General features: G+C 44.3%; 1 protein-coding gene, 1 long non-coding RNA gene and 2 pseudogenes across 4 annotated transcripts in view; 2 read left to right on the forward strand and 2 right to left on the reverse strand.

Annotated features, from left to right (window-relative positions):
- Positions 1 to 2,081, reverse strand: part of LOC103247141 (patr class I histocompatibility antigen, A-126 alpha chain-like) — a 3,431-nt gene extending 1,350 nt beyond the window's left edge. For both annotated transcript variants that reach the window (XM_073005788.1, XM_073005787.1), the window contains exons 1-5: positions 1,959 to 2,081; positions 1,511 to 1,828; positions 992 to 1,267; positions 123 to 398; positions 1 to 20 (exon numbers count right to left, since the gene is read on the reverse strand). The exon at positions 1 to 20 is cut by the window's left edge and continues 97 nt beyond it. In XM_073005788.1, coding sequence (XP_072861889.1) covers positions 1 to 20; positions 123 to 398; positions 992 to 1,267; positions 1,511 to 1,828; positions 1,959 to 2,031 — 963 coding nt within the window. In that variant the 5' untranslated portion in view covers positions 2,032 to 2,081. The remainder of the gene's footprint in view (positions 21 to 122; positions 399 to 991; positions 1,268 to 1,510; positions 1,829 to 1,958) is intronic.
- Positions 2,082 to 31,653: 29,572 nt separating this feature from the next.
- LOC140708853 (saoe class I histocompatibility antigen, A alpha chain-like) lies at positions 31,654 to 33,030 on the forward strand (annotated as a pseudogene).
- Positions 33,031 to 54,820: 21,790 nt separating this feature from the next.
- Positions 54,821 to 58,171, forward strand: LOC103221871 (HLA class I histocompatibility antigen, alpha chain G-like; annotated as a pseudogene).
- A 14,806-nt stretch (positions 58,172 to 72,977) lies between these two features.
- Positions 72,978 to 112,052, reverse strand: LOC103221836 (uncharacterized). 2 transcript variants are annotated; one of them, XR_012089090.1, is made up of 5 exons: positions 111,966 to 112,052; positions 110,057 to 110,245; positions 103,490 to 103,755; positions 98,524 to 98,625; positions 72,980 to 80,540 (listed from the first exon to the last, which is right to left on the reverse strand). It is a non-coding gene; the product is annotated as an uncharacterized lncRNA (long non-coding RNA). The 2 variants fall into 2 exon arrangements; XR_005242880.2 differs by lacking the exon at positions 111,966 to 112,052 and having other exon boundaries at positions 72,978 to 80,540; positions 110,057 to 110,679.
- Positions 112,053 to 128,181: the final 16,129 nt, after the last annotated feature.

Genomic DNA, 128,181 nt, shown 5'->3' on the forward strand with positions numbered 1-128,181 from the left:
GGTAGACTGGAAAGATGGCTCTGGGAAAAGAGGGGAAGGTGAGGGGTCCCGACCCTGCTAAAGGTCTCCAGAAAGGCTTCAGCTTTCCCTAAGAGACATGACACCCCCATCTCCCTCTTTACCCCATCTCAAGGTGAGGGGCTCGGGCAGACCCTCATGTTGCACATGACAGGTGTATCTCTGCTCCTCTCCAGAAGGCACCACCACAGCAGCCCACTTCTGGAAGGTTCCATCCCCTGTAGGCCTGGTCTCCACGAGCTCTGTGTCCTGAGTTTGTTCCTCTCCATCCCGCTGCCAGGTCAGTGCGATCTCCGCAGGGTAGAAGCCCAGAGCCCAGCACCTCAGGGTGGCCTCGTAGTCAGAGACGGGGTGGTGGGTCACATGTGTCTTGGGGGGGTCTGATGGGAGTCAGAAAATTCAGTCATTTTGCATCTGTCATGGGACACTCCACCAGCACGCAAGTGACCATCTTGAGAATGGACAGGACACCTGGGGTGGGGAAGGGAGCCCAGAACCCAGACACCATCCTGGACACAAGCACCTGGGAGAATCTCCTATTCCGTGGAAAATTCTATTCCCTGAGGAGGGAACAGTGACTTCTGCTCCTGACCTGAGTGGAGGCTGAGGGACTCAGAGGAGCTGGACTCAGACCCCCACACACATTGAGTGTGAAGCAGAGAACAAGGCCTGAGAGGAAAAGTCACGGGGCCCAAAGTTGCTGCCGGTGTCAAAGGGAACCCCTGATCAGTATTTGAGGGATCGTCTTCCCTTCATTCCCTCAGAGATTTTATCCTTAATTGTGTCAGAGAGCAGGGCGGACCCTCAGAGTCACTCTCTGGTACAGGATCTGGAAACCCAGGAGGATTCCTCTCCCTCAGGACCAGAGGGAAGGCGATATTCTAGTGTTGGTCCCATTTGTCTCCCCTCCTTGTGGGAGGCCAGCCCGGGAGATCTACAGGCGATCAGGGAGGCGCCCCGTGGCCCCTGGTACCCGCGCGCTGCAGCGTCTCCTTCCCGTTCTCCAGGTATCTGCGGAGCCACTCCAGGCACTCGCCCTCCAGGTAGGTTCTGTGCTGCTCCGCCACACCCGCCGCCTCCCACTTCCGCTGGGTGTTCTGAGCCGCCGTGTCCGCGGCCGTCCAGGAGCGCAGGTCCTCGTTCAGGGCGATGTAATCCCTGCCGTCGTAGGCGAACTGTTCATACCCGCGGAGGAGGCGCCCGTCGGGCCCCAGGTCGCAGCCGTACATCTTCTGGACGGTGTGAGACCCTGGCCCCGCCCCCGCGGTCAGCCCCGCCCACCGAGCCCCGCCCCGCCCCGCCCAACCCGCGGGGATTTTGGCCCAAACTAAAAAGGAAATCGGGTAAAGGCGCCTGGGGCTCTCCCGGGTCAAGGGTCACCGGGTCCCGCGGCTTCGGGGTGGATCTGGGACCCAGAGACTCGGGGCCACCCGGGCCGTCCGTGGGGGATGGGGAGGGGTCGTGACCTGCGCCCCGGGCCGGGGTCACTCACCGGCCTCGCTCTGGTTGTAGTAGCGGAGCAGGGTCCGCAGGTTCTCTCGGTAGGTCTGTGTCGCGGTCTTCATGTTCTGTGTCTCCCGGTCCCAATACTCCGGCCCCTCCTGCTCCACCCACGGCGCCCGCGGCTCCATCCTCTGGCTCGCGGCGTCGCTGTCGAACCGCACGAACTGCGTGTCGTCCACGTAGCCCACGGCGTCGCTGTCGAACCGCACGAACTGCGTGTCGTCCACGTAGCCCACGGCGATGAAGCGGGGCTGCCCGCGGCCGGGCCGGGACACGGAGGTGTAGAAATACCTCATGGAGTGAGAGCCTGGGGGCGAGGAGAGGCTGGGACCCGCCCGACCCTCCTCCCCGCGCGGCTCCCCGGGTCCTGAGCCCCCGCCGGGCGGGCCCCTCGCTCCTCCCCGCAGAGGCCTTTTCCCTCCCGACCCCGCACTCACCCGCCCGGGTCTGGGTCAGGGCCAGGACCCCTGAGAGCACCAGGAGGAGGGTTCGGGGCGCCATGACCGCCATCCTCGGCGTCTGCGGAGAATCTGAGTCCTGGTGGTGAGTGGAGACTTTAGAACCGGGACTGCGGCGACGCTGATTGGCGTCTCTAGAAACCTGACACCCAATGGGAGTGAGAACGGGGTCCGCGTCGTGACTATTCCGGAAGAAGGACAAGATGCAGGTTGTGAGAAGAAGAGAAACTGCGGAGATGGGGAATCCCCAACGCTGGGACTCCCCAATCCATACATCGCCTTCGGGGCCTGAGACCCTGAGAGCCAAACCTGGGGCCCTGGGACTTCGCCCTGACCCCGCTCCTCTTGTGCCAAGCTCTCTGTCTCACTGTTTCCCTGAGTCTTGGCCCAGGAGCTGTCTGAGAAACCAGGAAGAAACCCTCCGCATGGGCCCCGTCCCTCTCCCTTCACTTTTCATCCCGGAATCTCCATCCGTGAACTGGACTCCCTGCCTCCCACTCCTTACCTATCCCCTTGGACTCTTCTAGAAGAAAACTCACCCCACGGAGCTTGGTACCAGAGACTGAGCTTACTCTGGGAGTGAAGGTATAGAGACTTTTTTTTTTGGTTGTTGTTTTTTTTCTAAATCTGGAAAAGTTGCGCCTGAGTGCATGAGATAGAATAGAGATCAGTTTGCTGTTTGTTTATTAAATACATTGGGTTGTAGAATCTTGGTAACCCCCAAATGATCAGGAATCTAATCGGTAAAAAATGTGACTTTGGCCCCTTGATTTATAAATGTGTCCAAAAGCGTTACAACAGGACTCACAAAGCTCCTAAATTTCACTTTCGCAAACAATGTATCTGTGACTCCCACTTGTCGTATTTTAAATTTACCATCATTCCATAGCTCTGAGTTTCTGTGTGAGTCCAGAATATTTCCTCAGTATAAACTAGCACACTGTGTTACTATATGTTGCAACCAGGAGACCTATAGTTTGCAGACTATATGTCCGCAAACAGTACAGACTATTCACCTCACAGTTGCAACTGTTCAATGCAGTCACAATGCCCCTCACCAGTGCTCATGCACTGCCTGTTTTTAGGAAGTATCCATTTCTAAGTGTTGTGTATGTTTTATAGGAACACTTAGTATTTTTGAAACCTGATTAACATAAAAGCAATTAGTTTTTAGGCAGACCCACATAAGATATTAAAGGCCAACTGCCAAGGACACCCTACTAGGCTCTGTAGATGGATATATTAAAATCCATAAAACAATGTATTGAAACCTAAGAATTCTGCTGCTTTCGAATTCTTTCCTCTGGTCCTTATCCTCAGCGCCTGCTTCTCCAGCCCTTCCTTCAGTCCCTCTCATCCTTCAGACCCTCCTCTCCCCTTAGTCCCCACCACACTGTCACTCGTGAATTGTGACACTAGCACTGTCCCATGACCTGCTACGTGACTGTTGTCTTCACAGTGGTCCTGCTCCTGTCAGTCAGAGTGTGTCATTTCTCCACCTAAAACACTCTGGTGTCTCCACCTTGGTCTTGTGAAACTTCTGGAGTGTCAGGCAGGTGAGCATATGAAGGCATACCTAGTTCATCATAGGCACTAAATTAATTTTTGTTGACTTAATGAATGAAATATGAGTGTATTAAATTGCATCCCAGATAATTATGAAGTGTAAAACACTGAAAAAGTTCAGAAAGATTTTATGTTATGTAACTAGTGTGCGTATCAATTCATCAATTCATTCATGCACTACCACCCCTGGCGAAACAACGCCCATTTATCTACTTCTAGTTCCTTGCTCAGAAATCTGGGCAAGATGTGGATAGAATCTCTGTTCTGGGCTTCCAAAAGCTGTGTTTTCATTTTGAATCCTCCTTCAGGTTTATAGAGAGGTGGCAGAATGCAGTTTCTTACAGTTGTAAGACTGAAGTCCCTGTTCCTTGCTGGTTGTCAATGTAGAGAACGTGAAGGGCTGCGCTCAATTCCTGTTGTTCACCAGTGTTCTTTCCTACACAGGCCACCCCTCCTTTTTTTTTTTTTTTGGCAGAGTGTGGCTCTGTAGCCCAGGCTGGAGTGCAGTGGTGCAATCTCAGCTCACTGCAAGCTCCACCTCCCTGATTCACGCCATTCTCCTGTCTCACCCTCCCAAGTAGCTGGGACTACAGGCACCCACCACTACGCTCAGCTAATTTTTTTTTTTTTTTTTTTTTTTTTTTTTTTTGTATTTTTAGTAGAGACAGGGTTTCACCGTGTTATTCAGGATGGTCTCGATCTCCTGACCTCTTGATCTGCCTGCCTCAGCCTCCCAAAGTACTGGGATTACAGGCGTGAACCACCGCACCCGGCCCATAGCCTCTTCATTTTCAAAGCCCACGGTGGAGGAAACCCCTCATGCTGAATCCTTTTCACACTGTGAATCTCTATGCTCAGGAAGAACCTGGTCCTTTCAAGGGCTCACCTGATTAGGACAGTCCAAGCAGGAGAAATCCAGCCTAAAGTCAACTAATTGAGGCGCTTAATTATATCTGCTAAATCCCTTCACAGCAGCACCTACATTAGAGTTGGTTGAATCACTGGGGGAAGGTGAATGACCAGGAGCTGGCTGTTGGGGCCATCATAGAATCAGCCCAGCAAGGGCTGGATCTTCCTTTTCTGTTTAATTGAGACACAGTAGGAAATTGAAGTTCAAGTAAAGTGATCATTGTGAACGATATTAAACTACATCCTCTTTGGCCATGGAAATTCTCCTTACCTTTTAAAACTAAATTACATGTTTAATATCTTATAATTACTTTAGGCCATATGTGGTGGCTCACGCCTGCTATCCTAGCACTGTGGAAGGCAGAGGAAGGCAGATTTGTTGACTCCAGAAGTTCAAGATCAGCCTGGGCAAAACCCCCATCTCTACAAAAATATTAGAAAATTAGTCAGGCATGGTGATTGATGCCTGTAGTCCCAGCTACTCAGGAGGCTGAGATCAGAGGGTCCCTTGAGCCCAGGAGGTTGACACTGCAGTGCATGGTGATCATGCCGCCGCACTCCAGCCTGGGTTACAGAGTGAGACCTTGTCTCAAAAATAATAATGATAATAATGATACATTTGGAGCAAATGCAATTTAACATGTAATAATACATCCTCTCTTGTGAAAATGTATTATTTATTTACGATTGAGTAACAAATTATGTAACACTTAGCTCAAAACAACAAATATTCATCATCTCCCACAGTTTCCAATGGTTAGGAATCCAGGAGAAGTTTCCCTGAGTGCTTCTGGCTCAGGGTCTCTCACAAGGTTGCAGTCCAGTTGTCAGCCTAGGCCTGCATCATCTGAGGGCTTCACTGGGGCTGAGGATTCACAAGAAAGATGAATCAGTCACATGGCTGTGGAAAAGGCCTAGTTCCTTGTTATCTAGTACCAGAAGGTCTCAGTTCTCAGTCACATGGACCTTCCTGCAGGGCTGCTTATGGCAAAGCAGCTGGCTTCCCCCAGAGCTCATGATCCCAGAGACAGAGAGAGAGAGAAGGTGGAAGCTGCGGTGAGTTTTATGTTCTACACCCAACATCACAAACTGTTATGTCAGCATTATTCTATAAGTTAGAAGTTGTATTAGTCCATTCTCACACTGCTATAAAGAAATACCTGAGATTGGGTGATTTATAAAGGAAAGAGGTTTAACTGACTCACAGTTCTGCATTGCTGAGGAGCCCCAGGAAACTTAGAGTCATGGCAGAAGTGGAAGCAAACATGTCCTTCTTCACATGGTGGCAGGAGAGAGAAATGCAGAATGAAGCAGGAAAATGCCCCTTATAGAACCATCACATCTCATGAGAATTCCCTCAGTATCATGAGAACAGCATGGGGGAACTGTCCCCATGATCCAGTCACCTCCCATGTGGTCCCTCCCCCAACAGGTAGGGATTACAATTCGAATGACAATTCAAGATGAGATTTGGGTGGGAACACAGAGCCAGTCCATATCAGAAGTGCCTCATTAAGTCCAAGCCACACTCAAGAGGGGGAATTAAGCTGCACCTCTGGAAGGGAACAGTATCAAACGATTTTAATATATATTAAAAGCAAAATTAAAACTATTGTTTCTGGTTTTTGAAAATCAAAGACTTCTATTATCTAATTATTTTTCATTAACTCTTTAAGCTTGTCTTTTAATTTAATTGTATTTTAAGTTCCAGGGTACCTGTGCAGGATGTGCAGGTTTGTTACATAGGTAAACATGTGCCATGGTGGTTTGCTGCACCTATCAACTCATCACCTAGGCATTAACCCTGGCATGCATTAGCTGTTTTTGTTAATGATCCTCCCAACCACTGCCCTCTCCCAACAGGCCCCAGTGTGTGTTGTTCCTCTTGCTGTGTCCATGTGTTCTCATTGCTCAGTTCCCAGTTATAAAAGAGAACATGTGTTGTTTGGTTTTCTGTTCCTGTGTGAGTTTGCTGAGGATAATGGCTTCCAGCTCATCCATATCCTTGAAAAGGACTTGATCTCATTCCTTTTTATGGCTGCATAATATTCCATGGTGTATATGTACCATATTTTCTTTATCCAGTCCATCATTGATGGGCATTTGGGTTGATTCCATGTCTTCGCTGAAGACTATTCACTCTTCACTATTCCACTGTGAATAGTGCAATGAGTGTAAACATGCATATATCTTTATAATAGAATGATTTATATTCCTCTGGGTATATATCCTGTATTGGGGTTGCTGGGTCAAATGGTATTTCTGGTTCTAAATCTTTGAGGAATTGCCACGCACAATGGATTAACCGATTTATTTTCCTCTAACAGTGTAAAAGCATTCCTGTTTCTCCGCAACCTCGCCAGCATCTGTTGTTTCTTGACTTTTTAATAATTGCCATTCTGACTGGCATGAGATGGTATCTCATTTGTGGTTTTGATTTGCATTTCTGTAATGATCCGTGATGTTGACCTTTTTTTCATATTTTTGTTGGGCATATGTGCGTCTGCTTCTGAGAAGTGTCTGTTCAGGTCCTTTGTCCACTTTTTAATGAAGTTGTTTTTTTCGTGTAAATTTGCTTAAGTTCTTTGTAGATTCTGAATATTAGAACTTTGTCAGATGAGTAGATTGCACAAATTTTCTCCCATCCATAGGATGTCTGTTTGCTCTGATGATAGTTTATTTTGCTGTGCAGAAGCTATTTTGTTTAATTAGATCCCATTTGTCAAGTTTTGCTTTTGTGGCAGATGCTTTTGGCGATTTCATCATAAAATCTTTGCCCATCCCTATGTCCGGAGTGGTATTGCCTAGATTTTCTTCCAGGGTTTTTCTAGTTTTGGATTTTACGTTTAAGTCTTTAATCCATCTTGAGTTAACTTTTGTGTAAAATGTAAGGAGGGGGTCCAGTTTCAATTTTCTGCATATGGCTAGCCAGTTCTCCCAGCATCATTTATTAAATAGGGAATCCTTTCCCTGTTGCTTGTTTTTGTCAGGTTTGTTGAAGATCAAATGGTTGTAGATGTGCAGTCTCTTTTCTGAGTTCTCTATTCTGTCCCATTGGTTTATGTGCCTGTTTTTGTAGCCTTGTAGTATAGTTTTAAGTCGGGTAGGCTGCTGCCTCCAGCTTTTTCTTTTAGCTTAGGATTCTTCTGGCTCTACAAGCTCTTTTTGGATCCACATGAATTTTAAAATAGTTTTTTTCTAATTGCATGATAAGCTTCTCTTTTTAAATTCATGATTAAAAGTTTGAGACATCACAGAGCTTTGGGTGCTGAGGGAAACACAGTTGGAGACAGTGTAAGGAGATACAACAGTATCTCAGTTTTTCCTGCCAATACCATTGTTATTAAATAACAATATTCTCTTCAATGAGTTAACACAGTTGAGAACATAGAGTAACTAGATCAAATAGTTCCAAGACTTCAGTTCCTTAAAACTAACACCTTGCAAATAAGTCTTCGTTTTGTCTAAGATGTCTCAAAGTTACTGGAAATATGCCCCAAGCACCAATTTTCTTATTGAAATATCATCTTCACTAAACATTTGCCTGCACTTAAAAAAAACAAAAAACAAAAAACAAAAAAAAACCTCTGCTCTATGGAGCAGTTGTTCTTTTGTTTCTTTACTTCTCTAATAAAGTTGCATTCACTTAGAAAAAAATTGCCTAATCAAATCGCTTTTCACTTACAAAAACGTGAATCTCATACTTTATTCAGCCCATCTAGCTTAACACGATACCAATAACTTTGGTTTGATGCCGTAGCCTGAAATGGTTAGCTCGAATTGAGAAACAAGTTTTTTTTTTTCTCAAAAACTGGCTATTCGGTGGGCATTCTATAATAAACTTAACATCTTTTGTTGTGGTATTCAATGAGATGTGATAGAAGTGATTTGGACACCACTATGATTCCATATAGCACTATATTATGTGCTTCCAAATTTTTTTTTCTTTTTAGCAGTCCTATTCTGTTTTCCATTCATATTTGCTATTCCATCACTGGGTATTCCTTCCTACTGTTTTCTTGTTTCATTTGTTTTGATGAATGATGTGCATTTCCAATTCCGTAAAATTTAATTCAGTTTTATGTGTGGTAAAATGTATATCAGATCCTTTGCAAGATTGAATTACCTTGCACAGCAAATTGAACATTGTATAATTGAAAACCTAGAGAGATGCCAGTGAGCCAAGGATCAAATGGCCTATTTGTAGCCAAGGCCATTTTCATGGCATCCTGGTCCTCTCTGTCACGTGGCTCCTTACAGTTCTCTGTGGTTTTCTTCAAATGTAAGTAGTTCTGGTTAAGGATCCTTGTAGTGAACTTTGAAATTCTTTTCTCTTTCATTTCTATAAAAAACAGGTATATTTTAATTTGGAAAACTCTGTTTAGGAATTACCATCAAGTAACTACCAGGGTGCCCAGCATTGGTGTAAAACACAGAACCTGTAAAGCTCTCCTGGGCTGCTGCCCATTCACTTCCCCAGAAGGAGACTCCCTCCTGAACCTGTGATTTTTATTCTTTTGTATTTCTTTAAAGATTTGTGCAATAAGTGTGTGTGTATATATGTGTGTGTGTGTGTATATATGTGTGTGTGTGTGTGTGTATGCCCAAGACAAGTATCAGTTAGTTTTGCTGGTTTTTAAGCTTCCTGTAAAGCAAATTCCTACTGCATTTATTTTCCCATGATGCACATTACATATAGGAGTTATCTGTGGTATGGGAGACTGTCATTCACTCATTTTTACTGCTGAAGGTTTACATTTTATGGTTATACCACAATTTCACTACTTTCCTATTGATGTATATGTGGCTGATTCCACTATTTGCCATATACATTAATGTGCCTGTCTCCTGTGCACAGGTATGAAAGCCCCCCAGAGCAGATGATTAGGAATGGGTTGGTTGGATGATACGTTGTATGGACTTTAATCATACTAGATAATGATAATATGATTTCCAAAGTGATTGTGGCTATTTAAACTTTTACAATAAATGTGTAACACTTGATGATTTGTTCTGAAAATACTGCGTCGAAGAAATTGAGTTAAAAGTCACTGTCTTGGCAGTAGAACTACAGCAGGCATTTTCATTCAGACTCTGTTAATAACTTCCTGTTGTTTACTTGTTTCTTATATACCGTGGCATTATACTTTTGGCATATAGATTCAGAAAATGCTTACTTATAGCACAATCACACAGGGTTATTTTATATTTAGGAAAATTTCATAAGAAAAAGGAAAAAAATGGAGGAAGGGAGGGAAAGAAGGAGGAATGGAAGGAAAAGTGAAAGAAGAAAAGAAGGAAGGGGAAAGGGAAGGAAAGGGGGTGAGAAGGAGGGAGGGTGAGATGTTGAATGGAAATAGAGAAGAAAAAGAGGAAGGGAGGGACAGAAGGAAGGAGAAAGGGAAGGAGCAAAGGAGAAAAGAAACTAAAATAAAGAAAAGAATAGGTGATGAGAAACTAGAAATCCTATGTATGGCTAATATTATCAAAATGGGAGGAAATAAAATAGATGTAGTTAACCTCTATGGAATGATGGACATATTCGAGGGCTTCATGAGTTATCCGTTGCTGTATAACCAACTACCCCCAAGTTTACTTAAAGCCATGAACATTGACAAACTCAAAAGCATAATACAAATACCAGCAAAATGGTGCCAATGCAGATAGAAGTAGTTGAATAAGCAAAAAGATTTTACAAATTGGAATAAGTAAGAGTACACTGGTGTGCAGATGAAAATGATTTTGCAGTCCAGATACTCCAAAAAGCAAGTTCCATCATGGGATTAAAGTTACAGCATTTTATAGGGGACACACCTGTCAGAAGATATAGTGAGGGAGACAGGTTACCCTGAGAAAGGCAACAAACCAAGATGCGAGTGTGATCCCCCCGTGATGGACAGAAGGAGAGAAGGTTTACTGGACATGTCCTAGATCACAGGCAATCTAAGGAGAGTTAAGCAAGGCCATAGAGGAGTCCTCAAGGTACAGTTGGTCATCAGAGGACTCCCCTGTCTCCCAGGAATGTCCTGCCTTAATGTCACTGGTATGACCCGTCACTGGTTGGGAACAGCCCATGGGAAGCAGAGCCTCAGCACCAATGCTACTGAGGGTGTCAGAGCACAGGAGCAGGGCCTTGGGAGATTACCCAGGAGTGTGACTCAAACCTTCTGCCCTGCCCAGCCTGGGCCCTTTGAAATCAAGTCATCTCGGGCTGAATTGCTGGATGATTCTGCTCACACTTAAAATGAGGCAAGGGGAGCCAGAAGGCCCCAGGTGGATGTCTGGTTTCCACATACACTTCTGCCATCATTGTGTGAAAGTAGCCATGCCTTCTCCTGGGAATGAGGGTCTATTACCTGGGCCTGGAGAGGAGCAGAATCCTCTTCTTACCAGGTGGTCTCTGGGCACACACAGTCCAAACTTCTGTGGTGACAACCGTCATGTGTAGTTCAGTGGGCTGTCTTTTGTCTTCTTTTAAGGATACCCTCTAAGGTTGGCTCTTAACAAGGAAGTGGAAACCTCTGTTCTATGTGCAAGGAAGTGAATTCAGACAAGAACCTGAATGAGCTTGGAAGTGGATTCTTCCCCAGAGTCTCAAGGAAAGAACGCAGACCTGCCCATACGTTGATATTAGCCCTGTGAGACTGTGTGGACTTGCAACCGACACGACTGTGACATGATAATTAGGTGCTGTTTAAAGCCACTTGGTTTGTGGTAATTTTTATGGCTATAGCAGCAATAGACACCCATACAGCAGAGAAGATGCCCTCTCTCCCTGGCCTCTCAGATCCTGGAACTCCTCTCTTCCCTGACGTTCTCCTCTCTCTGCCTGAATCTCGTGCCCTTGTCATCCCCTAGGCCTCATCATGCCCAAGAACCCCAACCCTTCCATGCTCTCAATCTCGCACTTCCCCCCGTCTGGCCATCTTTCCACTCATCCCATGCAAGGTGGCCACAGGCTCTGAGGACACAGATACTATCATTTTTTTCATATGCTGTGATGTAATATCAGTGACTACTCATTGCCTATGTGCCTGCATTCCAGGCTTGAAGTCCGTTCTGCAGTACATCAATTCGAACAATCCTTCCACCCCACTGAGATTCCCAATCTAGTGATCCTGCCATCTACTCCCTGTTACTCACCCTTGGTGTCCTCTCCTCCCTCCTTACCTGTTTTGAATTCTATGGTAAATAATTTCTATCCCTCCCTTGCCTCTCCCTTGAGTTGTCACACTCACCTGGCAAAACTACACAGTTGGTGGATTCTACCTCTGCCTACACTGCACCTGCTCCCTGAGCTGCAGGAGAGCAACACACAGCATACTGACTGCTCTCTGTACCTTCACGACCCAGACCTCATGGGGAGCCCCCACCACGGCCAGCAATCACCCTCTCCCTGCATGGCTTACCCTCAGCCTCCTCCGGGCCTGGGTGACTTGTACACACCTTCTCTGTGTGCTCACATATCCAATTCTCCTTCCCCATTCTTACATCGGCTGATGACCTTGGTTCCTACCTCACTGAGAAAACTGAACACATTAGAAGACAGCTTCCCAGATTCCACCACTGTCTGCTCATGCATTTGCGGCTGCATCACATGCCAGGCATTTTACCACGTGGGGGACTGTTGTGGGTTAACCATCCTGCTCCCAGAAAGAGCCAGTCCCTCTTCTGGTGCCCCAAAAGTCATCCCTTCTCATCCACTTAAAGGTGTCAGTTCATCCATTAATACCTTTTTTTTTCTCTTTATCATCAACCTTTTTCCTCTCTCCCCACTGGATCACTGTGGCAGTCATGAGAATGCACATCCCAGCCCCTCAGCTAGAGGAAGCAGAATTGGCGATGGCCCCAACTTTTGAATCCTGAAACCTATTGCCACATTTGCTCTGAGACCACACCTGCCCCCTGTCTTTTCCAGTCAATGATTGAGGAAAGCAGGCCAGAAACTAAGGCAGAAACATTTCTTCTCTGAAGGCTGCCCGAAGCTCCAGAGCTCCCTGCCACCCTCACTGAACTTCCCTTAGCCTGCACGGGGTCTAGGATGCTTCCAACTGATCTTCCTGAACTCTCTACGTCACTGGGGCTCAGAGTTGCTTTGTGGTCTGATGGCTTTCCCAATATTTTCTCTCTCATGAATTTCTCTCACAAGTATTTGCCCTAATAAAACCTTACACGTTTACCACTGTATTGGGGTCTGCTCCTCAGGGGACCCTAACTAACACAAGTGGCATGAAGGGTGATCCATGAAAACAGGCAAAAATGAAAATCTGAAATAAGCTTTCCCACTGCCTGGCAAGCCAAGAGGATGCCACCCGGGTTGGTGGGGGACACAGAAACTCCATGGCACAAGGTGCAGCTGAGCTGCTGTGGGTCTCACCAGTGCTGAGCTGAGAAGATGCCTTCGTTACAGGGTGCTATGGCAGGTGTGGTGATAGAATGCCCTGTACAATAAGGATGGGGTTGGGGGAAACCTACAAAGACAGGGGAGTTGGCTGGTTACTGCTCGGCTGCATTGTTGCCCTATGAAAGGATCATGAGAATCTGTGGAATGTTAACAGCTGTCACTGGCTACATGTGACAGCCTCTGCAGTATCTCATGGAGAGGTCTTTATCTCCTGTAACAAAAGGGCAGATAGCATGGAATGGTAGCTGAAGACATCATTATGAGGGCTACAGTGCTCCAGAGATGTTTGACACTCAGCCAAGGCAGGCCTGTTACAGGAGAGTCAGGGCCCGGTGGGGAAACCTGAGATTCTGCAAACTGGAATAGGATTATGCGATGGGTGCTGTCTAGGATCTTTGGGGCATGCAGAGGAAGCTCACCCTTTTCTAGTAATGGTTCCCACTTCTTATGCTGGAAGATGCTACAGAAGCCTCATCCCTATGATGCCATGGGAATCCCACTTAGGAGCTTTGCAGGAACTAGCTAGCTCGTCCCTATAGGGGGCTGGGGACCACTTCTGGGATTGGAATTTGAGGGCCTTTGATTAAGGAACCAGAATTTCAGTCTGGATGAATAAAAATCATTTGGCTTGGAGGCACTTTCTCAGGGCACGGGTTTATCAAACACCCCAGGACTTTGACAAATGGAGGTTATTCCACTGCTGGGGTGAATCCATATAAACTGGAAAAAAAGATGCCCAACTCTCAACAAGGTAGACATGTCTTAGTTGCTCTGGAACATGTAGATGATGGAATAACGAGGCTGAGGAAAGTGGGCATGGGGAAGGCCCACCAGGACTATGCTCTACAAGAGGGCCCAGAGGACACACTTTCCACCAGAGCCTCAGGAACATGATGGTGAGAGGGACCTGCATCATTAAGAAGTGTCGGGGTGTTGTCCTCTGCAGGCTGGGGATATGGTAATAAAGATGGTCTCAGAGTTGCATTTATTAATATCCTTGGGAGGAGTGTGACCCTGAAGAGACAGAGACCAAGTGGTGACAGTGACCTGCAGAAGCCAGAGGGCATGGTTACTATGGCAACTTCAGAGGAGCAGCCAAGAGGACTCGAGCTGCAGGTAGTGGGGGGAAGGTTAATAGAGGGTGATGCCCCAAGGTTAGGACAGGCAGCCAACAAGGGCGCTGCTTGATGTTTATGATAAGAAAGAAAGAACTGAGGAGCAGGAGGGTGAAGGTGTTTGACCCAATACAAAGTCACGATCCCATCCTCAATGCCTAGACCTCAACCAAGATTCAGATTCAGATCTCAGTGACAGAGGAGGAGTCCATATCCCTAGGAGAAAGACCCTGCAACCCCACAGAAGTATATGCTGGGACAATTCCCTCAGTCATTCGGCAGAGGAACCTATAGTAATTTACACAGGAGACTGTACACTGGGGAAAGGAAACAGGCAGACCTGGGGGGATTATTAACACTAGGTGTGAGCTACATGGATGCCCAGATGCCCACAGCACCATCATGTCTCTCATCACAGCTTACGGAGGCCAGGGAGTAAACCTGGACACATTATGGCCTACAATGGGACCACTGGATCCATAGACTCAGCCCTCGTTATCTTCCAATTCCCTGAGTGCATAATTGACACTGATGCACTGTTAGGTGGAGTCACCCCCACACTGGGTCCCTAGTCTATAGAGTAAGGGCTGTCATTGTGCTGAAAGCCCAAGGGAAACCTCTGACACTGCCCCCATCTGGCCAAATCAAAAATCATAGCGTGACCCAGGTGCGTCTTGTGGAAAACATTGCAAGTATTTTGGGGTTTGCACCACCAATAGAGAGCTGAAGGATGAGGGGTGGTGTTGAGGCTGTCTATTGTGTCTATGTAATTCAGCAACCTGTCCCCGAGGAAGCCTGAGGAGGTCTAAAGAATGAATGAAATTACTCCAGGTATGGCCAAGTAGGAGTTATAATTGCAACTTTTATGTTGTCTGAATATCACTGATAGAGCAGATTATAAAGCCTCGGGCACACAGCATGTAGCTGTGGATCTGGTGAGTGCGTTCCTTTCCACTTCAATTAGAAAGTGGATATGGAGTGATTCACATTCATGTGGGATCCACAAAACATCTATTTATAGTTTGTCTCAGGGCTATTTGTAACTCCCCTGCCCTCTATAGCATAGTCTTAAGACTGTACTAGCCACACTGGATATAGGATATTAAATCAGCTCGTTTTATTGACAACTTCCTGTTGACTGGGGTGGATGAGCAGCAGGTAAGAGGTGCACTGCAGTCCTTGGAAAACACATGCAATCCAGAATGTGAAGACAAACTTTACAGAGCTTCAAGAGTGGCCACTCAGCCGAGAGCAGTGGCTCATGCCTGTAATCCCAGCACTTTGGGTGGCCAAGGTGGGTGGATCACCTGAAGTCGGGAGTTGGAGACCTGCCTGACCAACATGGAGAAACCCTGTTTCTGCTAAAAATACAAAATTATCCGGGTATGGTGGCACATGCCTATAATCCCAGCTACTTGGGAGGCTGAGGCAGGAGAACCACTTGAATCCGAGAGGCAGAGGTTGCAGTGAGCCAAGGTGGTGGTAATGCAGTCCAGAGTGTGCAACAAGAGTGAAATTACATCTCAAAAAAAAAAAAAAAAAAGTGGCCACTGAAGTGATGTTTTATGGGTGAACAAGTGCCAAGTGTTTACCAGCTTACAGATGTGTCCCCTCCAAGGTAAAAGACAAACTGTTTCGTCTTGCATCCTCACCAGAAGGCAGAAAGCACACTGCCTGATGAGGTTCTTTGAGTTCTGACGACACCACATTCCACATCTAGGTAAGCTGCTTTGGCCCACACTCTAGGTGACATAGAAGGAGGCCAGCTTCAAGTGTGGCCTACACAGGGAAGGACCCTACAGCAGATCCAGGCCACAGTGCAAGCAGCCAGCATCCCTTAGATCCCATGGTGCTGGTGGTGCCAGTGGTAGGGAAAGATGCAGGATGGAGCTGAACCAAGCACCAGTGGGAGAGTCACAGTGGAGGGTCTCAATTCTGGAGTAAGATCAAGTCATCCACAGCAGAGACATATGGCCCCTGTCAGAAGCAACTTTTAGTGTTTCTTGTCCTGATTAGATAGAATGCTTGACCACAGGACATCAAGCAATGATGTGATTCCAAGTGTCTTTCTGACCCACAAAGTCATAAATTGCGCAGGCCCAACAGCATTCATCAGGAAATGAAAATGGTCCACTCGGGTTGAGTTTGAATCCCATGTTGACCCTGAATCCCATGTTGACCCCCACAGAAAACACCCAAGTCTGAAGTGGCACTGAACAAGCAAACAGACAAATGGAAGTTAGCTGCCTTCACCATGGGTGAGCCCAGGCCTGGTAGGATGGGTGCATGAATGGAGCAACCACAGTGGCAGACGTGAGGCCATGTATGGGGACAGCAGCACTGACTCCCCCCTACCAAGGCAGATCCAGCTGCTGCCACCTCTGAATGTCCAACTCATCGGCATTTGAGGCCCATGATACGCCCTAGTGGGGCACTGCTTCTTTAGTTGACTAACTAGCCACTAAGTAACAAGTTGACTACATTTAGCAACTTCCATCCTGGAAGGGCCAGAGGTTCATCTTCACAGGGTTAGGCTCCTATTCCATGGGTGGGTTTTCCTGTCCTGCTCTCAGACACAGCCAGCACCACTTTCCGGGTGCTGTTGACGTTCCTGATCCACAGGCCAGGCAGTGCTCTTAGCCCATTATCTGCCTGAAAGACCCACTTGGCAGGGAAATTTTCAATGTTTTCGTGGCTGTGGGTTCCACTAATCCTATCACCATCTATCTGCATCACCCAGGGGCTGCCAGCCACAAGGAATGCTGGACAGGTCTTCTATAGGCACAGCTCAGTGCCAGCCTGGAGGAAGCACTCTGAGGGGTGGGTGCCATCTTTCAATATAGGCTGCATTGTTTGAATCAGAGATGTTTCTATAGTGCTGTATTCTCAATAGGAAGAACATGTGGGTCCAGAAATCAAAAGGTGGAAGCAGGTTTGGCTCCATGTCCAATCCCTTTGATTAACCCACTAGGGTATTTTGCATATTTTATCTCCCAACACTGGGCTGTGCAGGGTACAAGGTCCTGGTTTCCAAAGGAGGGTACCCTTAAAAGGAGACAAAAGACAGCCCACAGAAATACACATTACGGTTGTCACCAGAGAAGTGTGGACAGTATGTGCCCAGAGACCACCTAGTGAGAAGAAGAGTCTCCACCTCTCCAGGCCCAGATAATAGATCCTCATCCCCAGGACGAGGCATGACTACTTTCAAACAATGAGGGCAGAAGTGTGGAAACCAGAGATCCACCTGGGGGCCTTCTGGTTTCCCTTACCTCATTGTAAGTGTGAGCAGAATCATCCAGCAATTCAGCCTGAGAGGATTTGATTTCCAAGGGCCCAGACTCAGCAGGGCAGAAGGTGTGAGTCACACTCCTGGGTAATCTCCCAAGGCCCTGCTCCTGTGCTCTAATATCCTCAGTAGCATCAGTGCTGAGGCCCTGCTTCCCATGGGCTGTTCCCAACCAGTGATGGGTCATACCAGTGACACTAGGGCAGGACATTCCTGGGAGGTGGGAGACTCTTCTGATGGCCAACTGTAGCTCCAGGACTCCTCCATGGCCTTACTCAACTCTCCTTAGATTACCTGTGGTCTAGGACACGTCCAGTAAATCTTCTCTCCTTCTGTCCATCATGGGAGGGTCACACTTACATCTTGGTCTGTTGCCTTTCCCAGGGTAATCTGCCTCCCTTGCAATGTCATCTGACAAGTGTGTCCCCTAATAAAATGCTGTAACTTTAATCCCATGGTGGCACTTGCTTTTTGGAGGATTTGTACTACAAAATCATTTTCATCTGCACACCAGTGTCCTCTAATTTATCCCAATTTGTAAAATCCTTTTGTTTATTCAACTTCTTCTACCTGCATTGGCTCCATTTTGCTGGTATTTGCATTATGCTTTTGAGTTAGTCAATGTTTTTTGCTTTAAGTCACCAAATTTGGGGGTAGTTTGTTACACAGCAACAGATAACTAATAAAGCCCTCTTACATTTCCATTATTCTATAGAGGTTAACTACATCTGTTTTATGTCCTCCTATTTTCATAATATAAGGGTTTCTAGTTTCCCTACACCTATTCTTTATTTTAGTATATTTTCTCCTTTGTTCCTTCCCTTTCTCCTTCCTTCTGTCCCTCCCTCCCACCCTTTCTTCTCTATTTCCATTTAACTTCTCTCCCTCCCTCCTTCTCACCCCCGTTTCCTTCCCCTTCCCCTTCCTTCTTTTCTTCTTTCACTCCTTCCTCCACTCCTCCTTCTTTCCCTCTCTTCCTCCATTTTTTCCTTTTTATTATGAAATTTTCCTAATATATAAATAACTCTATGTGATCGGGATTTAAGTAAGCATTTTCTGAATCTATATGTCAAAAGTATAATGCCATGGTATATGAGAAACAAGTAAACCGCAGGAAGTTATTAACAGAGTCTGAATAAAAATGCCTGCTGTAATTCTGCAGTCAAGACAGTGACTTTTAACTCAATTCCTTCAACTCAGTGTTTTCAGAACACATCATCAACATCAAGTATTACATATTTATTGTAAAAGTTTAAGCAGCCACAATCACTTTGGAAATCATATTATCATTATCTAGTAGGGTTTAAGTCCTATACAATGTATCATCCAACCAACCCATTCTTAATCGTACACTCCGGGGGGCTTTCTTGCCTATGTGCACAGGAGACGTGCATACTAATGTTTACTGCAAAAATTGGAATCAGCCACATATACATCAAAAGGAAAGTAGTGAAATTGTGGTATAACCATAAAATGCAAACCTTCAGCAGTAAAAATGAATGAATGACAGCCTCCCACACCACAGATAACTCCTATACATAATGTACATCATGGGAAAATAAATGCAGTAGGAATTTGCTGTATAGGAAGCTTAAAAACCAGCAAAACTATTATTTGCTTTGGGAATATATATATACTTATTGCACAAATCTTTAAAGAATTACAAAAGAATACTAATCACAAGACTCAGGATGAAGTCTTCTTCTGGGGGATGTGAATGGGCAGCAGCCCAGGGTGGCTTTACAGGTTTGTATTTCACACCAGTGCTGGGCAGCCTGCTAGTTACTTGATTATATTTCCTAAAATAGAGTTTTTCAAATAAAAATATACCTGTTTTTTATAGAAATGTAAGAGAAGTTTCATTCCAAGATGGCCAAATAGGAATAGTTCTGGTCTGCAGCTCCCAGTGTGATCGACACAGAAGATGAGTGATTTCTGCATTTCCAACTGAGGTACCTGGTTCATCTCATTGGGACTGGTCGGAAAGTGGGTGCAGCCCACAGAGGGCAAGCCAAAGCAGGGTAGAGCATCACCTCACCCAGCAAATGCAAGGGATCAGGGGACTTCCCTTTCCTAGCTAAGAGAAGCCATGACAGACTGTACCTGGAAAATTGGGACATTGCCAACTAAACACCATGCTTTTCCAAAGGTCTTAGCACACAGCGCACCAGGAGATTATATCCCATGCCTGGCTCAGCAGGTCCCACACCCACAGAGCCTTGCTCACTGCTAGTCTGAGATCGAACTGTGAAGCAGCAAGCCTGGCTGGGGGAGGGGAGTCTGACATTGCTGAGGCTTGAGGAGGTAAATGAAGCAGCTGGGAAGCTTGAACTGGGTGGAACTCACTGCAGCTCGAAGAGGCCCACCTGCCTCTGTAGACACCATCTCTAGGGGCAGGGCATAGCTGAACAAAAGGCAGCAAAAACTTCTGCAGACTTAAACATCCCTGTCTGACAGCTCTAAAGAGAGCAGTGGTTCTCCCAGCATGGTGTTTGAGCTCTGAGAATGGACAGACTGGACCCTCAAGTGGGTCCCTGATCCCCGTGCAGCCTCACTTGGAGATACCTCCCAGTAGGGGCCAACTGACACCTCATACAGCCGGGTGTGCTGCTGAGACGAAGCTTCCAGAGGAAGGATCAGGCAGCAATATTTGCTGTTCTGCAATATTTGCTGTGCTGCAATATTTGCTGCTCTGCAGCCTCTGCTGGTGATACCCAGACAAGCAGGGTCTGGAGTGGACCTCTAGCAAACTCCAACAGACCTGCAGCTGAGGGACCTGATTGTTAGAAGGAAAACTAACAAACAGAAAGGAATAGCATCAACATCAACAAAAAGGACATCCACACCAAAACCCCATCTGTAGGTCATCATCATCAGAGACTAAAGTTGGATAAAACCACAAAGATGGGGAGAAACCAGAGCAGAAAAGCTGAAAATTCTAAAAACCAGAGCACCCCTTCTCCAAAGGATTGCAACTCCTTGCCAGCAACGGAACAAAGCAGGACAAAGAATGAGTTTGATGAGTTGACAGAAGCAGGATTCAGAAAGTCGGTAATAACAGACTTCTCTGAGCTAAAGGGGGATGTTCAGACCCATCAGAAGGAAGCTAAAAACCTTGAAAAAAGATTAGACAAATGTCTAACGAGAATAAACAGTGTAGAGAAGACCTTAAATGACCTGATGGAACTGAAAACCATGACACGAGAACTACATGACACATGCACAAGCTTCAGTAGCCGATTCGATCAAGTGGAAGAAAGGGTATCAGTGATTGAAGATCAAATTAATGAAATGAAGTGAGAAGAGAAGTTTAGAGAAAAAAGAGTAAAGAGAAATGAACAAAGCCTCCAAGAAATATGGGACTATGTGAAAAGACCAAATCTACGTTTGACTGGTATACCTGAAAGTGATGCATAGAATGGAACCAAGCTGCAAAACACTCTTAAGGATATTTTCCAGGAGAACTTCCCCAACCCAGCAAGGCAGGCCAACATTCAAATTCAGGAAGGACAGAGAACACCACAAAGATACACTTTGAGAAAAGCAACCCCAAGACATGTAATTGTCAGATTCACCAAGGTTAAAATGAAGGAAAAAATGCTAAGGGCAGCCAGAGAGAAAGGCCGGGTTACCCACAAAGGGAAGCCCATCAGACTAACAGCAGATCCTTCCGCAGAAACTCTACAAGCCAGAAGAGAGTGGGAACCAATATTCAACATTCTTAAAGAAAAGAATTTTCAATCCAGAATTTCATATCCAGCCAAATTAAGTTTCATAAGTGAAGGAGAAATAAAATCCTTTACAGACAAGCAAATGCTGAGAGATTTTGTCACCACCAGGCCTGCTTTACAAGAGCTCCTGAGGGAAGCACTAAACATGAAAAGGAACAACCCATACCAGCCATTGCAAAAACATACCAAATTGTAATGACCATCGATGCTAGGAAGAAACTGAATCAACTAATGGGCAAAATAACCAGCTAACATCATAATGACAGGATCAAATTCCCACATAACAGTATTAACCTTAAATGTCAATGGGCTAAATGCACTAATTAAAAGACACAGACTGGCAAATTGGATAAAGAGTCAAGACCCATCAGTGTGCTGTATTCAGGAGACTCATCTCATGTGCAGAGACACACATAGGCTCAGAATATAGGGATGGTGGAAGATCTACCAAGCAAATGGAAAATAAAAAGCCAAGGTTGCAATCCTAGTCTCTGATAAAACAGACTTTAAACCAACAAAGATCAAAACAGACAAAGAAGGCCATTACATAACAGTAAAGGGATCAATTCAACAAGAAGAGCTAACTATCCTAAATATATATGCACCCAATACAGGAACACTCAGATTCATAAAGCAAGTCCTGAGAGACCTAAAAAGAGGTTTAGACTCCCACACACTAATAATGGGAGACCCTAACACCCCACTGTCAATATTAAACAGATCAATGAGATGGAAGGTTAACAAGGATATCCAGGACTTGAACTCAACTCTGCACCAAGCAGACCTAATAGACATCTACAGAACTCTCCACCCCAAATTAACAGAATATACATTCTTCTCAGCACCACATCACACTTATTCCAAAATTGAACATGCAGGTGGAAGTGAAGCATTCCTCAGCAAATGTAAAAGAACAGAAATCATAACAGACTGTCTCTCAGACCACACTGCAATCAAATTAGAACTCAGGATTAAGAAACTCACTCAAAACTGCACAACTACATGGAAACTGAACAAACTGCTCCTGAATGACCACTGGATAAACAACAAAGGCAGGAATAAAGATGTTCTTTGAAACCAATGAGAACAAAAACACAACATGTGAGAATTTCTGGGACACATTTAAAGCAGTGTGTAGAGGGAAATTTATAGCACTAAATGCCCAAAAGAGAAAGCAGGAAGGGTCTAAAATCAACACCCTAACATCACAATTAAAAAACCTAGAGAAGCAAGAGCAAACACATTTAAAAGCTAGCAGAAGGCAAGAAATAACTAAGATCAGAGCAGAACTGAAGGAGATAGAGACATAAAAAACCCTTCAAAAAATCAATGAATTCAGGAGCTGGTTTTTTGAAAATATCAATAAAATTGATAGACCACTAGCAAGACTAATAAAGAAGAAAAGAAAGAGGAATCAAATAGATGCAATAAAAAATGATAAAGGGGATATCACCACTGATCCCACAGAAATACGAACTACCACCAGAGAATACTCTAAACACCTCTCACAAATAAACTAGAAAATCTAGAAGAAATGGATAAATTCCTGGACACATACACCCTCCCAAGACTAAACCAGGAAGAAATTGAATCCCTGAATAGACAAATAACAGGCTCTGAAATTGAGGCAATAATTAATAGCCTACCAATCAAAAAAAGTCCAGGACCAGATGAATTCACAGCCAAATTCTACCAGAGGTACAAACAGGAGCTGGTACCATTATTTCTGAAACTATTCCAATCAATAGAAAAAGAGGGAATCCTCCCTAACTCATTTTATGAAGCCAGCATCATCCTGATACCAAAGCCTGGCAAAGGCACAATAGAAAAAGAGAATTTTAGACCAATATCCCTGATGAACATCGATGCAAAAATCCTTGATAAAATACTGGCAAATCAAATCCAGCAGCACATCAAAAAGCTTCTCCACCATGATCAAGTTAGCTTCATCCCTGGGATGCAAGGCTGGTTCAACATACACAAATCAATAAACATAATCCATCACATAAACAGAACCAAAGACAAAACCACATGATTATCTCAATAGATGCAGAAAAGGCCTTTGACAAAATTCAACAGCCTTTAATGCTAAAAAAACTCTCAGTAAACTAGGTATTGATGGAATGTATCTCAAAATAGTAAGAGCTGTTTATGACAAACCCACAGCCAATGTAATACTGAATAGGCAAAAACTGGAAGCATTCACTTTGAAAATTGGCACAAGACAGAGATGCCCTCTCTCAGCACTCCTATTCAACATAGTGTTGGAAGTTCTGGCCAGGGCAATCAGGGAAGAGAAAGAAATAAAGGGTATTTAATTAGGAAAAGAGGAAGTAAAATTGTCGCTGTTCATAGATGACATGATTGTATGTTTAGAAAACCTCATCGTCTCAGCCTAAAATCGCCTTAAGCTGATAAGCAACTTCAGCAAAGTCTCAGGATAGAAAATCAATGGCAAAAATCCCAAGCATTCTTATAGACCAATAACAGACAAACAGAGAGTCAAATCATGAGTGAACTCCCATTCAAAATTGCTACAAAGAGAATAAAATACCTAGGAATACAACTTAGAAGGGATGTGAAGGACCTCTTCAAGGAGAACTACAGACCACTGCTCAATGAAATAAAAGAGCACACAAGCAAATGGAAGAACATCTAATGTTCATGGATAGGAAGAATCCATATCATGAAAATGGCCATACTGCCCAAAGTAATTTATAGATTCAATACCATCCCCATCAAGCTACCAATGACTTTCTTCACAGAATTGGAAAAAAGTACTTTAAAATTCATATGGAAGCAAAAAAGAGCCCACATTGCCAAGAGAATCCTAAGCAAAAAGAACAAAGCTGGAGGCATCACGCTACCTGACTTCAAACTATACTACAAGGCTATAGTAACCAAAACAGCATGGTACTGGTACCAAAACAGAGATATAGACCAATGGAACAGAACAGAGGTCTCAGAAATACCACCACACATCTACAACCATCTGATCTTTGACAAACCTGACAAAAACAAGCAATTGGGAAAGGATTCCATATTTAATAAATGGTGCTGGGAAAACTGGCTAGCCATATATAGAAAGCTGAAACTGGATCCCTTCCTTACACCTTATATGAAAATTAATTCAAGATGTATTAAAGACTTAAATGTTAGACCTAAAACCATAAAACCCTAAAAGAAAACCTAGGCAGTACCATTCAGGACATAGGCATGGGCAAGGCCTTCATGACTAAAACACCAAAAGCAATGGCAACAAAAGCCAAATTAGACAAATGGGATCTAATTAAACTAAAGAGCTTCTGCACAGCAAAAGAAACTACCATCACAGTAAACAGGCAACCTACAGAATGGGAGAAAATTTTTGCAATCTACCCATCTGTCAAAGGGGCTAATATCCAGAATCTACAAAGAACTTGAACAAATTTACAAGAAACAGTCAAACAACCCCATAAAAACTGGGCAAAGTATATGAACAGACACTTCTCAAAGAAGACATTTATGCAGCCAACAGACACACGAAAAAACACTCATCATCACTGGTCATCAGAGAAATGCAAATCAAAACCACAATGAGCTACCATCTCACACCTGTTAGAATGGTGATCATTAAAAAATCAGGAAACAACAGATGCTGGAGAGGATGTGGAGAAATAGGAAAGGTTTTACACTGTTGGTAGTGTAAACTAGTTCAACCATTGTGGAAGACAGTGTGGTGATTCTTCAAGGATCTAGAACTAGAAATACCACTTGACCCAGCTATCCCATTCCTGGATATATACCCAGAGGATTATAAATCATGCTGCTATAAAGACACGTGCACATGTATGTTTATTGCAGCATTATTCACAATAGCAAAGACTTGGAACCAACCCAAGTGTCCATCAATGATAGACTGGATTAAGAAAATGTGGCATATATACACCGTGGAATACTATGCAGCCATAAAAAAGATGAGTTCATGTCCTTTGTAGCAACGTGGATGAAGCCTGAAACCATCATTCTGAGCAAACTATTGCAATGACAGAAAACCAAACACTGCGTGTTCTCACTCATAGGTGGGAAGTAAACAATGAGAACACTTGGACACAAGATGGGGAACAGCACACACTGGGGCCTGTTGTGGGATGGAGGGATGGGAGAGGGATAGCATTAGGAGAAATACCTAATGTAAATGACGAGTTAGTGGGTGGAGCAAACCAACACAGCACATGCGTACATATGTAACAAACCTGCACGTAGTGCCCATGTACCCTAGAACTTAAAGTATGATTTAAAAAAAAATGTGAGAGAAAAGAATACCAAAATTCATTGCAAGGATCCTTAAAAAGAACTACTTACATTTGAAGAAAACCACAGAGAATTGTAAGGAGCCATGTGACAGAGAGGACCAGGATGCCATGAAAATGACCTTGGCTAAAAATAGGTCATTTAACCCTTGGCTCACTGGCATCTCTCCAGATTTTCAATTATACAATGTTCAATCTGCTGTGCAAGGTAATTCCATCTTGCAAAGGATTTGATGTTACATTCTACCACACATAAAACTGAATTAAATTTTACGGAATTGGAAATGCACATCATTGATCAAAATAAATCAAACATGAAAAGAGTAGGAAGGAATAACCAGTGATGGAATAGCAAATGTGAATGGAAAACAGAATAGGACTGCTAAAAAGACAAAAAGCTTCAGAAGCACATAATAGCTGTGTTATTTAAAAATCACAGTGGTCTCCAAATGACTTCTATCACATCTCATTCAATACCAGAGCAAAAGATGTTAAGTTTATTATGGAATGCCCACCAAGTAGCTAGTTTTTGAAAAAACCTTGTTTCTCAATTTGAGCTAACCATTTCAGGCTAGTGCTTCAAACCGAAGTTACTGGCATCATGCTAAGATAGATGTGTTGACTGAAGTATGAGATTCACACTTTTGTAAATGAAAAGCAATGTGATTAGGCAAAGTTTTTCTAAGTGAAAGCAAGTTTACTGAGAATTAAAGAAACAAAAGAATGGCTACTCCATATAGCAGAGTTTTTTTGTTTTTTAAGTGTAGGCAAATATTTAGTGAAGATGATATTTCAATAAGAAAACTGGCGCTTGGGACATGCTTCCACTAAATTTGAGACATCTTAGAACAAAGTTTTATTTTTGAGGCATTATTTTTATGGGACTGAAGTCTTGGAACTATTTGATCTAGTTACTGTATGTTCTCAACTGTGTTAACTCATTGAAAACAACATTGTTATTAAAGGTATTCACAAGAAAAATTCAGAGATACTGTTGCATCTCCTTTCTCTGTTTCAAACTGTTTTCTCCTAAGCACCCAAGGCTCTGTGATGTCTCAAACATTTAATCATTAATTTTAAAAGAGAAGCTTATTATGGAATTAGAAAAAAACTATTTTAAAATTCATATGGATCCAATAAGAGCTCATATAGCCAAAAGAATATTAAGCAAAAAGAACAAAGCTGGAGGCATCATGCTACGCCACTTAAAACTATACTATAAGGCTACAGTAAACAAAACAGCATGATACTGGTACAAAAACAGGCACATAGACCAATGGAACAGAATAGAGAACTCACAAAAAAAGACTGCACATCTACAACCATTTGATCTTCAACAAACCTGACAAAACAAGCAATGGGGAAAGGATTCCCTATCTAGTAAATGGTGATGGGAGAACTGGCTAACCATATGCAGAAAACTGAAACTGGACCCCTTCCTTACACTTTACACAAAAATTAACTCAATATAGATTAAAGACTTAAATGTAAAACGCAAAACTATAAAAAACCCTGAAAGAAAATCTAGGCAATACCACTCAGGACACAGGCATGGGCAAAGATTTTATGAAGAAATCGCCAAAAGCATCTGGCACAAAAGCAAAAATGGGCAAGTGGGATCTAATTAAACAAAAGAGCTTCTGCACAGAAAAAGAAACTGTCATCAGAGCAGACACCATACAGAATGGGAGAAAATTTTTGCAATCTATCTATCTTACAAAGTTCTAATATTCAGAATCTACAAAGGACTTAAGCAAATTTACATGAAAAAAACTTCATTAAAAAGTGGATGAAGGACATGAAGAGACATTTCACAAAATAAGACATACATGTGGCCAAAAAAATATGAAAAAAACTCAACATCACTGATTACAGAAATGCAAATCAAAACCACAAATGAGATACTATCTAATGCCAGTCAGAATGGCAATTATTTAAAAGTAAATAAACACCAGATGTGGCGAGGTTGTGGAGGAATAGGAAGGCTTTTACACTGTTGGTGGAAATGTAAATTGGTTCAACCATTGTGGAAGACAATTTGGTGATTCCTCAGAGATTTAGAACCAGAAATACCATTTTACCCAGCAATCCCATTACAGGGTATATAACCAAAGGAGAATAAACCATTCTATTATAAAGATACATGCATGTGTATGTTCATTGCAGCACTATTCACAATAGCAAAGACATGAAATCAACCCAAATGCCCATCAATGATGGACTGCATAAAAAAAATATGGTATGTATATACCATGGAATATTATGCAGTCATGAAAAGGAATTAGATCAAGTCCTTTGCAGGGGTATGGATGAAGCCAAAAGCCATTATCCTCAGCAAACTAACACAGGAACAGAAAGCCAAACACCACATGTTCTCACTTATAATTGGGAGCTGAGCAATGAGAACACATGGACACAGGGCGAGGAACATCACACACTGGGGCCTGCTGGGGGAGGGCAGTGGTAGGAGGAGCATTAGGAAAAATAGCTAATGCATGCCAGGATTAATACATATGTAATGGGTTGATAGGTGCAGCAAACCAGCATAGCACACATTTAGCTATGTAACAAGCCTGCACATCCTGCACAGGTACCCTGGAACTTAAATTAAATTAAATTAAATTAAATTAAATTACAAGACAAGCTAAAGGCATTAACAAAAATAATTAGATTAAAAAAAAACTTTGATTTTCAAAATCCTGAAACAAGTGTTTTAATTTTGCTTTAAACATATATTCAAATCCTTTAATACTGTTCCCTTCCAGAGGTGCTGCTTAATTTCCTCTCTTGAGTGTGGCTTGGAGTTAATGATGCACTTCTGATATGGTCTGGCTCTGTGTTCCCACCCAATTCTCATCTTGAATTGTCATGCAAATTGTAATCCCTGTGTATTGGGGGAGAGGCCTCATGGGAGATGATTGGATCATGGGTATGGTACCTCCATGCTGTTCTTATGAGACTGAGAGATTTCTCCTAAGATCTGATGGTTTCATGAAGGGCTTTTCCCCATTTCGATCTGCATTCCTCTCTCCTGCCACCACGTGAAGGACGTGTTTGCTTCCACTTCTGCCATGGTTGTAAGTTTCCTGGGGCAGCCTCCTCAGCCATGCAGAACTGTGAGTCAATTAAACCCCTTTCCTTTATAAATTACCCAGTCTCAGGTATTTCTTTATAGCAGTGTGAGAACGAACAAATACAACTTCAAACTGATAGAGTAATGCTGACATAATAGTTTGTGACTCTGGGTGTAGAACATAAAACTCACTGCAGGCTCCCCCTTCTCTCTCAAGGTCTCTGGGATCATGAGCTCTGGGGGAAGCCACCTGCTGTGCAATAAGCAGCCCTGAGGCCTGAGTCAAGGTCCATGTGGCTGAGAACTGAGGCCTTCTGGGAACAGACAGCAAGGAACTAGGCCTTTTCCACAGCCATGTGACTGATTCATGTTTCATTGAATCCTCAGCCCCAGTGAAGTCCTCAGATGATGCAGGCCTAGGCTGACAACTGGACTGCAACCTTGTGAGAGGCCCTGAGCCAGAAGCACTCAGGGAAACCTCTCCTGGATCCCTGATCATCGGAAACTGTGGGAGATGATGAATATTTGCTGTTTTGAGCTGCTAAGTTTTACATAATTTGTTATGCAATAGTAAATAACTAACGCATTTTCACAAAAGAGAATCTATTATTACATGTTAGTTTGCATTTGCTCTAAATTTATCATTATTATTAATATTATTGTTATTTATACAGGGTCTCACTCTGTCACCCAGGCTGGAGTGGAATGGCATGATCACCATGCACTGCTGTGTCGACCTCCTGGGCTCAAGGGACCCTCTGATCTCAGCGTCCTGAGTAACTGGGACTACAGGCATGAAGCACCTCGCCTGGCTAATTTTCTAAATTTTTTTGTAGAGATAGGGGTTTCTCCATGTTGCCCAGGCTGATCTTCAACTTCTGGAGTCAACAAATTTGCCTTCCTCTGCCTTCCACGGTGCTAGAATCACAGGCGTGAGCTACCACACCTGGCCTAAATTAATTATAAGACATTAAACATGTAACTTAGTTTTAAAAGGTAAGAAGAATGTCCATGGGTGAAGAGGATGCGTTTTATTACCATTCACAATGATCACTTTACTTGAACTTCAATTTCCAACTGTGTCCCAATTAAACACGAAAGGAAGATCCAATCCTTGCTGGGCTGATTCTGTGATGGCCTCAACAACCAGCTCCTGGTCATTCACCTTCCTCCAGTTATTCAACCAACTCTAATGTAGGTGCTGCTGTGAAGGGATTTAGCAGATATAATTAAGGGCCTCAATTAGTTGACTTTAGACTGGATTTATCCTGCTTGGACTGTCCTAATCAGGTGAGTCCTTGAAAGGACTGGGTTATTCCTGAGCGTCAAGAAACACAGTGTGAGAGGGATTCAGCGTGAGGGGTTTCCTTCACCGTGGGCTTTGAAAATGAAGAGGCTGTGTAGGAAAGAACGCTGTTGGGCACCAGGTATTGAGCGCAGCCCTCTCTGTTCTCTACAGTGACAGCCAGCAAGGAACAGGAACCTCAGTCTTACAACTGCCAGAAACTGCATTCCGCCACCTCTGTATAAGCCTGAAGGAGGATTCAAAATGAAAACACAGCTTTTGGAAGCCCAGAACAGAGATAAATGGGTGTTGTTTTGCCGGTCGTGGTAGTGCATGAATGAATGGATGAATTGATATGCACACTAGTTACATAAAATAAAATCTTTCTGAACTTTTTCCGTATTTTACATTTTATAATTTTCTGTGATGCAATTTAATACACTCATATTTCATTCATTCAGTCAACAAAAATTACTTTAATCCCTACGATGAACTAGGTGTACCCTCATATGCTCACGTGCCTGACATTCCAGAAGCTTCACAAGACCAAGGTGGAGCCACTGGAATGTTTTAGGTGGAGAAATGACACACTGTGACTCACAGGAGCAGGACCACTGTGGAGAGAACAGTCACGCAGCAGGTCATGGGACAGTGCTAGAGCCACAATTTGGGAGTGACAGGGTGGTGGGGACTAAGGGGAGAGGAGCGCCTGAGGGATGAGTGGGATGGAGGGAAGGGCTGGAGAAGCAGGAGGTGAGGAAATGGAGCAGAGGGAAAGAATTCGAAAGGAGCAGAATTCTTAGGTTTAAACACTTGTTTAATAGATTTTTAATACATCCATCTACAGAGCCTCGCTGGGTGTTCTTTGCAGTTGACCTTTAATACCTTATGTGGGTCTGCCCGAAAACTAATTGTTTTTACGTTAATCAGATTTTAAAAATACTAAGTGTTCCTATAAAATATACACAACACTTAGATGTGGATACTTCCTAAAAACAGGCAGTGCATGAGCACTGGTGAGGGGCACTGTGACTGCATTGAGTGCTTGCCACTGTGAGGTGAATAAAGTCCGTACTGGCTCCTGGTTGCAACATAAAATAACACAGTGGTTGTTTTGTATTAGGAGATGTCCTGGACTCACAAAGAAACGCAGGGCTATGGAATGAAGGTAAATATAAAATACTACAAGCGGGAGTCACAGATACATTGTCTGTGAAAGTGAAACTTAGGAGCTTTGTGAGTCCTGTTGTAATGCTTTTAGACACATTTATATGTCAAGGGACCAAAGTCACATTTTCTACCGATTAGATCCTGATCATTCAGGGATTACCAAGATTCTGCTACTCACTGTAGTTAACAAACAAAAAGCAAACTGGTGTCCGTTCTATCTCATGCACTCAGGCGCAACTTTTCCAGATTTAAAGAGAAAGAAAAAAGAAAAGAAAAAAAAGTCCTGTCTCTACACCTCCATTCCCAGGGCAAGCTCAATCTCTGGCACCAAGCTCTCTGGGGTGATTTTTCTTCTAGAAGAGTCCACTGGGACAGGTAAGGAGTAGGAGGCAGGGAGTCCAGTTCTGGGACGGGGAGTCCGTGATGAAAAGTGAAGAGAGACGGACGGGGCCCATGCCGTGTGTTTCTCCCTGGTTTCTCAGACAGTTCCTGGGCCAAGACTCAGGGAGACATTGATACAGAGCGCTTGGCACAGGAGGAGCGGGGTCAGGGCGAAGTCCCAGAGCCCCAGGCATGGCTCTCAGAATCTCAGGCTCAGAAAGCGGTGTGTAGATTGGGGAGACCCAGCCTTGGGGATTCCCCATCTCCGAAGGGTTTCTCTCTCCCTCTCTCAACCTGCGTCTGGTCCTTCTTCCTGGATACTCACCGGGCAGCCCCAGTTGTCACTCCCATTGAGTGTCAGGTTTCTAGAGAAGTCCATCAATGTAGCCACGGTCCGGTTCTAAAGTTCCCACGCACCCACCAGGACTCCGATTCTCCCCAGTCGCCAAGGATGGGGTCATGGCGCCCCGGACCCTCCTGCTGCTGCTCTTGGGAGCCCTGGCCCTGACCCCGACTTGTGCGGGTGAGTGCGGGGTCGGGAGGGAAACAGCCTCTGTGGGGAGTAGCTAGGGGTCCGCCCGGCGGGGGCGCAGGAACCCGGTTGCGGTGCCGGGAGGAGGGTCGGGAGGGTCTCAGCCCCTCCTCGCCCCAAGGCTTCCACTCCTTGAGGTATTTCCACACCGCCACGTCCCGGCCCGGCCGCGGGTTGCCCCCGCTTTATCTCCATGGGTTAAGTGGACGACACGCAGTTCGTGCGGTTCGACAGCGACGCCGCGAGTCCTAGGATGGAGCCGCGGGCGCCGTGGATGGAGCAGGAGGGGCCGGAATATTGGGAGAAGAAGACAGGGACCGCCAAGACCAACGCACAGTTTTACCGAATGAACCTGCGGACCCTGAGCGGCTACTAGAACCAGAGCGAGGCCTGTGAGTGACACCGGCCGGGGGCGCAGGTCACTACCCCTGCACATCCCCCACGGACAGTCCGGGTCTCCCCGAGTCTTCGGGTTCGAGATCCACCCCGAGGCCGCGGGACCCGGAGACCCTTGACCGGGGAGCAGCCTAGGAGCCGTTACCCGGTTTCATTTTCAGTTTAGGCCAAAATCCCCGCAGGTTGGTCGGGGCGGGGGCGGGGCTCGGTGGGCAGGGCTGACCGCGGGCGCAGGGCCAGGGTCTCACACCATCTAGAGGATGCCTGGCTGCGACAAGGGGTCCGACGGGCGCCTCCTCCGGGAGTATCACCAGCTTGCCTACGACGGCAGGGATTACATCGCCCTGAACCAGGACCTGTGCTCCTTGACCGCTGCAGACAGGGCAGCTCAGATCACCCAGCTCAAGTGGGAAGCTGCCGGCGAGGCGGAGGTTCATCGTCACAGGGGTAGGTACCTATTCGATGTGATATGTTTTTCCTCTCTACTCTCAGACCCTCAGCCAGTATCACTATTGGCATTCCTGATCCACTGGCTCACAATTTTAGCACATTATCTGCCCGCGGGACACACCCTAGAGGGAAGGGGATGAAGCGTGGGCCATGAGCAAGGCATCCCCTGGTCATATCACCACCTCACCTCCCAGGGCCTGCCAGCCACACTGAGTCATAGACAGGTCTCTACAGACACACTTTAGTACCAGTTTGGATGAAACCCTCTGAGGAATGGGGGCCATCTTTCAGGATGTGCTGCACATATTAAATCAAAGACGTCTCTATGGTGCTGTTTACAGAAGGAAGAGTATGTGGGTCCAAAAACCAAGAAGTTGAAACAGGTGTGGCTCCATGTCTCATCTCTTCTATTCACCCTCAGGGTGATTTTGCACTTCTCATCTCCAATATCGGGGCTCTGCAGGGGAAGAGGTCCTGGTTTCCCAAAGGGGGCACCCTGGCAAGGAGACAAATGAGAGTCCATGGAACTACACATTATGGGTGCCCCCAGGGATGTTTGACTAGTATGTGTCCAGACACAAGCAGGTGAGAAGAGGAGGAGGCAGGGCTGCTATCACACAAGGAAGGCAGAAGTGTGTGTGGAAATAAGAGATCCACTTGGAGGCCTTATGGTTCCCCTTGTCCTGTTGTAAGTGTGAGCAGAATCATCCAGCAACGCAGCCTGAGAGGGTTTGATATTCAAGAGCCCAGAACCCTCAGGAAGGAAGGATTGAGTGATACACCTAGATAATGTCCCAAGGCTCCGCTCCTGTGCTCTGACATCCTCAGAAGGGTTAGTGCAGAAGCCCTGCTTCCCATGGGCTGTTCCCAGCCAATGACCGGTCACAGCAGGCGCACTAAGACAGGCCATTACTGGGAGACACGGGACTCCTCTGATGGCCAACTGTGGCTGGAGGACTCCTCCATGGCCTTGCTCAACCCTCCTTAGATTGCCTGTGCTCTAGGATGTGTCGAACAAACCTTCTCTCCTTCGTCCAGCACTTGGGGTCACACTTGCATTGTGGTGTGCTGCCTTTTCCAGGGATTTCTGGCTCGCTTCGCATATTCCCTTACAGGTGTGTCCTCTCATAAAATGCCACAGACTTGAAGCTCATCTTGGCATCTGCTCCTTGAAGAACTTGGACTAAAAATTATTTCCATCTGCACATCAATAACTCTTACTTATTTCAACTTGTAAAATCCTTCTCTTTGTCCAACTTCTGCCACCCCCGTAGAATCTATTTTACTTGTGTTTGTAGTATCTCTTTGTGTTAATGGATATTTGTTCTATTAAGCTACTAAATTTTGAGGTAGTTTGTGACACAGCACTTGATAACTATTAAGGCTTTCTTTTTTTTTCTCGAGATGGAGTCTCACTCTGTCGCTCAGGCTGGAGTTCAGTGGCTCAATCTCGGCTCACTGCAAGCTCCGCCTCCCGGGTTCACGCCATTCTCCTGCCTCCTGAGTAGCTGGGACTACAGGTGCCTGCCACCACGCCCGGCTAATTTTTTGTATTTTTAGTAGAGACAGAGTTTCACCATGTTAGCCAGGATGGTCTCGATCTCCTGACCGCGTGATCCGCCCATCTCGGCCTCCCAAAGTGCTGGGATTACAGGCGTGAGCCACCGCACCTGGCCAAGGCTTTCTTAAGTTTCCATTATTCCATGGATATTATCTACACATCTTTTAATACCTTGCATTTTAATAACAGCCATATTTGCCGTTTCCAACCATTTCCTCCTATTCTTTTTTGAACATTTTTATTTTGTCTTTCTGTCCTTCCTTCCTTTTTTCCTCCTTTCCTCCCTCAGAGCTTTCTCCCTCCATTTTTTTCATAAAACCTAAGTGTTTAGGCTAAAAGGAAGCATCACTTGAACCTAATGCTAAAAGTATAATGCCATAATTTATAATATAAAAGTAAAGAAAAGGAAGTTATTAATTGAATATGAAGAAAATGTCTAGGGTGATTCTGCAGCCAAGACAGTGGCTTTTAATATTTAATCTCCTCCTTCAACTGAATGTTTTCAGAACACACGAGCAACATGAGCTCTTTCCCATTCTTGGTACAAGCACTTGAGAAATCAAATTAGCCTTATCTAGTCTGATTAATATCCATACACCATGCAATCCCACCATCTGCCTCCTGATCATACACTCTGGGGACATTCTTGGCTATGTGTCCAGGAGACGTGTAAAATGGAATGTCTTATAAAACTACAATAATACAGACAGTGTGACAGTGAGAGACACAGAGATCAATGAACAGAAGTGAGAATCTAGAAAGACATTCTTACATTTTTTGTCAATTGATCATCAATAAAGTTGCATAGGTAATACGAAGTGACACTTATCACCACATAAAATATAAGCTCGTCTAAAACACCAAAAGCAACGGCAACAAAAGCCAAAATTGACAAATGGGATTTAATTAAACTAAAGAGCTTCTGCACAGCAAAAGAAACTACCATCAGAGTAAGCAGGCACCTACAGAATGGGAGAAAATTTTTGCCATCTACTCATCTGACAAAGGGCTAATATCCAGAACCTACAAAGAACTCAAACAAATTTACAAGAAAAAAACAACCCCATCAAAAAGGGGCTGGGCAAAGGATATGAACAGACACTTCTCAAAAGAAGACATTCATACAGCCAACAGACCCATGAAAAAATGCTCATCATCACTAGCCATCAGAGAAATGCAAATCAAAACCACAATGACATACCATCTCACACTAATTAGAATGGCAATCATTAAAAAGTCAGGAAACAACAGGTGCTGGAAAGGATGTGGAGAAACAGGAACACTTTTATGCTGTTGGTGGGACTGTAAACTAGTTCAACCATTGTGGAAGATAGTGTGATGATTCCTCAAGGATCTAGAACTAACAGTACCATTTGACCCAGCCATCCCATTACTGCGTATAATACCCAAAGGATTATAAATCATGCTGCTATAAAGACACATGCACATGTATGTTTATTGCGGTACTATTCACAATAGCAAAGAGTTGGAATCAACCCAAATGTCCATCAGTGACAGACTGGATTAAGAATATGTGGCACATATACACCATGGAATACTATGCAGCCATGAAAAAGGATGAGTTCGTGTCTTTTGTAGGGACATGGATGCAGCTGGAAACCATCATTCTCAGCAAACTATTGCAAGAACAGAAAACCAAACACCGCATGTCCTCACTCATAAGTGGGAACTGAACAATGAGATCACTTGAACACAGGAAGGGGAACATCACACACCAGGGCCTATTGTGGGGAGGGGGGAGAGGGAAGGGATAGCATTAGGAGATATACCTAATGTAAATGACGAGTTAATGGGTGCAGCACACCAACATGGCACATGTATACATAGGTAACAAACCTGCACGTTGTGCACATGTACCCTAGAACTTAAAGCATAATAAAAAAAGAAAAAATATATAAGCTCAAACAAATTAGAGACCTAAACAGCTAAAATTTATGAGTTAAAACTATCAAATTTCTGAAAGAAAATATAGGAGAAAATTTTTGTGACATTGGGTAGTCAGGCAAAAGATTCTTAGATAAAATACCAAAAACATGATCTACAAATGAAAAAAGAGAGAGAGAGAGAAATTGGGCTTAGTTAAAATTTAAAACTTAAGTGCTTCAAAAGACATTATTGAGAAAATGAGAAGACAAGCCATAGATTGAGGGAAAAATTTTCACAGTTTATCACAAATTACATTTGTGATGAAGAACATGTATCCAGAATATAAGACAAGTTCCTAAACTCAATGTACGAAGAAGAGCAACTCAACCAAAAATGAGCAAATCATACAAATATACACAACTGACTTCTACAAAAGCACAAAAGCAATTCAATGAAGGAAGGAGCGCTTTCCCAACGAATGGTGCTGGAACAACTAGACAACCACAGTGGAAAAAAATAACCTGAGCCCAAACTTCATGCTTTATACAAAAAATAACTCAAAATGAGTCACAAGCTTTAATGTAAAACACAGAGTTAAAATGGCAAACATTGAGCCAGGTGTGGTATCACAGGCCTGTACTCTCAGCTACTCGGGAGGCTGAGGTAGGAGGATCCCTTGAGCCCAGGAGTTCAAGGCCAGCCTAGGCAAGAATTTTTTTTTTTCTAAAATAAACAATAAATTTAAAACTTGAAATTACAAACCTTTTAAGAAAAAGTCATCCAAACTAAGACTGGACAGAGTTCTTAGACTTAACACCAAGAGTATGTTCCATCAAAAAAAAAGTTAACAAATTGGATCTTATCAACACTAAAAACTGTTGCTCTATGAGAGACCTGTGAAGAACTAAAAAGACAAGCTACAGAACGAGAGAAGATATTTACAGACAACATATTCTGTAAAGACTGTATTCAGAATATATGGAGAAATTAAAAAACCCAACAGTAAAAATGAAATCCAAATACACAATAGGCAATAAGCAAGACATGAACAGATATTTCACTGAAGAGGATAAACACCAGGCTAATAAGCAGATGAAAAGGCAGTCAACATGATTATCCAGTAGGAAAATACAAATTAAATCCACAGTGATGAGAATGGCTGCAATACAAAATAAAAGTAACAACAGATGCTGGCAAGGATGCAGAGAAACTGGGTCACTCTTATATTGCTGGTAGGAATGTTTTTTTAAAATGGTACAGCCACTCTGGAAATGAGTATTGCAGTTTTCTTCAAACTGAACGTGCAATTTACCTTATGACTAACAATTGCCCTCCTATGCACTTATTTCAAACACGGGAAATCTTTATGTTCACGAAAATCCTGTGCACAAATACTCTTGCAGTTTTATTCATAATACCCCCAAACAGGAGTTAATGCAACTGCCTTTCAGTGGGTGAGTGAGATCTGCTGTTTGAACTCATAACTGAGTCACACAAGTGCCCTTTCTCAAGGCTACCATCCAGCTTCTCTGTGCAATAAGTGTTTTATGCATATTTCCCATTTTCTCACAAGGAATATTAAAGATGTGTACTCAAGGATCAAACTTTAATGAACATAAATTTTTTACTGCACCATCAAAGACATTCTTAAATGGCAATGCAGTTTGGAGCCACTGCCTTGGTTCTGCTGAGGTGCTGGGTGTGTTACCGACCTTGGCATTTGCAGCATTAATGGAAAAGTCAACATAATGAAACAGGCAGATGGCATCTTGGTATTTCTGTGAAAACAGGTTTTCCTCCTGAACTCTCTGAAGGCAGCTCAGGGGACACACTTTCAAAATGGCAAAGATCAATTATGGTTCCTAGTGGGACACAACCCCTAGCCTATTCAGATTCAGCTTGCTCTCGCTCTCTCTCTCTCTCTCTCCCCCCCTCTCTCTTTTCCCTCATTCTTCCAACTTATATTGTATAAATTTTCAAATGTGCAAATAAGCTGAAAGAATGGTGCAGTAAAATTCAAGTTATCACTCTACCATATTTGGTTAATATCTCTTTGTATACATAAAAGCAGAGTGTGAAATGATGGATCACAGAGACCCAGAAGGGTAAGTGTGGTTGGCATTGGGTGTATAACAGAGGGATTTCTTGGTGAGTACAATGTGCTTGTCTCCAGTGCTGGATGCTCTGAAGGCCCTGACTTTACCACAACCTATATAGCAATATAGCAAAATTGCACTTGTGCCCCATGAATATATATGAATTAAAAAAATTAAAAATAACATAACATGTCTCTTTATAGATACACGTAGACATGTTTGTATAGCATGTGTGTGAATGTGTGTGTATGAATGTGTGTGTGTGTCTGTGTAGAGAGCAGCACAAGTTAAGAGATTAAGATTTTGTGACTGAACCATTCCAAAGTAACTTAAACATAAAACATACATGGATAAATGTGTCTGTGACAACAAATCTGAATACAAACATGAAAGAATATATCTATAAACACACCTCTGGATAGATAGCTTATGAACGAATTCCCTACGCCAGGTCCCTTACTGGTCACTCTGTGAACACCGGCAGGCAGGGAACAGGACCCAACTAGGTTCCCTCATCCTTCTCTTGCTTCCAGGCAGGTCCTGCATCCACTCCTGCTGCACAGGGGGCTCCCATCCCTGCCTTGGTCACTTTCACAGGTGCTCCCCTAACTCTCTCTGCCTCCACTGCCTTACCTGGGTGGAGCTGAGGCCGTCCTGACCAAGAACAGCACCACCCACCTGCGCCCCCAAGACCAGGAAGTTAGGAGGAACCACGCAACAGGGTCAGGAACTCTCCCACCTCCCCAGTCAGTCTGAACTGATGGCAGGAGATACTGATGCTTGCTTTACTCATCCTCATTCCCAGCTCATTTATTCTTCATTAATTCAGTCCAATCTCCCCAACAGTCACTTCACCCCAGAAGCTGACTGACCTCTAATCTTTGTAATCAGGAAACCACAAAGCACTCTCTGTCACCTCCCTGATATCACCCTTCAGCTCTACATCATCACATGTGAGCTCCAACTCTGCAGGGCAGGTGTCCCCCACAGGGTCAGCCCCTGAACATTGGCCCCAGATGTTCCCCCCATCCCTTCCCAGCCCTTTCGGTGTTGATGTGAATCTGTCCCTCAATGAGAACTGGTGTGGAGATGTGGGGGAGGAGGGGAGATTTCTTTGTGCTATGTCAAGGCATGGAGACAGACCTCTCCTTCTCTCCTGAACCTCACACTCTATCCCTTCCCAGTCACTTGTAATAAAACGCAGACCGGAAATGTCTATTTAAGTGCTAAATATCTATAGTATAAAATATGAAGACAGAATAGAATGGAGTAATGCAGGAGAGTGTGACAGAGATGACAGGACCTCAAGGTGCCAAGAAAGCTGGTTCTGGGCTCCCCACAAGGAGCCATAAGCAGGACACTCACTCATAAAGGTCACCCATAATAATACAATTACTGCATATGTAATATATCAAATATGGCACAGCTGCAAGCACCTCATATATATTAACCCTTTTCATTCATCCAACCACAAGAAATAAATGCTCATAGTTTCCCCATGTCATGGATGAGGAAACTGAGGCACCAAGAGAGAACGTGCTGGTGAGACATAGGCAAGGAGCTGAATCCAGACCGCCTGGCTGCAGAGTCTAGCTGCCCTCAGTGGAGCCAGCGGACCCAGGAGCTGACACCAGAGACTGAGATCTCAGCTGTGCACTGCCCTGGTGGTCTCCTGTCCCAACCAGGTGTTGATCCGGGCCTTGTAGGCTCATCAGCTCTGGAGAAAAGAAAGAAACAGTAAATGCTCCCCTGGGTGCAGGGCGCTGCTTTTTATTCCCTAAGGACTTCTCCCTCCTCAGTCACTCCAAAATCAGATGCACCCTTTCTCTGAGGGAAGATGATGTCCCCACTTTTTTCTCCCTCCCATGACACTTTTCCCAGCCCCTGCCAGTCCCCTCCCGTGACTCCATCAGCATCAGCACCTGCCCTGTGCCCAGCACCCATCTGGCAATGAGTGAAAGGACCCCAGGACTCAGGAACAAGACCCAGGAGGAAACTCAGTGCCCTTTCCTCCTCCTCTCACGCCTGACCAGCCCTGACACAGTGGGAGGCCTCCCCAAAAGAGGCCCTGGCCGTGTCTCCATGTCCTCCAGTCCTGGGCTGGGTCACACACACAGTCCTTCCACCCCTCAGACCCCAGGACCTCCTCATCTGCGGAGGCACCTGCACACTAGGGCAGACCCTGCACACTGTGGGTTCTGCCCTCCACCTGCAGCTCAGCGTTCCTCCCCTCTCAGCTCTGAGCACACAGCTCCTAACTGGAGATCCCATCAGGAAGCCCTGGGGCTCACAGGCCCAGCGTGGAAATATGTGGCTGCCATGGAGTCTGCACCTGACCTGATGCTGCTGATTCCCTTGCTCAAGGAGGCCCAGCCTCCCCTCCCCATAACCTACATATGGGCTGTGCTTGTTCCTGCCTGTCCACTCACCCCTGGAAATGCAGCTCCACCCCAGGGCTGCTGCTTAGTGGGGTTGCAAGCCCTTCCTGTCCCGTTCCTAATAGGGCTTCCACCCAGGCCACTGCCATTGGTGCCCACAGGGGATCTTCTCCTTCTCCTTGTGCAGTAGGGGGTTTCTTCAGACCCCTCAGCCTGAGGCTGCCTCTATGCACCCTCTGCACCTGGGGACTGCCACTGCCACAGGCACCATCTCCCACATGGATCCTCTGAGAAAGGAAGCTCTAAACTTGTGTTCCTGTTCCATTCAACGTCCCTTACAACATCAGTATTGGAGGACATCCTATTAAGATTATCCAGCTGAAATTATGTTGATGGACATCAACATTTAAAGCAGGAATTTTGAGAAGTTAACATGTGATTTTCATGCCCTTTTTCTGGCCATTGTCCCAGTGAAACCATTCCTGCCTACAGGGAACCAGAACTGACAATCCCTCTACAGGAGATGCCACAGGTGAGAGCAGGAGCGACCACAGACCTGCACTGCCCGTCCTGTAGGTGCCCCCTGGACGGGGCCCTCTTGCTGCAGGGCAGGGGATGAACCATCCCATCTGCCCAGGCCTGAGGCGCCGACTGACAGTGCCATTAGGTTCAAGGATGAGTCACCACCATCTCACTGACCAGACACACAGAAGTGCGGAAATGGCAGAAACACTTAGGTCTCCTGGACACCCCAGACTCTCATTGTGCCCTGCACTGTCTCTGTCTTTGCACAAACTGAAAACTTTCTGCTTGCTCTTTTCCTCTCCCCTCAAACAACCTGGCTGTGGGGGAAATGATTCTGACTGTCTCTTATTTTAAACTTACCAGGCCATGACTATGTTAAGAAGAAAAAAATTGGCTCAAAGAGGGCAAGGTGAGGCCACAGAGTACAGAACAAAGCCCAAAAAACAGCCCCCTGGGGACTATGACCCTCGGGGGCTGGAAAAAGTAACACCTGGACATAAGATGAAAACAGGGACCACAGCTGCCCTGACAGAGAGCTGGTCCCCATTCCCCAAATAGCCCAGGGACATCTGCTTATCACCTTGTCCATATTATCTGCAAGAAACACAGGGAGACAGGGGTCATATGGTGGGAACCTGGAAAAAGCACGGCCTCGAGGGACCCGGAAGACATGACACCCCTGAGACAGCTCCCAGATGAGATATATGGGAAGCTGCAAAGTGGACAGAGGATGGCCGTGTGCACTCAGGACCCTGCCTGGTACAAGGGGACCTCAAAGGGACTGTACACACAGGGGCCCTCAGTCTGGGCCTCGTGGGTCTTTTTCTTGGTGTCCTCCTGATGGCTGGAGAAACAGGGGAGGGGGACGCAGAGAGGAAGGGACTAGAGGCACCACCTCTCCTTGGATTCCTCTCCAGGTTCTAGCCCTCCCCAGATCACAGCTGCTCCCTCTGAGATAGTGATCATCCAGGCCCTCAGCAATCAGCACGCAATTCCCAACTCACCCACCTGGATGTGCCCTGGTCAGCCTGAGAGACAGAGACCGGGATGGGGCAGAGCAGGCACCATGACCCTCCCTGCAGCCCACTCCTCATCTGCAACAGGAGGAGGCCACAGCTGGACGTTTGAGGGCCTTGGCCCAGCCCTGGCTTGGGCAGGACTTAAGGGTATAAAAAATAACCTACATGTGATGGTTCATTTTCAATTCTATGTGCCTTAGTATAGGTTTAAGCAGCCCATATGGTCATAAAGAGATAAAGAAGCAAAATGTACTAAGCCACCACCCCCTCTCCTTCTTGCTTTCCCTTTCATACACTGGCCAGGAGCCTATCGGTTGGGGCCCCCTCAACGACCCCCTCCCCACCTCACCAAAAATTTAGTTTAGGCTAGCTTGCAACATAGATAATTGTACCCTCTCTTATCAACTAAGTGCAGCCATTAGGGCATAAGTCAAATGTTTAAAGAGTCCTGAGACAATCGCAATGCATTGTCGGCTGCAACAAAATACAGCAAAAAGACACTAAGGAACATACTTGAAGTGTTAATCAGACTACCAATAGGTGACATCTGGGATGATCATAAGCCCTTGGTACTCAGCTAATGAGGAAATGGGGGAGGGACTTGAGCACTAGCGAATACATTGTTGAAATTGTTGAAACCGTCCCTGGTGTGTCTGCATTCCAGACACCCGATATTGCAAAACCGTCACTCACAGTCTCACTTTTGCTCTTCTCCGGGTCTCTGAGTCCATTCTTTGGGTTTGGATGGGTGCGTTTGTTTCTCATAGTCTAGTAGCCTGTATGGGGATCTCTGTGCTTGTGTGAAGTGAGTGAGACTTTGCCTGAAAGGGGAAACACGTACCAGTTGATTCATGTGGCCCATTCTATCTGGATGTCCCGGCTCCTCACAGAAACTGTAGACAAACTTGAAACTGTTATTCAGGACCCAATGAAAGTGACAACCGGGTGTAGAGGGGTGGAAAGCAGGCACCATGGCAAGCAGGCAACCTCGTGTGTCTTGTAGGAGACACTGAAAGCACTGTGGGGGTCACCTCACCATTAGAGAGCTGACGGATGTGGGGTGGTGTTGGGGCTGTCTATTGTATCTACATAGTCCAGCAAACTGTCCCTGAGGGAGCCTGGTGAGGCCTAAAGAATGAATGAAATTACTCTAGGTATGGCCAAGTAGGAGTTATACTTGCAGTTTTTGTGTTGTCTGGATATCACTGGTAGAGTAGATCAATAAATCCTTAGGCACATGGCGTGCAGCTGTGGATTTGATGAGTACATTCCTTTCCTCTCCAATTAGAAAGGGGATACGGAGTAATTCATATTCATGTGGGACACACAACACATTTATTTATCATTTGCCTCAGGGCTATTGTAACTCCTCTGCCCTCTATAGTATATAGTCTTAAGACTACAGTAGACATACTGGATATCCTATAGGATATTCAATCAGCTCATTTCATTGACAATTTCACGTTGACTGGGGTGGATGAGCAGCAGGTAGAAAGTGCACTGGAGTCCTTGGCAAAATAAGCCCACTCCAGAAGGTGAAGGTAAACCTTACAGAGTTTCAAGAGTGGCCACTGAAGTGAAGTTTTATGGGTGAACAAGTGCCAAGTGTTTAGGAGAATGCAGTTGTGTCCCCTCCAAGGTAAAAGACAAACTGTTGCATCTTGCATCCTCACCAGAAGGAAGGAAGCACACTGCCTGATGAGGTTCTTTGAGTTCTGACAACACCACATTCCACATCTAGGTATGTTGCTTTGGCACACACTCTAGGTGACGTAGGAGGAGGCCATCTTCATGCGGGGCCCACACAGGAAAAGACCCTGCAGCAGATCCAGGCCATGGTGCAAGCAGCCACCATCCTTCAGACCCCCTGGGGCTGGTGGTGCCAGTGGTGGCGAAAGATGCAGGATGGAGCTGAACCAAGCACCAGTGGGAGAGTCACAGTGGAGGGCCTGGGATTCTGGAGTAAGATCATGTCATCCACAGCAGAGACATATGCCCCCTGTTAGAAGCAGCCTTTAGTGTTCCTTGTCCTGATTCAGTAGAATGCTTGACCATGGGACACCAAGCAGTGATATGGTTCCAAGTGCCTGCATGACCCACAAAGTCATAGATTGCACAGGCCCAACAGCATCCATCATGAGGTGAAAATGGTCCACCTGGGTTCAACTTGAATCCCATATTGACAGCCACAGAAAACACCCAAGTCTGATGTGGCACTGAACAGCTAAACAGACAAATGGAAGTTAGCCGCCTTCACCATGGGTCAGCCCAGGCCTGGTAGGATGGGCACATGAATGGAGCAACCACAGTAGCAGGTATGAGGCTGCATATGGGGCCAGAAACACTGACTCCCTCCCCCAGCCCTACAAAGGTAGATCCAGCTACTGCCACCTCTGAATGTCAACTCATCAGCATTTGGAGCCCATGATGTGCCCCAGTGGGGCACTATTTCTTTAGGTGACCACCTATCCACTAAGTAACAAGTGACTACATTTAGCTACTTCCATCCTGGAAGGGCCAGAGGTTCATCTTCACAGGGATAGGCTCCTATTCCAGGGGTGGGTTTTCCTGTGCTGCTCTCAGACACTCAGCCAGCACCACTCTCTGGTGATGTTGACATTCCTGATCCACATGCTAGGCAGTGCTCCTAGCCCATTATCTCCCTGAAGGACCCACTTGGCAGGGAAAGTTTCAGTGTTTCCATGGCTGTGGGTTCCACTAATCCTATCACCATCTGCACCACCCAGAGGCTGCCAGCCACAAGGAATACTGCACAGGTCTTCTACAGGCATAGCTCAGTGCCAGCCTGGAGGAAGCACTCTGAGGGGTGGGTGCCATCTTTCAGAACATGGTACATTGTTTGAATCAGAGACATCTCTATGGTGCTGTGTTCTCAGTGGAAGAACATGTGGGTCCAGAAATCAAAAGGTGGAAGCAGGTATGGCTCCATGTCCAATCTCTTTGATTCACCCACTAGGGTATTTTGCATGTTTTATCTCCAACACTGGGCTGTGCAGGTTAGGAGGTCCTGGTTTCCAAAGGAGGGTACCCTTAAAAGGAGACAAAAGAGAGCCTGTTGAACTACACATTACTTTAGTCACCGCAGAAGTTTGAACAATGTGTGCCCAGAGACCACCTAGTGAGAAGAGGAGTCTCCTCCTCTCCAGGCCCAGGTAATAGATCCTCATCTTCAGGAGGAGGCATGGCTGCTTTCACACAGGAGGGCAAAATATGTGTGGAAACCAGAGATCCACCTGGGGGCCTTCTGGTTTCCCTTACCTCATTGTAAGTGTGAGCAGAATCATCCAGCAATTCAGCCTGAGAAGATTTGATTTCCAAGGGCACAGACCCGTCAGGGCAGCAGGTTTGAGTCACACTCGTGGGTAATCTCCCAAGGCCCTGCTCCTGTGCTCTGACATCCTCAGTAGCATTGGTGCTGACCTTCTGCTTCCCATGAACTGTTCCCAACCAGTGACAGGTCACAGCAGTGACACTAAGATAGGACATTCCTGGGAGACAAGGGACTCCTCTGATGGCCAACAGTGGCTCCAGGACTCTTCCATGGCCTTGCTCAACTCTCCTTAGATTGCCTGTGGTCTAGGACATGTCCAATGAACTCTCTCTCCTTCTGTCCATCACTGGGGGTCACACTTGCATCTTGGTCTGTTGTCTTTCCCAGGGTAATCTGCCTCCCTTGCAATATCGTCTGACAAGTGTGTCCCCTAATAAAATGCTGTAACATTAATCCCATGGTGGCACTTGCTTTTTGGAGGATTTGGACTACAAAATCATTTTCATCTGCACGCCAGTGACCTCTTACTTATTCCAATTTGTAAAATCCTTTTGTTTAATCAACTTCTTCTACTTGCATTGGCTTCATTTTGCTGGTATTTGTATTATGGCTTTGAATTCGTTGATGTTTGTTGCTTTAATCACTAAATTTGGGGGTAGTTTGTTACACAGCAATGGATAACTAATAAAACCCTCTTACATTTCCATTATTCTATAGAGGTTCACTACATCTTTTTTATTTCCACCCATTTTCATAATATTGGCCATACATAGGGTTTCTAGTTTCTCACATCTATTCTTTTATTTTAGTTTCTTTTATTTTTTGTTCCTTCCGTTTCTCCTTCCTTCTGTCCCTCCCTCCCTCTGTTTCTTCTCTATTTCCATTCAACCTCTCACCCTCCCTCCTTTTCACTCCGTTTTCCTTCCCCTTCCCCTTCCTTCTTTTCTTCTTTCACTCCTTCCTCCATTTCTCCTTTTTTCCCTCCCTTCCTCCATTTTTTCCTTTTTATTATGAAATTTTCCTAACATATAAAGTAACCCTATGTGTTTGGGTTATAAGTAAGCATTTTCTGGATCTATATGTCAAAAGTATAATGCCATGGTATGTGAGAAACAAGTAAACAACAGGAAGTTATTAACAGAATCTAAACAAAAATGCCTGCAATAATTCTGCAGCCAAGATAGTGGCTTTCAACTCAATTCCTTCAACTCAGTGTTTTTAGAACACATCATCAACATCAAGTATTACACATTTAATTCAAAAGTTTAGGCCAGGCGTGGTGGATAATGCCTGTAATCCCAGCACTTTGGGAAGCCGAGGTGGGTGGACCACCTGCAGTCAGGAGTTCAAGACCAGTCTGGCTAACATGGTGAAACCCCATTGTTGCAGTCGGTTACTACGGGATATAATGAAAGGGACGAACACAGAAATAAAGACAAAGACAAAAAGATCTGTTCTGAAAGAAGGGGTCGGGGGCTTCTTGCTACTAGTGATTCCTTCTGGTGGCAAACGCAGTTTGTCAGTTTGCCAACATCCTGCTTTCATGAGAAGAGTTTGTTGTTTGCTCATACAGCCTCCAGTGGTATAGTGAGTTGATCACAACCCTCATTCTTTCGGCCTCCAACACCCCCTCTCGACTAATAATGCAAAAATTAGCTGGGCGTGGTGGTGAATGCCTGTAATCCCAACTACTCTGGAGGCTGAGGCAGGAGAATTGCTTGAACTGGGAGGAAGAAGTTGCAATCAGCCGAGATGGCACGACTGCACTTCAGCCTGGGCAACAGAGCAAGACTGTGTCTCAACAATAAATAAATAAATAAATAAGTTTAAGTTGGCACAATCACTTTGGAACTAATATTATTATTATCTAGTATGGTTAAAGTCCATACAACATATAATCCAACCATCCTACTCCTAATCATACACTCTGCGGGCTTTCCTGCCTATGTGCCCAGGAGACATGCACACTAATGTTTATGGCAAAAACTAGAATCAGCTACATATACATCAATAGAAAACTAGTGCAATTATGGTATAATCATAAAATATAAACCTTCAGCAGTAAAAATGAGTGAATGACAGCCTCCCACACCACAGATAACTCCTATATGTAATGTGCATCATGGGAAAATAAATGCAGTAGGAATTTGCTGTACTGGAAGCTTAAAAACCAGCAAAACTAATATTTGGATTGGGGATATATCTATACTTATTACACAAATCTTTAAATAAATATAAAGGAAAAATAATCACAAGACTCAGGATGAAGTCTCCTTTTGGGGGATGTGAATGGACAGCAGCCCAGGGTAGTTTACAGGTTCTGTGTTTTACAACAGTGCTGGCTCAAGTCCATACAACATATCCATTCCCTTTTAAAAGGGAACTTTTAAAATAAATTTGTAATACTTGATGTTGATGATGTGTTCTGAAAACATTGAGTTGAAAGAATTGACTTAAATTCCTAATTCCTTAAACAGAGTTTTTCAAATTAAAATATACCTGATTTTTATAAAAATGAAAGAGAAAAGAATACCAAAGTTCATTGCAAGCATCCTTAACAAGAACTACTTACACTGGAAGAAAACGACAGAGAATTGTAAGGAGCCATGTGACAGAGAGGACCAGCGTGCCATGAAAATGGCATTGGCTACAAATAGGCCATTTGATCCTTGGCTCACTGGCATCTCTCTAGATTTTTGAAGTATACAATCTTCAATCTGATATGCAAGGTAATTCCATCTTGCAAAGGATTTGGTGTTACATTTTACCACACATACAACTGAATTAAACTTTTACAGAATTGGAAATGCACATCATTGATCAAAATAAATGAAACAAGAATAGAAAGGAATAACCAGTGATGGAATAGCAATATGAATAGAAAACGCAATAGGACTGCTAAAGCAAACAAAGAAACAAACAAAACCACCTCAGAAGCACCTGATAGCAGTGCTATTTAGAATCATAGTGGTGTCCAAATCACTTCTATCACATATCATTCAACACCACAACAAAAGATGTTAAGTGTATTATAGAATGCGGATCGAATAGCCAGTTATCGAAAAACCTTGTTTCTCAATTCGAGCTAACAATTTCATGATACTGCATCAAACCAGTTATTGGCATCAGGCTAAGCTAGATGTGTTGACTGAAGTATGAGATTCACATCTTTGTAAATGAAAAGCAATCTGATTAGGCAATATTTTTCTAAGTGAAAGCAAGTTAATTAGAGAAGTAAAGAAACAAAGGACGGCTACTCCAGAGACAGAGCAGTGCTTCTTTTTTTAAGTGTAGGCAAATGTTTCTTGAAGATGTATTTCAATAAGAAAATTGGCGCTTGGGACATACCTCCACTAAATTTGAGACATTTTAGACAAAACAAAGACTTATTTTCAAGACATTATTTTTATGGCACTAAAGTCTTGGAACTATTTGATCTAGTCACTCTATGTTCTCAACTGTGTTAACTCATTGAAGAGAACTTTGTTGTTATTAAAGATATTGGCAAGAAAAACTCAGAGATACTGTTGTGTCTCCTTTCTCTGCCTCAAGCTGTTTTCTCCTCAACATGTAAGGCTCTGTGATGTCTCAAACTTTTAATCATTAATTTAAAAAGTGAAGCTTATCACAGAATTAGAAAAAAACTATTTTAAAATTCATATGGATCCAAAAAAGAGTTCATATAGCCAGGAGAATCCTAAGCAAAAAGAACAAAGCTGGAGGCATGAGGCTACCAGCACAGTATACTACAAAACAGCATGGTACTGGTACAAAACTGACACAGAGACCAATGAATAGAAAACTCAGAAATAAGACCACACATCTAAAACCTTGTGATCTTCAACGAGCCTGACAAAAATAATCAATGGGCAAAGGATTCCCTATTTAATAAACGGTGCTGGGAGAACTGGCTAGCAATATGCAGAAAATTGAAGCTGGACTCCTTCCTTACACCTTACCCAAAATTAACTTATGATGGATTAAAGACTTAAATGTAAATTCCAAAACTATAAAAACCCTGGAAGAAAATCTAGGCAATACCATTCAGGACATAGGGATGGGCAAAGGTTTTATGATGAAAACGCCAAAAGCAACTGCCACAAAACCAAAAATTGACAAATGGGATCTAATTAAACAAAAGAGCTTCTACAGAGCAAAAGAAACTATTATCAGAGTGAACAGACATCCTACAGATTGGGAGAACATTTTTGCAATCTGTCCATCTGACAAAGGTCTCATATTCAGAATCTACAAAGAACTTAAGCAAATTTACATGAGAAAAACAACTTCATTAAAAAGTGGACAAAGGACCTAAACAGACACTTCCCAAAAGAAGATGTACATGTGGCCAATAAACATAAGAAAAAAAGCTAAACATCACCGATCAGAAGAAAAATGCAAATCAACACTACAATGAGATACCATCTCATGCCAGTCAGAATGGCAATTATTAAAAGTCAAGAAACAACAGATGCTGGCGAGGTTGCAGAGAAACAGGAATGCTTTTACACTGTTGGTGGAAATGTAAATTGATTCAACCATTGTGGAAGACAGTGTGGTGATTCCTCAAAGATTTAGAACCAGAAATACCATTTGACCCAGCAATCCCACTATAGGTTATATACCCAAAGGAATATAAATCATTCTATTATAAAGGTATATGCATGTGTATGTTCATTGCAGTACTATTCACAATAGCAAAGACACAGAATCAACCCAAGTGCCCACCAATGATGGACTGGATGGAGAAAATATAGTACATATACACTATGGAATATTATGCAACCATAAAAAGGATTGAGATCAAGTCCTTTGCAGGAATATGAATGAAGCTGGAAGCCATTATCCTCAGCAAATTCACACAGGAACAGAAAACCAAACACCACATGTTCTCACTTATAATTGGGAACTGAGCAGTGAGAACACATGCAACCAGGGAGAGGAGCAGCACACACTGGGGCCTGTTGGGAGAGTACAGTGATGGGGGGATCTTTAGCAAAAATGGCTAATGCATGCCAGGGTTAACACCTAGGTGATGGGTTGATAGGTGCAGCAAACCACCATGGCACATGTTTACCTATGTAACAAACCTGCACATGTACCCTGCAACTTAAAATAAAATAAAATTAGATTAAATTAAAAGACAAGCATTAAAGAAAAATAATTAGATAAAAGAAGGCTTTGTTTTACAAAATCCTGAAACAATAATTTTAATTTTGCTTTTAACGTATAGCAAGTCCTTTAGTATAGCTCTCTTTCAGAGGTGCAGCTTAATTTCCTCTCTTGAGTGTGGCTTGGACTTAATGATGCACTTCTCATATGGCCTGGCTCTGTGTTCCCACCCAAATCTCACTGTGAATTGTCTTGTGAATTGTAATCCCCACATATTGGGGGAGGGACCTGATGGGAGGTGATTGAATCATGGGGATGGTTCCCCCAAGCTGTGGAAGTCAGTGGTTGAACCCGTTTTTCCTAATGCTCCTCTCAGTACTGCCCTCCCATAATAGGCCCCGGTGTGTGTTTTTCTCTCCCTGTGTCCATGTGTTCTCATTGCTCAGCTCACAACTATAAGTGAGAACATGTGGTGTTTGGTTTCTCGTTCCTGTGTTAGCTTGCTGAGGATAATGGCTTCCAGCTTCATCCATGTCCCGGCAAAGGACTTGATCTCATTCCTTTTTTATGGCTGCATAATATTCCATGGTGTATATGTACCATATAAGGGGATTTTCCCCACTTCACTCTGCATTTCTCTCTCCTGCCACCATGCGAAGAAGGACATGTTTGCTTCCCCTTCTGCCATGATTGTAAGTTTCCTGGGGCAGCCTCCTCAGCCATGCAGAACTATGAGTCAACTGAGCTCTTTCCTTTATAAACTACCCAGTCTTAGGTATTTCTTTATAGCAGTGTGAGAACAGACTCATACAACTTCTAACTGATAGAGTAATGCTGACATAACAGTTTGTGACTCTGGGTGTAGAATGTGAAACTCACTGTAGCTTCCACCTTCTCTCTCTCTCTGTCTCTAGGATCATGAGCTCTGGGGGAATCCAGCTGCTGTGGCATAAGCAGCCCTGCATGAAGGTCCATGTGGCTAAGAACTGAGGCTGCCTGGGACCAGAGAACAAGAAACTAGGCCTTTTCCAACAGCCATGTGAGTGAGCCATGTTTCAAGTGAATCCCCAGCCCCAGTGAAGCCCTCAGACAATGCAGTCCTAGGCTGACAACCGGACTGCAACCTTGTGAGAGGCCCTGAGCCAGAAGCATTCAGGGAAACCTCTCCTGGATTCCTGACCATTAGAAACTGTGAGAGATGATGAATATTTGTTGTTTTGAGCTGCTAAGCTTTACATAATTTGTTATGCAGTAGTAAATAACTAATACATTTTCACAAGAGGATGTATTATTACACATTAATTTGCATTTGCTCTAAATTTATCATCATCATATTACTATTTTTGAGACAGGGTCTCACTCTGTCACCCAGGCTGGAGTGCAGTGGCATGATCATCACACACTGCAGTGTCAACCTCCTGGGCTCAAGGGATCCTCTGATCTCAACCTCCTGAGTAGCTGGGACAGCAGGCATGAATTAACATGCCTGGCTAATTTTCTATTTTTTATTCTTTTGTAGAGATGGGAGTTTCACCATATTGCCCAGGCTTATCTTGAACTTCTGCAGTCAAAGCTGCCTTCCTCTGCCTTCGAAAGTGCTAGGACTGCAGGCGTGAGACACCACACCTGGGCTAAAATAACTATAAGATAATAAACATGTAACTTAGTTTTAAAAGGTAAGGAGAATTTCCACGGCTGAAGAGGACGTTTTATTACCATTCACAATGATCACTTTACTACAACTCCAATTTCCAACTGTGTCCCAATAAAACACAAAAGGAAGATCCAACCCTTGCTGGGCTGATTCTATGATGGCCCCAACAACCAGCTCCTGGTCATTCACCTTCCCGCAGTTATTCAACCAACTCTAATGTAGGTGCTGCTGTGAAGGGATTTAGCAGATATAATTAAGCGCTTCAATTAGTTGACTTTAGGCTGGGTTTCTCCTGCTTGGAATGTCCTAATCAGATGAGCCCTTTAAAGGACCGAGTTCTTCCTGAGCATAGAGATTCACAATGTGAGAGGGATTCAGCATGAGGGGTTTCCTCCCCCGTGGGCTTTGAAAATGAAGAGGCTATGTAGCAAAGAACGCTGGTGGGCACCAGGAATTGAGCGCAGCCCTCCCTGTTCTCTACAGTGACAGCCAGCGAAGAACAGCGATCTCAGTCTTACAACTGCCAGAAACTGCATTCCGCCACCTCTGTATAAGCCTGAAGGAGGATTCAAAATGAAAACACAGCTTTGGGAAGCCCGGAATAGACATTCTGTCCACATCATGCCCAGATTTCTGACTAAGGAACTATAAACAGATAAACGGGTGTTGTTTGGCCAGGTGTGGTAGTGCATGCCTGTAATCCTAACATTTGAAGAGCTGACACAAGAGGATCACTTGCAGCCAGGACTTTGAGACTAGTCAGGATAATACAGCGAGACACTCGTCTCTACAGTTTTTTTTAAATTACCTTGACATGGTGGCACTTGCCTGCAGTCCTAGCTACTCTGAAGACTGAGGCAGGAGGGTCCCTTGAGACCAGAAGTTTGAGGCTGCAGTGAGCCATGATCATGTGACTGCGCTTCACCCTGGATGACAGAGGGAGACTCTGTCTCTAAAAACAAATCAGTGAATACAATAAATGGGTGTGTTTAAAGCCAATGTTTGTGACAATTTGCTACACACTCTTGTAAAATTCATACAGAGACTCAAAAGACTCGTGGAATGAATTGATGAATTGATATGCACACTAGTTACATAAAATAAAATATATTTTAACTTTTTCAGTGTTTTACGTTTTATAATTTTCTGTGATGCAATTTAATACACTCATATTTCATTCAGTCAGTCAAGAAAAATTCATTTAGTCCCTACGATGAACCAGGTATGCCCTCATATGCTCAAGTGCCTGACATTCTAGAAGCTTCACAAGAGCAAGGTGGAGCCACTGGAGTGTTTTAGGTGGAGAAATGACACACTGTGACTCGCAGCAGCAGGACCACTGTGGAGAGAACAGTCATGTACGTAGCAGTCATGGAACAGTGCTACATCCACAATTCAGGAGTGACAGGGTGGTGGGGATTAAGGGGAGAAGAGGGCCTGAGGGATGAGAGGGACGGAGGGAAGGGCTGGAGAAGCAGAAGTTGAGGAAAAGGAGCAGAGGGAAAGAATTCCAAAGCAGCAGAATTCTTAGATTTAAATATGTTGTTTTATAGATTTTAATACATCCATCTACAGAGCCTCGCAGGGTGACCTTTGAGGTTAGCCTTTAATGTCTTATGTGGATCTGCCTAGAAACTAATCGTTTTTTATGTTAATCAGGTTTAAAGGTACTAAGTATTCCTAAAAAGTATACACGCCACTTACATGTGGATACTTCCTGAAAACAGGCAGTGCATGAGCACTAGTGAGGGGCATTGTGACTGTATTGAACACTTGCAACTGTGAGGTGAATAAAGTCTGTACTGACTCCTGGTTGCAACATACAGTACCACAGTGTGCTGCTTTGTATTGAGGAGATGTCCTGGACTTATGGGGAAACTCAAGGCTATGGAATGGTGGTAAATTTAAAATGCAAGTGGGAGTCACAGATACATTGTCTGGGAAAGTGAAACTTAGGAGCTTTGTGAGTCTTGTTGTAACGCTTTTAGACACATTTATATATCAAGGGGCCAAAGTCACATTTTTTACCAATTAGATTCCTGATCATTCAGGGGTTACCAAGATTCTGCTACCCACTGTAGTTAATAAACAAAAAGCAAACTGCTCTCTGTTCTATCTCATGCACTTAGGCACAACTTTTCCAGATTTAAAGAGAAAGAAAAAAGAAAAGAAAAAGAAGCCCTGTCTCTACACTTCCATTCCCAGGGCAAGCTCACTCTCTGGCACCAAGCTCTCTGGGGTGAGTTTTCTTCTAGAAGAGTCCACTGGGACAGGTAAGGAGTAGGAGGCAGGGAGTCCAGTTCTGGGACGCGGAGTCCGTGATGAAAAGTGAAGAGAGACGGACGGGGCCCATGCCGTGTGTTTCTCCCTGGTTTCTCAGACAGCTCCTGGGCCAAGACTCAGGGAGACATTGAGACAGAGCGCTTGGCACAGGAGTAGCGGGTCAGGGCGACGTCCCAGGGCCCCAGGCGTGGCTCTCAGGGTCTCAGGCCCCACAGGCAGTGTATGGATTGGGGAGGCCCCGTGTTGAGGATTCCCCATCTCCGCAGAGTTTCTCTCCTTCTCCCAACCTGTGTCGGGTCCTTCTTCCTGGATTCTCACCGGGCGACTCCAGTTCTCACTCCCATTAGGTAACAGGTTTTTAGAGAAGCCAGAGTCGCCGCGGTCCGGGTTCTAAAGTCCTCGCTCACCCACTCGGACTCAGATTCTCCCCAGACGCCAAGGATGGTGGTCATGGCGCCCCGAACCCTCCTCCTGCTGCTCTCGGGGGCTCTGGCCCTGACAGACACCTGGGCGGATGAGTGCGGGATCGGGAGATGGCCTCTGCGGGGAAGAGCCAGGGGTCTGCCCAAGGGTGGTGCAGGACCCGGGGAGCCGCGCGGGGAGAAGGGTCGGGCGGGTCTCAGCCCCTCCTCGCCCCCAGGCTCCCATTCCATGAGGTACTTCAGCGCTGCCGTGTCCCGGCCCGGCCGCGGGGAGCCCCGCTTCATCCCTGTGGGCTACGTGGACGACACGCAGTTCGTGCGGCTCGATAGCGACGCTGCGAGTCCGAGGATGGAGCCGCGGGCGCCGTGGGTGGAGCAGGAGGGGCCGGAGTATTGGGAAGAGGAGACACGGATCGCGAAGGCCCACGCACAGACTGACAGAGTGAACCTGCGGACCCTGCGCAGCTGCTACAACCAGAGCTAGGCCGATGAGTGACCCCGGCCCGGGGCGCAGATCACGATCCCCCACCTCCATGCCCTACGGACGACCGGGTTACTCCAGAGTCTCCAGGTCTGAGATCCACCCCGAGGCCGCGGGACTCGCCCAGACCCTCTACCTGGGAGAAGCCCACGCGCCTTTACCAAAATCCCTGCGGGTTGGTCCGGGAGGGGGCGAGGTTTGGTGGGCGGGGCTGACCGAGGGGGCGGGGCCAGGGTCTCACACCCTCCAGTGGATGATTGGTTGCGACCTGGGGCCCCACGGGCGCCTCCTCCGCAGGTGTGAACAGTTCGCCTACAATGGCCAGGATTACCTCGCCCTGAACGAGGACTTGTGCTCCTGAACCGCAGTGGACACTGTGGCTCAGATCTCCAAGCGCAAGTGTGAGGCGGCCAAAGTGACTGAACGAAGGAGAGCTTACCTGGAGGGCACGTGAGTAGAGTGGCTCCACAGATATCTGGAGAATGGGAAGGAGACGCTGCAGCGTGCGGGTACCAGGGGCCATGAGGCACCTCCCCGATCTCCTGTAGACCTCCCAGGCTGGCCTAGCACAAGGAGAGGAGGAAAATGGGAGCAACACTAGAATAGCGCCCTCCCTCTGGTCCTGAGGGAGAGGAATCCTCCTGGGTTTCCAGATCCTGTACCGGAGAGTGATTCTGAGGGCCCGCCCTGCTCTCTGGGACAGTCAAGGGATGAAGTCTCTGAGGGAGTGGAGGGGAAGACAATCCCTGGAATACTGATCAGGAGTTCCCTTTGACCCCACAGCAGTCTTAGGCACCAGGACTTTTCCCCTCAGGCCTTGCTCTCTGCCTCACACTAAATGTGTGTGGGAGTCTGACTCCAGCTCCTCTGAGCCCTTTGGCCTTCACTCAGGTCAGAATCGGAAGTCCCTGCTCCCCCGCTCTGAGATTAGAACTTTCCAAGGATTAGGAGATTATCCCAGGTGCCCGTGTCCAGGCTGGTGTCTGAGTTCTGTGCTCCCTCCCCCCCGCTCCCCGCCCCAGGTATCTGGTTCATTCTTAGGACGGTCACATACTGGTGCTGCTTGAGTGTCCCATGAGAGATGCAAAGTGCCTGAGTTTTCGGACTCTTCCTTTCAGACCCCCCCAATTCGCACGTGACCCACCATCCTGTCTTTGACTATGAGGCCACCCTGAGGTGCTGAGCCCTGGGCTTCTACCCTGCGGAGATCAGACTGACCTGGCAGCGGGAGAGTGAGGACTAGACCCACGACGTGGAGTTCGTGGGGACCAGGCCTGCAGGGGATGGAACCTTCCAGAAGTGGGCAGCTGTGGTGGTGCCTTCTGGAGAGGAGCAGAGATTCACGTTCTATGTGCAGCACCAGGGGCTGCCTGAGCCCCTCATGCTGAGATGGAGTAAGGAGGGAGATGGAGGTATCATGTCTCTTAGGGAAAGCAGGAGCCCCTCTGGAGACCTTTAACAGGGTCGGTGGTGGGGCCTGGGGTCAGAGACCCTCACCTTCCCCTCCTTTCCCAGAGCAGTCTTTCCAGCCCACCATCCCCATCATGGGCATCATTGCTGGACTGGTTGTCTTTGCAGCTGTTGTCACTGAAGCTGTGGTCACTTTTGTGCTGTGGAGGAAGAAGAGCTCAGGTAAGGAAGGGGTGACAAGTGGAGTCTGAGTTTTTTTGTCCCACTGAGGGTTCCAAGCCCCAGGTAGAAATGCCCTGCCTGGTTACTGGGAAGCACCATCTACACTCATGGGCCGACCCAGCCTAGGCCCTGTGTGCCAGCACTTACTCTTTTGTAAAGCACATGTGACAAAGAAGCACAAATTTATCACCTTGATGATTGTAGTGATGGGGACCTGATCCCAGTAATCACAGGTCAGGGGAAGGTCCCTGGCTAAGGACAGACCTTAGGAGGGCAGTTAGTCCAGGACCCACATCTGCTTTCCTTGTTTTCCCTTATCCTGCCCTGGGTCTGCAGTCACACATTTCTGGAAACTTCTCTGGAGTCCAAGACTAGGAGTTTCCTCTAGGGCCTCATGGCGCTGCCACCTTTCTGACCTCTCAAAGGACATTTTCTTCCCACAGATAGAAAAGGAGGGAGCTACTCTCAGGCTGCAAGTAAGTATGAAGGAGGCTGATCCCTGAGATCCTTGGGATCTTGTGGTTGGGAGCCCATGGGGGAGCTCACTCAGGCAATATTTCCTCCTCTGGCCATATCTCCTGTGGGCTCTGACCAGGTCCTGTTTTTGTTGTCCCCCAGGCAGTGACAGTGTCCAGGGCTCTGATGTCTCTCACGGCTTGTAAATGTAAGACCCTGGGGGCCTGATGTGTGTGGGTTGTTGGGGGGAACAGTGGACACAGCTGTGCCATGAGGTTTCTTTGACTTGGATGTATTGAGCATGTGCTGGGCTGTTTCAAGTGTCACCCCTCACTGTGACAGATATGAATTTGTTCATGAATGTTTTTCTGCAGTCTGAGACAGCTGCCCTGTGTGGGACTGAGTGGCAAGATTTGTTAACTCTTTCCCTTTGTGACTTCAAGAACCCTGACTTCTTTTTCTGCAAAGGCATCTGAATGTGTCTGTGTTCCTGTAGGCATAATGTGAGGAGGTGGAGAGACCAGCCCAACCCCATGTCCACCATGACCCTCTTCCCCAGGCTGACCTGCATTCCTTCCCCAATCACCTTTCCTGTTCCAGAAATGGGGCTGGGATGTCTCCATCTCTGTCTCAACTTTATGGTGCACTGAGCTATAACTTCTTACTTCCCTATTAAAATTAGAATCTGAGTATAAATTTACTTTTTCAAATTATTTCCAAGAGAAGTTGATGGGTTAATTAAAGGAGAAGATTCCTGAAATTTGAGAGACAAAATAAATGGAAGACATGAGAACCTTCCACGGTACACGTGTTTCTTGTGCTGATTTGTTGCAGAGGAGGAGACTAGATGGGGCTGTGTACAGTGGGTGCTCAGGCCACCATGAACTTTATGTGGTCACTGCTCAGCTGGGTCATCTTTGCTGCTCCATCGTCCTTGGCCCTTCAGTAGAACCTTGTCCCACCAGGACCTGTGATCACAGGTGTTAGGCAGGAATCTAGACCCAACATGGCGGCGTTACCCGGCGTAGCAGGCCTTTTGTTAAAGACTCCCTTCACCCTTGTACACACCCGCAGACTTACATGCGTCAGAGTTCTGGCTAGGCAACCACACTCCCCCATGACCCGCAGCTCACCTGCATTCCACAAGTTCGTAAACAGCAGTTTCGGTTGACAGTTTCCAAAGATCCCTTCCTCATGACCCTTACTCAACTCCTGCCCTAGTAGTTTCAAGACCCCCCAGGCCCTGTTTGCACAACCAGCTTCCCTACCTCTCAGGCTATGAAAAGCCCCTCAGCGCTAATTCCTCGGCCCGCACTTTTGGACCAAGAAACCTCGCCTGCGAGTCCTAATAAAGTCTATTCTCACTGCCATTTGCCTTGTGTCTTCATTCCCGGTTTGGCTCCAGCCTCAGTTTACCTTTACAACAGGGACTTGGATATCACCCAGGGTGGCCCCTACACATAGAAGTTCCTGTGTTATCAGAAGAAAAATTTTCAGACCCCTATACCTCTTCCCCTCCTTCCAGGTCTCTTTCAATTGTATTTCCATCTTTCCATCTTTTCCCCAACCTTCTTCTTCTTTTTTTTTTTTTTTTTTTTTTTTGAGACTGAGTCTCACTCAGGCTGGAGTGCAGTAGCGCCATCTCGGCTCACTGCAACCTCCACCTCCTGGGTTCAAGTGATTCTCCTGTCTCAGTCTCCCTAGTAACTGAGACTACAGATACGTGCCACAACGCCCAGCTTATTTTTTATATTTTTAGTAGAGGTGGAATTTCACCATATTAGACAGGATGGTCTTGATCTCCTGACCTTGTGATCTGCCCACCTCTGCCTCCCAAAGTGCTGGGATTACAGGCATGAGCCACCAAGCCTGGCCTCCCCAACATTCTTAAAGGAAGCAGATTCTGAAACTTCCAGAGGAGAGGTCCCAGAGTTTTTCATCATAGGTTATTTTCTATTGGAACTCCTCTTCTGCTCTCTCTCCTACTCTTCTTCCTGCCCTGAGTTGTAGTAATCCTAGTGCTGGCTCCAATCCAAACTCATGGATTTGTAAAGCAGAGTCTAATTTAGATTCACATGTGGTTGGATAATTGGACCCATAAGCCTAGGGTTATCTTTCCTGAAGAGAAATATGTGTTTGTGTGCTGCAGTGTGCAGCAGCGTTGGTGAAGGAGGAGGGAGGGAGGGAGGACACAAAAGTAGCCCTGGCAAGAAAAGCACTGGTGCATTTATGTCCACATGAGATAATATTGTTCTGTAGCTGCTACAAAATGACATTTGACCTGAGGTTACATTAATAAAGGTATTGCCTTTAGAATAGGGAGGTGCTCTACAGTGATCATCCATTCAACTGACATTTGTTGTCTGCTAGGGATATGACTGCTTTTGCATTTAGAAAACATCATTAAAGTAAAAACAGAAACATTTCTGGCCTTGTGGTGTATACGTTCTAGATGCAAGCTTGTCCAACCCGTGGCTCTCGGGATGCATGTGGCCCGGGACAGCTTTAGAATGTGACGACTTTTTTGTTTATTTGTAGTGGCAGATATCATGAAAATTATCCATGCACCTTTTTTTCTTTTCTCTATTTTTTTCTGCTCACCAGCTGTCATTAGTGTATTTTTTGTGTGTGGCTCAAGACAACTCTTCCCATGCGAACCAGGGAAGACAAACTATTGGACACCTCTGTAGGCAGATGATAGATATAGTATAAGCAGAGTAGGAACAGAAGATGCTTGAGTGAGAAAGTGGCAAGTGCTGTGTGGCAGGTGATCCAGAGTGTGGGCTGTGGGGACAGGGAGGTGGCTGTTGTGCTGGGTGGCAGGTGATCCAGAGTGCGGGCTGTGGGGACAGGGAGGTGGCTGTTGTGCTGGGTGGTCAGCATGGGTCTTGTTGCAAATGTGACCTGGGAGTAAAGATTTGAGGGATGTGAGGAGTTGTCCACAGGGATGTCTAGGAAAGTTCTTTTCAGGCAGGGAACCTTCAGTGCAGATGCACTAGGGCAGGAAATTGTCTGTGTTCCTGGGAGGATGAAGAGGTCAGAAGGGTTGAACAGAGAGAAACTGAAATGAGGTCAGAGGTGTGGACAGAGCAGGTAGCCCTGGAGGGTGCGGGAAGGGTGTTGACCTTTGCGCTGAATGACATGGGGAGTTAGAGGACAGTTTAGAAAAGTGGGACATGGTAGGACTTACCCTTTGAAAGCTTCACTCTGGCTGCTGTGCTGAGAACAGAATTGAGAGGTGGGGACCAGTGAGGCAGTGGGGAAAACAGTGGGAAAGGAGTGGAATATTCCAGAATGGAGATGTTGTTTACCTTGACTGGGGTGTGAGCAGGGGAAATAGTGGGAAGTGAAGGGATTCTGGATGAATGTGAAGATGGACTTCACAGCACTTGCTAATGGATTTATCTGTGGTGTGAGAAGAAGAATCAAGGGCACCCACAGTGTTGGACTGAGTGAGCAGAAGGCTGGAGCTGCTGTCAGTGGAGATGGGGAGACTCTGGCAGGAGCATACAGAGGAGAGGGCATCGCAGGCATTCGGTGGAGGAGACATCTACGAGGAATGCAGGTGAGGGGCCCAGATGCCTCTGCAGCTACAGATTCATCATCCAATCACTCTCCTACTTCCGCCACCCCTGTGTCTCAGAGCCAGAGCACTGATTCTCCCCTGGGCTGTCTGCACAGGCAGGTGAAAGTCAGAGAAGTTACGGTCTGCTGTTGGTTATAATAAGTCACAGATTATTGTGCTTTCTTAGATAATTAAAGAAATAATAAGATAATTTTTAACTAGAACACTTATTGAGAAGACCACAATAACGCAAAGATTTTATTCATCTAAAGAAGGCAACATAAGAAAAATAGTTGAGCAAGAAAAAGATAATATTAGAAGGCAGCAAATGACAATGTACAAACTTAAACCCAATGAGGTCAACAATTACATTAAACATAATGGACTCAAACACTCCAATTACAAGACAAATAGTGCAGAGGGGTAAAAATAAATAAGTAAATAAATAAATAACCGTAGGTTATTTACAAAAGCCATAATTTCAGTAGAAGGTACAGAAAAGTTAAAAGGATAGAAAAGAAATACCAGACAAACATTCATGAAAAACCACATGGAGATGCCATTTAGAAAAATTACAGGACATGAGTCTCCTGAGACATGGAGAACATGCAGACAGCTCACACTGTGTTTTTCCTTTTTTTCAGAGACAGGGTCTGTTGCCCAGGCTGCAATGCAATGGTGATATCATACCTCACTATAACCTCAAACTCCTGGGCTGAAGCAATTCTCCTGCCTCAGCCTTCCGAGTAGCTAGGACGACAGGCATGTGCTGCCACACCTGCTATAATGTCTCATTTTCTCATTTGCTGTGCTGTGATCAAGGAAACAATATCGTGCCATGTATTTTACTTGCAGCAGGTACACAACAATGTCAGGTGAATGAAGAAACAAAACCATTTAGTAATCCAAGCCATATCCACATTTACATTTTACAGGTGAGGAGCAACATCCCAGACAAGTAAAATAAACTGATTTACATCATCCAGAGCAGAATCGAGAACATATTCGCTGTGCTAAAGGAATCAGAGCTCTACCAGGGGTCATAGCAGGTATCATGCAAGTCAGATACGCTAATTACTAGAATGGGAATTGATACATTTTGAGATATACTAAACAAAGGGTTTGGGAGGATTAATTGAATGCAGAAATAAAGGAATAAAATAGATTTGTTTAAAAGATGGATACAATCTTTAAAGAAACAACTTTTTTTTAAAGTGACCTTATGTAGACCAAAGCAGAGATGAGCTCAAGTGTCAGGTGGGAAAATGCCTAAGTGCAGCTTCCAGACCCAAGGGAGAACTAAAAATCCTGGGACATTTTCGGTTGTCACGTGGGGATTGGTGGGAGGGGGTGAGTGGGGGTGCTGCCGGCAAACCTCCCACAATGCACAGGGCAGGCCACAAGGGAGTCTCTGTCCCAAACTGTTTATAGTGCTGCTGTTGAGAAACCCGCCCCAGAGGTAAGTGCTGTAGTGTCCTCACCATTTCACCGATTAAGAAACTAAGGCACCAGGAGAAAAGTGTCAGTAGGACCAGAGCTGCAGGTTGAATCCGGGCCACCTGGCTGCAGGGTCTTGGCTCCCCTGATTAAGTCAGGGACCCCGGAGCCGACCACAAACAATCCCAGCTGAGTGGTGCCTTCATGGTCTGTGGGCGCCCCCTGGTGTTGACACTGGGCCTGTGGCCAAATGAGGCTTGAGGGAAAAGGAAAAAACAGGTTTGGGTAGTGGGATAGTCCTTGAGGCTCTCCAGATTTCAAGCCATGACTTACACTCAGAAAAAATAATGTCTGCCTTAATTATCTATCCAGCCCTGTTTTTCCCAGTCCCGTCCAGTTCCCTCCCTCGACTCCATCAACATCAGTACCTGCCAGATGCCCAGCACCCACCATGTGAGGAGTGAAAAGGCCCCAGGACTAAAGGACAAGATGAGGTTCCACACAGTCATCCCTCCCTTCCTAGAGTTCTAACTCTGTGCCTTTAGTGTTTAGGCTCTTAACCTGGGGTCCGCGAACCCACTTTCCTGTGACACTGCATGCAGAAGTAATGTTACATGCACACATGACTTCATTACAGGACACTGGATATTAATATTCATCTGATCAACGGGGGGCCCAAGACACTACTCTTCCTCCAACAGTTTGTGATCCTCTGAATTCAAGAAAAGGTAGAGATTGAGGGAGGTCCTAACTCCAAATCTTCTACCACTTCTAGGGAAGTGCTGAAAAGAAGTGCAAAGTACTCAGCCCGCTCTGGGGATACACCGGGAAGGCAGAGGGTTGATGGATTTCAAATTCTGTTATGCCCAGACCGTTTGTTCCCCAAAGAAGACCATCAGAGTCCAGAGTCAAAGCCAAGCGGCAAGGATCTTTTACTGCAAGTTCGAACTTGGTACCTCCATTCCACAACATACAAGAGGGCCCGGAACAATGCAAGTGCTTGCCTTTTATAGCCCGAGGTAAATACACCCGTGAGACACCCGTGAAGGGTCTGTGCTGAGGAGGACCAGTACAAGAGGAAAGAAGGCCTATGGGTAGTTGAGATAGAGGAAGGCATCTGTCTCCTGCCCATCCCTGGGCGATGGAATGTCTCCGTGTAAAACCCGATTGTATGTTCTATTTACTGAGATAGGAGAAAACCACCTTAGGGCTGAAGGTGGGACGTGCAATGCTGCTCTTTATGCACTAAAAAGGTTTATGGAGACGTTTGCATGTGCGTATCAAGGCACAGCACTTTTCCTTAAACTTATTCATGTCCCAGAGATCTTTATTCATATGTCTTACTGCTGACCTTCTCCCTACTATGATCCTATTGTCCTGCCACTTCCCCTTTTCCAAGATGGTAAAGATAATGATCAATAAATACTGAGGGAACTCAGAGACCGGTGGAGGTGTGGGTCCTCTGTATGCTGAGCGCTGGTCCCCTGGGCCCACTTTTTCTTTCTCTATACTTTGTCTCTGTGTCTCATTTCTTTTCTCAAGCCTCTCCTTCCACCTAACGAGAAACGCCCACAGGTGTGGAGGGGCAGGCCACCCCTTCAATATAGGGTTTTTCCTCATCATGAAGGTCCTCTGAAGGGACCTTCTCCCTTCAGCAGTGCATAGTGAGGCCATTGCTGTGTAAAAAGATAGAATCTCCTTGATTCCTGACGTTTACATTTACTACTCACTTCTTTGACTTTGTAGATGCCAATTTTGACATCTTTCGGTTATTTTCCTTACTCTATCCAAGCAGAGGATTTAAACTCGTTTCTGAAGCAGAAAACCAGGGACTGGTTATGAGCTATCACCCCACTTTGTGGCAATAAGCATAAGAGATCGTGGGCCAACAGAATGTGTAGCAAGGTAAACATAAACTCTTCATTTCAGCCTATATTTCTCTTTGTCTGGTGACGTTCTAGTCTTGCTCCAGTCTTAACATTTTAAAACATATAATTTTATTTAAATTTCATTTTATAGGAAGTCATATATATTCATTTCTGTTGGGTTTGTCAGTGAAAGTCTTCTCAAAACAACTGTGGAGGAAAGACAGGTAAATAAATGCACGGTGCTCCCATGTGTTAGTGCTCACTGCATCTCACAAATGTGTCAGCCCCACTGCGACATACGGTGTATCAACAAATGGTGCTGGGAACCTGGATATCCACATGCAAAAGAATGATGCTGGAGAAAATTCATGCCCTTCCATTACACCCTTTTCAATAATTAAGTCAGAATGACTCAACGAACTAACCTTAAGAGTTGAACTTGTAAAACCCTTAAGAAAGCACTGAGGAGAATCTTATGGACATTAGAATTGGTAGTGATTTCTTGGCTGGTGACCAAAAGCACAAGTAATAAAGAAAAATGACAATTAGACTTCATCAAAATGTAAAAACTTTTTTTGCATCAAAGGACACTATTAAAAGAGGCAAAAGAAAATACACAGAATAGGAGAAACTATTTGCCTATCATATATCTGATATAAAGAATTAATATCCAGAATATGTAAAGAACTATAATTCAACAATAGCAAAACAACCTCATTCAAAAATTGGTGAAATACATGAATAGACAATTATCCAAAGAAGATATACAATAAGGACATAAAAATATCCTTATTGGACATAAAAATTCCAACAAGGACATAAAAATATGGTAAACTTCACTAGGCCAAGTGTTGAAGATGTGGAGAAACGGGAACACTTGCACACTGCTGGTGAGAGTGAACAGGGGTGCAGCCACCATGGAAAACAGTATACTGGTTCCTCAAGAAAGTAAAAATAGAATTACTGTATGAGACAACAATTCCACTTTTGGGCATATCGTCAAAAGAACGAGAGCAGGAACTCACACAGATATTTGCACACTCAGGCCCATAGCAGCACTATTTCCAATACCCAAAAGGTGGAAGCAACCGAGTGTCCATTGAGGATGACTGGATAAACAACCCACGGTGCACACACACATGGACTATTATTCAGCCTCAAAAGTGAATAAAATTCTGATTGAATGAACCTTGAAAGCACTGTAAGTGAAATAAGCCAGAAATAAAAAACAAATATGATATTTTACTTATATGAGGTAGCTAGAATAAGCTAATTCATAGAAACGGAAAGCAGAATAGAGGTTACCAGGGAATGGGCAGTTATGGTTTAATGGGTAGAGTTTCTGTCTGGGAAGATGAAAATGTTCTGGAAATGGATATTGGTGGTGGTTACATAACACTGTAAATGTGTTTAATGCCACCAAACTGTACACTGAAAAAATAGTTGGATGGTAAATTTTATATTATATGTCAGGCCTCTGAACCCAAGCCATCGCATCCCCTGTGACTTGCAGGTGTATGCCCAGATGGCCTAAAGTAACTGATGAATCACAAAAGAAGTGAAAATGCCCTGCCCCACCTTAACTGATGACATTCCACCACAAAAGAAGTGAAAATGGCCAGTCCTTGCCTTAAGTGATGACATTACTTTGTGAAAATCCTTTTCCTGGCTCATCCTGACTCAAAAAGCTCCCCCACTAAGCACCCTGTGACCCCTACTCCTGCCCGCCAGAGAACAACCCCCCTTTCACTGTAATTTTCCTTTACCTACGCAAATCCTATAAAACGGCCCCACCCTTATCTCCCTTCGCTGACTCCTTTTTCGGACTCAGCCTGCCTGAACCCAGGTGAAATAAATAGTCATGTTGCTCACACAAGGCCTGTTTGGTGGTCTCTTCACACGGTCGCGCATGACCGTATGTTTGTTTTACCACAATTTTTAAAAATGTATCAACACTAAATCCAATCACAGCTCTCATCGAGATTTTTTAATGCCGGTGTTTCAACAAGCACATTGCCGCTGTGGAGGGGAGGTCCTTGGAGTTCTTATGCCACCATGTTCTTTTGTGTCACTCCTCAGCCACTTTTGAATTATGCTTATGCGTCACATTCCTGATCTGCTAAGTACTTTCAAGAAAGTTATTCATATGGTCAAAATTCATCAAGCACCTAACTTGTTCTTGGGGCTGTACTCTACGGAGTTGATCTCAGAAAAAAGAATCAAATTCGTTGGACTTCATAGATGGCACAGGTGGGGAGTTGGAATACGGGTAAGGAAATCATAACACAACAGGTTACTGTATTTTATATTATTTTTTCCTTTGAATGCTACATTATTAATATTTTATAATAACTACTGACAGGTACCAATGATTACAAATTAAAGTTTCTGCTTTCTTTCTCTGTTTCTTTCTTATATATTTCACTATTTTTAGACTGACTGGGCATTTTGGAGATAGTCCAACAGTTTCATTTATACGATAATATTTTGTTTTACTCTTATTCCTTAAAGAGAGATTTGCCAGCCACAAATTTCTGGTTGGACATTGGTTTTCTCTCAGCTCTCGATCATTATGCCTCTTCTGGCAGCTGTGGGCTGACAGGGAAAAATCAATTACATCATAAACCAGTTGTTTCTTAGATGATCTGTGTTTCTTCTGTGGCTACTTTTAAGATGACTGTTTCCCTTTAACATCTGAGGTTCCAGTGCAGTGTGAGTAAATTTGCATCTCTTCATTCACAGTGCTATGTATACACTTGCTTCACCTTTACCCATAAACTATGGAATGCCTCATACATTTACTCACTTTGTGATGTGTAGGAATTTGACTAATGTTAAATCTCGTTTGACCACCATGTACACTGTGAAATCTAGAATATTGGCCCCACAAATATCTCCAAGCCCTAAGCTTCATCACCTTTAGATATGTTACCTTACAAAACAAAAGAGAATTTGTCAATATGATTAACAGGATGGACCTTTATTTGTGGAGATTATCTTGGATTTTCTGGGTGAGCCCAATCTGATAATGAGTCCTTAAAAGTAGAGATGACTGAAGAAATGTGGGTCAGATGGAGTGTTGAATTTCTTTTACAGTAATTTCTTCATCTACTAAAATATGGTCATCTCTGTTTTTTAATTCTTTAGGTGGTGAAATGCATTAAAAGATTTACAGTTTATTTATTATTGCATTCTTGGGATACATAACTTGGTCAAGATAATCTGTTCATTGCACACAGGTAGATATAGTCTACTAATATTTTTCTCAGGATTTTCTTTTTTTTTTTTTTTTTTTTTTTGAGTCTACCAGGAATTTTTATTGAATTTACAATATTTTTAGGAAGAAAACAAATAACTATGATTTTTATTTTACAGATAGAAAACCTAAGATGTATAAAATTTTTCCCAAAGTCACTGTTAAAAACAAATTGAGCAGCATAATATTAGATATCTTTGGAAAGAATGGGGAGAATAAACAAACTGTTCATGGAACTTGAGTCTTCCGACTTCCAGATCAGATTCACTTAAAAATGCTATTCCTTTTTTAAAGTCCTCAGTCTTTATGTCAAAATGGAAATGCACCAGCCTGGGCAACTGAAGACTCCATCTCTACAAATATATATATATATATATTTTTTTTTAATTTATTTATTATTATTAAACTTCAAGTTGTAGGGTACATGTGCACAACGTGCAGGTTTGCTACATATGTATACTTGTGCCATGTTGGTGTGCTGCACCCATCAACTCGTCATTTACATCAGGTATAACTCCCAATGCAATCCCTCCCCCCTCCCCCCTCCCCATGATAGGCCCCGGTGTGTGATGTTCCCCTTCCCGAGTCCAAGTGATCTCATTGTTCAGTTCCCACCTACGAGTGAGAACATGCGGTGTTTGGTTTTCTGTTCTTGTGATAGTTTGCTAAGAATGATGGTTTCCAGCTGCATCCATGTCCCTACAAAGGACACAAACTCATCCTTTTTTTTTTTTTTTTTTTTTTTTTTATGGCTGCATAGTATTCCATGGTGTATATGTGCCACATTTTCTTAATCCAATCTGTCACTGATGGACATTTGGGTTGATTCCAAGTCTTTGCTATTGTGAATAGTGCTGCAATAAACATACGTGTGCATGTGTCCTTATAGCAGCATAATTTATAATCCTTTGGGTATATACCCAGTAATGGGATGGCTGGGTCATATGGTACATCTAGTTCTAGATCCTTGAGGAATCGCCATACTGTTTTCCATAATGGTTGAACTAGTTTACAATCCCACCAACAGTGTAAAAGTGTTCCTATTTCTCCACATCCTCTCCAGCACCTGTTGTTTCCTGACTTTTGAATGATCGCCATTCTAACTGGTGTGAGATGGTATCTCATTGTGGTTTTGATTTGCATTTCTCTGATGGCCAGTGATGATGAGCATTTTTTCATGTGTCTGTTGGCTGTATGAATGTCTTCTTTTGAGAAATGTCTGTTCATATCCTTTGCCCACTTTTGGATGGGGTTGTTTGTTTTTTTCTTGTAAATTTGTTTGAGTTCTTTGTAGGTTCTGGATATTAGCCCTTTGTCAGATGAGTAGATTGCAAAAATTTTCTCCCATTCTGTAGGTTGCCTGCTCACTCTGATGGTAGTTTCTTTTGCTGTGCAGAAGCTCTTTAGTTTGATGAGATCCCATTTGTCAATTTTGGCTTTTGCTGCCGTTGCTTTTGGTGTTTTAGACATGAAGTCTTTGCCCATGCCTATGTCCTGAATGGTACTACCTAGGTTTTCCTCTAGGATTTTTATGGTATTAGGTCTAACATTTAAGTCTCTAATCCATCTTGAATTAATTTTCGTATAAGGAGTAAGGAAAGGATCCAGTTTCAGCTTTCTACTTATGGCTAGCCAGTTTTCCCAGCACCATTTATTAAATAGGGAATCCTTTCCCCATTTCTTGTTTCTCTCAGGTTTGTCAAAGATCAGATGGCTGTAGATGTGTGGTATTATTTCTGAGGACTCTGTTCTGTTCCATTGGTCTATATCTCTGTTTTGGTACCAGTACCATGCTGTTTTGGTTACTGTAGCCTTGTAGTATAGTTTGAAGTCAGGTAGCGTGATGCCTCCAGCTTTGTTCTTTTGACTTAGGATTGTCTTGGAGATGCGGGCTCTTTTTTGGTTCCATATGAACTTTAAAGCAGTTTTTTCCAATTCTGTGAAGAAGCTCATTGGTAGCTTGATGGGGATGGCATTGAATCTATAAATTACCTTGGGCAGTATGGCCATTTTCACGATATTGATTCTTCCTATCCATGAGCATGGTATGTTCTTCCATTTGTTTGTGTCCTCTTTGATTTCACTGAGCAGTGGTTTGTAGTTCTCCTTGAAGAGGTCCTTTACATCCCTTGTAAGTTGGATTCCTAGGTATTTTATTCTCTTTGAAGCAATTGTGAATGGAAGTTCATTCCTGATTTGGCTCTCTGTTTGACTGTCACTGGTGTATAAGAATGCTTGTGATTTTTGCACATTAATTTTGTATCCTGAGACTTTGCTGAAGTTGCTGATCAGCTTAAGGAGATTTTGGGCTGAGACAATGGGGTTTTCTAAATATACAATCATGTCGTCTGCAAACAGGGACAGTTTGACTTCTTCTTTTCCTAACTGAATCCCCTTGATTTCTTTCTCTTGCCTGATTGCCCTAGCCAGAACTTCCAACACTATGTTGAATAGGAGTGGTGAGAGAGGGCATCCCTGTCTTGTGCCAGTTTTCAAAGGGAATTTTTCCAGTTTTTGCCCATTCAGTATGATATTGGCTGTGGGTTTGTCATAAATAGCTCTTATTATTTTGAGGTACGTTCCATCAATACCGAATTTATTGAGCGTTTTTAGTATGAAGGGCTGTTGAATTTTGTCAAAAGCCTTTTCTGCATCTATTGAGATAATGATGTGGTTCTTGTCTTTGGTTCTGTTTATATGCTGGATTATGTTTATTGATTTGCGAATGTTGAACCAGCCTTGCATCCCAGGGATGAAGCCCACTTGATCATGGTGGATAAGCTTTTTGATGTGCTGCTGAATCCGGTTTGCCAGTATTTTATTGAGGATTTTTGCATCGATGTTCATCAGGGATATTGGTCTAAAATTCTCTTTTTTTGTTGTGTCTCTGCCAGGCTTTGGTATCAGGATGATGTTGGCCTCATAAAATGAGTTAGGGAGGATTCCCTCTTTTTCTATTGATTGGAATAGTTTCAGAAGGAATGGTACCAGCTCCTCCTTGTACCTCTGGTAGAATTCAGCTGTGAATCCATCTGGTCCTGGACTTTTTTTGGTTGGTAGGCTATTAATTATTGCCTCAATTTCAGAGCCTACTATTGGTCTATTCAGGGATTCAACTTCTTCCTGGTTTAGTCTTGGAAGAGTGTAAGTGTCCAGGAAATTATCCATTTCTTCTAGATTTTCCAGTTTATTTGCATAGAGGTGTTTATAGTATTCTCTGATGGTAGTTTGTATTTCTGTGGGGTCGGTGGTGATATCCCCTTTATCATTTTTAATTGCGTTGATTTGATTCTTCTCTCTTTTCTTCTTTATTAGTCTTGCTAGTGGTCTGTCAATTTTGTTGATCTTTTCAAAAAACCAACTCCTGGATTCATTGATTTTTTGGAGGGTTTTTTGTGTCTCTATCTCCTTCAGTTCTGCTCTGATCTTAGTTATTTCTTGCCTTCTGCTAGCTTTCAAATGTGTTTGCTCTTGCTTCTCTAGTTCTTTTAATTGCGATGTTAGAGTGTCAATTTTAGATCTTTCCTGCTTTCTCTTGTGGGCATTTAGTGCTATAAATTTCCCTCTACACACTGCTTTAAATGTGTCCCAGAGATTCTGGTATGTTGTATCTTTGTTCTCATTGGTTTCAAAGAACATCTTTATTTCTGCCTTCATTTCGTTATGTACCCAGTAGTCATTCAGGAGCAGGTTGTTCAGTTTCCATGTAGTTGAGCGGTTTTGATTGAGTTTCTTAGTCCTAAGTTCTAATTTGATTGCACTGTGGTCTGAGAGACAGTTTGTTATAATTTCTGTTCTTGTACATTTGCTGAGGAGTGCTTTACTTCCGATTACGTGGTCAATTTTGGAGTAAGTACGATGTGGTGCTGAGAAGAATGTATATTCTGTTGATTTGGGGTGGAGAGTTCTATAGATGTCTATTAGGTCTGCTTGCTGCAGAGATGAGTTCAATTCCTGGATATCCTTGTTAACTTTCTGTCTCGTTGATCTGTCTAATGTTGACAGTGGAGTGTTGAAGTCTCCCATTATTATTGTATGGGAGTCTAAGTCTCTTTGTAAGTCTCTAAGGACTTGCTTTATGAATCTGGGTGCTCCTGTATTGGGTGCATATATATTTAGGATAGTTAGCTCTTCCTGTTGAATTGATCCCTTTACCATTATGTAATGTCTTTCTTTGTCTCTTTTGATCTTTGATGGTTTAAAGTCTGTTTTATCAGAGACTAGTATTGCAACCCCCGCTTTTTTGTGTTCTCCATTTGCTTGGTAAATCTTCCTCCATCCCTTTATTTTGAGCCTATGTATGTCTCTGCGTGTGAGATGGGTCTCCTGAATACAGCAGACTGATGGGTCTTGACTCTTTATCCAGTTTGCCAGTTTGTGTCTTTTAATTGGAGCATTTAGTCCATTTACATTTAAGGTTAAGATTGTTATGTGTGAACTTGATCCTGCCATTATGATATTAACTGGTTATTTTGCTCGTTAGTTGATGCAGTTTCTTCCTAGCCTTGATGGTCTTTACATTTTGGCATGTTTTTGCAATGGCTGGTACCGGTTGTTCCTTTCCATGTTTAGTGCTTCCTTCAGGGTCTCTTGTAAGGCAGGCCTAGTGGTGACAAAATCTCTAAGCATTTGCTTATCTGTAAAGGATTTTATTTCTCCTTCACTTATGAAACTTAGTTTGGCTGGATATAAAATTCTGGGTTTAAAATTCTTTTCTTTAAGAATGTTGAATATTGGCCCCCACTCTCTTCTGGCTTGAAGAGTTTCTGCCGAGAGATCTGCTGTTAGTCTGATGGGCTTCCCTTTGTGGGTAACCTGACCTTTCTCTCTGGCTGCCCTTAAGATTTTTTCCTTCATTTCAACTTTGGTGAATCTGGCAATTATGTGTCTTGGAGTTGCTCTTCTCGAGGAGTATCTTTGTGGCGTTCTCTGTATTTCCTGGATCTGAATGTTGGCCTGCCCTACTAGGTTGGGGAAGTTCTCCTGGATGATATCCTGAAGAGTGTTTTCCAACTTGGTTCCATTTTCCTCCTCACTTTCAGGCACCCCAATCAGACGTAGATTTGGTCTTTTTACATAATCCCATACTTCTTGCAGGCTTTGTTCATTTCTTTTTCTTCTTTTTTCTTTTGGTTTCTCTTCTCGCTTCATTTCATTCATTTGATCCTCCATCGCTGACATTCTTTCTTCCAGTTGATCGAGTCGGTTACTGAAGCTTGTGCATTTGTCACGTATTTCTCGTGCCATGGTTTTCGTCTCTTTCATTTCGTTTGTGAGCTTCTCTGCATTAATTACTCTAGCCATCAATTCTTCCACTTTTTTTTCAAGATTTTTAGTTTCTTTGCGCTGGGTACGTAATTCCTCCTTTAGCTCTGAGAAATTTGATGGACTGAAGCCTTCTTCTCTCATCTCGTCGAAGTCATTCTCCGTCCAGCTTTGATCCGTTGCTGGCGATGAGCTGCGCTCCTTTGCCGGGGGAGATGCGCTCTTATTTTTTGAATTTCCAGCTTTTCTGCCCTGCTTTTTCCCCATCTTTGTGGTTTTATCTGCCTCTGGTCTTTGATGATGGTGATGTACTGATGGGGTTTTGGTGTAGGTGTCCTTCCTGTTTGATAGCTTTCCTTCTAACAGTCAGGATCCTCAGCTGTAGGTTGTAGCTGTAGGAGATTGCTTGAGGTCCACTCCAGACCCTGTTTGCCTGGGTATCAGCAGCAGAGGCTGCAGAAGATAGAATATTTCTGAACAGCGAGTGTACCTGTCTGATTCTTGCTTTGGAATCTTCCTCTCAGGGGTGTACTCCACCCTGTGAGGTGTGGGGTGTCAACCTGCCCCTAGTGGGGGATGTCTCCCAGTTAGGCTACTCAGGGGTCAGGGACCCACTTGATCAGGGAGTCTGTCCCTTCTCAGATCTCAACCTCCGTGTTGGGAGATCCACTGCTCTCTTCAAAGCTGTCAGACAGAGTCGTTTGCGTCTGCAGAGCTGCTGCGTTTGTTATTATTTACTGTGCCCTGTCCCCAGAGGTGGAGTCTACAGAGACAGGCAGGTTTCCTTGAGCTGCTGTGAGCTCCACTCAGTTCGAGCTTCCCAGCAGCTTTGTTTACCTACTTAAGCCTCAGCAATGGCGGGCGCCCCTCCCCAGCCTCGCTGCTGCCTTGCCGGTAGATCACAGACTGCTGTGCTAGCAATGAGGGAGGCTCCGTGGGTGTGGGACACTCCCGGCCAGGTGTGGGATATGATCTCCTGGTGTGCCTGTCTGCTTAAAGCGCAGTATTGGGGTGGGAGTTACCCGATTTTCCAGGTGTTGTGTGTCTCAGTTCCCCTGGCTAGGAAAAGGGATTCCCTTCCCCCTTGCGCTTTCCAGGTGAGGCAATGCCTCGCCCTGCTTCAGCTCTCGCTGGTCGGGCTGCAGCAGCTGACCAGCACCGATCGTCTGGCACTCCCCAGTGAGATGAACCCAGTACCTCAGTTGAAAATGCAGAAATCGCCGGTCTTCTGTGTCGCTCGCGCTGGGAGTTGGAGACTGGAGCTGTTCCCAAGAGCCGGGACCGCGTCCTGTAGCCTTTCTGTCCAAACGACCTTACTGTTTTAGCCTAGCCTTCGTGTCCAGGATTTTCACACATAATTACATAAAAGTGAATTTCCTATAATAATCTTTCCTTATTGATTTCCTAACTGATTCTAGAATCAATGTTATTCATGCCTAATAAAATTTGAGTTGTTTGGATTTTCCTATGTTTCCCTATATATCTTTAATATTTTATGTAAGCCCAGTATATATTTGATATATGAGCGTACTTACAAAACTGGATATGTTTGAAGGGAAATAGAATATTTACAATTGTTTTAACTTGTTTACTTGTAGTAAGTCTTTCTGTTGACACACTTTTTTTTCAGTTTCAAGACTATTTAAATCTCTCCTATATCTGCAGTGGTATATTTGTCTGTTATGACACTGTCTTGTTCTTAATTAACATTGCCTGTTTTATTTCTCTGTTCAATGAACAGCTGCTTTTGGCAGGCTGGGTTCTCAGCAGTGGCAGCTTCCAGGTCAGCCTTGGTGAGTCGAGTCAGTTGCTGTGTCCATGCAGTGTTCATCCCAGCCACCACGGCCACTTTGTGCACGGACTCCATAAGCAAGCCCTGTGCGGCTGAGTGGCATCGTCCATTAAGCCATCTCACTCACCTGATTACAGGGAGCCCCAGCCCCTTGGAGCCCCTCTGTTAGGCATCCACGTGCAACCACTATCATCACATGCTCTGTACATAGCAAGAGGCCTATGCAAACCCCTCTACTCTATCCCCTAATTTTTCCATCTTTATTTTTCCCAAGTTCCTGTCTGGCAAGCCGATCCATGAGCCACTGCCCATGTCTCATTCACTCATGCACTACTGGGGCATCATTTCACACCCCCCACCTTCCATGGGCCTATTTGGGATTTGATTTCTAGTTCCTGGCTCAACAGCCATTGCCAAAGCTGTACTTGTGTCAGCTTCCAAGCCTACGGCTCTTGTTGTAGGTTCTCCTCCTTATATCTGAGTCACAGGCATTTATTTCCTGGGATTTCTAATAATTGCACTGATTTGTTCAATGCAGCATTTCTAAGGACTTCCAGCAAGGGAGATTCTATATTAGCTTATAAAGAATTGTTTCAAAACATCAGAAATGTGTACTGGAATGAAGGACAACGTGCATGGAGAGAGGTGGAGAAACCATGAGTGGGTCGTGGATTTTCATAAAGTGAACAGTTGAGCAAACAACAGTCACATCAAGGTACAGCATTTCCAGCCTCCAGGAAACACCCTTAGGTTCTACTTGATCATAAATCACCCTCCCTGATGCTAAAGCAGCCACTTTCTTCATTTCTAACACCATAGACGAGATCCATCAGTTCTGAATACAGTCACCCTCATGTCCCGGGTCTTGCTGTGTGTGATTGTAGCCTATTCACTCCCATGGCTGTCAGTGCTCCATTTTACAAATAGCTCACTCTTCTCCACTGTTGATAAACATGTGTGTTATATCCAGATTTTACAAATTGTGCTGCTATAAATAATATTTTCACATATTTGGGGACACAAATGCACGCATTTCTATTGGTATATAACCAAGAGTGCAATTGCTGGGTCGTAGGTGAGTGGATGCTTGGTTTAGTCTCTCAGAACACAAGTTTCTATGGAACCGACAAATAATAGACAGGGGTAAATCTCTTATTCTACAAATTATTCAGCTAATACATGAAAGAAATAACCCTTTTGCAATCCACAGTGAACTAACAGATTTCACCATTGAACAGCAATGGCAATTAACATCACAAGAAAAGAATTAACCAGTATTACATTATTCTTCTTGATGAAAAACAGGATATTGTACTATGAATCCTGAAAATCTGAGACAGATCTCAGTTTTAGAAAGTTTATTTGGCCAAGGTTGAGGATACATGCCCATGTCACAGCCTCAGGAGGTCCTGACGACATGTGCCCTAGGCGGTCAGAGCACAACCTGGTTTTACATATTTTAGGGAGACCCGGGACATTGACCAACATATGTAAGTTGAACATTGATTCCACCCAGAAAGGCGGGACAACTTGAAGCAAGGAGGGAGCTTCCAGGTCACAGGTAGATGAGAGAAAAATGGTTGCAGTCTTTTGAGTTTCTGATTAGCCTCTCCAAAGGAGGCAATCAGACATGAGTTTATCTCAGTGAGCAGAGGGCACACATTGAATAGACGGGAGACAGGTTTGCCCTAAGCAGTTCCCAGCTTGACTTTTCCCTTTTAACTTAGTAATTCTGGGGCCCCAAGATTTATTTTCCTTTTACAGAACCATCAATACTTACAAAAAGAAACCCTGAATATGCACAAACCTGTATACCAAACTACCAATTTATAGAAAATACAGGTAATAGAGATAAATGTCAAATCACACCTTGGCATGCAACCACAAAATTCAAACAATAGGAAACCTTACCATACAATATAAATTTCAAGGAGGAACCTATAGAACAAATGAGAACACAAAACATTTTTAAAGGTAAAACTAAACTATAATTTTGGATGATGAAAATATGAAATAGAACAAAGGAACGATGACCATAAAAGTTAGGATGTGATTGATTTTTATTTGAAAAGGGAAGAGTTTATTGTTGAGCTGGGGCAATTGACCGGGCTTCGAGGTCAGCTGCCAAACTTCTCCCTCTCTGATGGTTAAAGGGTGTTTACCTTTGATTAAATGTCACCATTTTAAGATATTTTTTCTTTTATGTTACCTGTGTTTTATTTTATGATAAAAAGGCTAATGCAGAGTAAAATAAGTTATGGGGCATGGTTCCTGTTCTGCACAAAGCCTCCACCCCATCCTCCTCCCTGGACACTGAGTACCCAGAACAACTGGCAGCCCCAGGACCCCTGCCAGGACTACCTCATTTCTGAGTGTGCACCCAGCTCCCCATCACATTGCTATAGATCATAGCAATGTCCATGATCTATTCCTTGAGGCCTGGATGAACCTTATAGGACACAGCTGAGGGGAAGTCTGGCCCCAGTCTGTAGGCTTTGGCCGTCAGCATAGAGGGAACAGGTCCTCACCTCTCCACAGGCACAGTTACAGCCAGAGCCTCCTCTCTGCGTGGGAATGAGGCTCGGTCCTTCCCCTGAACAGGGTGACAGGGATCTCTCCAGAGGTGGAGATGACACCATTCCTCCTCTAACATGGCCTCATCTCATGCTTGTTCTGCTTTACAGGAAAGCTGACTCACGCTGGTGTCCAGTGAAGAAACCCTGGCACAGAGGAGGGACAGGTGGATTTCAGGGCTGTGCTTGATCTGGGAAAGGAAGAGCACAGACCACCAGGTGGCGTCACTGCACTGCCTCTTCGCTCAGGAGGTGGATGCTGGGGCTGAGACTGAAGGTGGGGAGAGGGATGTCACAGCTCATGGCACAGGTTCCAGGTAAAAATCCTCCTGCCCAGCCCATCTGGCTCTCCCTTAACCAACTCTAGTGAAAACTGTCTCCTCACGTTCCTCAAAGGTGCTTTTTTACATAAGAAAGAGGATGCAATCACTAGATTGTCCTGGTTTATTGTGTTGTCAGTAAAGTGAAATCAAAATACACAATAAATAATAAAACAACCCATAATAAGCCAAAGTTTATAATGTACTGATACCACTGAGCCAGTGTTTACAATATACTCACACACTCCAAGTGTGGGCACAGCTGCAGACATGCCTTGTCTCTTGGGTCAGGAATTGGGGTAGAGTGAAATGGGAAGAAACCCCAGTCACTGCAGAAAAGGGCCCCATGGAAGAGGCCTGGCAGGGAGGCCAGGTGTCCCAGGGCCACCATATTTTGGGATGATTCCCCCTTTCTGGACAGCACTGTTTTTTATTCTTTTTGTATTCACAGTAGTTCTGAAATTGCAGGATGCTGAGACCCAGCAGTGGTCAGTTACACTGTCTCTTTCTTCACCATTAAATGCTGTGCCAAATAGCACCTTCATACATTTCCATCCTCTTCCAGGAGAGAATCAAAACAACAATGGACACATTGAAACATGCAAACATACTTTAAATATGTGCTGTCACAAGTAGCTACAAAAACATTAATTCCACCAAAATGAGAGAGGTGTGAAAACAGAAAACATTGCATACCCGTATTCACAGCAGCATTACTCACCATAGCCAAGACAAGGAAGCAAACAAAGAAGCCATCAACACCTGCATAGATGAAAAACATGTGGTCTGTGTAGACAATGGAATATGATTCAACCTTAAAAAGAAGGAAATTCTGTTATATGCCACAACATGGATGAACCTGGAAAACAATGCTAAGTGAAATAAGCCAATCATAAGGAAATTCCAATACTGCACAATTCCAGTTATATGAGGCATCTAAACTCTTAGAACCTGAAAGTAGAATGGCGGCTGCCAGGGGTTCAGTTGGGGATTCATGAGGAGTTTTGGGGCATAGAGTTTCAGTTTTGCAAAATGAAACGTTCTAGAGATCTGTTGCATAACAATGGGCTTACAGTTAATATGATAGTACTCTATACTTAAAATGGCTATGATACAAAATTTTACATAATATGGTTTTCGGCACAATAAAAAATAATTAGCTCTCTTACTAACTTAGGAAAAAAGCACATGAATTCATTGAAAATATATTAGTATGTGCTTACTATGGAAAAGAGACACAGAAAACTTGAGACAAAAAGAGAGATCCTTGCTACCCCAGCTATCACCCATGAATCAGCAGAATCAGCATCTCATGAAACTAGACAGAAACGCTCACAGGCCCAGCCTTGACATCTTGAATCAGTCTGCATTTGTCAGGACCCCAGGTGGCTCCACTGCATGTAAGGCACTGCCCCAGATGGTGATGGAGGGACATCCTAGGATGGTGACTCTGCCCCACAGGTAGGAGCCTCCAGTCCAGATGGGAGCAGTCAGAAGGGCCCAGGAGGGACATTTCCAAGAAAGTAAAATTAATAGACTGTCCAAAGTCTCTAACTTCTTGAAAGAGTCACAGAAATGGAACAGATATCAAAGTTAAATTAATGAGCGTTATCTAGAAAATAAACAGGCCAGGCGAGGTGGCTCATGCCTGTAATCCCAGCACTTTGGGAGGCAGAGGAGGGTGGATCACGAGGTCAAGAGATCGAGACTATCCTGGCCAACATGGTGAAACCCCGTCTCTACTAAAAATACAAAAATTAGCCAGGCGTTGTGGCACACACCTGTAATCCCAGCTACTCGAGAGGCTGAGGCAGGAGAATCACTTGAACCTGGGAGGCAGAGGGTGCAGTGAGCTGAGATCGCACCACTGCACTCCAGCCTGGTGACAGAGCCAGAAGAAAAAAAAAAGTAGAAGAAAATAAACAAAAACAAAGGCAAGTATTAATTTGAGGAAGAGCAAATACTACGAAGCAAGTGAAAAGTAGTCAAGTTGTCATATGAAAAGATTAGTCACAGAAAAATAAACAAGGAATGGCTGAACTTGTGATACGTTGCCTTGTTTTTACCTGAGTGACTCTCTCCTAGGAGAGACAGCCGGACAGACTCCATTTTAGTTTCTTCACTTGCAGCCTCCTTTATCCCCATTAAGGGAATAACTAGTGCAAACTGACTCCAAGCACATCCAGGAATGCACTTGCTGATAAGATACTGAGGCAGGCTGTACCAGCAGCTCCTGGGAATGTGCTCAGTGGAAGGTACCTAAAGCGCCTGCATTAACTTTTAATGATACTGGTTTAAGCCCCTGCCCCTGGAACTGTTTATTTTTTGTAACTGCTTCTATAACCAATTAATTTTTTTTGCCTATTCTGTTTCTGTAAAATTGCTTCAGTTAAACCCTCCTCCCCTATTTAGACCATAGTATAGAAGAAAATCTAGCCCCTTCTTCGGGGCCGAGAGAATTTTGAGTGCTAGCTGCCTCCCGGTCTCCGGCTAACAAAGGACTCCATAATTTGTCTCAAAGTGTGGCGTTTCTCTATAACTTGCTTGGTTACAACAAACTAAACATAATTACTATATAAATATATCGGGAAGAGGAAAGAATGGGAAGAGTGAAAGAGAACAAGTGATGGATGTGGTGACGTCACGTTCTCCCGGGCGGAGCAGGAGGTACCACACATGAGTGACTGACATTCATGGCTAACGTGACCCCTCTTCTCGTTCTGCCTGCAGCCCATGGTCTCTCCTCCCTGCTCATGGGTGCTGCGTGGGAGACAGGGGTGCGGAATCCGGTCGACCTCGCTGTCCCCGCCCTCTGCCTCGTGGCGTCGGTGGGGTTGGGGAGATGAGTCCTATCCCTGCTCATCTCCTGTGGCTGTTGCCTTTTGGGCAGCCCCTCTCCGCGGCAGTGGGACTGTCCTGCTGGCCTGTGGCGCTGCTCTTCCCTCGGCCTGTGAGGGTTGGCTCCGCCTGGACCTTTGCTGTGCTCCTGGAGCCCTCCAGGTGGTCCTTCAGGTGCCCGAGGCCAAGCGGTGGTGTCCTTCCTGTTCCCAGCGCCCTCTTCTCCAGTCGCCGCTGCAGTGCCTGCGTGTGGGTCCTGAGGAGTTTTGGTGAGGGAGAAGTTTTATTTACTTATTTAAATTTGAAATTTAAAGCATGTTCATTACAGCAATGTCTCTACTAGAGACTATGTAGAGGCAATGAAAAGGGGGTGAGATAAATTGTAGCACATTCCTGCCACGGAAGACTATACTGCAATGAAAACAAATAAACTATTTGTCTGAACATTGATTCATCTTGTAGACCACGTTAACTGAAAAAACAAGCAAAAGAATTGGTGGGAACAGGCCCCCAAATCTGGCCATAAACTGGCTCCAAAACTGGCCATAAACAAAATCTCGGCAGCACTGTGACATGTTCATGATGGCCATGACGCCCACGCTGAAGGTTGTGGGTTTACGGAAATGAGGGCAAGGAACACCTGGCTCACCCAGAGCGGAAAACCGCTTAAAGGTGTTCCTGAACCAGCACAATAGCATGAGCGATTTGTGCCTTAAGGACATGTTCCTGTGGCAGATAACTAGCCAAAGCCCATTCCTTTATTTTGGCCCATCCCTTTATTTCCCATAAGAAATGCTTTTAGTTAATCTATAATCTATAGAAATAATGGTTATCACTGGCTTGCTGTCAATAAATATGTCGGTAAATCTCTGTTCGAGGCTGTCAGTTCTGAAGGCTGTGAGACCCCTGATCTCCCACTCCACATGCCATATTTCTGTGTGTGTGTCTTTAATTCCACTAGCGCCACTGGGTTGGGGGCTCCCCGACGGAGTTGGTCTCAGCAATGAATAATATCAGCAAGAAACAATTTATAAAAAGTTTAAAAGCAAAGCCAGGTGTAGAGGCCTACGCCTGTAATCCTAGCACCTTGGGAGGCCAAGGAGAGCAGGTTGCTTGACCCCAGGAATTTCAGGCCAGCCTGGAAAACATGGCAAAACCCTATGTCTACAAAAAGTACAAAAATTACCCAGGCACGGTGGTGCAAACCTCTAGTCCCACCTACTCAAGAGGCCGAGGTATGAGGAATTGCTTGAGTCTGGCAGGTCGAGGCTGAAGCGAACTGTGTTTATGCCACTGCATTTCAGCCCAGGTGACAGACTGAGACCCTGTTTCAAAAAAAAAAAAAAAAAAAAAAAAAAAAGACTAAAAGCATGTCAAACAAAGAGACTTTTCTAAAACGTAGTAAGAATATAAGGGCATACATCAAATTCAAGACAAACATTCACCAGCAATTCTTGGTTTGCTCAGTACAATATTGACTGAAACCTGTACTGAGCTGTGGAAAATCAAGGCTATCTACATGTATTTGTATTATTTTCTGTGTATACTACATATAGCCAATAATGTGAAAATGTCCCAAACTGACAAACCTGAGTGGCGACTTCACAAAGATTTCTTATAATTCTCTATTTTTACTTCCAGCTAGAACTAATTCATAATAAAAATTTGTGAAGTGAATCCATAGAAATTGAGCAAAATAAAAAAGGATTTATTGAGTGTAAGGAAAGTTGCAGAGAAGTAAAGACAGATGGAGAGATGACAATACCGAGCATGTTAGTGATCTTCACAATAACAGATTTCCTGGAGGTGTGTGAGCTGGAGCCAGAACGAAATGGATAGACTGTGAAAGAGGGATGAAGGAGCAGGAACTTCTGGAGGTAAATATGGCGTGTGTTTGGCCAGATTGGGAGGTGTGGATGGACTCTGAACATTCTGCTTTATGTCCAGCACTAGAGAAAGAGAACTCATGTTTATCTAGCACCTTCCACAATCTGTACAGAAATCTGAAACATTACAAAAAAAGATATATGAATGGCCAATTGTCTTCAGGGAAAAACACAAAGTAAAACCACAGTGAGAAACCACTAAGCAACCATTCAAATGGCTAAATTTAAAATGATTAATAACTACAAATGTTGGCAAGGATGTTGAACAATCTGTGCTCTCATCCATTACCTATAAGAATATAAAACAGCCACTTTGAAAATCAGTTTTGTATCATGTAATAAAGTTAAACAACCTAGTACTCTACGGCTACCTTTCCACTCCTAGGTATTTACTCAAGAGAAATGAAGATTCTGTCAAAAATCCCTGTATAAGAATGTTCATAGTTTCTTTATTTATCATAGTAAAAAATCAGAAAAAACTGCCAATGTACAAAAATCATGATTCATTCATACAATGGAATATTATCAGAAATAAAAATGAATGAACTACTGATACATGCAACAACATGGATTGATCACATAATTATTATGCCAAGTGCAAAAAGCCAGACATACGGGAGACCATACAGGATGAGTAGATTTGTACGAAGTGTTAAAACAGGAAGAACTGCGCTATCATGATAGCCATCAAATCAATAGCTGCTGGGGGCGGAGAAGCTGAGTTGAAGGGAGAAAAAGGGATCTTTGTGTACATTGATAGTGGCAAGAGTGATATGGCTGTATTTGTCAAAATTCATTGATGAAGATTTGCTTATTTTGGTAAATGTAAATTTTATAAGTTTAAAATGCTTATAATAAAAATTATGTTAGTGATAAAAATAATAATTAAAAATATTAGCAACCAAATCCAACAGTGCACCAAAAGGATAATACACCATGATATGTCCATATATAAAATACACACAGCTAACAGTATAGTGAATGGAGACAAGTTTATAGCCTCCTCTGTAAGATCTAGAAGAAGGCACAGACTCCCACTTTCACCACTTTTATTCTATCCAGTACTAGAAGTCCTAGCCAGAGCAATCAGGCAAGTGAGGAAATAAAGGGCATCCAAGTCAGATAGGAGAAAGCCAACTTAGCCTTATTTGCAAGTGACATGATCTTTTACTTAGAAAAAATGAAAGATTCCACCAAATAAATAGTTAGAACTAATAAATTCAATAAAATCTCAGGATACAAAATTAATGTGCAAACTTTCATAGCATTTATATATACCAGCACTATACAATCTGAAAAAAAAATCAAGAAAGCAGCACCATTTACAAATCACAAAGAAGATAAAATACCTAAAAATCAACTTATCCCAGGAAGTAAAACAAAAACTATAAAGCACCAATGAAGGAAATGGAAGAGTACACAAAACTGAAAGAACCAGTCATGGTGACACACATCTGTAATCCTGGGACTTTGGGAGGATAAGACAGGAGAATTGTTTGAGCCCAGGAATTCAAGGCCTGGGAAGCATAGTGAGACCCTGTCTCTAAAGGGAAAAAAAAATGAAACATATTTCATGCACATAAATTGGAAGAATTAATATCGTTAAAATATTCATACTACCCAAAGCAATTTACAGATTCAATTCAATACCTATCAAAATACCAATATCATTCTTCACAGATCTAGAAAAAATATGAAATTCATATGGAACCGTAAAATATCCCAAATAGCTAAGGCAATTGTAAACAAGAGGAACAAAGCTAAAGGCATGATGCTACCTGAATTCAAAATATACTATAAGGTTAGAGTAACCAAATCAGTATGGTACTGGCATAAAACTAGACACATAAATCAATGGAATACAAAAGAGAACTCACATATAAATCCATGTATTGATAGCCAACTCATTTTTGGCAAAGGAACAGAGAATATACAACGGGGAAAGAACAAGTCTCTTAAATAAATGGAGCTGAGAAAATGCTAGCAGATGCAGAGGAATACCACTAGACTGCTGTCTCTCACCATATACAAAAATCAACTCAAAATGGATTAAAGGTTTAAATTCAGGTCCTAAAACTATAAAATGACTACAATAATGCATATAGGAAACACTCTAGACATGGGTCTAGGCAAAATTTTTATGGTTAAGACCTCAAAAGCACAGGCAACAAAAATAAAAATAGACAAATGAGACTACATTAAACTAAATAGCTTCAACACAGCGAATGAAACAATCAACAGAATTAAAAGGCAATCTGTTGAATAGAGAAAATATTTGCTATGTATTCATCCTACAAGGAACTAATATCTACAATATATAAGGAACTCAAAAACTCAGCAGTAAAAACACAAATAATCCAATTAAAAAGTGGACAAAGGATCTGAATAGATGTTTCTCAAAAGGAGACATTCAAATGGCCAACAGGTGTGTGAAAAGCACTCAACATTATTAAATAGCAGGAAAATGCAAATCAGAACTACAGTAAAATATCATCTTATCCTAGTTAGAATGGTTATTGTTGGGAAATAAAAAATAATAGATACTGTCGAGCATGTGGAGAAACCAGAACTGTTGTACACTGTTGGTGGGAAAGTAAGTGCAGCAATTATAGAAAATAGTAGAGTAATTTCTCAAAAAATTAAAAATAGAACTACTGGCTGATCCAACAACTCTACTCCTGGGTATTTATACAAAGGAAAAGAAATCATATCAAAAAAGTACCTGCATTCTCGGGTTTATTGAGGCACTGTTCACAGTAGCAAAGATATGAAATCAACAGGTGAATCCATCAATGGGTGACTGAATAAACAGTGGTATATATACACAATGGAATGCAATTCAGCCATAAAAAAGAATGAAATCCTGTCAGTTGCAGGAACATGGATGGAACCAAAGGCCATTACTTTAGGTGAAATAAGTCAAGCAAGGAAAGGCAGATATCACGTGTTGTCACTCATGTGTGCGAGCCAAAATGGTTAATCTCAGGGAAGTCAAGAGAGTAGAATAATAGTTACCAGAATCTGGAAAGAATGTATGGATAGGAAAATATAGAAAGGCAGGTTAATGGATCCAAATGTTCAGTTATTAGAGAAAATAAGTCCTAATATTTGATAGCACAGCAGACTGACTAAAGTTGCAAAAATGTATATTTCAATATAGCTATGAGTGGATTTAAAATGTTCCCAACACAAAGAAATGATAAATGCTTGAGGTGATGGATATCCTAAATATCCTGACTTATTATACACACATTCTATGCATGTATCAAAACGTCACATGTATCCCATAAATATGTACAAATATTATGCACCAATTTTAAAAATATTTTAAAAATAAACAACACAATATGGGGCATTTTAAAAGGTACAAAAATTATGAGCATGATAAAAATTTGGCAAATATTTTCCTTTATATTAACATCTTTTTCATTCTGTATGTTTAAGGAGAATAAAGTCCATACAGCATCAGAAGAGGTGGCTCTCCTGAGAGAGAATCCTCTTCCCAGTTAAAAAGACAGAAACAGAATCATTGGAGTGAGTTGGACTATGGAGAACTGCACAGCACCACGTCTTAGTGTCTGGGATTACCAAGACTTAGGGAGGAGGGTTCACCTTCCATGAAGAACTAAACTTTGGTTCTCTTTCTTGTTTGTTCGTATTGGAAGATCAAAATTTCAGAAAACCAAGAGAAAGAATTCAGCCAAAGGGATGTACTGTCTTTTACTCTCTTTAATTTCTTAGAATATCCACTGCCAAAGATGATCCAGACAGTTACAAGAAGAATTGTGTTCCTATTAAGGAAGGAGACCACTACTACTCCTGCTGCCCTCCTCCCCTCATCTTGCCTAGTTTATAAGACAGGAGAAAAGGGAGAAAGCAAAAAGTTGGAAAGAAACAGAAGTAAGATGTATAGCCAGACAACCTTGGCACCACCACCCGGCCCTAGGAGTTAAAAAAGTAATAATAGACCGGGCACAGAGGCTCATGCCTGTAATCCCAGCACTTTGGGAGGCTGAGGTGGGTGGATCACGAGGTCAGGAGATCAAGACCATCCTGGCTAACACAGTGAAACCCCATCTCTACTAAAAATACAAAAAATTAACCAGGCTTGGTGGCAGGCGCCTGTGGTCGCAGCTAGTGGGGAGGCTGAGGCAGGAGAATGCCATGAACCTAGGAGGTGGAGCTTGCAGTGAGCTGAGATTGTGCCACTGCACTCCAGCATGGGCAACAGAGCAAGACTCCGTCTCAAAAAAATAAAAGTAATAATAATAACATCAACCCCTGACCTAAACTACTTGGTTATCTGTAAATTCCAGGCATTGTTATGAAAAAGCATTGCAAAACTTTCTGTTCTGTTAGCTGATGCATGTAGCCCCCCAGTCACATTCCCCACGCTTGCTTGATTTATCATGATCTTTTCACGTGGACCCCTTAGAGTTGTAAGCCTTTAAAAATGCCAAGAATTTCTTTTTCAGGGAGCTCAGCTCTTAAGACACAAGTCTGGTGATGCTCCTGGCCGAATAAACCTCTTCCTTCTTTAATCTGGTGTCTGAGGAGTTTTGTCTGCAGCTTGTCCTGCTACACTATGCCACCAAAATCCATATGTTGAAGCCCTGTGTTGAGAAGACAGAAGAAGTGGCCATCTACAAGCCAAGGAGAGAGGGCTCAGAACAAATCAACCCTGCAGCACCTTGACTTTGCACCTGTAGCCTCTAGAACTGTGAGATGATACATATTTATTATTTAAGTCACCCAGGCTTTGGTACTTTGTTATGGAAGCTCTAGCAAATTAAAACAGAAATATTACCTTTTCTACCTTCTCCTGTGTATGAACATGAGATTTTTTTAGGAGTATGAATTACCTGGAATTCCAAAGGATAGAATAAGTCAAACGAAAATGGATGATATAGGGTCATTTCCAAGTCTCTGAGTGTCCCCTGGCCACCATAGAAAAATGAAGATGTTTCCATCACCTTTCAGTTTCACACAAAGCAAAAGTTGTAGACCTAAACTGACATCGAATCACAACTGTATTTAATTTATTTGAGATATTGAAGGAGGTAGTTTTGCCCAAATTTTATAGAAAGATGATGAACAATCACAATTACTAAACAAAGAGACTTTTCTGGCAGGGGATTGCAGGTACTATATGTTTTTCTCCTATTTTTAAGATACATTTTCCTAAAAAGTTTTGTCTAGGAGTAAATGTTTTCACTTTGCTTTTTTCCTACCCATTGATCACTTGTTCCTCCCTGCATTTCAGTAATGTTGCTAGAATGGAGGTGTTTGTCCATGATTCACAGATGAATCAAAGAGGTCCCAGGAGCAGAGAGCTTCTCCCGAGGTCACACAGCACCTGGGTGGTGGAGCAATGATGAGCACATGACATTCCAGGCCTCTAGTCCAATTTCTGGGTTCTATGAGAATTGTAGCCCTTGTTTTCTGATACATGTGGTTCTCTTTTGAGCCAGAGAAGGAGAACACACAATGAGAACAAATTGCCAGAGCCCCAAGTCCTTCGCTTATATTTACTGGGCTGGGGGATGGAGGGAGAGAGGCTCCCACTGATTCTCTTAACTCCAGCTTCTATTATCAGTCACTCAGCTGAAAGCAGGAAGGTTAATCTTCTGCACTTGGCCTATCAGAACCAAGATGACAGAAAGCCCCACTTTCTACCATGGTAAAGACAATGGCCCTCCCATGCCTTGAATCATGACCCAGTTTTCTAACTACGTATACTTTTCTGCACATGTAACTATTTCTGTTCTCATCAAGCCCCAGTTCTCACAGTGCAAACACAGGAGCTACTGAGCCTGATGCTCTAATGGATGCTCTGAGTTGAAATTTTATTTTATACTTAGGTGCCTCTGAATCATTGCAGAGTTTTGCCTGACTCTACTCTGACCCCATTTCAATCAAGGTCTATATGCTCTGGGACCTCTCCAAGTTCTCATCAGAAATGACAAAAAAAAAATGCCTTGTCCAGCTACCGGGGTCCCTGATAGCAGTGATAAGCAGTTCCTAATGGGAGAGAGCCTTGGGGTGACCAAAGACTCATAGACTTCATTACTGCTGGGCCACATGGCTCCAACCTCTTGACCACAATGGATCGATGGTCCTAGATTCACCTCTGATATTTAAAGTCTTTTGTTCTTCAGCCTCCACAAATGCTGTCTGGTTGAGATGAAGGTAAAGGACACAGAGACCCAAAAACTCTAACTGCCTGGAACTCTGTCCAAGGTACCTCCCAGTGTTCTCTTATTATGTTGGCCATGTCCTCAGGAATTTAGTGAAATGGCCATGTTGTCTCCCAGTGGAAGTCAGGGGAGACCACTAGGCAGAGCTCTAGTGGCTGGTGTCCTCTACACCATTTATCTATACATGTTGGGGTTTTTCTAGCATGAAATGCCCCAAAGGCAGTCAAACCCGAAGCTTGGCTCCTCCAACAAATGAGTGTGAACATCTTAGCCCTGGCCAATGAGCACTGAATTCCAGAGAGACCAAGAGACCTTCTAAATATTGGGACACTTTAGCTCTGAATCCCGGAAGCTGCCTTCTTGCCAGGGAGGCAGGTGTCACTGCATCTGGTCCACAGAAGCAGCCCCACAGCTCAAGGTGCTCTTCTGGATTTCTGCCTCTTCCTGGTTCCTGGCCTGGCAAATCTTCACTGCTTTGTTAGCCCATCTATAAATACAAGCAGACTTTTCAAATATGTATTTTCCTCCCCCTTTTCCAGTGGTACTCAATGGGGGAGGTGGTCCAAATGACCTAATCAGCAATTGCTGGAAACCAAAGTACAGTGTACAATTCTATATGTTAATGTCATGTACCAAGAGAGAAAATGCATAGATCCAAGTAGCCACTTAAGCACTGTAATATCTCTCTATAGACCCTGAGTATAATATATATAAATAAATTATATATTCTAAGAAAATAATCTCTATGTGTAATATACGACTATGATTCTGATAGACAAACCGGGGATCATAGTACGAGGACACTTCTCATCACCTTCTCTCGTGAGCCAGATAGTGTGAAATGAGAAGCAGAGATTTGAAATGTGTTGCAAAACTCTCTCAAAGAAAGTAGAGTGATATTCCCATGACCCAATCAAACCAATCTCCTCACAAATCACATTGGACTTATAATGTGTGGGATGTGTCTTTATTAAAATGGATTTAATCCTAGGTATGTGGTCTTTTTTACATGAACTGTACTGTAAGTGGCTCACTAGCTGTCAATTCACCAACAATCATTCCATTTAATAAAAGGGAGATCCCACTACAGGCCAGCATTTCCCAGGTGGAGGCCTCTTGCTGACATAATCTTCCAACAGAGAATTTCCCTGGGAACCCAGAAAGAAGAGAAGAGGCTCAGGCAAAAAGGATGAAAGAAATAGCAACCACGGCTGGGCACGGTGGCTTAGACCTGTAATCCCAGCGCTTTGGGAGGCCGAGGAGGGTGGATCACCTGAGGTCAGGAGTTCAAGACGAGCCTGCCCAACATGGCGAATCCTGTTTCTACTAAAAAAATAAAAATAAAAAAAATGAGCCAGGTGTGGTAGCAGGCGCCTGTAATCCCAGCTACTCCGGATGCTGAGGCAGAAGAATCGCTTGAACTCGGGAGGTGGAGGTTGCATTGAGCCAAGATGGCGCCACTGCACTCCAGTCTGGGCGACAAGGGCAAAAGTCCATATCAAAATTAAAACAAAAGGAAAGAAATAGCAACAGTGATAATATCATACACTGTCATGGTGCTATGTGTTAATCTGTGTCCTTAGCACTTTCAAAATATGAATTCATTTAATTCTCACAACACCTCTATGGGGTGTGCCTACAAAATTTTCCATTTTCAGGTGATACAATAGGAATGAAGGTTGCACACAAATCGTGGTGGAGCTGGGTTTGCATGCAGCCAATCCTGACCCAGGGTCATGCTCTCTCATCTCTGCACTGTCCAGAATGTGAGGGTGGGTGGAGAGTCCAGCTCCGGGAGAGAGATTGGAGAGACAGAAGAATAAGAAGAGTGGGCAGATGGGATCACTCTGATGGTTCTGGGGCTTCCCTTCCAGGAGAGAAGACAAAAATTATGTCACCATCAAGGAAAGTATCCAAAGTCTCTGGCTTAAACCTGGGCGTTTCCGGCTCTGGGACAGGTGGCTGGGCAGGGAAGACAAACTAAGTCAAGGGTCCAGCTCTGAAGAGTTTCCTCTCCTGAGAATTCTGTAGGAGTTTTCCTGACCTCATGGCCACCTCTCATGCTTTACTCTTGTTTTTCCCCCAGGACTGATGAGGGCGTCGTATCCGGTTTCCACTGGAATCTAGAGAAGCCATCAGAGTGAGTGGAGAACGGGATTCATAAAGTGGGATATCTCCAGGATTCTCCCTGGATCCAAGATACCCAGAGAAGTCGGATCCCGCGTCCTGGAACCCCCACCCTGCTACTCTGTGGGCCCTGACCTTGGGGAAGACCTGGGCTGTTGAGGAAAGAATCAGGATGAACTGGGCCGGGGAGGCAGGAGGTAAAGGGCGGCCTGCAGGACTCAGCAGCTCCTGCCGGGGCGCCTCCGCCCCGGGCTGGGGTCTGCAGACTCCTGAGGTCCTATCTCCAAATGCCGCGGTCCCAGGCCACCCTTCCTTGGTACCCGCCCCTCTGTCCTCTCCCCAGGTCCCCACACACAGTAGGAAACTCCCAGATGAGCGGCTCCGGGGGACGGGACGGGCGGGACGTGGGAGGGAGCCCGGGAGGCTGGGTCCTGGCGGGGAGGCAGAGGGAGCACCTCCCGGAGACAGTGGGCAGATTGGGACCCGAGGGGAGCGAGGCGGCGCCCCAGGTTCCCTGGGCCTCTCCCACCCCCAAAATGCAGGTTCCCAGGGCCCAGGCCCGCAGTCCCAAGTAGTTGGAGGCCGGGCTTCCGCCTCCACCACGCGCGCCCTGGGCTCCTCAGCGGCGCCTTCGTGGGCAACACGCGATTCCTGCGCTTCTACAGCCGTGGCGAAGATCAGAGAATGAAGCTGCGGGCGCCGCGGGTGGAGAAGATAGAACAGGATTGTGGACGCCCTGAAGAAAGTTCTCGATGACCTCAACGAATGTGTTACTGAGTGGCCTGAGGTTCCTGAGCCGGCACGACCACCCGGGCCAGCGGGTGAGTGACGTCAGGCTCCGGGCACAGGTGTCCCTGCCACCCTACACTGGCTGACGGGTCACGGTCTCCCAGGCGTGGGGGTGCGGGGCCTCAATTGACCCCCCACGGGTGGGGAAGCGCTAGGGACATTTTGCTCCAGGTCTTTCCTTCATCTGGATGGTGACTGACTTCTGCTGTGACTAATCACAGAGGGAGGGAGGAGCTGGCGTGGGCGGGGCGAAGCGGGGATTCTGGCCCTTCCTGGGGCTGACACCTGGAGAGGTTCAGGGTCCCACACCTGCAGTTGCTGCGCCGCTGCGTGTTGGCACCAGTTGGGAACTTTCTTGGAGGACACTTTCAGCCCGCCTAGGACGGGAAATAATAGTTCATGTCTCTGAAGCAGGACATAAAGACCTGGACAGCGGCGCGATGCGTGGCTCAGAGGATCAAGCGCACCTGGGAGAGGTTCTGGATCACGGAGGCTGCAAGGGAACCCGTAATGGGTCACTACACTAGGCGCAGAAGCCCGGAGCATGGCAAAGAGAGGATGCTGCTGGAAGGTACTGTAGTCCTCGGGGCCGCGCGTCAGGATCTCCTGAAGCCGGAATTGTGTGACCTGGAGGCGTCCCTGTAGGAAAGAAGGAGGCCCGAATCGTGCCGCTTCCTTCTCCTCCTCAGCATTTCTATTGTGGGTCTGGGGATTCTGCCCAGGCTCCTGATGCTGTTCTGAGGGTGGGTGGGGAGAAGGGACAGGGAGAAGGAGTGCAGGGAGGTAACTAGGGAAGGACACAGTTCCCCCTTGTCAACAGTGATGTGTTTGTCAGTAGTGGTGTACTTCACCGGGGGATCTTTCTCTTCCCTGGTCTTCTGTGCCCAACAATTAGAGATAACCTTTAACACAACCAGAAGATAAAATACCGGGAAACCGAACCAGCAGAGACATGGTGCATGAAAGTATCACAAACGACTGCTAGTTTCTAACATCACAATGTAATAGCTGGTGACTGTCAGAAGATTGTAAAATCTGCATGTAAATTAGAAAAAAAAAAAACCCAGAAATTTTAAAACTGAAAAATAGTATCACCAACGTAAGAAGCATAATAGTGGCTTCCTAGACAATGAGACACCTGTGTAGAAAAAGCACACTAGATATTAGGACAATTGCTTATCTTGCACCTATTTTTAATTTTGAAATTTCTTCTCGACCTCTAACAAGGAGGGCAAGAGCTGGGATTCTTATTAAATTTTTTCCACCTCTGAGACTCTCGTCAGAGCAGCCATCAGCACTTGTGACGCATCACTCAGGACCTAATGGGAAGGTCACCTTGAGGTGCCGGGCCCAGGGATTCTACCCAGCAGAGATCACGCTGATTTGACTGTGGGAGGGCGGACCACACCCAGGACGCACAGCATGGGGACCCCAGGCCTCAGGGCAATAGGAACTTCAAGAAGTGGGCAGCTGTGGTGGTGCCTTCTGGGGGCAAGCAGGAATCCCCGTGTGTGTGTAGCCTGAGGGACTGCTCAGGCCTTTTATGCTGAAGTGGGTAAAAACGGGTATAAGGGGGAAACCCCTTCACAGAACTGGCAAGTAGGAGCTGTTCTGGACCCTGCGACAGGCTCAGAGTTTTGACCTGCAGGTCAAGACCCCTTTCATTCCCTTCTCAGGACTCCCTTCTCAGCTCATCCTAACCATCATGGAAGCCATTTCTGACTTAGAGCTACTTCCTGCTCTGGTCCAGGGACCTGTGATGTGCAAGAAGTTCTCAGGTATAGGAGGGACTAGAATGATGGTTTTGCCCCATCTCATGTGTAGGGATCCCACTGCTGTTGGGGGATTTGCCCAGTCACTTCTCCCTGTTCCTGCTGGGGCCGGCGCTGGTGAACCCAGTCAAGCCACAAACCCTCAGAGGGAACCAGGCAGACAGGCAGACTGACTAGGAGAGCATTGCCTATCAAGTGGCTAATGGCCCCAATCATTTTATAAAAATGAAAAAGAAAAGAATACCAAAGTTCATTGCAAGGATCCTTAGCAAGAACTACTTGCATTTGGAAGAAAACCACAGAGAATTGACCAGGATGCCATGAAAATGGCCTTGGTTAAAAATAGGTCATTTGATCCTTGGTCACTGGCATCTCTCTAGATTTTCAAGTATACAATCTTCAATCTGATGTGCAAGGTAATTCCATCTTGCAAAGGATTTGATGTTACATTTTACCACACATACAACTGAAATAAACTTTTACAGAGTTGGAAATGCATATTATTGATCAAAATAAATGAGACAAAAAAGAGTAGAAGGAATAGCCAGTGATGGAATAGCAAATATGAATGGAAAACAAAATAGGACTGAAAAAAAAACTTCAGAAATACATAATAGCAGTGCCGTTTATAATCATAGTGGTGTCCAAATCACTTCTATCACATCTCATTCAATAGCAGAAAGAAAGATATTAAGTTTATTATAGAATGCCCACTGAACAGCCAGTTTTTGCAAAAACTTATTTCTCAATTTGAGTTAACTACTTCGGGCTACTGCATCAAACCAAAGTTATTGGCATCTAGATGTGTTGACTGAAGTATGAAATTCACATTTTTGTATATGAAGAGCAATCTGATTAGGCAATTGTTTTCTAAGTTAAAGCAAGTTTATTAGAGAAGTAAAGAAACAAAAGAAGGGCTACGCCATAGAGAGAGCAGTGCTGTTTGTTTTTTTTTTTTCTTAAGTGTAGGTAAATATTTTTTAAAAGATGATAATTCAATAATAAAGCTGGTGCTAGGGGCATACTTCCACTAAATTTGAGACATCTTAGACAAAACAAAGACTTATTTTCAAGGCATTATTTTTATGGCACTGAAGTCTTGGAACTATTTGATCTAGTTACTCTATGTTCTCGATCATGTTAACTCATTGGAGAGAACATTATTACTAAAGGTATTTGCAAGAAAAACTCAGAGATGCTGTTTTATCTCCATTCTCTGTCTCAAACTGTTTTCCCCTCAGCACCCAAGGCTCTGTGATGTCTTGAATTTTTATTCACTAATTTAAAAAAGAAAAGCTTATCACAGAATTAGAAAAACACTATTTTAAAATTCATGTGGATCCAAAAAAGAGCTCATATAGCCCAGAGAATTCTAAGCAAAAAGAACAAAGTGGAGGAATCAGGCTACCTGACTTAAAACTATACTACAAGGCTACAGTAACCAAAACAGCATGGTATTGGTACAAAAACAGGCACATAGACCAATGGAACAGAATAGAGAACTCAGAAGTAAGGCTGCACATCTAAAACCATGTGACCTTCAAAAAACCTGACAAAAACAAGCAATGGGGAAAGGATTCCCTATTTAATAAATGATGCTGGGAAAACTGGTAGTCATATGCAGAAAATTGAAACTGGATTCCTTCCTTACACTTTACACAAAAATTAACTCAAGATGGGTTGAAGACTTAAATGTAAAACCCAAAACTACAAAAATCCCAGAAGAAAATCTAGGCAATTCCATTCAAGACATAGGCATGTTCAAAGATTTTATGATGAAATCACCAAAAGTAATGGCCACAAAAGCAAAAATTGACAAATGGGATCTAATTAAACAAAAGAGCTTCTGCAGAGCAAAAGAAACTATTATCAGAGTGAACAGACATCCTACAGAATGGTAGAAAATTTCTGCTATCTATCCATCTGACAGAGTTCTAATATTCAGAATCTACAAAGAACTTCAGCAAATTTACATGAAAAAACAACTTCATTGAAAAGTAGACAATGGACATGAACAGGCACCTCTCAAAAGAAGAAATACATGCGGCCAACAAACATATTTTAAAAAGCACAACATCACTAATCATTAGAGAAATGCAAATCAAAACCACAATAAGATACCTTCTCATGCCAGTCAGAATGGCAATTATTAAAAAGTCAAGAAGCAACAGATGCTGGTGAGGTTGTGGAGAAAGCAATGCTTTTACACTGTTGTTGGAAATGTAAATTGGTTCAATCATTGTGGAAGACAGTGTGGCAATTCCTCAAATATTTAGAACCAGAAATACCATTTTGCCCAACAATCCCATTACAGGGTATATACCCAAAGAAATATAGATCATTCTATTATAAAGATACATACATGTGTATGTTCATTGCAGAACTTTTCACAAGAGCAAGACATGGAATCAACCCAAATGCCCATCGATGATGGACAGGATAAAGAAAATGTGGTTCATATACACTATAGAATATTATACAGCCATAAAAATGCGTGAGACAGTGTCCTTTGTAGGGACATGGATGAAGCTAGAAGCCATTATCCTCAGCAAACTAACACAGGAACAGACAACCAAACACTGATGTTCTCACTTATAACTGGGAGCTGAGCAATGAGAACACATGGACACAGGGAGAGGAATGACACACACTGGGGCCTGCTGGGGGAGGGCAGTGGTGGGGGGAGCATTAGGAAAAACAGCTAATGCATGCCAGGGTTAGTACCTAGGTGATGGGTTGATAAGTGCAGTAAACCACCATGGCACACGTTTACCTATGTAACAAACCTGCACATCCTGCACATGTACCCAGGAACTTGAAATAAAATTAAATTTAATTAAAAGACAAGCTTAAAGCATTAAAAAAATAATTAGATAAAAGAAGCCTTTGATTTACGAAATACTGAAACAATAGTTTCAATTTTGTTTTTAACATATATGCAAATCCTTTAATACTGCTCCCTTCCAGAAATGCAGCTTAATTCCCTCTCTTGAGTGTGGCTTGGACTTAAAGACGCACTTCTGATATGGCCCAGTTCTGTGTTCCCACCCAAATCTCATCTTGAATTCTCATGGGAATTGCAATCCCCAGGTATTGGGGAAAAGACCTCATGGGAGGTGATTGGATCATGGGGATGGTTCCCCCATGCTGTTCTCATGATAGTGAGTGAGTTCTCATGAGATCTGATGGTTTTATAAGGGGCTTTTCTCCACTTTGCTCTGCATTTCTCTCTCCTGCCACCATGTGAAGAAGAATGTGTTTGCTTCCACTTCTGACATGATTGTAAATTTTCTGGGACGGCCTCCTCAGCCATGCAGAAGTGTGTCAATTAAATCTCCTTTATAAATTATGCAGTCTCAGTTATTTCTTTATAGCAGTGTGAGAATGGACTAATACATCTTCTAACAGAGTAATGCTGACGTAACAGTTTGTGACTCTGGGGGTAGAAAATAAAACACACTGTGGTTTCCCCCTTCTCTCTCTCTCTCTGGGATCATGAGCTCTGGGGGAAGCCAGCTGCTGTGCTGTAAGCAGCCCTGAAGGAAGGTCCATGTGGCTAAGAACTGCAGACTTCTGGGACCAGACAACAAGGAACTAGGCCTTTTCCAACAGCCATGTGACTGATTCATGTTTCATGCGACTCCTCAGTGAAGCCCTTCGATGATGCAGGCCTAGGCTGACAACTGGACTGCAACCTTGTGAGAGGCCCTGAGCCAGAAGCACTCAGGGAAACCTCTCCTGGATTCCTGACCATTGGAAACTGCGGGAGATGATGAATATTTGCTGTTTTGAGCCACTAAGTTTTACATAATTTGTTATGCAATAGTAAATAACTAATACATTTTCACAAGACAGGATGTATTCTTACATGGTAATTTGCATTTGCTCTAAATTTATTTATTTATTATTATTACTGAGACGGGGTCTCACTCTGTCACCCAGGCTGGAGGGCAGTGGCATGATCACCATGCACTGTAGTATTGACCTCCTGAGCTCAATGAATCCTTTGACCTCAGCCTCCTGAATAGCAGGGACCACAGGCATAAACCACCACACCTGGTTAATTTTCTAATTTTTTGTAGAAATGGGGGTTTCGCCATGTTGCCCAGGCTCATCTTGAACTTCTGGAGTCAACAAATCTGCCTTCCTCTGCCTTTCACAGTACTATGATGGCAGGCATGAGCCACCACACCTTGCCTAAATTAATTATAAGACATTAAACATGTAACTTAGTTTTAAAAGGTAAGGAGAATGTCCGTGGCTGAAGAGGATGTATTTTATTACTGTTCACAATGATCACTTTACTACAACTTCAATTTCCAACTGTGTCCCAATAAAACACAAAAGGAAGACCCAACCCTTGCTAGGCAGACTCTACAATGGCCTCAACAACCAACTCCTGGTCATTCACCTTCCTCCAGCGATTCAGCCAACTCTAAATGTAGGTGCTGCTGTGAAGGGATTTAGCAGATATAATTAAGCGCTTCAATTAGTTGACTTTAGGCTGGGTTTATCCTGCCTGGACTGTCCTAATCAGGTAAGCCCTTGAAACGACCGGGTTCTTCCTGAGCATAGAGATTCACAGGGTGAGAGGGATTCAGCATGAGGGGTTTTCTCCACTGTGGGCTTTGAAAATGAAGAGGCTGTGTGGGAAAGAACGCTGTTGGGCACCAGGAATTGAGCACAGCCCTCTCTGTTCCCTACAGTGACAGCCAGCAAGGAACAGGGACCTCAGTCTTACAACTGCCAGAAACTGCATTCTGCCACCTCTGTATGAGCCTGAAGGAGGATTCAAAATGAAAACACAGCTTGGGAAGCCCAGAATAGAGATTCTGTCCACATCATGCCCACATTTCTGACTAAGGAACTATAAGTAGATAAATGGGTGTTGTTTGGCCAGGCATGGTAGCGCACGCCTGTATCCTAACATTTGAGGAGCTGACACAGGAGGATCACTTGCAGCCAGGACTTTGAGACAAGCCAGGATAATACAGTGAGACACTGGTCTCCACAAGTTTTTTTTTAATTAGCTGGGCATGATGGCACTTGCCTGCAGTCCTAGCTACTCTGAAGACTGAGGCAGGAGGGTCCCTTGAGCCCAGAAGTCTGAGGCTGCCGTGAGCCATGATCATGTGACTGCACTTCACCCTGGATGAGAGAGGGAGACTCTGTCTTTAAAAATAAATCAATGAATACAATAAATGGGTGTTATTTAAAGCCAATGTTTGTGATAACTTGTTACCCAGTCTTACAGAATTCATACACAGGCTCAGCAGACTCATGGAATGAGTTGATGAATTCATATGCACACTAGTTTCATAAAATAAAATATTTTTAAATTTTTTCAGTGTTTTACATTTTATAATTTTCTGTGATGCAATTTAATACACTCATATTTCATTCAGTCAGTTAACAAAATTAATTTAGTCCCTACGATGAACCAGGTGTGCCCTCGTATGTTCACGTACCTGACAACCTAGAAGCCTCACAAGACCAACACGGAGCCACTGGAGTGTTTTAGGTGAAGGAATGACACACGCTGCACATGCTGACTCACAGTATCAGGACCACTGTGAAGAGAAGAGTCACGTAGCAGGTAATTGGTCAGTGCTAGAGCCACAGTTCAGGAGTGACAGTGTGGTGATAACTAAGGGGAGAGGAGGGCCTGAGGGATGAAAGTGACGGAGGGAAGGGCTGGAGAAGCAGGAGGTGAGGAAAAGGAGCAGAGGGAAGAATTCAAAAGCTGCGGAATTCTGAGGTTTAAACACATTGTTTTATAGATTTTAATTCATCCGTCTACAGAGCCTCGCAGGGTGTTCTTTGCAGTTGGCCTTTAATACCTTATATAAGTCTGAGATTTCTTGTCCCACTGGGAGTTTCAAGCCCCAGATAGAAATGTGCCCTGCCTGGTTACTGGGAAGCACCATCCACACTCATGGGCCGACCCAGCCTGGGCCCTGTGTGCCAGCACCTACTCTTTTGTAAAGCACCTGTGACAATGAAGGACAGATTTATCACCTTGATGATTGTGGTGATGGGAACCTGATCCCAGCAGTCACAGGTCATGGAGGAAGGTCGTAGTGGAGGACAGATCTTAGGAGGGCAGTTGGTCCAGGACCCACACCTGCTTTCTTCGTGTTTCCTCATCCTGCCCAAAGTCTACAGTCACACATTTCTGGAAACTTCTCTAAGTTCCAAGACTAGGAGGTTCCTCTAGGACCTCATGGCGCTGCCTCCTTTCTGGTCTCTTACAGGACATTTTCTTCCCACAGACAGAAAAGGAGGGAGCTACTCTCAGTCTGCAAGTAAGTATGAAGGAGGCTGATCCCTGAGATCCTTGGGATATTGTGGTCGGGAGCATATGTGGGAGCTCACCCAGCCCACAGTTCCTCCTGTAACCACATCTCCTGTGGGCTCTGACCAGGTCCTGTTTTTGTTATACCCCAGGCAGTGGCAGTGCCCAAAAGCTCTTTCAGACGAGAAGAGAGTAGTCAAGAGTTTCCAGCTCATTTACAGAACTGGCATTGCTAATATAAAAGTCAGAGCAAGACTCACAAGAAAATAATACCAGAGACCAGTATCACCAATAAACATAAATGAAAACATCCTTAACAAACATAGGCAGACAAATACAACGCCACGTAAAAAAGGATTACACTCCATGACCAATGAGATTCATCCCAGGAATATAAGGTTGGATTAACAACTGGAAATCAACTAATGGAATGTACCATATTAATGTAATAAAAGACATAATTATGTCAAAAGGTGCAGAAGAAACAGCTGACAAAAATGTTAACAGCACTCGTGTTCTTAAGTTTCAACAAAACAGGAATGGAAGGGACCTTCCTCACTCTGATAAAGGGAATCTATAAAAAACCCACAGCTAAAATCATGCTTAATGAAGAAAGACTGAATGCTTTTCTTCTAAGATGGGGATCAGTGCAAAGATGTCCAATCCCACCACTTCTATTTAACATTGTACTGGAGATTGTAGTCAGTGCAATAAGGCAAAAAATGAAAAATTAAAGTCATCCAGTCATCCAGGTAAAAAGGAAAACATAAAACTCTATTCACAGATAACATGACCTTGTCTGTAGAATTCACAAGCGGGTAAAAGTCTGCTAGCACTAGCACATTTCCAGAAGTACCCATAGGATATAAAATCAATATAAAAATTAATTATGAACTCATTTCTCTATACAAGCAATGACAACCTCAACTTTCCTATCACAGTAGTTACAAACAGAGCAAAATGGGAATAAATTTAGGAAGAGAGCAGTGTTTGTTCGCTGAGAAGTACAAAACATTACTGAGAGAAATTAAAGGTCTAAATAAATGGAGAGATGCGGTTGGAAAGCTCAATAATATTGTTAAGATGGCAATTCTCCCACAATAGATCTATGGTTTCAACACAATCTCTATCAAAATCCCAGCAGAAATTTTATAGAAAATTGGCAAAATAATCCTAGAAATGTATGTGAAAATGCAGAGGATGAAGAAGAGTCAACACAAATTTGGAAAAAAAAAAAAAAATGAAATGTCATAGAAAACTACAATAATCCAGACAGTGTGAAACTGAGAGACATAGAGATCAATGAACAGAAGTGAGAATCTAGAAAGATATTTTTACATTTTTTTAATTGATTTTCAATGAAGTTGCATAGGTAATACAATGTGACACTTACTATATAAAATATCAGCTCAAACAAATTATAGCCCTAAAGAGCTAACATTTATGACTTAAAACTATAAAATTTCTCAAAGAAAATACAGGAGAAAATTTTTGTGACTTTGGGTAGTTAGGCAAAAGATTCTTAGATAAAATACCAAAAGCATGATCTACAAATGAAAAAAAAAAAAAGAGAGAGAGAGAAAGAGAAGTTGGGCTTAGTTAAAACTTTAGGCCTGGCCCAGTGGCTCACACCTGTAATCCCAGCACTTTGGGAGGCCAGGGCAGGTGGGTCATGAGGTTAGGAGATCGAGACCATCCTGGCTAACATGGTGAAGTCCCGTCTCTACTAAAAAATACAAAAAATTAGCCTGGTGTGGTGGCGGGCACTTGTAGTCCCAGCTACTCAGGAGGCTGAGGCAGGAGAATGGCGTGAACCTGGGAGGTGGAGCTTGCAACAAGTCAAGATTGCGCCACTGCACTCCAGCCTGGGTGATAGAGTGAGACTCTGCCTCAAAAAAAAAAAAAAAAAAAAAAAAAAAATGAAAACTTTAGTGCTCCAAAACACATTATTGAGAAAATGAGAAGACAAGCCACAGACTAGAAGAAAATATTTCACAATTTATCACAAATTACAATTGTGATGAAGAACTTGTATCCAGAATATGTGACAAGTTATTAAATTCAATGTAAGAAGACAAGCAACTCAACTAAAAATGAGCAAAACACACAAATATGCTCAACTGACTTTTACAAAAGCACAAAAGCAATTCAATGAAGGAAGGAGCGCTTTCCCATCAATGGTACTGGAGCAGCTGGACAAACACAGTGGAATAAAATAACCTCAGCCCAAACCTCACACTTTATACAAAAAATAACTCAAAATGAATCACAAGCTTTAATGTAAAACACAGAATCAAAATGAGAAACATTGAACCAGGTGTGGTGTCACAGGTCTGTATTCTCAACTACTCAGGAGGCTGAGGTGGGAAGATCCCTTGAGCCCAGGAGTTCAAGGCCAGCCTAGGCAAAATTTTTTTTAAAAATAAATAATAAATACATTTAAAATTTAAAATTGCAAATCTTTTAAGAAAAAATCATCAGAACTAAGACTGGACAAATAGTCCTTAGACATAACACCAAAAGCATGACCCATCAAAGAAAAAATTAACAAATTGGATCTTATCAAAACTAAAAACTGTTGCTCTGTGAGAGACCTGTGAAGAGCTAAAAAGACAAGCTACAGAACGAGAGAAGATATTTACAGACAACATATTCTGTAAAGACTATATTCAGAATATATGGAGAAATTTTAAAACTCGACAGTAAAAATGAAATCCAAATACACAATAGGCAATGAGCAAGACACAATCAGACGTTTCACTAAAGAGGATAAACACCGGGCTAACAAGCAGAGGAATAGACGCTCAACATAATTATCCAGTAAGAGAACACAAATTAAATCCACAATGATAGGAATGGCTGAAATACAAAATAAAGGTAGCAACAGATGCTGGCAAGGATGCAGAAAAACTGGGTCACTCTTATATTGCTGGTAATGTATTTTATAATGTATTTTAAAATGGGACAGCCACTCTGGAAATGGATATTGCAGTTTTCTTCAAACTGAACATGCAGTTTACCTTATGACTAGCAATTGCCCTACTAGGCACTTATTTCAAACAAGGGAAAACTTTGTATTCACAAAATACCTGTACACAAATACTCTTGCAGCTTTATTCATAATACCCCCAAACTGGAAATAATATCATTGTCTTTCTGTGGGTGAATGAGATCTGCTGGTTGAACTCATAACTGAGTCACACAAGTGCCCTTTCTCAAGGCTACCATCCTGCTTCTCTGTGCAGTAAATGTTTTATGCATATTTCCCATTTTCTCACAAAAATATTAAAGACATATACTCAAGGATTAAAATTTAATGAACATAAATTTTTTTCCTTCTCCATCAAAAAGATTCTTAAGTGGGAATGCAGTTTGGAGCCACTGCCTTGGTTCTGCTAAGGTGCTGGGTGTGTTACCTACCTTGGCATTTGCAGCATTAATGGAAAAGTCAACATAATGAAACAGGCAGATGGCATCTTGGTATTTGTGTGAAAACAGGTTTCCCTCCAGGACTCTATGAAGGCAGCTCAGGGGACACACTTTCAAAATGGCAAAGATCAATTATGGTTCCTAGTGGGACACAACCCCTAACCTATTCCAGTTCAGCTTTCTCTCTCTCTCTCTCTCTCTCTCTCTCTCTCTCTCTCTCTCTCTCTCTCTCTCTCTCTCTCTCTCTCTCTCTTTCCCTCATTCTTCCAACTTATAATTGTATAAGTTGCTGTGAATCTGTCCCTCACTGAGAACTGACAGAGCGATGCGGGGGAGGAGGGGAGATTTCTTTGTGCTGTGTCAAGGCATCAAGACAGACCTCTCCTTCTCTCCTGAACCTCACACTCTATCCCTTCCCAGACACTTGAATTAAAACACAGACCAGAAATGTCTGTTTAAGAACTAAATATCAATAGCATAAAATATGAAGACAGAGTAGAATGGGGTAATGCATGAGAGTGTAACGGGGGTGATAGGACCTCAAGGTGCCAGGGAAGCTGGTCCTGGGTTCCCCAGGAAGAGCCATCACCAGGACACTCACTCATAAAAGTCACCTATAATAATGCAATTACAGCATATGTAATATATCAAAATATAATAAAATAACAAAAATAATATGGCACAGCTGCAAACACTTCATATATACTAACCCTTTTCATTCATCCAACCACAATAAATAAATGCTGTTAGTTTCCCTATTTCATAGATGAGGAAACTGAGGCACCAAGAGGGAAAATGCTGGTGAGACCCAGGTAGGGAGTTGAATCCAGGCCGCCTGGCTGCAGAGTCTAGCTGCCCTCAGTGGCACCAGTGGAACCAGGAGATGACACGGGAGACTGAAATCCCTGCTGTGCACTGCCCTGGTGGTCTCCTGTCCCAACCAGGTGTTGATCCGGGCCTTGTAGGTTCCCATGCTCTGGAGAAAAGAGGGAAACAGTAAATGTTCCACTGGGTGCAGGGCGCTGCTTTTATTCCCTGAAGACTTCTCCCTCCTCAGTCACTCCAAAATCAGATTCACCCTTTCTCTGAGGGAAGACGACGTCCCCACTTTTTTCTCCCTTCCATGGCACTTTTCCCAGCCCCTGCCAGTGCCCTCCCGTGACTCCATCAGCATCAGCACCTGCCCTGTGCCCAGCGCCCATCGCGCAGGGAGTGAAAGGACCCCAGGACTCAGGAACAAGACCCAGGAGGAAACTCAGTGCCCGCCCTGCCTCTCACACCTGACCAGCCCTGACACAGTGGGAGGCCCCCAAAGAGAGGCCCTGGCCCTATCTCCATGTCCTCCAGTCCTGGGCTGGGTTACACACATAGTCCTTCTCCCCACTCAGTCCCCAGGCCCTCTTCATCTACGGAGGCACCTGCACACCAGGGCAGATCCTGAACATTGTGGGTTCTGCAATCCAGAGGTGGCTCACTGTTTCTCTCCTCCCAGCTCTAAGCAGACAACTCCTAACTGGAGACCCCATCAGGAAGCCCTGGGGCTCACAGGCCCAGTATGGAAATATGTGGCTGCCATGGAGTCTGCACCTGACGTGATGCTGGTGATTCCCTTGCTCAAGGAGGCCCAGTTTCCCCTCCCCATAACCTGCATGTGGGCTGTGCTTGCTCCTGCCTGTCCGCTTACCCTGGAAATGCGGTTCCACCCCAAGATTGCCGCTTGCTGGGGCTGCAGGACCTTCCTGCCACGTTCCTAGCAGGGATTCCACCCAGGCCACTGCCATTGAAGCCCACAGGGGATCTTCTCCTTTTCCTTGTGGAGTAGGGGGTTTCTTCAGACCCCTCAGCCTGAGGCTGTCTCCACCCACCCTCTGCACCTGGGGACTGCCACTGCCACAGCCATCATCTCCCACATGGACCCTCAGAGAAAGGAAGCTCTAAATTTGAGTTCCTGTTCCATTCAACATGCTTTACATCAGTATCGGTCCCAACTGAAATTATGTTGATGGATATCAACATTTAAAGCAGGAATTTTGAGAAATTGACATATGATTTTCATACCCTTTTTCTGGCCAATGTCCCAGTGATCTACGAGGAAACCATTCCTGCCTACGGGGAACCAAAGCTGACAATCCCTCAACGGGAGACTCCACAGGTGAGAGCAGGAGCAACCACAGACCTGCACTCCCCGTGCTGTGAGTGCCTCCTCGACGGGGCCCTCTTGCTGCAGGGCAGGGGACGAACCATCCCATCTGCCCAGGCCTGAGGGACTGACTAACAGTGCCATTAGGTTCAAGAATGAGACAACACCACCCCACTGGCCAGGCACACAGAAATGGGGAAATGGCAGAAACACTCGGGTTTCCTGGACACCCCAGCCTCTCCCTGTCCCCTGCACTGCCTCTGTCTTTGCAGAAACAAAAATTTCTACTTTCTCTTTTCCTTACCCCTCAAACAACCTGACTATGGGGGAAATTATTCTCTCTTAATTTAAACTTACCAGGCAATGATTACATTAAGAAGAAAAAAATTTGCTCAGAAAAGGCAAGGTGAGGCCACAGAACACAGAACAAAGCCCAAAAAACACAGCCCCTGGGGACTATGACCCTCGCGGGCTGGAAAAACTAACAACCTCCTGGACATAGGATGAAAACAGAGACCACAGCTGCCCTGGCAGGGGACTGGTCCGCAATCCCCAAATAGCCCGGGGACATACGCTTATCACCTTGTCCATATCATTTGCAAGAAAACACAGGGAGGCAGGGGCCACATGGTGGGAATCTGGAAAAAGCACGGCCTCAAGTGCCCCAGAGGACACAACACCCCTGAGAGAGAGGTCTCGGATGAGGCGCATGGGGAGCTGCCAAGTGGAAGAGGACGGCCGTGTGCACTCAGGACCCTCCCTGGTCCAAGGGAGGCCACAAAGGGAACTGCGCATGCAGGGGCCCTCCGTCAGCCTCTTGGGTCTTTTTCTTGGTGTCCTTCTGATGGCTGGAGAAACATGGGTGAGGGATGCAGAGAGGGAGGGACTAGAGGCTCTGCCTGTCCTCAATTTCTCTCCAGTTTCTAACCCCTCACCAGATCACAGCCGCCTTTACTGTTTGCTCCCTGTGAGATCGTGATTATCCAGGCCCTCAGCAATCAGCAAGCGATTCCCAACTCACCCACCTGGATGCGCCCTGGTCAGCCTGAGAGACAGAGAGAGCAGGATGGGGACAGAGCAGGTGCCACGGCCCTCCCTACTGCCCACCCCTCACCTGCAGCAGGAGGAGGCCACAGCTGGACAGTGGATTGTCTTGGCTCAGCCCTGGCTTGGGAAGGACTTAAGGGTATAAAAAATAGCCTGCATGTGGTGGTTCATGTTCAATTCTATGTGCCTCCGTATAGGTTTAAGCAGGGTACATGGTCATAAAGAGATAAAGAAGCAAAATGCACTAAGCCACCACCCCCTCTCCTTCTTGCTTTCCCTTTCCTGCACCAGCCAGGTGCCTATCGGTTGGGGTCCCCACCTCAACAACCCCCTCCCCACCTCACCAAAAATTTAGTTTAGGCTAGCTTGCAGCGTAGATAATTGTACCCTTTCTTATCAACTAGGTGCAGCCGTTAGGGCCGTAAGTCAAATGTTTAAAGAGTCCTGAGACAATCGCAATGTGTTATGGGCTGCAACAAAATGCAGCAAAAAGACGTAAAGAACATACTCAAAGTCTTAATCAGAGTACCAATTTATGATGTCCAGGAAGATCGTAACCCCATAGTATGCAGCTAATGAGGAACTGGGAGAGGGACTTGAGCACTAGGGAATTCACTGTTGAAACCGTCCCTGGGGTGCCTGCATTCCAGACACCCGATATTGCAAAACTGTCACTAAAAGTCTCACTTTTGCTGTTCTCTGGGTCTCTGAGTCCATATTTTGGGTTTGGATGAGTGAGTTTGTTTCTCAAAATCTAGTGGCCTGTATGGGATTCTCTGTGCTTGTGTGAAGTGAGACTCTGGCTGAAAGGGGATATGTGTACCACTTGACACATGTGGTCCATTCTGTCCGGATGTCCCGGGTTCCCATAGAAGCCATAGACAAACTTGAAACTGTTATTCAGGAGACAATGAAAGTGACACGGGTGAGGGGGGGAAGCAGGCACTGCGACAATCAGGCAACCTCATGCATGAGCCCGGGTAGGAAGACTGGACTATGCGCACTGTCTTGGAGGTTGGACATTTTCGGAGTTTGAGTGTGTGTGACTGAGACATCCTAGATATGAAGCGAGGGCAGAGTCCTAAACCACCGTTCTATTCTCCCGTGAGGGAAACAGCCGAAGACTAAAAAAGCAGTTGATTTGCAGGGTACGAAGAGACCTCCAGTAAGGGGGGTTGAGTACACAGGGAAACTAAGACACAGGGAGCAGTTGAAAATGGGAAGCAAAAATTCTAGGCCTAGGGAACAAAGGAAGGAGGCCCCCTCCAGCATCCCCCTGGATAGTCCACTGAGGATGATGTTACAGGCTTGGGGGCATAACCCCCGAACCAGGAATAATGAAAAACAAAAAATAATAAAGTATTGCTGTTTTATCTGGCCTAAAGAGCCCATCAGTCAGCCTTTGGTCTTTGAGCCTAAGTTTAGCTCAAATAAGGATTGGGTATGCCAGCTTTAATTCTCTGTGTGAATGATACAACCCCGTCCTCACAAGAGGAGAAGCGTTACGCTGTTTGTTGGATTAGTGAATTAACCCCCATGTTCCCCCTAGGGAACTAGCGAGGAGGGCCTAGTAAAGAGCCCTCACTCAGTGAAAAGACCTGGGATCCCGTAACACTTGCTCCCTGGCCCATACATCTCACAAAGCAGAGGACAAGGAGATCAGGGACAGGAAGGTCGGAGGAAAAGAAATCTGGAAGTCATGAAGGAGCTAAATCCAATGCTCCCTTAAATCCTTGTACAAACTTAAAGAAAGTATTGGAACAATGTAAGAAGGACATTAAGAATTTCCCTATTCCTTCTGAACAGCAGGTGTCTAACATGTACCCGCTTAGAAAAGTCCCCATGGGACAGGGAATAATTAGATTTGTGAGTACACCTTTAACAAGTACTGAGGTCAGGAATTTTAAAATGGAAATGTCACTCTTAGAAGCTAGCCCTCAGTAAGGCTGCAGCAAAGCAGGGGGGATACATAAGGAAAATCAGAACGAGGATCATAAACTCAAATGACTACGGGGTCAGCAAATAATAAAAAGAGGGGTTGCCCGGCTGGGTGGGACCTGTGGCGGCTGCTCAGCTGTTCTTACAGTGCCGGCACTGTGTTGCCAGGAATAGCAGGACGGGTCCCAGCTCCGTCGTCTCAACTTTGCCAACCTAACAATGGCTCAAGAAGCGGGGACTCGACCAGGCGCGGTGGTTCACGCCTGTAATCCCAGCACTTTGGGAGGCCGAGACGGGCGGATCACAAGGTCAGGAGATTGAGACCATCCTAGCCAACACGGTGAAACCCCGTCTCTACCGAAAATACAAAAAAATTAACGGGGTGTGGTGGCGAGTACCTGCAGTCCCAGCTACTCAGGAGGCTGAGGCAGGAGAATGGTGTGAACCTGGGAGGCGGAACTTGCAGTGAGCTGAGATCGCACCACTGCACTCCAGCCTGGGCACAGAGCGAGACTCCATCTCAAAAAAAAAAAAAAAAAAAAAGAAGCGGGGACTCAGCAGGGATGTGGAGGAAGAAGGCCCTGGCGAAATTTCATCAGTAACCTAGCCCCACCCCAGCGACTACTCACCCAATGAAAATGGACGCCTGGATCCTAGGACCAATCATAAGCAGGGAGGGCGGGGCCACATGCTAAATAGAAAGTTCACAACCAATTATAGATTTCTTTGTTCCTTCTCTACTCCTACGGCTTAAAAAAAAAAAAAAAAAAAAAAAGTTAAACGTTTTCCCAATTAGATAATGGCGACTATGGCACAACCACCTGATTATGCTAAAAGCCACTGAACTGTACACTTGAAACTGGTAAATTATGAGGCACATGAATTGTATCCCACTAATAATAACGCTGTCCAGAAAGCCTCTTTCAATTGAGAGAACTACCTCCTCCCAAACACACATTTCTTTGTGTTCAGAGCATCTAGCCAGGAGTCCTCAAACCTGTCTTCACAGAACCACCTGGAGAGGTTTTAATATCCACGGTCCCAGGCCACAGCCCAAACCAATGGAATCAGTAAGCCTAGGTTAGACCTAAGCCTTAGCATCTTTTAAAGCTCCCTGGGTGGTTCCAATGTGTAGTCAAGTTTTAGAACCACTATTCTAGTCCATGGTTTGAACATCCCTGATGGGACCAACTCAGCCTGCCATTTTTTTTTTTTTTTTTTTTTTTTTTTTTAGAATGAGCTGGGGGATCTCACTCTGTCACCCAGTTGGAGTGCAGTGGCGTGATGACAGCTCACATCAGCCTCCAATGCCTGGGCTGGAGCAATCCTGCCACCTCAGCCTCCTGAGTAGTTGGGACTACAGGCGAGTGCCACCACGCCCAGCTGTCATTTACCATCTGGTATCAACCCCCATTAGACAGTGAACCATCCATGATCAGGAACTGTGTCCCTTCCATCTTCGTCAGCCTTACGAACATTATTTTTTTAAGCGGAACTATACCTATGATTACTAACCATTCCCTGAGACCCCTAGCCTGCACTTTTCTGTAGATGAAAATGTCACACATCACAGAGTTTTAACAACTACTTAGTTTTCCCATCCACATTCACTGACTATTTATTTCAATCATAATTATTTATTGAGCACAGCAGGGACTGGGGTCCTGTCCCCACCTTAGAGGGATTATTTACACTGCTAAAGATCACAAGGGTAGTGAGGGTAGAGAGGGAGACAGACCAAGCTCTCCTGACACTTGTCCCAAGCCCTTCCCTCCACAGTGTCTACCCTCTCTCGAGGACTTTTTCTCCCTGTGCCAGTTTCAGCAAAGGGTCTCATTCAGCTAACCCCCAAAAAGACTTCTAATACTTCAATGACAATAATAATAATAATATGCAAAGTTTGTTCCAACACGTTTAGAGGTGATCGCGACATCAAGTCTGTCCCTCCCTTTCTGGGGTAGGGGAGGCCGTGATGATCTTGGACTTTGGATGAGTCGCTCCCCAGGGTCTAGGTCTGGCTGCCCTCCCCAGCCAAACCTCCCAGTCTTTTCTGTCCAAAGCCCTTCCCCTCTACCCAACCTCCAGCCCCTTCTTTTCAGGCCCATCAGCTACGTTTTCTCCCTCAGCACTCGCCTTAGATCCCTGGACTTACCAGCACACAGGCGATTTTCTCCTCGTAGACTTTAGGCGCCACTGCTGGCTCCGGAAAAGAAAGAGAAACTGCCCAGCGCGGTCGCTTGCTGACTCAGGGCAGGGCTGCGCTGGGCGCCCGCATGCGTTTTCAAGCCTGCGGCCCAGAGTTCACTGAGAGGACTGGCATCACCCGTCACCCCGCCCTGGTCTACGGAAAATGAAATGTGTTTACTGATATAGAAACTGAATAACGGCTCTGTGGGCTGGGGAGGGCGGAGCTGCCTTCAGGCTTCTGGTCTCCAGCTGCGGGTCACTCACACCTGCCGCAGTGAAATGCAGACCCGCGGGGCAGGAATTCCGAGTACCGGCTGGAGCGCGATTTGGAATCTGACTCTCTTGAAACAGCACCGCGGAGGATTTGGAGCCAGGTGAGTAGGAAAATGAGCTTCAGCCCCTTCCACGGGCCGCCCATGGACTCTAGCATCCATAAACGCTTCCAGCTGCTCCGCCACCCCCGGAAGGCAGCGCCCGCCTCTGGGCGGTTCTGATGGAAACGGGCTCTGCCGCCCGCAGGAAAACTCACAACTAAGAGGCCAGGAAAAAGCCTCCCAGGGTCCCGCCACTTCAGTGAGGATTCTAATTTACACCCCGAGTATGGCCCCATCAAAGACTACAGCGACGTTCGCTGAAATGATACAAGGTCAGCGGTGCCCAGGGCGCTGCGGCTCACAGAATACGGTGACAGCGCCGCCTCGTGTCCCTTCCCTGACCTTCCCCAGGCAGACGCGGTGAAGTGTGTTGGTGTTGTGTGAGGCTGGAATACAGCGGGGGTCAAGAGCAGAGAATGGAGAAAGATGGGGTGAGTGTTGAAGAAAGAAAGGGAGAGGGAGAAAAGGGGAGGGAAAAGGTGAAGGTGAGAATAATATTTAAAAGATGTAGTTTTATTATTTCTAAGTTTTATTTTTGCCCTTTTTCTAGTTTTGTTATGAACATTTTAGCCATAGCATTTTTTCTCCCTCTGTGAATCTGTAAATATACGGCTTATTATTCTTATTTCAGAAGCTGCGAGGTCAAGTCACAGAGAACATGAGCTTCTACCTCCAGATGTGCCAGGGTGTGTCTCTTGGGTACAAGAACAAGGGTTTCGTTTTGTTTTACAAAATCAAAGGACAAATCTCAAATAGGATAATATTTTAAAACCGTTATTGGGGCATACTTTGCATGCAATAAATGTATCTATTTGAAATGTACAGCTCATTGAGTTTTACTCTTTGGCTGTTTTACACACCCACATATCCACTGCCACAATGAAGATTAATAACATTTCCATAGTCCCGTAAAGAACAGCCATGCGATAAAATTCCATGCAGTCGTTAAAAAGAGGAAGATGAACTTTTAAGTGAGAAGATCTGTGCCCAGCCTATTTTTACCCACTTTTAAAAGGATAAGGATGTATGGAATTATAATACCAGTAATGCCACTTACATAATATATATTTTAAGTAGGGAAAACCCGGAGGATTACTCACCAAAATTTTGACAGGGAACCCAGGGACTGGGATAACTTTGTGACTTTTACTTTCTCTGAAATGTTGAAATTTTATATTACAGTATAAACTTGGATTTTAGCCAGGCACGATGGCTCAGGCATGTAATCAGCTCTGGAAGCTGAAGGATACCTTGAGCCCAGGAGTTCGAGGCTGCAGTGAGCTAGGATCTGACCACTATACTCTAGCCTGGATGACAGAAAGAGACCTTGTCTCAAAAATAAACAAAGAAAATTTTAAAATAAAAATAATAAACTTGGATTTGTATGGTGGTTAAGAAAAATATTTGTTTGAAAATATTATAAAGGTAAGTCGGACACCCAAATAGTTACAGGATTTTAAAAACCAAAGTGTTAATTAAAACCCAACTCCAGAAACTCACTTTTAAGGGGACTTCATATTTTCATGTCATTGAATCTTTCTCAAAGTATCTTTGATAGAGCTGTTTTCAGTGCAGTAGAGAGATGTGTAACCATTTTACAAAAGGGCCGGGCTGTAATAAGGGAAACGCAAAATCCAGTGGGGACACGCTGACTGTCCCATTTATTTTCAAAGCACGTTTGAAAACTGCGCTGCTATAGTGTCTTTGGGTTGAGACAAAGTCGAGGAAAATCTTGTTCCTGGAGTGTTGATTTCCTTTTTCCAAGGGCCAAAGCCTTTCCAAGCAAGTCTAAAAGCTCAGGCTGACTTTGGGATCTGAAGAAATCTCAAGAATGTTTGTGCGGACAGCGACGCTCTAAGAATCCAGCTCTCTTGGGCTCCAAGCTCTCTGGGGCTTCACCCAGTGACAATGGCTGGAAGGACAGTACACAGTGAAATGACACCAGTGAGTCAGAGGCCAAAGGAGGATTTCTGACCCGAGCGCGCAGGATGTGCTTTGTCTTAGCGAGGTTGGGGTAGCGGAGTGGAGGCAAGGACACTCTGGGAATAAATGGCGGAGAAAAAAGGCGCGCTAGGAAGGATCCGAAGCCTTCAGACTTCTCCTTCCTTTCCTTCCAGTTGGAAGGAGGGACCAACATGGTCCCTGAAGGAGAGATCCGTGGGGTGCAGAGAATGGGGTCACTGCAAAGGGGCGTTGCGAGCCCCACACAAGGCTTCTGGCACCCTTCTCCCAGCTATTACTGATGAATTCAAACTAGGAGGAGACGAAGACTTGTCCTTTGCAATGTAGACTCCGTATCTCGCATTCCGGCTGGTTTACTAAATCCATCTTAATAAAACACAAAAACCAAGAACCAAATTCTGCGTGTGATATTTCTCACCGCTAGAAGGTCCTCCCCCTCCCCATTCCTCGCGTGCTCTCTTCTTGCCCCTCCCCCTCCGCTTTGTCTCCACTTCCCCATCCCTGTCCATCTCTGGACCCCGCTCCTGAGTATCTCCCCCTTCTTCAGAGGACGTCCCCTCATGGAGTACAGACTCCTCCACCTCCAGGAAAAAGAGACAAAGGCCACCGAGAGGGACCTGAGACACTCCTGTTACTCCGCCCCTGAAGTCAGCCTGTCCCACAATGCTCCTTCAGGCTGTGTGTGTGTGTGTGAGTGTGTGTCTGTGCGTGTGTGCCCGTGTGTGTGAATGAGTCTATGTGTGCGAATGTGTGTGCAACTGTATGTGCCTGTGTGTATGAGTTAGCATGTATATCTGTGTGTGAGTGTGTGTACACGTGTGTGTGTGTGTGAATGGGAGTCAAAGTGCTAAACCTGGCATCCAGGAAACCTCCCCACCTTGGCACTGCATGCAGTAGTCAGTGTTATGTGCACCTGTGCTTTTTGTTCAGGAGTTGGGACAATTATATTAATCAGATGTGCAGAGAGGAAAGGCCTCCTCACTGGAAAGCATTAGAGAGGAGGGTGAGAGAGGAGGGTTCCCTGACTCCAAGTCTCCTGATCCCTCTTACACACAAGGATCTTGAAAAAAAAGTGCAGGACACTAAATTCTCTCCGGGGACCAACAGGGAAGCCAGAGCCATGGTGCATGTCAAATTCCATCAAAGAAAAACTATTATAGCAAAATTTCCATGTCACAGATTTAAGCCTACACAAAGGCTCACATAGAACCAATATCAAAACAACAAATTTTTAGCTCAGGTGAGATCACTGAAGTTGGCTGCCAGGCATAAGGAAACTGCAGGTGTAAAGGACATCTCTAGCTAGGGCTGCAGTCCAATTGCCCCTGCATCTTAGGGCCTGTGGAAAGCACCCTCTTCATTCAATAGCGCAGGGTGAGGACATTTTGGGGGAGAAATGCAGACTCTCCTTAGACCCCTGGGGTTTGTACATTCACTTTCTGACTTTTTAGGTGTTGTCTTCATTTTTGAACAAACTGCAGTTACATAATTTGCTCTGACTTTAAGTGTAAAAAACAAGGGCCAGGTGACCTGCACTGTCACCCCTCTCTGTGGCTCCCTGATGCAATAAAATTGTGAGCCAACAAATCCATGGCTAGGTAAACAGTAAAGTCAATTTCGGCAAATGTTTCAGAGGTTCCTTCTTGCCTAGTAGTGTTCTAGCTTTACCCCAGCCTTAATATTTTAAGTCTACATTTTCCTAGCTGTTGGTTTTTAAATAACACATGTATATTTATTATTTGGTTGTTGCAGTAAGCCGTCTGGAATCAACTGTGGAATGAAGTTCGGTAAATAAATGTGTGGTTCTCTATTAAATAACTGCTAAGACCATCTGAAAAATGTATTAACCCCAAATCCAATCACTTCTCACTCCTCTACTGCCTCCTCGCCAGAGCCACCCTCTGTAGGATAGTAAACCAGAGGGGCCTTCCAGCTGGGCTGCCTGCTGCCTCTCACGCAGCTGTCCATCACCCACACAACAGGCAGAGTGAACTTTTCAAATGGGAATTAGAGTGCATCCTCAATACCACGTCCCAGAGACGCTCCAGCCTCTTCCCTTCCTCTCACCATTTCCTATCAGCCCCTCATCACAGGCCCTGTCTGGCCATTGTGGCCTCATCCCACCAGCCTCAGCCCAGCTCACTCATCTCCACTCGCACCAGTCTCTTGTCACTGCTCCATCCTGTCTCTGCCATCAGCTTCTGCTGGGACTCCCACAGGCACCTGCTCCCCAGGGATCCACATGGCTCACTCCTCATGCCATTCAGTTCTCTGCTCAAATGTCCCTTAGTCAAGTTCTCAGGAACCTCTTATCCAACAAAATATATCTCCTGCCATCCTCACCACCACCAATCTTCTACCCCAGGTATATTTTCTCCAAAACAATTATCACTGATGTTAGAATAAATTTGAAAGTTGTCATCTGTACCACTGAAACATATTCTTTGAGGCCAGGACCTTGTCCAGTCACCACTTGCACCCCCAGCATCTAGAACATCCCAGTACAGAGGAGGGACTTGACAAATAAGGGGTGAATGATGGTGAAGATAATTGGTATGCTGCTTTTGAGAAGCAATTTTATAACATGTGTGTCTGAGGTGGGTGCATCACCTGAGGTCAGGAGTTCGAGACCAGCCTGACCAATATGGCGAAACCCCATCTTTTCTAAAAATACAAAAATTAGACAAGTGTGGTGGTGCATGCCAGTAATCCTAGCTACTCGGGAGGCTGAGACACAAGAATGACTTGACGCTGGGAGGTGGAGGTTGCAGTGAGCCGAAATTGTGCCACTGCACTCCAGCCTCAGTGACAGAGTGAGACTCCGTCTCAAAAGCAAAACAAAAAAAAAGTTCATGCACTTTGACTAAATATTGACATATTTGAGAAATCTATAATTCTACAATGAAATCCAAAATATAGAAGACTCTTTAGGTATAAGGATATTAATCAGATACTATTTACAATAAGGAAGAAGAACTTGCAAAAGAAGAGTAGCTAGATCATTTTTTGAAAATAGTATACAGCCAGGAAAAGTACTGTTTAAGAAGAGTTTGTGATAACATATAAAGTTGCTTATTGATAATAATAAAGTTTGAAAAAGCAAGATTCAAAATAACTCATACAGTGTGACTACACTAAGTCGTCCCGCACAGACACCACATGCACAGAAACCAGGGGTAGAAACTCAGGGGGCGGCTGCAAAACACAGCTCCAGGGCCCCTTTTCATTGACATCTTTGAGGCTCTGCCAGGCAAAGATTCATCCTGAGCCTCCCAGCGGGGACACAGGTGTTTACCATCTTTCTGCTTCTCTGCATTTTTTATATTTTCTGTAATTGAGCAGATTCCACTTCCTAAAAGGATAAAATGCTGATTATGAAGTTTTACAACATTTGAAATACAATTTTAATGAAGAAGTCCAAATGTCCTGTTCTAACTCAGGTCACTTTCTTGAGCTCCTGGGCTCAAGTGATTCTGCTGCCTCAGTCTCCTGAGTAGTCAAGAGAAAGCACCAAAATGACCATCTAATTTTTTTTTTAAATTTTGAACAGAATACATCTCATTGTTTTCCAGGCTGGTCTTGAACTCCTGGGCTCAAGTGATCCTCCTGCCTTAGCCTCCCCAGTGTTCTAGGATGACATGGGTGAGCCACTGTGATCAGTCCTAACTTACCTTGAAGCAAAGTCTCCTCTCTACGTCGCAGGACAAAAATTCCAACTGATAGAGCCTTCAGAAAGAAGAAATAAACTCTTCCTCCACAATGTCTGATCCGTTGCTGCATTATAGGCATCGGCTGAATGATAAAGTTAACACTGGGAATATGATCATTTTGATTACTGCTTGTTATTTAATTTTAATTCCACCACACCTGAGAGAGTGGGATGGATTCTTTCTTTTATTATGATGTGAGCATCTGAGTCCCTTCCATCCTGAACATCTGACATAAGTGCTTCAAAAATGTAGGACTTGAGACTTAAAGGGCACTCGGTCTCCTGAGCAGGCCCCCTGCATGCGCCACACCTACAGAGGCTCCATAACAGTGGGAAGAGCAGCCAGGGTCACAGCCCAGGTGGGTTCACACTGAGGGACCATCCACATCCAGGGTACCTGAGAAGGGGCTGAGGTGAGAGTCCAGCTCCTGCCTAGGCTGTGGATGGCAGGTGGGCAGGACAGTCAGCTACTGAGTATTACTGGAGTTATTGCCTTTTTTCTCCTGAAGATCCCTGCACACACCAAAACACTACATTCTTTGTGGGGCACTTTTGTTTTTAGAAATGTAAACACCCCCAATGTTAAAGCCACCCAATATCACTCATAGTGACACCGCAGTAGGATAAGCTCTTAACTCCCACCAAATTGCCCCAGAGGTGTAGTTTTTGTTTGTTTGAGACAGAGTCTCACTCTGTCATCCAGGTTGGAATGCAGTGGCATGATCACGGCTTACTGCAGCCTTGAACTCCCCAGCTCCAATGACCCGCCCACCTCAGACCTCTGAATAGCTGGAACTACAGGCACATGCCACAAGCCCCAGCTAATGTTTTGTGTTTTTTGTAGAGATGAGGTTGTGCCATGTTGCCCAGGCTGGTCTCTAAGGCCTGGGCTCAAGTGATCTGCTGCCCCGGCCTCCCAAAGTGCTAGGATTAGCATGAACCACTATTACCCATGCAGCTCAGATTTGGAGCTAAGGCAGGAAGTTGTTGTGGAGTTTGGACCCGGCTAATCTGAAAGGTGGTTCTGAAAGGTAATGTGTGATTAGGTGGACCTTGGCAGCAAAGCATAGATGCCTCTGAAGAGAAGAGAACAAGGAAGACGGGAAGCTTCTAAAAGTGAACGTTAGCGGGCCCTGTGCTCACACAGCACTGGGATTTGGAAAACCTTCTCCCAGCCACTTTTGGCTTGTGAGTTTTTATTCCACCTTCTTGTCTCCCAGGTCATTGCAGGCAATCCCTTCATTTGGTAAATTTTTATCAAACACCTACCGTGTGCCAGGCATTGTGTTAAAGAAGCCGAGGCTGAGGTAAGAGGAACAAAACCCTCCTTGCCTTCAAGGTTGAGCCAGTCTTGCTCAGGCAGAGATCGGTAAGGAAATTCTTTTTTTTTTTTTTTTTTTTTGAGACCGAGTCTCGCTCTGTCACCAGTAAGGAAATTCTTACACAAATGGTTGGCAGAACATGCAACTTGCTTTGGAGATGCACAAGTAGACCATCTGCTCTGACCAAGGAGTCACAGAAGTTTCGTAAGAGACAACATTTGAGCTGTGTTTTGAGGTATAAATAGGAGCCCAGCAGGCATCCAGGACAAGAGAGCACTGCTCAGAATGCAGGACATGAATTTTTCTCCCTTAGGCCAGGCCAGGACTCAGACTAAGCTGACTGAGGAGCCAGAAGCTTCCTGGAAAGGAAGTGTGTCCCACATCTGACTATCCAGAAGTCACAGCTGCTCAATATTGTGTCTTGAGACAGAGAGAGAGAGGCCTGATTTGAAATACAGAATTCTGCTGGGGGCCTGTTAAAATGCAGTTTCTGATTCCAAGGCAGGGCCTGAAAATCCCATTTCTAACAAGTTCTCAGGTGATGCCAATGCTACTTGTCCCAGGACCACACTTTGAGAATCAGTACCCTAAGGCAATCCATACTGATTTCTAACATCAGAAAAGGTCTGAGAGGCAGAGGTATAGGATACACCAGACCATGCATGACCCATCCTGGACAGCACCCCACCCAAGGCTGTAGCATTTGATTTCCTTGGGATCCCGGGAATGGCAGACACCCAGGAAGGAATCAAATGTCGGGTTACAGGGCATTCCAGAGGCTCAGCTTCACACAGCATCTGGGGCTCCCACTACTTCACAACTGGCCCCCACAACCTCAATCCTTCCCACCCCTTACGAAACTGACCTGTGGGCCTTGCTCTGCTGTCCTGGGCTGTTTGGGCCCGGGATGTGAACTCTGAGTGTACCTTCTGATCCAAATACAGGGTGACCTCATATGACAAATACTTAGAATGGGCTCATAATGAGGACCTTCAAAATTTGGCAAATGGATTCAATCATGTGTTTTCCAGGAGAATTACCCATGTTCTCTTTTCTAAAGATCACATACTTGAACCCACATGAACAGTAGAGGGAGTTCTGAGCCCGCTGAAGCCACAATTGTTGCAGTGGGCCCCGTAGAATTTCTTGTAGATTGAGCTTCACCATTTACATCAAGATTTATCAAAATTTCCTTCACCAAACCAATTGCATTTGTTAATTAACCATGCCCTCATTTTGCCTTTTAATGAATGAAAGACAGACACACACATAAAGAAAGACAGCACAATGAAAAAGAAAACAACATACTGAATTAAAGTGGCAGGAAACATCCTTGTTTAAGGAGTGATATAATTTTTAGACAGTTTTTTTTTAATTAAGGGAAGTAAGATAATTAATTCCATCAAGCTTTTCTTTTAAGTTTTTTATTTCGAAGGATTTGATTTTGTTTGTTTTCTCTGCCTTGGAATTATCTTTTATTTTATGTTTTGACTTGGCTCAAAATTCAAAAAGTTAAAAGACTCTCTTGTATGCTACCGCATCTTGAAAGGCAGCCATTTATATCAGTTTCTTACTTATTCTTTCAAAGGCATTTTATGCATATGCGAGTCAATCTAAATGTATATGTATATAATCTTTCTCCCATTTCACACAAATTTTAGCAAACTACATATGCTTTCCTGCACCTTGCCTTTTCCCTTCACATTGTATCACAAAGACCATCACATGAAGAAATACCAAGAGCTTCGCTACATGTTCGTTTGAAATTTTCATAATACACCATCGTATACATATGCGATTTTTTTAGAAAAAATAGACATTGCTTCTTTTGAGTGTGGTGCTTTTTAACCAGCCCCCTATTGATAGACATTTGGATTATTTCTTTCAGAGAACAATTTTGCATCACGTAGCATCATGTGGAAAAGCTGTAATGACCCCACTCCTAGATGCATATTCTAGGGAAACTCACATATCTCTGAGAGCAGGAGGCAATGTCCCAGGATGTTCATTGCAGTGAAGTCTACAATAGAGACAACTTAAATATCAATGAAGAGGGAAAGAGATAAATTGTAGTATATTTCTTCCATGGAATACTATCCAGTAATGAAAGCGAATGAACTATTTGTATGAACATGAATTCATGTCATAAACCATGTTAATTGAAAAAGCAAGCAAATGAATAATAAAGCTAGCAAGAAACAATTTACAAGAAGTCTTAAAGCAAAGCCAGGCAAGGTGGTGTACACTTGTAATCCTAGCACTTTGGGAGGTCATGGTGGGTGGATCGCTTGAGTTCAGGAGTTCCAGATCAGCCTGGGAAACACGGCAAAAACCCTCTCTACAAAAAATACGAAAATTAGCCCTGCATAGTTGAGCACAGCAATACTCCCAGCTACTAGGGGGGCTGAGGTGGATTGATAGCTTGAACCTGGGAGGTTGAGGTACAGTGAGCTGTGTTTGTGCCATTGCACTCAAGCCTGGGTGACAGAGTGAGACCTGGTCTAAAAACACAAGTCTAAAAGACTTCAAAGAGATTTCCTAAAACTTAGTAAAAATATAATACACTAAATTCAAGTCACACCTCCTCCTGCAATTCTTGATTTGCTCAGTACAGTATTGACTGAAACATAGGCATATCAGAGCTGTGAAAAATCAAGGCTATCAATGTATATTTCTATTATTTTTCTATGTATACTACATATAGACAATAATATTAAAATATCACCAATTGACAAACCCGGGTAGGCTTTCCCAAAGATTTTTTTATAATTCTCTAATCTTTCTTCCAGCTAGAACTACTTCAAATTAATATTTGTGAAGTGAATCCACAGGAACTGAGCAAAATAAGAAAATAATTATTGAGTGTGAGGAAAGCTACGGAGAGGTACAGACAGATGGACAGATGATAACACTGAGCATGTCAGTGACCTTCACAGTAACAGACTTTCTGGAGGAGAGTGAGCTGGAGGCAGAATTGAGTGAATAGAATATAAAGAGGGATCAAGGAATCTGGACTTCAGGGGGCAAATATGGGGTTGAGTGGGTTAGACTGGAAAGTGTGGATGGATTCTAGATATTCTGCTTTAGGTCTAGCACTTACAGAAAGAGAAATCACGTTTATTTAGCTCCTTCCACAATCTTTAGAGAAATCTTCTGAAACATCACAAAAAAGGTATACAAATGGTCAACAGTCATCAGGGAAAAATGCAAAGTAAAACTGCAGTGAGAAACCACTAAGTGCTTATTAGAATGGCTGAAATTTCAATGATTAATACATATAAATGTTGGCAAGGATGTGAAACAGTCTCATCCATTGCCTATAAGAATATGAAACAGCCACTCTGAAAATCAGTTTTGTATCATCTGATAAGATTAAACAAGCTAGTACTCTATGGCTAGCATTTCCACTCCTAGGTATTTACTCAACAGAAATAAAGATTATGTCCAAGAATCCCTGCACAAGTGTTTCCATAGTACCTTTATTTGTAACAATAAAAAACGAAGAATAGACCCACAATGTACAAAAAAAGTGATTCAATCTTACAATGGAATACTACCAGCAATAAAAATAAATGAACTACTGATACATGCAATAACCTGGGTGGACCACGTAGATATTACACCAAGTGCAAAAAGCTAGATACAAGGGAGGCCATATGGGATGAGTGGATATGTATGAAGTTTTAAAACAGAAAGAGCTACTCTATCATGATAGTCATCAGATCAATGGCTGCCTGGGCAAAGGGAGACTAGGTTGAATGCAGAATAAAAAGAAATTTGTGTATCTTGATAGTGGCATGGCTGATATGACTGTATTTGTCGAAATTCATTGATGAATTTGATGCAGATCTGATCATTTCAGTATATATGTAAATTTTACAAGTTTAAAATGCTTACAATAAAAATTTAAGTATTAGTAATAAAAAATAGTAATTGAAAATATTAGCAAACAAATCCAACAGCAGATCAAAACAATACACCATGATCAAGTGAGTTTTATGTCAGAGATGCAAAGATTGTTTGACATATGTGAATAAAAAAATGTGATATACCACATCAACAGAATGAAGGACATAAACCATCTTATCATCTCAATAGATGCAGAAAAAGCATTGGTGAAACTAAACATTGCTTCTTAATGAGAACTCTCAAAAGAGTCCCTTTGACAAAGGAACCAAGAATGTACACTGGGGAAAGAACAGTATCTTAAATAAACGGTGCTGGGAAAATGCTACCAGATGCAGAAGAATGTCACCAGACCCCTGTCTCTCACCATATACAAAAATCAATTCAAAAGGGATTGTAGACTTAAACGTAAGACCCAGAATTATAAAACTACTAGAAGAAAACATATGGGAAACACTACAGGACATGGGTCTAGGTAAAGATTTTATGGCTAAGACCTCAAAAGCACAGGCAAAAAAAGTTAAAATAGACAAATGGGACTATACTAAACAAAAAACTTCTGCAAAGGAAAGAAAACATCCAACAGAATGAAGAGATAACCTGTTGAATAGAGAAAATACTTGCTAAGTATTCATCCAACTGGTATATTCATCCATTAGTATATTCTAGACTAATATCTAGAATATACAAGGAACTCAAAACTTAGCAGCAAAAAATACAAATAATCCAATTAAAAAGTGGACAAAGGGTCTGAACAGACATTTCCCAAGAGGAGGCATACAAGTGGCCAACAGATGTGTGAAAAACCCCCAACATCACTAAATACCAGGAAAATGCAAATCAGACTACAATAAGATATATCTTACTCTAGTTATAATTGCTATTGTTAAAAAATAAAAAATAATAGACGCTGGCGAGCATGTGGAGAAAGGGGAACTGTTATTCACTGTTGGTGGTAATGTAAATTAGTGCAGCCATTATGGGAAACAGTAGAGTGATTTCTCAAAAAACTGAAACTATTAATGGAACTACTATCTGATGCAACAATTCTACTGCTGGGTATTTATCCAAAGGAAATAAAATCAACATATCAAAAGAGTACCTGCATGCCCATGTTTATTGAAGCACTATTCACAATTGCAAAGATATGAAATCAATGGGTAAATTTATCAATAGGTGAATGAATAAAGTAACTGTAGTATGTATACACAATGGAATCCAATTTAGTCATTTAAAAAAGAATGAAATCCTGTCAGCTGCAGCAACATGAATAGAACCAGAGGTCATTTAGGTGAAATAAGCCAGGCAAGGAAAGACAAATATCACATGTTGTCACTCATGCATGAGGTAAAAACGTTAACCTCGTGGAGGTAGAGAGTAGAATGACAGTTACCAGAGGTTGGGAAGAACGTAGGGGTAGGAAGATGTAGAGAGGTAGATTAATGGGTACAAACATTCAGTTATATACAAAAAATAAGTTCTAATGTTCTAAAACACAGTAGGCCAACTAAATCTACAAAAATGTATATTTCAAATAGCTAGAAGAGTGGATTTTAAATGTTCCCAACACAAAGAAAAGATAAATGCTTGAGGCGATGGATTCCCCAAACACCCTGACTTGATTATTCCACATTTTGTGCATGTGTCAAATGATCACATGTGCCTCATAAACATGTACAAATGTTATGTATTACTTTAAAAATAAAAACACAATATGGGATATTTTAAATGGTACAAAAATTATGAGCATGATAAAAATTTGGCAAATATTTTCTTTTTATTAAGATCAACTTTTATCTTCTGTAAGTCCCAGCAGAATGAAGCCCATACAGAATCAGAGGAGGTGGCTCTCCTGAGAGAATCTTCTTCCCAGTTAGAAAGGCAGAAACAGAATTCCTGGAGAAAGTAAGACTTTGAAGAACTGCGTACACCTCTTCTTGGTGTTTGGGATTACCCAGACTTAGGTTTTAGTTTTCACCTTCTGGGAAAAACTAAACTTTGGTTCTTGTCCTTTTTTGTTCTTATGGCAAGACCAAAATTTCAGAAAACCAAGATGAAGCACCAAGCTAAGGGGATGTACTCTCTCTCTCTCTCTCTCTTTTATTTTTTTTCGAATACCCACTAGCAAGGATGATCCACTCTGTTATGAGATGAATTGTGTCCCTCCCCAAACAAAATTCATATGTGAAGTCCTATGTTGAGAAGACAGAAGTGACCATCTACAAGCCAAGGAGAGAGGCCTCCGATAAAAGCAAGCCTGCAGCACCTTGATCTTGTACCTGTAGCCTCCAGAATTGTGAGACAACAAATATTTATTATTTCACTCACCCAGCCTGTAGTACTTAGTTATGGCAGCCCTAGCAAATGAAAAGAGAAATATTACCTTTTCTACTCTGTCCTATGTATCAACATGTGATTTATTTAAGAATATGAATTACCTAGGACTCCAAAACATAGAGTGAGTCAATGGAAAATGGATGATACAGGGTCATTTCCAAGCCTTTGTGTGTTTCCTGACCACCACAAAAACAAGGATGTGTCCCCAATTCTTTTCAGTTTCACATAGAGCAAAAGTTGTGGAGATAAGCTGACATAGAATCACAAACTATATTTAATTTATTTGAGATATTGAGTGAAATAGTTTTGCCCTTAGTTTATAGAAAGATGATGAACAATCATAATTACTAAAGAGGTTTTTTGGCAGAGGATAGCAGATACTATGTTTTCTCCTACTTTTAAGGTACATTTTCCTAAAGAGTCTTGTCTAGGAATGAACGTCATCACTTTGCATTTTTCCTCTGCATTGATCACTTGGTCCTCCCTGAATTTCAGTAAGGTTGCTAGAATGGAGGTGTTTGTCCATGATTCCAGATGAATCAAAGAGGCCCTATGAGTAGAGAGCTTCTCCTGCGGTCACACAGCACGTGACTGGTGGAGCAATGACAAGAACATGGCTCTCCAGGTCCCTAGTCCAGTTTTCTGGGTGCGATGAGAATTCCAGTCTTCGGTTTCTCTTACATGTGGTTCATTTCTGAACCTGAGAAGGAGAATGCACCTCAGGTGAATAACAGTTTTTGTTGTTCTACACTCGTCTGAGAATGACCTCAAAAGATTTTTAAAGACTAATTCTTTGCTTACCAACCTATTTGGCCAAGTCATGGACATGGAGCAGGTGAACACTGCCTTTACCTATGGCATGCCTGAAGATTCTGAGTCCTACCTGCATCAGGTGAGCTCCACATGCAGAGGGACACCCACTCTCCCACCTGCTTATTTTCCGTACCTTTTCATACTTCACATCCTCATCCCTCCCTCTGGGTGTCTTCCTACTTTGAGGTCTTCTAGTCCTACCATCTGTCTCCTTCCAGGTGACTAGAGCAGGTTGGTTTGGAACAGGGCTTGGCCGTCATGTTTGTGTCGGATGAGAATGATGCCAGGATGCTCAGTGACGGGCAGTATCGCTTTGAGGTCAGTGATAGTGAGCTGCCTGATGAGACAGACGTCTTCTCCACAGTGAATGTTGATATCATGAAACCCTTAGGTCCTCCCTGTTCCTTAGTGTGTTCGTCTTCAATCCCATCATGTAGGTCATGGGCACCTGATGCATAATGGACACTTGACTGGTTTATGCCCCCTGGTTTTTAATACTGTGTTAGGATGTTTTCCTGGCCTCTATGTGGAGTCTCTGTCTTCTTTCATCATATTACTTCTCTTCTCCCATCCCCAAGTCCGTCCTCTGAACCCACTCAGTACACTAGCGTCTGCATGTGAGCTGTGTGTTCCTGCCTTGTTTTGTCCTTTTCATGCCTTATTCTCACTGTGCCATGTCTCCTCCTCAGCTGAACAGACGTGGTAGAGGACTCGCTCATTCTGGAATGTGATCATCTGCCCTTCAGGAGAGGACAGCAGGGTAGCGGTGAAGGAGATCCTGCTGCCCCCACTCCTGACAGCCTCCACCCCCACCCCACAGCATCCCTCTTCTGCATCAGCACCACTCCTGAACCCCCATTCCTGATTGTCAGAATTTTTAACTTAACTAAAAATGAAACACAAGTGCATCTTCATTACGTGTGAGTGCTTTCTCATTGTATTGTATTTGGGGCGAGGTTATTTTAGGGCATGATCCAGGGTAAATTCCTGTAAGGCCTGGGTGCCCTGCTGTGATGTCAAAGGAGGATGGGACTAAGACCGCAGACTCCCCTACTATCTGCCAATTGCCGGCCCTTTGTGGGGGTCTCTTCTGCTTTATCTGGCCTGAAAGAGACGGGGATGTTTCTGATCCCAGGGTTCCGGGGGACGGTACACAGTATTTCCAGGGATGGAGGGTGCTGTGGGCACTGGTGGGAAGCTTGAGTGTCTCCTCCCAGGCTCTCTTGGTGCCTCCTCATTTGTTCCTTCAGCTTCTAGACCTTGAGCACCAGAGCCTGGGCCCCTGAATCTCTCCTCCCCTTCCACCAGGGCCTGGTCCAGCTCCACCTGTTGCTCCAGCAACTCCTCAGCCTGGTCTAGCTCAGCTGTGTGGGGGGCCCATGGCCCTGGTGTGGGGGAGTGGTGAAGGGAGCATCAGCCAGGACAGGGGGCTGAGGCCCTTGGGACCTGTGTTGCAGGGTCTGGCTGTAAATAAGGAATTCTACGTCCCTTTCCCTTTTGCTAGCCCATTAGCTTAAGGCCCCTGTACTGAGAAGCCCAGAGAGCCCCTTGCCTTGGGCATAGCAGGGGCAAATAGAGTTCCCTGGCTCAGGGAGTGTAACTGGATGCCTTGAATAAGGATATGGGGCCACTGGAAAGAGAGGACTGGCTGCCCCTCCCCGCTAAGAAACAATTAACTGTTAGATGAGGGGGAATTCCTGTTCAAGGACTCTGTGCACTGTGCTGCTCTGGAGGGGGTAGGGAGCGGGAGCCCTGAGGTCTGGGCTTGGATATGGTTGGGAAGGAGTTGAGAGCTGAGAGCTGAGAACTGAGAGCTGTAACTAGGCCAGGAGCTGCAGGGGTGAGGTTGGTGCAGGGTGGGATTTAGAGGATTCCCCACCTGCTCCTGTGCTCATGCCCTTCACATCCTCCACCCCCACCTTTGGTGTCCGTCAACATGTGGGGGTAACTTCATCTTCCCACGGCCCCTGGAGCTGTTCTACTCTTCTCTGTTTGCCTTGGGGTTTTCAGAGCAGCATATTTGTGAGTCCTAGAGTGCTAGGGACGAGAAGGGCAGAAGGAGGTGAAGATAACAGCACCGAGAGAGCCCCTACCTAACTCCAGAAATCTTCCCACTGCACCCCGTGGAATCCACATTCCACGATCAGCAAAACCTCCTTATTCTTTCTCAGGATGTTCCGTCACCTTGAAGCTCTAGCAGGAACCAGGTCTTCCTGAGGATGTGGCCCCCTCTGAAGTTCATCCGTATGGGGGAGTTTCCCAGGAACTTGTACCCCTGGGTTCAGAGCTGAGGTGGGGTCCTTGCTCCTCACTGTGGTTCTGAGACCCTTCTGCCTCCCTCCTCCCTAAAACCCCTAAGCTGTCATCAGACTAGGGCCCCATTCCCCTCATTGTGGTCATTCCCTGTGGGCCCCAGGCCGTTCCTGTCAATCTTGACTCTTGTAGCTCCTGGATCACCATCACCCTCTTCAGCAGGGCTGTCTCCTTAATTCTTTGTGACTTCGACATATGCAGATGTGGTGGGCTGAGTACTAGTCCCCAAAGAGGTCCAGTCTAAGTCCTTGGAACTGTGAACAGGTTGCATTACATGGCAAAAGTGTCATTACTCATGTAACGAAGATAAAGGACTTTAAAATAGGGAGATTATCCTAGACTTTCTGTGTGGGCTCAATCAAATCACATGAGCCATTAAAAGTAGAGAATCTGCTCTGGTTGGAGTCAGATGCTGCAGAGGAGGAAGGCAGAGGAGGCACAGCAAAGGGGAGATCAGAGGTTCCAAGCAGGAGAATTGGATGTGCTTTAGGCACCATATGTGAGTAGCAGAGAGAAGTCTCTAGGAGCTAAGGGTGGCTCCCAACAAGAAAGTGGGAAGCTCTGCTCTATATGCAAGGAGGTGAATGCAGACAAGAACCTGAATGAGCTTGGATGTGGATTCTTCCCCAGAATCTCCAGGAAGGAACACAGACCTGCCCATAACACGACCTTAGCCCCATGAGACTATGTAGACTTGCAGCCCACAGGACTGTGGCATGATAATTAGGTGCTGTTTAAAGCTGCTTGGTTTGTGGTAATTTTTATGGCAGCAATAGACACCTATACAGCAGAGAAGATGTCCGTGCTCCATGGCCTCTCCATCCTGGAACTCCTTTCCCTCATAACCATGTCCTCTCTCTGCCTGAATCTCATGCCCTTCTTATCCCCTCGGCTTCCTCATGGCAAAGAAGCCCAGCCCTTCCATACTCTCAATTTCACACTTCCCACTCTCCCACCATCTTTCCTCTCATCCCTTGCAGGGTAGTCACAGGCTCTGAGGACACTGACACTATTATTTTATCATATACTGTGATGTAATATCAGTGAAACACTCATTGCTTATGTGCCTGCTTTCCAGGCATGGAGTCCCTTGTGTAGTATGTTGATTCTAACAATCTATTCACCCCCTTGAGATTCCTAGTCAAGTGACCCTGCCATATTCTCTCTCTCCCTCAGTGCTTGGATTCACCTCCCCACTCATTTTGAAGTCTGTAGTAAATAATTTCCATCCCTCCCTTGGCTCTCCCTTGCATTCACACTTGTTTGGCAAAACTACGCAGCTGGTGGATTCCACCTCTGCCTACACTGCACCTGCCCCCGTGAGCTGCAGGAGAGCAGCACACAGCACACTGAC

Source organism: Chlorocebus sabaeus, chromosome 17 (genome assembly GCF_047675955.1).
Source record: "Chlorocebus sabaeus isolate Y175 chromosome 17, mChlSab1.0.hap1, whole genome shotgun sequence".
NCBI lineage: Eukaryota > Metazoa > Chordata > Mammalia > Primates > Cercopithecidae > Chlorocebus > Chlorocebus sabaeus.